The 144179-nt window shown below is 32.4% G+C and overlaps 2 protein-coding genes across 6 annotated transcripts; both read right to left on the bottom strand.

Moving 5' to 3' along the window:
* Positions 1-25658: 25658 nt before the first annotated feature.
* Positions 25659-69018, bottom strand: mesh (sushi domain containing 2 mesh). Its single transcript, XM_076503457.1, has 21 exons — positions 68817-69018; positions 66003-66184; positions 61470-61629; positions 60027-60217; positions 58938-59072; positions 55261-55426; positions 53835-54107; positions 51260-51407; positions 50594-50800; positions 45958-46239; positions 45411-45543; positions 44087-44237; positions 42814-42969; positions 39357-39533; positions 37667-37803; positions 36004-36139; positions 35344-35501; positions 33692-33809; positions 33163-33339; positions 30384-30522; positions 25659-26259 (listed from the first exon to the last, which is right to left on the bottom strand). Exons 1-21 carry the CDS (start codon positions 68902-68904, stop codon positions 26193-26195), a joined length of 3381 nt encoding a protein of 1126 aa, XP_076359572.1. The 5' UTR covers positions 68905-69018; the 3' UTR covers positions 25659-26192.
* A 23990-nt stretch (positions 69019-93008) lies between these two features.
* On the bottom strand, positions 93009-140220 carry Noa36 (zinc finger protein 330 homolog Noa36). Of its 5 annotated transcripts, XM_076503453.1 has the most exons (12): positions 140063-140173; positions 134607-134637; positions 125082-125229; positions 121902-121921; positions 114968-115038; positions 112948-113027; positions 107431-107557; positions 105181-105285; positions 101885-101931; positions 96700-96817; positions 96207-96296; positions 93009-93226 (listed from the first exon to the last, which is right to left on the bottom strand). In XM_076503453.1, the coding sequence occupies exons 3-12, from the start codon at positions 125199-125201 to the stop codon at positions 93096-93098; spliced, it is 909 nt and encodes a 302-aa protein (XP_076359568.1). In that variant the 5' UTR covers positions 125202-125229; positions 134607-134637; positions 140063-140173; the 3' UTR covers positions 93009-93095. The 5 variants fall into 5 exon arrangements, with proteins under 5 accessions (XP_076359568.1, XP_076359566.1, XP_076359567.1 ...); XM_076503451.1 differs by lacking the exon at positions 134607-134637 and having other exon boundaries at positions 140063-140220; XM_076503452.1 differs by lacking the exons at positions 134607-134637; positions 140063-140173 and adding an exon at positions 139884-140036.
* Between the last annotated feature and the right edge of the window lie 3959 nt (positions 140221-144179).

Raw genomic sequence — 144179 nt, 5'->3', positions numbered from 1 at the left:
CAGTAGAACGCTTGATCATTAATTAACTCACTAATCATGAATTGATGTTAGTTCATAAGTTACTGTGATCGAGGTAGTATTGTATAGGTTAGTTAGTCACATGATTAAAAGGAAAACAAATTGATAATTGTGAATAGCTGGCGTATGATCATGAATACATTAAACAATTCTATTTGTAGTTATTGACCACACAAGAGAATTATGACTTACAATATTTTATTGTAGTAGTTGGTAGACTCGAATATCACACTGAAGTTGATGCTCATGGCATGGAATGAAGGAATAACATTGTTCGATTTGCTATTACTGAGACAGAAGTTTAACTACAAAGGTCTATTAATATTTCAAAACGTAAGGAACGAGATGACCGTTGGTGAAACAAATAGGTTCTTTGTGACGTTTGCCCTTGTTGTTAAATTCATTTCTATGTGATTTTCAGTGAGACTGCTTTAGGTATTTATTTTTCGTATTTAGTTTCTACACCTATCCGTCTAGAATGTAAATGAAATTATTGGTATCAATAACGACCTGAAAATGATACAGCGAATGTGAAGTGTGCTATTAGCAACATAAGAACGATGCTTATGATGGAATAGAAAGTATTACACTGTAGTAGCTTAATTAGGATGTTCACTTGTAAACAAAAAAATTATGAAGAATGAATTAACTGTTCAAGAAATAAGTTTGGTTACTTCTAATTTGTTGCAAGTGTTTTGCATTTGTTTCAAAGTAGCAAGCTGTGTGTTTTTCATTGACACGAATTTAATCAATAATATTTTGACATACATGGTGTGTAACGTGAACGTTTCCATAGTTTGATATTGCAGATGTGCGTAGTTGTAATCGTATAACGTTTTGAAACCATGAGAGTAAATAATTGGAAATGTGAGACTGGGTAATTGATTAGCATAAAATAAACGCTTGTGAATTGATGTAACAGTTACTTGAATACATCGTGAGATTAATAAGTTTCAGCATTTGTACACATTGTAAGTTAAGGTTGTAATTGTTCATATCTTACACCCTGATCTAAAGTTATGCAGAATTACTAGCGACTTGGATGAAAAGATAAACTACTACATTTTTTGACATATTTTAAACGCTACTGTCATTTCGCGAGAATGGTTGAAAATATTTATGATTATTGTTTTATAGAAAACGATTTATAAAAGCTTGCAATGTAATCGTGGTAGGTTGATAACTATACAGAGTAAGGCGGTGGTTTGTTTTTTGTGTAACTACAGTGTCAATGAGAGTGTTGGCGTGTTTTGATGATGGTAAATTTGCTATTGACTTGAACAGATTGTTAATTTAGTAAGGTTGAAATAACTTTTATGATAGAAAATTAGACTAAAGCTGGTGTTTACTGCAAGGAATGGACGGCATGGTGACTCAAATAGAATAAGATTTGTTATTAGATTGACAGAGACTCAATGAGGAAACAATCGTACTATTACGATATATGATACAGTCGTTGGCAAACATTTCGTTATTTTGTAACGTTCGTCAGTGTTTACAAGAGAACGAACAAGTTGTTGAAACGGTTTTATTATATCAATAGATATTTGGTGTTTTAAATAAAACAAGTTAGATGACACAGTCAAGTGAAGCCAAAATTAAACTGTAGGTGGTATTAAGAAGAAACGTTTGTATTAATACGATGTTAAAACGTATAAGGAGTTAGATTAGATGTGTGCTAAAGAGCAAGAGAATGCAAGGTATTTGTATTTTGATAAAATATAAGCTTTTACTCTGTAGTTTATAAACTAGGTAATGATTTCTTCTAAATAAACGCTTAATCTATTTGAAATCTACTGTTGAAGTGCGAAAAAAATAATGATTATTGATAATGAATTCTTTTGGATGTTGCATTGAAGTAGTAAATTGCTTGTGAATCACAGAAAATTAGGCAGTGATATCCTCGGCTGCATGGTCTGTAACGTAAGGTTTTGTAACATTCAGTTTTCTAGATGTGTAGTAGCTATACTATGATAATTCGTAGCTATGAAGGTACACAAGAGATAAGTTCTTAATATGGTAATAAAAGTAGAAATTATTAAATTAAGATTTTGTGATTTCAAATATTACAGCACGAAATGAATGTACAACATAATGGGGTGGACCAAATGTAATTATTTATGAACGACTGTCATTAAATTTCCAGTGCATATGTGGTGTAAGAGTTAAAAACGGAAAGAAAAAATTAGCGATTGTAAATAAAAAAACATGAGTGATTTAAAAGAACTTTTTGTATGGGGAGAACAAGCACAATACTATGAACATGACCAATGGGTGCGAGTGAAAACTTTGAATTCAATGACAAAACATGATCAGTAGAAGGCATTAGGTATTTTGACTAGAGGTTTCTTTTATTGAAAAATATTAAAAGGAACGTACGCTCACTTGAGTGAAAATGTACTTTTTAGAACGCAGTTATTCAAGACCATTTACGGAAGTAAGTGACAGAGAAAGAACCGGTTAATTCATTAGAATTAAAAAAAAAAAACCCATACACGTTTGTGTGTGTGTATGTGTATATATAGGAATAACGGACAGTACAATTAGTGCTGTGAAAGATTAATAATTAAAACTTTTTTATGGCAAAACATGGTCAGTAGAACGCTTGAACATTAATTAACTCACTAATCATGAATTGATGTTAGTTCATAAGTTACTGTGATCGCGGTAGTATTGTATAGGTTAGTTAGTCACATGATTAAAAGGAAAACAAATTGATAATTGTGAATAGCTGGCGTATGATCATGAATACATTAAACAATTGTATTTGTAGTTATTGACCACACAAGAGAATTATGACTTACAATATTTTATTGTAGTAGTTGGTAGACTCGAATATCACACTGAAGTTGATGCTCATGGCATGGAATGAAGGAATAACATTGTTCGATTTGCTATTACTGAGACAGAAGTTTAACTACAAAGGTCTATTAATATTTCAAAACGTAAGGAACGAGATGACCGTTGGTGAAACAAATAGGTTCTTTGTGACGTTTGCCCTTGTTGTTAAATTCATTTCTATGTGATTTTCAGTGAGACTGCTTTAGGTATTTATTTTCGTATTTAGTTTCTACACCTATCCGTCTAGAATGTAAATGAAATTATTGGTATCAATAACGACCTGAAAATGATACAGCGAATGTGAAGTGTGCTATTAGCAACATAAGAACGATGCTTATGATGGAATAGAAAGTATTACACTGTAGTAGCTTAATTAGGATGTTCACTTGTAAACAAAAAAATTATGAAGAATGAATTAACTGTTCAAGAAATAAGTTTGGTTACTTCTAATTTGTTGCAAGTGTTTTGCATTTGTTTCAAAGTAGCAAGCTGTGTGTTTTTCATTGACACGAATTTAATCAATAATATTTTGACATACATGGTGTGTAACGTGAACGTTTCCCATAGTTTGATATTGCAGATGGGCGTAGTTGTAATCGTATAACGTTTTGAAACCATGAGAGTAAATAATTGGAAATGTGAGACTGGGTAATTGATTAGCATAAAATAAACGCTTGTGAATTGATGTAACAGTTACTTGAATACATCGTGAGATTAATAAGTTTCAGCATTTGTACACATTGTAAGTTAAGGTTGTAATTGTTCATATCTTACACCCTGATCTAAAGTTATGCAGAATTACTAGCGACTTGGATGAAAAGATAAACTACTACATTTTTGACATATTTTAAACGCTACTGTCATTTCGCGAGAATGGTTGAAAATATTTATGATTATTGTTTTATAGAAAACGATTTATAAAAGCTTGCAATGTAATCGTGGTAGGTTGATAAGTATACAGAGTAAGGCGGTGGTTTGTTTTTGTGTAACTACAGTGTCAATGAGAGTGTTGGCGTGTTTTGATGATGGTAAATTTGCTATTGACTTGAACAGATTGTTAATTTAGTAAGGTTGAAATAACTTTTATGATAGAAAATTAGACTAAAGCTGGTGTTTACTGCAAGGAATGGACGGCATGGTGACTCAAATAGAATAAGATTTGTTATTAGATTGACAGAGACTCAATGAGGAAACTATCGTACTATTACGATATATGATACAGTCGTTGGCAAACATTTCGTTATTTTGTAACGTTCCTCAGTGTTTACAAGAGAACGAACAAGTTGTTGAAACGGTTTTTATTATATCAATAGATATTTGGTGTTTTAAATAAAACAAGTTAGATGACACAGTCAAGTGAAGCCAAAATTAAACTGTAGGTGGTATTAAGAAGAAACGTTTGTATTAATACGATGTTAAAACGTATAAGGAGTTAGATTAGATGTGTGCTAAAGAGCAAGAGAATGCAAGGTATTTGTATTTTGATAAAATATAAGCTTTTACTCTGTAGTTTATAAACTAGGTAATGATTTCTTCTAAATAAACGCTTAATCTATTTGAAATCTACTGTTGAAGTGCGAAAAAATAATGATTATTGATAATGAATTCTTTTGATGTTGCATTGAAGTAGTAAATTGCTTGTGAATCACAGAAAATTAGGCAGTGATATCCTCGGCTGCATGGTCTGTAACGTAAGGTTTTGTAACATTCAGTTTTCTAGATGTGTAGTAGCTATACTATGATAATTCGTAGCTACGAAGGTACACAAGAGATAAGTTCTTAATATGGTAATAAAAGTAGAAATTATTAAATTAAGATTTTGTGATTTCAAATATTACAGCACGAAATGAATGTACAACATAATGGGGTGGACCAAATGTAATTATTTATGAACGACTGTCATTAAATTTCCAGTGCATATGTGGTGTAAGAGTTAAAAACGGAAAGAAAAAATTAGCGATTGTAAATAAAAAAACATGAGTGATTTAAAAGAACTTTTTGTATGGGGAGAACAAGCACAATACTATGAACATGACCAATGGGTGCGAGTGAAAACTTTGAATTCAATGACAAAACATGATCAGTAGAAGGCATTAGGTATTTTGGCTAGAGGTTTCTTTTATTGAAAAATATTAAAAGGAACGTACGCTCACTTGAGTGAAAATGTACTTTTTAGAACGCAGTTATTCAAGACCATTTACGGAAGTAAGTGACAGAGAAAGAACCGGTTAATTCATTAGAATTAAAAAAAAACAAAACCCATACACGTTTGTGTGTGTGTATGTGTATATATAGGAATAACGGACAGTACAATTAGTGCTGTGAAAGATTAATAATTAAAACTTTTTTATGGCAAAACATGGTCAGTAGAACGCTTGAACATTAATTAACTCACTAATCATGAATTGATGTTAGTTCATAAGTTACTGTGATCGCGGTAGTATTGTATAGGTTAGTTAGCCACATGATTAAAAAGGAAAACAAATTGATAATTGTGAATAGCTGGCGTATGATCATGAATACATTAAACAATTCTATTTGTAGTTATTGACCACACAAGAGAATTATGACTTACAATATTTTATTGTAGTAGTTGGTAGACTCGAATATCACACTGAAGTTGATGCTCATGGCATGGAATGAAGGAATAACATTGTTCGATTTGCTATTACTGAGACAGAAGTTTAACTACAAAGGTCTATTAATATTTCAAAACGTAAGGAACGAGATGACCGTTGGTGAAACAAATAGGTTCTTTGTGACGTTTGCCCTTGTTGTTAAATTCATTTCTATGTGATTTTCAGTGAGACTGCTTTAGGTATTTATTTTTCGTATTTAGTTTCTACACCTATCCGTCTAGAATGTAAATGAAATTATTGGTATCAATAACGACCTGAAAATGATACAGCGAATGTGAAGTGTGCTATTAGCAACATAAGAACGATGCTTATGATGGAATAGAAAGTATTACACTGTAGTAGCTTAATTAGGATGTTCACTTGTAAACAAAAAAATTATGAAGAATGAATTAACTGTTCAAGAAATAAGTTTGGTTACTTCTAATTTGTTGCAAGTGTTTTGCATTTGTTTCAAAGTAGCAAGCTGTGTGTTTTCATTGACACGAATTTAATCAATAATATTTTGACATACATGGTGTGTAACGTGAACGTTTCCCATAGTTTGATATTGCAGATGGGCGTAGTTGTAATCGTATAACGTTTTGAAACCATGAGAGTAAATAATTGGAAATGTGAGACTGGGTAATTGATTAGCATAAAATAAACGCTTGTGAATTGATGTAACAGTTACTTGAATACATCGTGAGATTAATAAGTTTCAGCATTTGTACACATTGTAAGTTAAGGTTGTAATTGTTCATATCTTACACCCTGATCTAAAGTTATGCAGAATTACTAGCGACTTGGATGAAAAGATAAACTACTACATTTTTTGACATATTTTAAACGCTACTGTCATTTCGCGAGAATGGTTGAAAATATTTATGATTATTGTTTTATAGAAAACGATTTATAAAAGCTTGCAATGTAATCGTGGTAGGTTGATAAGTATACAGAGTAAGGCGGTGGTTTGTTTTTGTGTAACTACAGTGTCAATGAGAGTGTTGGCGTGTTTTGATGATGGTAAATTTGCTATTGACTTGAACAGATTGTTAATTTAGTAAGGTTGAAATAACTTTATGATAGAAAATTAGACTAAAGCTGGTGTTTACTGCAAGGAATGGACGGCATGGTGACTCAAATAGAATAAGATTTGTTATTAGATTGACAGAGACTCAATGAGGAAACTATCGTACTATTACGATATATGATACAGTCGTTGGCAAACATTTCGTTATTTTGTAACGTTCCTCAGTGTTTACAAGAGAACGAACAAGTTGTTGAAACGGTTTTTATTATATCAATAGATATTTGGTGTTTTAAATAAAACAAGTTAGATGACACAGTCAAGTGAAGCCAAAATTAAACTGTAGGTGGTATTAAGAAGAAACGTTTGTATTAATACGATGTTAAAACGTATAAGGAGTTAGATTAGATGTGTGCTAAAGAGCAAGAGAATGCAAGGTATTTGTATTTTGATAAAATATAAGCTTTTACTCTGTAGTTTATAAACTAGGTAATGATTTCTTCTAAATAAACGCTTAATCTATTTGAAATCTACTGTTGAAGTGCGAAAAAAATAATGATTATTGATAATGAATTCTTTTGGATGTTGCATTGAAGTAGTAAATTGCTTGTGAATCACAGAAAATTAGGCAGTGATATCCTCGGCTGCATGGTCTGTAACGTAAGGTTTTGTAACATTCAGTTTTCTAGATGTGTAGTAGCTATACTATGATAATTCGTAGCTACGAAGGTACACAAGAGATAAGTTCTTAATATGGTAATAAAAGTAGAAATTATTAAATTAAGATTTTGTGATTTCAAATATTACAGCACGAAATGAATGTACAACATAATGGGGTGGACCAAATGTAATTATTTATGAACGACTGTCATTAAATTTCCAGTGCATATGTGGTGTAAGAGTTAAAAACGGAAAGAAAAAATTAGCGATTGTAAATAAAAAAACATGAGTGATTTAAAAGAACTTTTTGTATGGGGAGAACAAGCACAATACTATGAACATGACCAATGGGTGCGAGTGAAAACTTTGAATTCAATGACAAAACATGATCAGTAGAAGGCATTAGGTATTTTGACTAGAGGTTTCTTTTATTGAAAAATATTAAAAGGAACGTACGCTCACTTGAGTGAAAATGTACTTTTTAGAACGCAGTTATTCAAGACCATTTACGGAAGTAAGTGACAGAGAAAGAACCGGTTAATTCATTAGAATTAAAAAAAAACAAAACCCATACACGTTTGTGTGTGTGTATGTGTATATATAGGAATAACGGACAGTACAATTAGTGCTGTGAAAGATTAATAATTAAAACTTTTTTATGGCAAAACATGGTCAGTAGAACGCTTGAACATTAATTAACTCACTAATCATGAATTGATGTTAGTTCATAAGTTACTGTGATCGCGGTAGTATTGTATAGGTTAGTTAGCCACATGATTAAAAAGGAAAACAAATTGATAATTGTGAATAGCTGGCGTATGATCATGAATACATTAAACAATTCTATTTGTAGTTATTGACCACACAAGAGAATTATGACTTACAATATTTTATTGTAGTAGTTGGTAGACTCGAATATCACACTGAAGTTGATGCTCATGGCATGGAATGAAGGAATAACATTGTTCGATTTGCTATTACTGAGACAGAAGTTTAACTACAAAGGTCTATTAATATTTCAAAACGTAAGGAACGAGATGACCGTTGGTGAAACAAATAGGTTCTTTGTGACGTTTGCCCTTGTTGTTAAATTCATTTCTATGTGATTTTCAGTGAGACTGCTTTAGGTATTTATTTTTCGTATTTAGTTTCTACACCTATCCGTCTAGAATGTAAATGAAATTATTGGTATCAATAACGACCTGAAAATGATACAGCGAATGTGAAGTGTGCTATTAGCAACATAAGAACGATGCTTATGATGGAATAGAAAGTATTACACTGTAGTAGCTTAATTAGGATGTTCACTTGTAAACAAAAAAATTATGAAGAATGAATTAACTGTTCAAGAAATAAGTTTGGTTACTTCTAATTTGTTGCAAGTGTTTTGCATTTGTTTCAAAGTAGCAAGCTGTGTGTTTTTCATTGACACGAATTTAAGCAATAATATTTTTACATACATGGTGTGTAACGTGAACGTTTCCCATAGTTTGATATTGCAGATGTGCGTAGTTGTAATCGTATAACCTTTTGAAACCATGAGAGTAAATAATTGGAAATGTGAGACTGAGTAATTGATTAGCATGAATACATTAAACAATTGTGTGTCAATAGATATATTGTATTTTATATAAAATAAGTATTTAGAATACGAATAAAATTGGTATTTAGAAGAAACCTTTGTATTAATACGATATCAATACGTTAGAACATATAAGTAGTTAGGTTGGATGTGTGTTAAATTGTAAGGGGATGCAAGATATTTGTATTTTGATACAATCTACGCTTTTACTCTTTACAGTTTTTAAACTAGGTTATGTTTTCTAAATAAACGCCTAATGTATATAAAATGTGTTGAAGTGCTAGAAAAATAATGATTATTGATAATGAATTGTTTTTGATGTTGTTGCATTGAAGTAGTAAATTGTTTGTCATTCACAGTAAAATAGACAATCATATTCTCGACTGCCTGATATTTTACGTTAGGAAAACTATGCTCGTTTGGGTATCATGTAGATTGTTTGTAAAGTTTTTTATCAAGTTTAATATATGATTGTGTAACTTTTATGTGATTTTTTAATGATTATGCATCAGATATTTGAAATTTTGTATTTATTTTTCTAGTAATCTGTAAAATATTTTGACCTGGTTATATTAAGTTGAATGTAAAGCTCTTTTGATTTTTTTGTTAATAATATGACATTTTGTGATGCGTTTTTTTGTGGGAGGAGCGGCTGGCTACAAGGGGTGATGTGGAGGCCAGTGTTAATTCTCCTGGTACTTAAAATAGAATGTTTGAAATATTGGAATGTTTTAAATGTTTTAATCGCTTCTATTTTTGTGGGTTTTTTTTGTGGAATTCTATACTCCTTGTTTATAATGACGATTATAATAGTATATTTGAAGTAAAATTACATCATTGCTAAAATGTTTAAATATTTTGCTGTACATTGTAGTAAAATTTACAATTTTATTTTAATTGATTCCGTTTCTACGTGTTCGTACATTGGTATTACTTTTTATAGATTCTTATAGTTGTAGGAATTAAACGAAAATCAAACTTATTCTTTGTTTTTTTTTTTTCTAAATTGCCTTGGATAAATGTTTGCATTGAGTTGATGTAAATCGTACAGTTGGTCCATTTTCACTGCTTTGGCGAAAGATTGTTGAGGTTTGTATGGCTGTTTTTTTTTTAATAAGAACTTTTGCCATATTTCTGCATGACCTATATTTACACGTTTAAACTTGTACTGATTACAGATTAGTTATTTTGAAGTGGAATACTGTGTTTAGAATCATTATATGTCGTAACGACAGAGTTCTGTCGATAATAACTGTTGCTAGAATATTGTGTAGCTGTTGTTGTTTTTTTTTAATCGTCCACTAATATTGTTGTACGAAGTTGTAGTTATATTAATAAGAATTCATATTTTAAAATTATATTAAATTCAATTTTATCTTTTTAAACTTGATGTAACAGGTAATTTCAAAATTCAAAAAGCTTTAGTTTGAACAGAAAATATAATAAAAATAATAATTGAAGGTTTCTAACTATATTGATTTGATGTTGCTAAGAGAGAGATTAAGGAAGTTAGTAGTCGTTGTTAACAGTGAAGTAAGTTTCCATGCAGTTTGAGGACTAAATGGTAAAATTGAATACTTTATGGTAATAAGTGTAAATGTTATTTTTCGTGTGGAATTTTGATGATGCTTATTATTTTTGTTATTTCCAAATGCAGTTTCGAATGATGAAATGAAATTTATGCGACTGTTAACATTTGGATTAAAGGTTTACACGTTGTGGAAGTAATAAGGTATTTGAAGTTTTTAAAAATATTATCCAAACATGGGTAAAACGCTATTAGATATCTCAGTTTGGTATAATAGTTTTGTTTTTACGACTATAACGTCAATGAAACGCGAGGACGAACCTCTAAGTGTAAATAAATCGCAGTTTGTGCAAAACCGATTTTTGTCGACCTAGAAGCTAAGCTGAATGAATAATAAAGCTTGATGAATATTAGATTAATACAACAAACTAAGCTTTTTCCGTTACTTTTGTCTTTTTTGGCGTTAATGCATTGCTATAAAATGACAAACACTTGGCAATAACAATGCTCTAAAAATTATACAAGCATATCACAATATGATGTTGAAACGCATTCATGTGATGTAATGGAATTATCAGTTGCACGTATATGGAGAAAATGGAAAAGTTGTATAAATGCTAGCAGTTATTGTGATGTAGTATCGTGTCATTTGTTTACATTCTTTTGAAGACTACTGCAGTAAAAATGAACTCTGTATTTACACTTTTTGTAACAGCTTTTTAGAGGCTCTGATGTCTTTTATACTGAATACCAAATAAGAGGCGTGCTTTAAGATCTGGGGTAGGAAGCTGTTTATTAAGATGTGTAAACAATCCTGTGAACAATGACTACATAATCTATGAAAGGTAGTATAGGAAATTACTGAATATCAACAAGCCATTATCTTTAGGGTGGTTACTAGTTACGCATGTAAGATATTCCCTTAATGTTCTTACTGGCAAACAAAGCTTAATACATTTAAAATTATTAATGGAAACGGAAATATTGCTTGTGTTTAGGTTTTAGAAATGTGATGTTCGTTAATAAACTTGTCCCACTTTCTACTGCAGTAAGAAGCTGAGAAACAAAAACCACTGATTTTGATGGCTTAAGTCCAACAATCGATTTTATACGAGACATTTCTTGCATAGATTTTTTATCTATATATCAGGATTGAATAAAGTACTGCCGGTCTTATCGACCATTTTAAACACTATTACTGTCATGCATTATAAACCAATAAATTGTGAGGGCGGACTAGTAAGGGTAGACATGTAAGTGGTAAACAAGAAGCCCTTTTATGAACTATTGTTTATTTTTATATGTCATCAATAATACAAGCTTCAATATCATGTTACCTTCACATAAATCAACTTTCGTTTAAACCAAGTAATACAAAATGCACAGTACATGTATATTTTTCTTGTACAAATAGAGGCACGTTCTGATGCTGCTTATATTTCTACATGTCTACGTTTCAGAGCACTATGACTACATGATTGCAAGCATATCATTTAATGTGTTACGGTTAAGAAGTACATCTGTTTTGCGAGTGTTTCTGTGAACAACTGTCGGTAAAGTGCAGGTGTTTTGTGGTCAGTAATTATCTGATTTATCTCTACTTGACTCTCATGGCGTTGAACATTTGCGTTATGATTGTTTACAACGCTCGTTAAATTAGTTTGCTAGTAAAAAATGTTTAGGAAAACCGAAAAGTGTTATGCAAATATTTGATTTTTAGCCTAGCTTGTATTGGTTTTAACTAAGGCATTACGACAAACTGACTTTGCTCTTGATTATTTAGAATGAAATTATCTTTTGTCAACACAGTTTGTTATTGTGGTTATGGAACAACACTCAAGTCAGATTGGATTTACTCTCCAAGACTATTTACCTATTCGTTTAGAGTACTCTCTCTTGAACTGTTAAGTTATAGAGTATGATTTTTGCTCGAGATAAAACAAGGTCTGTGGACTTTTTGAATGATATTTCCAGTGAAATGTTTTAATGCTTACGTAATGATGCATCGATCATGTGTTTTGCAAGGTTTGAGTTATAAACAATAAATGGAGTAATCATATAAGACGTGCTTTTGTTTTTCGCGTGTGCTAATAACAACAATAATGAAAAACGCACAGTGTGCTGTGATATTACCATCAGTCACTCTTTCTTCAACATGTAATTGTTTGTTATATAATATATATGCACTGTATTTTTTTTAACATTTGTATCTGTGTTATTTACTTCAACACTGAATTTCTGTTTTTACCTTTACTACCAGCAGCAATATGTATTGTTTGTTTTAACCTGTTATATTAATACTAATACTATGCTCGTAAATGTAAACATCAGATGCAGCTAAGTTATTTACCCTTTGCTTCTATCATCTATGTATTCGTGTGATTTTGTACCAACATATACCTGTTATCTTTAAGTTGGTTGTTTATTATACAAAAATGTTTTTCAACTGTCAAAAAGTATCGTTAAATGAATGTTTGACCACATCGTGTGCTTCCTTATTCAATATCGACATACCATTACTCCTTGTTTTCACCTAAGCTCAAAGTGTTCCCTCTACTCTAACAACTAGGACGCGTCTTGTTTACCAACAGTACATGTGTACACACCTTTTTTACTCATGTTTGAGTGGAATTATGAACTAGTTATGCGGATCAGTGCTCCATGTATTTATGTTTTACGATGGCACCACTTGCCCTAGTGTATAGTTTTGTGCTGCTTTGACTGTTATGGATATTCTATATTCCAGAGCAACTACCGTATCTGTTGTCTGTGTGAATTTAGCTCTCGCACATTATGTACCACTTGCATCTGCGATATACACATCAAAATCAAATTTTACCCTTTACCTACAGTTTTACACAAAAGAAACAACCATTCATCTCAAAATATCTTCTAGTCTATTTGCAGTTTATATACTCTCTACCAATTATCACCCTTCCAATTTACTGTTCGTAATATAACCATGCACTCTTGTTTTTTTGTTTTTTTAGTGCCCACTTGGTTACTGTAATTTATATTAATCATCCTTTGTTTTCGTAGTATTTCTTCAAACGGGTTTTTCCTGTGGCTAATTATTATTATTATTATTTACTCTTATATATATTTTTTACTCATTGAATTTTTTTGATCAAGAACAACATACCCAGTTGTACGTCCAGTTTTATTACAATGTTGTTTATTTTTTTCTGTTCGTGTAGTTTCGAAATCAAACTACACGAGAGACCGTACTTTTTTTGTTACTTGTATTTTTCAACTGTTTTTCTGTCTGGAGAAAATAGTAGAAAATATTTAATTATTTAAAAGATAATTTACTATGACCTAGTATTTATTATGGTAGTGTGACAGACTACAGTCACGTTATTGTGTTTTCTATAATAACTTGTTTGGTGGTTTATATTGATGGGAAGTTGGCTACGGATTTCATTAGAGCACTAAATATGTCTTTATATTATAAACTAAAGTATGGTTAAAATAGCTTTTGTAATTCCTTACTTGATCATCTAGCATCAATATGTAAACAGAATAGGTTTAAAAATTATTCAAACAGAAGTGTATAGGGAGCTTGAATTGTACTAAATAGCAACAGAACAAACTATTTTTACCTCTGATGCAATGAAAATTTTATACCACTTAATATACCTGAATAAACTGAATTGCACTTTGAATATATTACAGTTGCACGAAGATTATTTTTTTGTTTTGTACCTGTGACGTTTTTTTTTTTTAATTTAACATTCAAGTTTCTTCATGAACATTTTTGCATCAATAAAGTTAAGTCTTGCAGTATACACTGGAGTTGAAAATAAATCTTAACAATGCTAAGTATACTGATTCCAATAGTGGTCTTAACAATACGAAGTATACTGGTTCCAATAGTGGTCTTAACAATACGAAGTATACTGGTTCCAATAGTGGTCTTAACAATACCAAGTATACTGGTTCCAATAGTGGTCTTAACAATACCAAGTATACTGGTTCCAATAGTGGATATGACAACAGATATCAGAACAATTCTTGATGACGAGAAACCCAATTGAAATCAAAATGTACAAATTAGTATAGGTATAAAGGTGTTCCTTTATACTGATTTAATTCTGGTTTTAGTTGTTGTATAAGTAGGGCTTCTTTGATTTTGTGTTTGTTTATATTTGTTTCCCTACTTGGTTTTTGGGTGCTTTCTACGGTTATGCTGTGTTTACTTGATTTGTAGTGTTCAAAAACGTGTGAAGGTTTGTTTTCTTTGAATCTAGTTTTAATTTTTCTGCTTGTTTCTCCAATATAAAAACTGTGGCAGTTGTTGCATTGTATTTGATAAATTATGTTGGTGTTTTGTTTGTCAGTGTAGTTTTTACGAAGTATGAACTTTAGTTTTATATCTGGTTTTTGAATAAATTTGGTGTTAACTGAAATGTTGTGTTTTGTTAAGTTTTTTCCAAATGTTGGTTATTTTTTCGCTGATGTCGGGAACATATGGTATACAGCAGTGTAAGGTTTTGTAGTTTGTTGTATCTTCATTTATTATTGTTTGTTTATTGTTGGTGTAGGTGTGAGCGTATAATTTTTTCCACGATTTTGGAGGAAATTTGTTGATGTTGATTAAGTGTTGTTTTATATTTTTAATTTCATCTTTAATTTTTTTGGGTGAGCTTAGTTTTATGGCTGTATTTATTTCGTGTCTTAATATGTTGAGGTTTGTTTTGTTTAATGTGCTGCGTCCCAGGAAATGTGTGTATAATCCAGTATGAATGACTTTTTTGTGGATTTCTGTTTCGTGTTGTGTATCGGTTCTTGTGATCTTGAAGTTAAGAAATGGTATTTGGTTAGTTTTTCTATTCACAGGTAGCTTAATGTTGGGGTTTATCGAGTTAACGTGGTTAAAAAATCTAAGTGTGTGTTCTGTACATGTGAATTCAATAACTGTATCATCAACATACAGTATGGTGGTGGGTGTAAGGCTGGAATGATCGCTTGTGATTCAAGGATACAGATGTCAAAAATACTTATGATTTTGAGGAATTTGAACGATGATATAAAACACGGGCCAGGGTTTTAAATTAACTTCTAAAAAGGATATTTTACGTAAGATGAATGGATGATTGAAATGTAGTAACAAATACAACTTAATTTTTAACATTTCTCGTGTAACTTGTTGGCTAGATTTATAATTTATATATTTATTATTGATAGCTATGTAAAATTTTGATTATTTCCACACAATGACTGTGCATATTGTGAAGCTATATTGAATAATATATATGCCAGTCCATCAGTAGTACTTCATAGTGGTTAACAATGCTTCCTGTTGTTATTGTTTGATCTGGAGTCTAGAGTTGTTGAGGTTGAAAGATGTACTGATTATATAGTTGTAAAATGTATTAAGAAATGATACTAATAGCTTATTGTGGAAATATATGACTAATGATGGAATTGGGAAGCTGTTTGATAACTGAATATTTAACGTTAAAACAACAGATGCTACGAAATGCCAACAGTTACACCTAAAACAATGGCAATGCTGATATTGATGTTCTCGTACTCTTCGTATAAATAAACTTTTATTTAAACTATAAATAATTTGTTTGGCGAAAGTACGAAATGAAATCGTACATTCTCTCTAAATTCGGAAATCATTAATGCTTGTCTTGACATTAGAGCGTGCTACTTATTGCTCACAACTTTCTATACATTTGTGGATTGATATCACAGAACTATGTTACGTATTACAATTTCAAATAGCCTAAAACTAAGTTTAGTTGTAATTTAGATGATTGATACACACAGTTTCTTTTATAATACAATTATATTTTAATAGACAAACCATAATACGATAACGGTTATGGTATAGATTTAAACTTAAAGGCTTCTCTGAAATACAAAAAGATTTAAACAGAAATCAAAATAGAGGAATATTTTTATTATATAAATCTGACCTTAGTCACGTCCCCAAACGCATGTATAACAGTAGGTGTTGTAATCGTAAATAATTCTACAGTAATGGTAGCAGGAATATAAAGTCGTGTTCAATGTCTTATTCTTCAGCGTCACCCTTCAATAGAATAAACTACAGATTTGTTGTTAATTTCTACTAAAATGTTTATTTAATGTAACTGAAGACTATAATGTGACAATTAGTTAAATATTGAAAGTAATTCTTTATGCCATAAATAAATAACTAGTGGTATCAAATAAATATATTCGGTTAAAGCGAAAAGGTTAAAGTTGTATTTATTTACACTGCAATTAAAAACAAAATTGAGTAGTTTTAGGATTAAGTGTGACGGTTTCTTCTGATGTAATCTTCTTAAAAACTAATGCACACTGTAAGATTAACAGTTTTCTATTTTCACTTCTATGACGCCTTCGGGTAACAAATAACTTACAAAACAAAAACATTACATTTTTTCCTTTGTTTTTAACCCAAGGAGTTAATTTTCCTTCTTACTATAAGTGAACATGTTTCATTAACTGTATGTATCCTAAGCACTTTGGGCTTTTGTTTTTAAGAATTCTATACTCTTCATGTCGATTATATCCGTGTGTTTTTTTTCCCTCCGCTAATCATCTAATTATAGCGTAACTTTGTGTTTCTAAAATAATTGTGGTTTTCGTCTCTTCTTTCATAGTTTTCACTGCAAAAACTACTTGCATTGCAATTATTTTGCAAGTTTTTGTTAATATCCTGTAGTTTATATAAATACTATAAATTCCGTACCCTTTATATCCAAACGTCACCCAGCACGTGTATTCAGTAATTACTGGTAGTAAGTTGACACTAGTTTCTCATGATACCATTGAATACAGTATGATCAGTATGACTTCTCAGGGACATTTATTAAATATAACATTAGTTGCAATATAATAGTATAAAGTATACAATATCCATGATGGGGAGTTGGAGAACAAATAGAAGGAATAACTTTCATATTATTTTTACATATCTTGTGTTGGAAAAGAACGGATCGGCTCCAAGGGAAAGAGGAGGCTGATTTTAAAATTATTTACCAATTTAGAAGTGGTATCTTGATTTGTTTAAGAATGATGTGTATCGTTCCCCCAGCATGTTTTACTGTATTGGAGTTGGAAGTAAATTACTTTTTCGAATGCTGTTAAGTAGTGGCAATATTTGAATAACAAACGTAAACTGAAAATAATGCAACATAAATATCACTACTTTAGGGCATGTTTCATATATTTGAATTTTTGTAATGTTTTAAATCGTTAAATAATAATTTGCTTATGAAAAAGTAGTTAATTTTTACCTTTCACTGTTTTATTCTTTTTTATCTGCTATACATAAAGTATTTTATATTTTGAAGGAACCTAAGTATATCAGGAATATTAAACCAAAAATAGAAAATACAAAAATAAAACAAACATTAAAAATAGGAGAGGAAAGGATCAGCTGTGAGGGGAGGAGGAGGCTGATATAACTTAACTTTTGTCTCTGAATTAAAGCTGATTTTTTACTTTCAACTGTAAAATATCTAGAAACCAGAAACATCAATTAAAATAAGTGTATCGAAATGGATAAGTAATGTTAAGATAATTTTTAAAGTAACATTAAATAATACATCACGATTTTTCTCAGTCATGTAGTTGTGTATTTAACAAGTTTGTAACAAGAAATATAATAAAGAATGGTTTTGTTTTCTATTCATTTGTGTTTGTCTTGTATTTTAACATTCCAAGAAATTCACTTTTTTGAAGAAGAAATCCAATAACACGATATTACTGCCCCCCAAAAAAGTTGACAATAAAATATTGTTAGTCATTCAAAGATCATTTAAATCAGTGATAGACTGAAAAAGTTCAATTAGTTTTTAATGTCTATGTTAAATCATAGGGTTCAGGTTATTAATTTAAATTTGAAAAGTACGAAATATAAACTAAATATCTTTAATTTCAAGAAATAATTCGCAGTCAAGTTTGTCATTATAAGTTTTGGAGATGTTAAAAGTTCTTTATTTCAAACCCTTATGACTGTCAACTACACTTTAAACTTCTAAGTAAAACGCAACTCCTGAAAACACTGTTAAATCAATAAATCCACTGGGGTAAATATGTTTCCCAAATATCATGATACTTCATAGGATATACAAGGTCCACTCAGCTACTGAATCACAATCACTAGAAGGTGCTTTCATTGATTTGTGATTATCATAATCGAGTAATCACAATAACAAAAAACTTTAGTATTTAACCTTTATTCGTGTAATTGTATATTACACTCTTAATGTTGGTGTTAAAGATGGTGAGCGACGCTAACATGGCATCTCATTTGAATTTATTTTGGTAAAGAGTTACAGTACATTTCAAATGTGTTCAGGAAACAGTTGTAAGCGTTATATAGTTGCACGATGTCAAATTTCCAAAATACTTGTAAATAAATGTGCCATGAATGCAAAATAATAGTACACTTTTAATTTTGAACTGTTGCCCAAAGGAAGACAAGCCGGTCAGTCACTAGCACCCCACTATTCAACATCCACGCTAAAAAAAGTTGTTTTTCAACCATAAGCTGAGAAATTAAATTATAAATGGATGTGATCTGGAACCACGCATAGACTCAAAGGTCAGCGGAAATATACGACATTAAAAGGCACGTGAAACAAACACGCAAAAAATGGGGACAACAGTTTTACAGTATATATTTTAAACAAAAAAAAATGTGAAAAATACTATTTCACGATATACATTTCAACTAAGCATTGCCTAGGAATTTTTTAAAACTAAAGTAGTAATATCAGTGGAAAACCACGACGGGTGCACAGATCGATGTGGGACAGCGGTGAGTCTTCGGAGTTACAACTAAAATCAGGGGTTGGATTCCCCTCGGTGAACACAGATCGTCGATGTGGCGTTGCTATAAACAAAACGCAAACAAATCGATGTATATGATAGACTTTTACTCTCAAGATTAATTAATTACACTACTAAATGCTCATTAAATGTTAACAGGTTTATTAAAATATCTACAAATTAACTTCAAATGTCTTAGGATCGCAAAACCGAATTCACAAAACTTTTCTCAACAAAGATATAGTATCTTGTTACACAAAATATCACCACATCTTAAACCAGTTTAATACTGACAATATTGCTGCTGTCGCTTATGAAATGGCATGCAGTACTAGTCTAAGCTTTATAGGAACACATCTTAAAAACAAATTTTATTCTTTGACGAAGGTAATTTTTTAAAAGAAAGATATTGTTAAACTTCACATTTTATACAAGATTTTTCATCTTTTTCTCTCAATTACAAGAGCGATATGTGTTTAGACCACAGATTAACTGATGTCTAACGGAAAAACGAAAGGTTCCAATAAAATGCAGCTTCAGAATGGTTTAGGAAAGATCAAAAGGATCATGAACAATAAAGTAAAACAAAAACAAGTGTAGTTTAAAACATAATTAGTTTATTTAACACAAAAACACGCCAGTGTCCCTTCGTGTCGTCTGAGTGGTGGGTTAGATAACTGTAGGAGAACAAAATGGAGTCCATTGATGTGCCACTGGTAAATTTACGTACAGATAACACTGAAATCCAGTATTCAATTTTCAATGGTGAACATAATACATATACATCGTATGTGTTGTAGATATGGTAAAACCTGAAATTGTAAAATCTAAATGCTTCTACGTGTTTCAGTAGGTTACCAAAATCAAATTAACTCTGTTATTGTATGTAAGTTCCTTTAAAGTTCACACAAACATTAGTGTAATTCAAGTCCAGGTGAAGTCTACATAAGTTCTACTGTGTCAGGTTTAAACTTTTTCCCAAATATGACAATAAATATTTGAATTCCTGACTCAAGAAACAGTGGCTGGTGCCTGTTAGATGAACTGGTCAATGGGCAGTGAAGATCATGGGCGAGTTCATCAACAGCTACTGTCCGATTCGCCAATAAGAATAAATTTGCAAGATAACTAAAAATCACGTGGTTATATTTAAAATGAAAATGCTTGAGTGTCAGAATAAATTGTTACAAATACATGCGGCTGTTTAATATAGTTCAAGAGTCACTTGTAATAATCTGTTTGTTAACTGTTTGCTATATCTGAATAATAAATCAGTTTCCTCTTCTTACAAACTTTCAAGCTAGAGATATATACCTATGTTAAAGCCACAGATAGGCCTGCTAAAGGTGAAAAGCTTTCCTGGATGAGTAGTGGGTATCTGAAGACTTCTATAGCAAAATATGGGTACAAATATACATTGTGGTGGCATTTTATGTAGTTCACACCATTATAAATTTTCATATAAAACCACAGACAAATATCTGACCTTCGAATTTTGTTGAACATAAATGTCATATCTATTCTACAGTAGGGATTTTCTAGCACCATTAAAGGTGTAGATTTTAGGTGTTGGAAAAATTTACCAATCAACGGGAGTAAGGGAGATTAACCTTGAATGTGGGATGTTTCCGCCAAATGTGGAAAACGTAGAAGCTCTTTATTAAACCCTTGTAAGATATTGGCATTTCCTTTTGCTGAAGACAATACATACCTTATGTATCCTGTTAAAAGTCTTAAAATAAAACGATAAAACCCTGTAACCCGAGATGGACGTTCTTTTGAGGCAAACTGTAAAAAAGTCAATAGTTCGTAATTGATATACTTGTGCGTCCTTCTGAGAACATAAATATGTTTATTTTTTAGAAAAAAGGTATTATTTGAACATGGAACATTTACTACAGTGGTCTAAGAATATATTTTCTGTTGAATTAAAAACAAATCTGAAGTGTAAGCAATTTATTATGCAGATTTTCCATTGAATGAGCCTCTCCCCTCCGTTAGGTAATCAGTGAATTTACAACTCTTTATTTCGACATTTAAGTTTCTAAGGTGGATAGAGTACAGATAATCCATTTTGTAGTTTTGACTAAGAATACAAGAACAAGAATCATCGAATGATTATATTATAATAAAGGCTTGTTTTCACTTTGATAAAGTTACTTGCATGTGCTTAACACTAACTGTAGTTCAGTACATTTTTGGTGCTGTGTGTCTAACAGCGTAAATTCTTATAATTTTTTGTCATTCAATAGCTATTAATTAGCATGAATTGTGCATCTAAGATGTCATTCTTCGAATTGCCTTCAGGACAGCATTAGGACTTAAGAAGCTTTTATTTGTTTAGAATTAAGCACAAAGCCACACAATGGGCTATCTGTGCTCTGCCCACCACGGGTAACAAAACCCGATATTTAGCAATGTGTTTAAGAAGCACAAAATTGTTTAATTTTGGATGAATCACAGGCACTCTGATTTAATTTTAGGCACTTTCAGTCGTAAATTCATTAAATTCAACGAGTCTATACTGCAGCAACTTTTGTAGTGTTGTAAAAATTTTGTTAAGTAAGAAGTTGCTTTAGTCCAATTCCTACTTCATTAGATGTGAATTAAATCCCCCGCCCCTAACAATGTACCTCATCGAACAGAAAAATAAAAAATTGTGGAAAGAATTTAAATAAGTATTGGACCAACTATTGGTTAAAATCATTAATGCCACGAATCCATTAGAGATAGATATAAATTTTCAAACAATAATTAAGTGCCTTATTAAAGCAACTAAACAGTACCAAAACAAACACCAAAAATGATTAAGCATGATGCTAATTACGGCAATACAAGGAAAACATAGATCAATCAATCAAGATACAAATAAATGCTCTAAGAAACAGAAAACAAACAGAAGTTAAACTTCTAAAACAAGAACAATGGAACCAATTATATTCCCATCTAAACGGAAAATAGAACCAAACAGTTCTGAACCTATCCAAAGAAATTCACAAATGTAGAAAATACAACACGGAAATAACTACTACTAAAAATCAATAACACTACAGCACACGAACAAAGCTGAGGCAGAAGCCTTCTAACAACACTTAGAGAACACATCACGAACCAGACATAAATACACGCTTTTACAATGAAGTAAATCAATGTGTAACAAATAACACATATGTACAAACCACTACTCTCAGCAAACATAAATAACTTTAAAACAACAAATGAAAATAAAAATTATTACTATACAGCACAAATGATGATAACGGAAATAACCTAAACAGAAGTTTTACAAACAACAGAGTTCTAGGAAACGACAACATAAAACATTACCAGCCAATTTCCTCAAAAAGGCACTCAGACTGTTTGAACACCTCACGGCGCTTTTTAATATCTCTAATACCTGGATACATATCTTTTTCTTGGAAACAAGTGAATGTCTTAATTTTCCATAAAGAAGAGAAACTATTCAATAAACCGAATGGTTACAATCCAATCAGTCTGACCAAAACAACAGACGTAATTCTAAAAACGAATATTAGTAACAGACTCTACGCATTTCTAGAGATAATATTTAAACTATCAGAAGTACAAAACAGATTCAGAAAATACAGACAAATGACCGATCATTTAGTTAGGTTAACTGAATCAATTATAGATCCTTTTAACATAAAAGAATGCACATGGTTTTTCTACATTAAGAAAGCATTCGACATTAATAGTCTTAGATTATGCATATATGTCAGAAATGGAACTTCCAGGCAGTATTATTTGCTGTCTGTCCAACTTTCTTAAAAACAGAAAATGCAGAATTAGTGTTGAAGGAGTCTGATGCATGTGTACCACAGACTGAAATTTTTAGCATTATTCTATTCATTATGTATCTTACCAATATCCCTCTAAAAGACCCAAATCACGCATTCTCGTCACAATTTGCAGACGATATGGCAGTCTGGAACAGTTCTCCCATACAATCTTTAGCTGCCACAATTCTGCAACCTCATTAAAAATAAAGGGCCCGGCACGGCCTAGCGCGTTAAGGCGTGCATTTCGTAATCTGAGGGTCGCGGGTTCGCGCCCGAGTCGCGCCAAACATGCTCGCCCTCCCAGCCGTGGGGTCGTTATAATGTATCGGTCAATCCCACTATTCGGTGGTAAAAGAGTAGCCCAAAGTTTGGCGGTGGGTGGTGAGGACTAGCTGCCTTCCCTCTAGTCTTACACTGCTAAATTAGGGACGACTACTACAGATAGCCCTCGAGTAACTTTGTGCGAAATTCCAAAAAAAAAAAAAAAAAAAAAATTAATATAAATGTCTCAAAGAATCAATTAGTAGGTTTTGCAAAACTAAAAAAAAACAACACAAAATTGTTTAAAAAGAACTCTAAATGAGAGAACACTTCTACAGACTTCGACATTAGCAACATTCCGAGGACTAACACATGACTCTAAATTAATGTGGATAAATCATTTAAATAACATCAAAACAAATGTTTGACAAATCATGAATTATGCCAGGAGTTTAACGAGTAAAGACAGTGGCGAAACATTTGAAAACATAATAAAAATTTACAAAACATATATACGTTCAGTGATTGAATATGTGTCACTTGCGTGGACTAACAAAGCTCTTGAACATATGAAAACTAAATTTCGAGCAACACAGGAAAGCTAAATGAAAAAAATTATAAATACTAGACTCGTAAAATACCTAGAAACTAAATCAAATTTTCCAGAAATACAAAACAATTTTCGGAAAGCAAAACAAAGAACGGACCATCTAGTTAGATTAACAGAAAAAAGTAATATACAGTTTTAATAATGAATAAATAAAAATTTATAGTGTCGCATGGTTCCTGGATGAAAAATAAACATTAGATAAAATGTGGCATAATGGATTCAGATACAAACTGTCCAGGGTGTGACTCCCTAAAGAAATCATTCACTGGGTTTCTAACTTACTGGATTGAATACCCATCACACCAAACATGTTCGCCTTTTCAGTCGTGGGGGCATTATAATGTTACGGTCAATCCCGCTATTCCTTGGTAAAAAGAGTAGCCCAAGAGTTGGCGGTGGGTGGTGATGACTAGCTGCCTTCCCTCTACTCTTACACTGCTAAATTATGGACAACTAGCGCAGATAGCCCTCGAGTAGCTTTGCGCGAAATTAAAAAAACTAACAAACACATCTAATTTTGCGTACATTTTCAAGTAAGATGAAGTACTAATTGCTTCCTTTATGCCACAGAAGAAGTTGATATAACATTCAAGACATGTTTTTTTTAAATACAAGTATGAATTTGAAATTTATTATCTAGAAAATTATTTGTATAAGAAGCATTTTATACTTTAAAGAATATATTATGTAACAAAAATGTTTTTAGTTAGAATAAACTAAAAAAAAACAAAACATGAACCTTTTTGCGAGTTGTAGTCCAGATTCCTCCCAGCAGCACTTTCGCCCATATAAGGTGATTACTGATTTCGTACGGTATAGTAGATTGTTTCCGTATGAATCAATTGCAAGTTAATACGTCATATTTAGCTGATACTTAAAAATTAATTTTTTTGTAAACACATATTTGGAAAGCACTGCTTGCCTTGCTTCCATGGACCGCATGTTTTTGCTCTTCTCCCTGTAAAAATGGAGTACCGCTGCAGTACCTTTCAGCATGTAACAGCGTAGTACTATTCCTATCGCTTAAATATCAATTACAGGGAGACAAACGGCTGGTGGTAACCACTTCCTATTTATTTGCTACGTGTATCTTACTTATTTTAGTTTTAAATTTTAATAATAAATATTCAGTGTAAGTAAGTTTATTTGATGCCATTACTTCTACTACTTTTAGTGGACTTTCTTCTGTTCAATAATATCCGTGAAAAAAGTTAAAATGAACGAAATCAAAATGTCTGCGTTCCTAAATCTCGGCCATGTTATATATTAAATACATGTATTATACATTACGCGTTAAACACGTCTTAAATATTGTATGTTATACCTTATATTTTATATGTTATAATAATATAATGATAACAAAAAAGCCTTTGCTATACATAACTGTTAAAATTTTACAAAGTTGATTAGGTCTGGTACAAAGAAATTAAAAATACAAAAACCAAAAACATATATTTGCATTTTTGAAAGTGATGTTGGCGCTTTAGGCCGAGCAATATTATGTCCAGAGATGTTCTTTAGTAAGTCTTTTAGGATAGAAACCCCTTGAATTAGATGTCAAGCTGGTTCATATTTTACCTGTCACACGAAACTGCATATGCCAGAATATAAATAACAAAAAGAAAGAAGCTGTTTACATATCAGTGGTTTGAAATATGTAATGAACTTAATTAAAACCATTCTGCACATAACTTCATTTTTTATCTATTTCATCTGTTTATTTGTTTTCTTTCTAAACTTCTTTTTTGTTAAATTGTAAACTTTTATAATATGATATTAAGTTTTTTCCACAGGTTTCATAAGTTTTTGTTTCTAAATGTGTAATTCATTTGTCCATTAAGTTTTATTCGAAGAAGTAAAATCTGTGGGAACCCTTATATTCAAACATGTTAACGATTAAACTGAGTAAAGAAATTAAAGTAAAAACATGAATACTTTATTTCACACACTCGCAAATACATTTAAAGTAAATGAATTAGAAAAATGATCATGAAAACCTGATATGGACGTAATATTATTTTTTTAGCATACATACAAGGTTTTTTAGCATTCTTTTTTACCAGATATTAAAAGTATGAAATATCTTTATGCAACATCACATACATTAAAAAAAAGACTATTAAAACTGCCCATACAAACAACGACAAGAAATTTGTTGATCAGTATTTTATTATAAAACTACCTTATTTGGTTTGATCCATCCATCATAAAATATTAACAACAAAGTATGCAACACAGACTGATACTTCATAGTTACCGGGGTTATATTTACTGATCAAATTTGACATAATAATCTTGTACACAGTTATCAGTTTTTCTAGCCAATCAAAATATTGGATGTACATGGTTACCATGAGAACTTCAAACAGCTCTTAAGAATCCAGTTAGAAACAATACATTTAAGATAACCCTATAAAACAAGATTTTAATAGACTGAACTAAAACAGTTCAAGTTTCTGTTTCAACTGAATTTTTGGTGTATGGAGTCTTCACTTCCACGTTCCTTGTTGGCCTTCTACAAAGAAACATATTTATCATCACTCAGTAAAAGGAATAATTGCTCATCTTCTTCCACACCTTAAAGTCAGCTGGCTACAAACACGATGTCTTGTATTAAAATAATGACTATTCCATTAATATGATTTTAATCAGTTCAGGTTCTGTAGTAGTTTTACTAAGTTTATATACAAAGTAGAAATATGAAACAAAATTTTAATATGGCAAATGGAACCAGTTATTTCAGAAGAATCGTATATTACATTAGGTTCAGTAAAACAGTTAAAACACAAAAAAATCTAGTAAACAATAACTATCTTACAATTATTATCTAATATTTATCGTTCCAAACCAATCATAACAAGTAGTGATAATGTGATATAAAATAATATCATTGGTAATAATAATAATGATGTAAACAACTACACAAAATAATCCACACCTCTTCAAAATTTCACAAAGTACAAATATAATAATGTAAGTTATTAACCATGTATTCTCACTATGTTTGAGCTTCGCCAATCGCAAGTCATTATGATGTTGTTAATTTCTTAAAGTTGCAGTTTTAAGGGTAGTAGAGAACACATAGAAATACTTCCATTAACATATTTAGGAATACTTAAAAACGTATGTTTTTAATACTGTATTGCAAAATCATCTACAAAACAAACTAAACTTGCTATAATAATTTTTGACTGAGAAAATGTTAAATTTTAGAGTGAGATTTTAAAGATAAATCATTGGGATCTAGTGTACAGTACGTGGAAAGATATGAAATAGTGAAACACCTATTTAAAATACTTTTATATAATAAGAAAATACTAAATTATGTGCTTCAATTACTTAGAAGACTAGAGAAGCAAGTGAGTTACCTATTTATCGTGAAAAATAAGTGGCTTTAAACCTTTATATAGCTAGTATAGTCTGCTAACCTACCCAGCATCCCCTATGTAATGCAGATCATATTGCCAGATCTTTAAACAAACTACTACAATAAACTGGTAACTGCCAACTCTCTTCTGCATAATACAACTCGCACTACCTTTGGTAACGAAACAAACCTCTGTAACAGAATACTCTTTACCCAGATCACTTCAATCGAGGTTTTTAGTATTCTTTTTTACCAGATATTAAAAGTATGAAATATCTTTATGTAACATAACATATATTAAAAAAAAGACTTAAAACTGCCCATACAAACAACGACAAGAAATTTGGGATCAGTATCTTATTAAAAAAACTACCTTATTTGGTTTGATCCATCTATCATAAAATATCAACAATAAAGTATGCAACACAGACTGATACTTCATAGTTATGAAGTTATCGTAGAGATTGAAACAAACTTCTGTAACTGAATATTATTTACCCAAATCACCCTAATCTAATGTGAATCGTACTAACTGAAGTAATCACTGAAATAAACTTCTGTAACTGAATATTATTTACCCAGATCACCCTAATCCAATATGAATAGTACTAACTGAAGTAATCACTGAAACAAACTTCTGTAACTGAATATTTACCCAGATCACCCTAATCCAATGTGAATCGTACTAACTGAAGTAATCACTGAAACAAACTTCTGTAACTGAATATTATTTACCCAGATCACCCTAATTCAATGTGAATAGTACTAACTGAAGTAATCACTGAAACAAACTTCTGTAACTGAATATTATTTACCCAGATCACCCTAATTCAATGTGAATAGTACTAACTGAAGTAATCACTGAAACAAACTTCTGTAACTGAATATTATTTACCCAGATCACCCTAATCCAATGTGAATCGTACTAACTGAAGTAATCATTGAAACAAACTTCTGTAACTGAATATTATTTACCCAGATCACCCTAATCCAATGTGAATAGTACTAACTGAAGTAATCACTGAAACAAACTTCTGTAACTGAATATTATTTACCCAGATCACCCTAATTCAATGTGAATAGTACTAACTGAAGTAATCACTGAAACAAACTTCTGTAACTGAATATTATTTACCCAGATCACCCTAATCCAATGTGAATAGTACTAACTGAAGTAATCACTGAAACAAACTTCTGTAACTGAATATTATTTACCCAGATCACCCTAATCCAATGTGAATCGTACTAACTGAAGTAATCACTGAAACAAACTTCTGTAACTGAATATTATTTACCCAGATCACCCTAATCCAATGTGAATAGTACTAACTGAAGTAATCACTGAAACAAACTTCTGTAACTGAATATTTACCCAGATCACCCTAATCCAATGTGAATAGTACTAACTGAAGTAATCACTGAAACAAACTTCTGTAACTGAATATTTACCCAAATCACCCTAATCCAATGTGAATAGTACTAACTGAAGTAATCACTGAAACAAACTTCTGTAACTGAATATTATTTACCCAGATCACCCTAATCCAATGTGAATAGTACTAACTGAAGTAATCACTGAAACAAACTTCTGTAACTGAATATTATTTACCCAGATCACCCTAATCCAATGTGAATAGTACTAACTGAAGTAATCACTGAAACAAACTTCTGTAACTGAATACTATTTACCCAGATCACCCTAATCCAATGTGAATAGTACTAACTGAATTAATGATTGAAACAAACTTCTGTAACTGAATATTATTTACCCAGATCACCCTAATCCAATGTGAATCGTACTAACTGAAGTAATCATTGAAACAAACTTCTGTAACTGAATATTATTTACCCAGATCACCCTAATCCAATGTGAATAGTACTAACTGAAGTAATCACTGAAACAAACTTCTGTAACTGAATATTATTTACCCAGATCACCCTAATTCAATGTGAATAGTACTAACTGAAGTAATCACTGAAACAAACTTCTGTAACTGAATATTATTTACCCAGATCACCCTAATCCAATGTGAATCGTACTAACTGAAGTAATCATTGAAACAAACTTCTGTAACTGAATATTATTTACCCAGATCACCCTAATCCAATGTGAATAGTACTAACTGAAGTAATCACTGAAACAAACTTCTGTAACTGAATATTATTTACCCAGATCACCCTAATTCAATGTGAATAGTACTAACTGAAGTAATCACTGAAACAAACTTCTGTAACTGAATATTATTTACCCAGATCACCCTAATCCAATGTGAATAGTACTAACTGAAGTAATCACTGAAACAAACTTCTGTAACTGAATATTATTTACCCAGATCACCCTAATCCAATGTGAATCGTACTAACTGAAGTAATCACTGAAACAAACTTCTGTAACTGAATATTATTTACCCAGATCACCCTAATCCAATGTGAATAGTACTAACTGAAGTAATCACTGAAACAAACTTCTGTAACTGAATATTTACCCAGATCACCCTAATCCAATGTGAATCGTACTAACTGAAGTAATCATTGAAACAAACTTCTGTAACTGAATATTATTTACCCAGATCACCCTAATCCAATGTGAATAGTACTAACTGAAGTAATCACTGAAACAAACTTCTGTAACTGAATATTATTTACCCAGATCACCCTAATTCAATGTGAATAGTACTAACTGAAGTAATCACTGAAACAAACTTCTGTAACTGAATATTATTTACCCAGATCACCCTAATCCAATGTGAATCGTACTAACTGAAGTAATCATTGAAACAAACTTCTGTAACTGAATATTATTTACCCAGATCACCCTAATCCAATGTGAATAGTACTAACTGAAGTAATCACTGAAACAAACTTCTGTAACTGAATATTATTTACCCAGATCACCCTAATCCAATGTGAATAGTACTAACTGAAGTAATCACTGAAACAAACTTCTGTAACTGAATATTTACCCAGATCACCCTAATCCAATGTGAATCGTACTAACTGAAGTAATCACTGAAACAAACTTCTGTAACTGAATATTATTTACCCAGATCACCCTAATCCAATGTGAATAGTACTAACTGAAGTAATCACTGAAACAAGCCTCTAAAATATTTCCCTGATTTACCGACTTTCTCCCATGTAACACGAATCAGGCTGCCTGAGATGACGATTGAAATAAATAACCACAAAACACTGATAATTTACCCAGTCTCTCTCGTATAATGCTTGTCGGACTTATCCCCTCTCTCCTGTATAATGCGAATCGGACTTACCCCCTCTCTCCTGTATAATGCGAATCGGACTGCTTGCGGTGGCGAATGAAACATACCACTACAATGATCAGAATGAGCATAATAGGAACGATAATTCCCACTGTTATACCAGCAATACGACGTTTGTACTCCTGATTACCTGAAAAGACATATTGTATGTTAATATGTGTATACGTTCATATTAATACCATGAAGTACACAGTGTAAAAAAACAAAACATATTTTGTAACTCTAGAAAGCTTTCTCTTAATTCTGACGTATCTGGACTGATTTTTGTTTCTAAGGTCAGGTTTGTTAACAACATTAAGCATATAGCAAATACTTATATACAAATACGTATCGTAACACTAGTTAGCGAGACCAAGAAACACAATTAAACAGCCATTCAGCAAACAGATAAGTAAATAGTCAGCCAGTTATTTAACAAGATATATGTTGCCAAACAGATAATATGCTGGACAACCAGTCAAACAAACAACTAGCTAAACAGCTAGATAGACAATTAGCCAGCAAACCAACCCAATATACAACTAGATAGAAAACTCAATAGTTATAAAACAAATCCAACTAGTTAGACAACCAAGCGGACAGAAAGCCAAACATACATCCAACCAACTAGACAACCATATACGGTTAGCGATACTTCCAACTAACTATACAACCTTACAGTCAGCTAGCCAGCTGATCAGTCACACATCCATCTGAATAGACAATCAATTGGGCAGTTAGTCAGTAAGCCAACCCAATAGCCAACTACTTAGGCAACCAGACGGACAGTTAGCTAGCCAACCATACAAACATCTAATTATTTAGAATGCCTGACGAACAGTTAGCCAACAAGCCAACCAAACATCCAACTACTTAGACAGCCAGAAGGAAAGTTGGCCAGCCAACAAAACATCTAATTAGTTACACAGCCAGACGGCTAATCAACCAAACATCCAATTAGTTAGATAGTCGATTAGCCAGATAATGTGGATATGTTCTCCTTAGGTTAAATAAAATAACGAATGGTTCTGCACAATTATAAAGGTAAAAAGCAAATAAATCTTCATTAATATGAATGTTTAACAGTTTCATTAATAATTAACATACTTACAAAGGAGTTTTAAATTCAAAGACGTAATATGTTTCCTCACCATGAGCTTAAATACTCTATTTTCATGAAACATTTGGCTTAACAGCAAATATTCAGTGATTTCAAGCATACCGCGGAGTTTGACTTCTATTATATTACACCAAATGGAAGAAGAAAAAGAAACTGTCTAATCAGCGTTTTTCTCCAGAGATGCGCGAGCGATTATGGTAGATTGAGTAGTGTAATGATGCAAAATTAAGGGTTTTGATATATTTTTAATGAAACTAATAAGTAACCAGTACAACTGATATGGTATTTTAATGTGTATCCGTGTGTTATATATCATCCATTAATTAACTCTTAAAAAAGGTTAGATTTTTTAATTTCGCGCAAAGCTACACGAGGGCTATCTGCGCTAGCCGTCTCTAATTTAGCAGTGTAAGACTAGAGAGAGTGTAGCTAGTTATCACCACCCACTGCCAACTCTTGGGCTACTCTTTTACCAACGAATAGTAGGATTAGCCATCACTTTATAATGCCCCCATGGCTGAAATGACGAACATGTTTAGTGTGACGAGGAATCGAACCTGCGACGCTGGGATTATGAGACGAGTGCCTTAACTATCTGGCCATGCTGGGCCTAAAAGGCCTGTGTCAAGGTGAGAAAAGCAATAGTTTGGAAGAGATTAGCATAAAAAAATGATCAAGGCTACTTAACTGTACAGGACAGAGAATGTTATAGTTTCAAACAATTCAACACATGTTAAAGATTGTACTCTGAACTGTGTAAATAATATTAATTATAAATCTTTGTGTGAAGTATTTGATAGCACTAGAAGCTTCATACATTACTAATAAAACATATTACTTTGAATTTTGTTTTTGTTTTTCGCGCAAAGCTACTCGAGGGCTATCTGCGCTAGCCGTCCCTAATTTAGTAGTGTAAGACTAGAGGGGAAGGCAGTTAATCCTCACCACCCATCGCCAACTCTTGGGCTACTCTTTTACCAACGAATAGTGTGATTGATCGTCACATTATAACGCCCCCACGGCTGGGAGGGCAAGAATATTTGGTACGACCGGTTTCGAACCCGAGACCCTCGGATTACGAGTCGAACGCCTTAACACGCTTGGACATGCTGGGCCAATGAGAACTACTTTGAATTTAATACCGTGGATATGATACGTCATTTATTCGTAAACTGTCCTAATGAACGATATGATAATATGCTAAATATACGCCAGTAGAGAAATTAGAAGTTTAAATCGACTCTAAATGATCTTGAGTATTTAAATATTTGGTTATGAAGTTCACAATCACGTCATCATAGTGACATAAGGTAATGAAATCGAACGAGAAGACGATCTTCCCCCATCTTTTAAATCAGGAATTCAGATGTTTATAAGGAAATTAGTGACACAATGTTACAAAGTCAAACAATAAAACGTTCTTCTTTGCCAGTATAAATAAATATTAAGATTGCATTATTGTGGATTAGCTTGTACCTCACAAGTGAAGTGTTTAATTAAAATATTAAAAACTAACTTGGCACCTTATAATAGCACACTGGCAGAAATATGCATATCCACTCTGATATTATAGAGAGCTTCTCAGGTGTCACGATTCATTTAACTTAGTCTTTAAATCAACGCTAGCTTTAAAACGATACTAGTTAGAAGGTTAGTAATATCTTATCTTACTGATACATTCTGGATCGTCTCCCCAGGACCATAAGCCGTTGGCCATACATTGTCGTACCTCGTAACCAACCAATCGGTATCCTTCATCACAAGTAAAACGAACTATACCTCCAGGCTTGTAGGTGTTATCTGTCTTCCTTCCGTTTATTGGTCTAGGAAGTGCAGGGCAACGAATGACTGCAAAAATTAAATTTAATGAATTCAACTACGAAACAAATGATAGACCTACAGCCCGACACAAGAACAACTCATAGTGAGTGACTAGTAGTCTTCTGTTTTTAGTTTATTAATTTTATTAGTTTTCAAAGTTCTCAGTTCGTCATCTAGTAAAAATATCTCCATCGTTAAATTAAATATAAAACTTGTACTCCTTATAGTTAACTTGCGTCACACGAATACTAGTAGTTTAAAACTTTCAGCTTTCATTTTTGTTCACTCTGTAATATTTTATTGTCAAAACATTTAACTATACTAGTAATAGTAAGCTGATAATATTTTTCAAAGGGAATCCCCATAGAATGAAGAATACCACTAGAATCAAGTTTCAGCTGGTACGCCATCGCTTCATGTTTCTTTGTCATCTTCGCGAAAAGCTCGTTTCCTGTTACTTTGTAGTCGTAGATACATGGTGCAGAACTGGAGCATACCTGATAAAAAACATCGACTCGTTAACTTATTTAATAATTAGAGGTCCTTTCTTAGAAGTTAAAACGTCTGAAAAATAGTATAATAGTTCTATTAACGAATTGATTAAAACACTAACTACTCCATCATAAAGTCATAATGCAAGTTGTAGCGTGGATAACAAATCTATCCATAATGTTATTTTTTTAATTTGTTGAATTTTTAAACATTACTATGGAAAAATAACAACTTCAACTCATACTCTTAAACGTAAATTGTATATTAGAATATTCTGTTATCTATGTGATATATTACACAAACATAGGTAACAGTGATAAAATAATATGTAATGCACTCATGAGCTACGTACGACTTGCCATAATATTTTAATAACATGTGAACTTCAATGGTTATACTAACAGCATTGATCGCAAAAACGTGTTTTTTTACTTTATTTTGGTGGGTTAAATAATTTGTCTGTATGTTTTCTTATAGCAAAGCCACATCAGGCTGAGTCTCCGAGGGAAATAAATACACTCTTGTTTACGGAACAACAGTTCTATAAATATCAAGCAACCTATGTGAATGAATTTTATTTAAGTTTTTGTAAGTAGTAATCTTTCTCGTTGAACAATAGTTTTATAAATACTAGGTAACCTATGTGAATGAACTATTGTTTGGCAGGTAGTGATTTTTTTTCAATGAACAATAGTTTTATAAATATCAGGTGGCTCGTGTGAATGAACTATAGTTTTATAAGCAACAGTTGTTGCTACTTAATATGACATTATATTATTATTTTATTCTGAGAAAAAATATGCTTTTCACTCTTAGCGTAACATGAAAACATCAGGGCTATACGAGAGTAACACCAAGTGACTGTAAATTTGAGATAAGAAGTATGCAAACTTTGTAAGCCAGTTTTCTGTTATGATTAAGGATGGCAGTATTCTCTGAGTGGATGTTAGATAACACATTAAAAACAACAAAAACAAGTCTTACGAACACATTTAAATAAGTGAATATAGTCTCCCAGTTACAGCGTGTGATAATATATCTACGAACAACATATATCTTTGTTTATAGTTCAATGTTAAATGAATCACATTGTTGAATATGTAGTAAACCTTGTTAACGTACTACAACACTGTACGTTAGAAGTATTGTCAACGAATATTAGTTTTATAAGTATCATTAAACCCATGTGATTGTTTTGTACTTAGCAAAAACCCACACATACGAACTGCAGTGATGAAATATCAAATATGAGCAAGACAATGAGCTACATATCTCCGAATAACGAGTAACTTTATCTTAGTAAACTATATTATTCAACTTAAGAAAAGTTTATGAATTGTAGTTTGTAGCCCTAAGTTAACCCACTTGTAGAGTTCTGTATATCTTTGTTTATAGACTAGCGTTCTCTAAATACAAACGTTAGCGTTTCAAAACAACAGCTTCGAATATATTTTAAGAAGATCCAGTGAATTATCTGATGTCTTTAAGAACCAGTTTCTCTATAATAAATTTACATTCATTATTAAATGTTATAATCACCATATTTATCTTATCCGAACTGATGTTCGTAACTATTTCCATAGCTTCTCTAAGTTCTGGAGTGTAGCCTTGCTGGTCATCGTAGTAAGAAAATGAGAAGGCGTCATGGTGGAATAATGACTTACCGATGTTTTTCTTTTCGGTTTCTGCCAGTCTCCCTACATCAGATTCAAAACGATATATAAAACGTCCTCTAAAACATTTCATTATCGATACACTTGTTGTTTTCCTTTTCAAATTAAATTTGAGCGTGAGTGGCACGTGACCCTATAACACCGAACTGGTTTTTGTTTAACCGTATTTTTGGCTACTATTTAATCATTGGTAAATGAATTAGGTGGCGTTGAGGAGTTATATCGACAGGCTTGGTGTAAACATAGAATATAGATATTTTTTATATCTTCAAATCATTTAATTTCGTGGTTTTCTCAAGTTTATGCAAACATTATTCATTCGTGAATTTTCTAACAAAGCTTTCTCCGCTTCAAACTAGTCAGAAGTTTATGAAGCACAACGTTACATTGTAACAGATTGAAAACTATGTCATTAGCCTTGTTACTCTGTGCTATAAAAACGTCTTACAGTGGAACGATAACAATGTATTTTCAGATGAATAAAATATACGTGTGTGTCGTACAGTTACATTACAGAACAACTTACATTTATTTCCAAACAGTCGATTAATTGCTTCTGTTGATACTTTATCGCCTCCTTGTATCAAAACTTCTCCATTTGGTCCGGTAAATTCATCTGTTACATCAAGAGACCACTTGCCAAGTAATCCTCCTGTAATATTCTGGTAACCATAGATAAATAAATAAAGAAACAGTAAGATTCCAGATTAATTCGTGTGTTACATGAATAGAAAAAAGTAATTTGAATGTTCAATATTAATACGACTTATTCCTATATACAGAACATACTAACTGTTTTAATAGCCACCTAGCCAACAACACTGCTTCCGAAATCTTATAAAGATAAGAGTACTACATAGTAATTATGGAGAAGAGCAAGTATAGAGTTACCATCGAATCTTTCACAAATATTCAGGTTATCATAAACTCGTCAAGAATGATGCACTTTAAAACAATGTAAACTGACTTACTAAGAGGAAGTGAAAAAGAGCATACGCCTTCTTGGATTTATGGTTGAAATAAATTACCTGTTTTAATACATTGTAAAAGTAAAACTGTGGCAAATTGTACCTAGAGCACTGGGGAACTCTGTTCAAGAGAGCTGTTAAAATTGAGTAATTTGTACCTTTCTAAGGAAGCATCAAGCTTTTACTGGGATAGACTCCAGGTGAAATAAATTTAGATTTATCTGTCAAATATAAATAAATAAAACAACTAACCTGCTCTATTCAACCCTAATTTGGAAGTTATAGATTAGAAGAAAGGCATATAGTAAACATTACTATCCGCCAACACTTGGACTACTTTTCAACCAACAAATAGTGATACTGACCATCACACTATAACGTCCCCACGACTGATAGGGTGAGAATATTCAGGGAAGGAATTCGAATTCGTAACCTTTAGATTACGTATGGAGTCAGGTGATGATATCAGCATCGTAAGTTTAAAACACAGTTAAGTGGTAACATTGCTCAGAACTTTTGTTGTTCCAAAATAAATCTTATTTTAGGGTTTTGAATTTATTAAAATAAAAACTGATGTACTTTGTGCCATGGAATATAAAAATACAACATTTCATTCTTCTCTTACAACTTCTATAAAAATATCAAGAAAACAAAGAATTTGGCAACACCCACGTTAAACCAGCTGAAAACTAGTCTCAAGTATATATATATAAATACACATCTTCATATATTTGTGGAGTGATACAAATAATGTGAAAATCGTTAAACTATACAACAGTATTTTAATTAAAACAATTACATAGGAAAGAGAGTTTTGTAATATCCTTCCTTTCACCACAAACTGAACCATTTTCAGAACGTAGTTAATCTTTTTAACAGATATTAAGACCTGAACAAAGTAGAATTAATTATATACAACCCACTCTTTATTGTGCTTCCAGTTCTATCCAAGTTTAACAGGAGATATCCTGTTTAGTTTGAAATCAAGACAGTAATTTGCCTCGTATCAGTGTATTGATACCCAAGCTTCCTTTGTAATTAAGCTACATAATGAGTTATCTGTGCCATGCTCACCACGGGTATCAAAACTCAGTTTTAAGCGTTATAAGCCTTCAGAATTACCGCTTGGAGCACTTTTCTGTATTGCAGGAAACAAAAGCAACAATTCTTCTATTCTGCTGTAATCAGAGTAAAAACCTCATTTGAGAAATATACACAAACCCTGAAGCTGACGGGTAGGTAAACGTGCACTGTCATGAAACCATTATCTGATAAAACTTCCACTCCAGCACCCGAGTCGAACATTGCTACGATGTGTGACATGTTGGTGATCCCTGCTGGCTGGTACAAGGTGACACCTGTTAACATAACGATTTAAATTTACTTGCAATCTCATTACTTAAATGGTATGTTAGCAACTTGTATTAAGTATAATATAATCGTCTTAATGTTAATATATTAAGTAACGGTCATTTAGCCAAAAGTCTGTATTGGCTTTACAAACTCTTTGGTTTACATATCATATATTATAAACTTTAGTATGGATGAACGTTGCTCTAATATAATAATAAATTGGCAAATAACGATACTTAGGTTAAGGAAAAACAACATGATTTCATTTGATAAGAACATTGTTACAAGTTTCGGGAGAACATTGGCCTGTCTTCTTGAAGAAAATCTGAAAAAAAACAGACCAATGTTCTGTCTAAACATGTAGTACATTCATAAAAGAATAAATCACTTCACCAAACTTATAAATCGTAGTTTACTAATTTATTATTATACATTATGTGCTGATAATATGCATTGTGAAAGGCCATTGAACAGCAATTGAATTATGTACTGATGAAAACCCAGGCACAAAAGTTAATATATATATATATATCATATTTAGTGCTAATGGGGCCCAATCAAAGTAATTTGGCATAAGTGATAACCACTTATTATTTATATCAGGATGAGGAATAAGAACTATCAAGGTAAAGGTTTGGATTCTGCTTGACATCATTTTATAATAATTAAATAAAATGGTGAAGGTTAACATGTTAACTTGTAACAGAAGGTACATTATAAGATCACTAAGAAACTCGTAATGCCATCACTACACATTTATAATGCTCTCTAATCGATTAGTACCTGATTGAAATTGTTTTTTTATGAAAGTATTCTATTGAAGAATACAGTATTTAGTTTATAGACCCAAGAAAAAAGTTTGCCTAAATAATTAAACAAGTTTCTTTGCAGCCTGTGAGTATTTATTTTAGCGATCTCGCTATTTTAAAGACTCGCTATACAAACTTGAAGGTTAACTGACAGTCATGGATGTGTGTGTGTGGGAGTTAGAAGACAGTGTAAGGCTAATACCAAAAACAGCAGTGGACTATTTTAACACTCTCAGTAAAGAAACCTGTGTGGTATCCTGTTCCTCTGATAAATTTAGATACGTGGTAACACCTATCAATCTTTGTCTGCAGTTTACATTCTGATTACACTTGGGTATAAGTAGGCCCACCAGCTTTAGTGTGCAAATGACAGAGCTCATCAAATCTAATTTGCAGTTCAAGTTATAATTAACAGATGAGTATGTAACAATGTCTGTTAATTAACGTCTGTCGTTTAAATTCTTATCAACTTGTGAGTATGTAGCAAGATCTATTAGTTCAAGTCTGTGGCTTAAATTCTAATAAGTCTGTGGGTTTAAAGCAGGGACTATTAATCCAAATTTATGGATTAAGTTTTAAAAAAAAGAGAGAGAGACAGAAAGTCTTCTCATTTTTCAAGTAGTATGTTTTTGATTATTTAGATGATATTTAACCGTTAATAATTGATGTTATTAAATACTAGCCATTTTCTAATACCAGCTTACGGCAAATAAAAGTAATATAATACAATGAGAAGATTTCAAACATACCTCTAAAGTTTTGAATTCTCATCGAGTCGTCCCAAAAAAATACGTACTCTTTGTCCACTAAGATATACATGTGGTATCGCCACCTAGCTGCATCTGGACGAATACGGAACTCCACAATAGAAGATACATTGTCCATGGCAGCAATGGCGGTAAGGTAAGTTCCATTGATCATTTTATCTAAATGTGGTTCAGTATAATGCTTTTACAGACTCATGAAACTATAATAATATCAAATAGTTTGATACACTTTACAACTATCTGGTGAATAAGGTACCAGGAATAAATGAAGTATGTTACTATGAATAACATTCTTCGAAAAATAACCAAAATAGAGCATAAAAGAACAGAATATGAAAGCTGATTACAAATCAGTGCAAGTATGTATTTAGTAATATTTTGCTTGTTTCCTGAATTCCATGCAAAAGCTATCTCCGTTGGCTGTTTCTAACTTTCAACTGATACACTAGAGGAAAGGCTGATAGTCAACACCACTCACGGCTAACTGCAGTGGTGTAATGGGTTGCTAAGTAGGCCAATCCTGCAGATTTTACAATGAGAAACCAAAAGTATAATGAAATACTAAAAGCAGCTCCCGTGTTGCCAAAGACAGCTCAATCTGTGGATAGCCGTGGGCATATCACCACAAAATGTAATATTATAATTTGCAACTGCTATATAAGTGAAATACGTAAAAATGGGAATGCTACAGCACCCTCGGTTCTGACTTCTCTGAAGTGTTTGCTACTCCAATCGAATAGTGGGATTTGGCCATATCTTTTATAACGTAAAGTGCGATTTGGCTTGTGACGGATTGAATATTATATATTTATTTTGCTTTCTATATTTGTTTCGGTTTAGTATATATTTAGAAATACATGTAACTTATATTGTTAAATTGTGTTGCGAAAGTTCTGCCTATTCTCTAAATTTATCGAATATTCTGGAATGTAAGAATTAACAATGTATTATTGTGTATGTAAAATATTAGTAATTGACAGCACTATTGCCAACTAAATGTTCGAGAATCTCTCCTTAAAGCTTATAAAAGGTAATCAACGCGACGCAGAAAGTTAGTTTTATATTGTTGGTTTTCTACAATTAGTATACTATATACCTTGGAAGCTATAGCTTTGATAAACGATTATCGATAAGAAAACTACAGATATTTGACCATGGACGTTTATAGATTTCGAACAGATCGTCCGTTACGGCTAATCACTTACACTCCGGCTAACTACACGTCTTCTTTCACTAACTAATTTTCTGACTGAATTACAATTTTTTTGGACGTTAGTATTTTCAAGATGACAGTAGATATCTTTATCCGAGAAAAGTCATCTTGTAAACGGTGTAAGGTCAGCCAGAAACAGAGAGGTAGCAAGTTTATCAACTCGAAATTAATTCGCTTACCGTGAACCATTGATAGAATATTTAGTTACAGGCCAACTGGAAGAATCAGCATTGTCTGTAAAACTTTCGAATACAAATCATTACTTGTAATAACCGTTATTAAGATCGTATTGTTGTTTGTATATAAACATATATTTGTGTTAAGAAAGGCAAATATCAAACATGCTCGCCCTTTCAGCAGTTAGAAAGTTATAATTTTATGGTCAATCCCATTCTTCGCTGGTAAAAGAGTAGCCCAAAAGTTGGCGTTGGGTACTGATGACTAGCTGTCTTCCCTTTAGTCTTACACTGCTAAATTACGTACGGCTAGCGTAGATAGCTCTCATGTAGCTTTGCGCAAAATTCAAAACAAACAAACAAACATTCATGGTGCCAGAGAATTAGAAAATATTCATATGAATTGAGTCACAGTTTTCTAAATTACCAGTTCTTAAGTTATTATGTTCATGAATCAGCTATTCATAAAACAACAGTTGATCCAAAAGTGTAAGAAATAATATTTAAAAACATTTAAAGCCGGTATATATGCAGCCACTTGGTGACATAATGGCATGTCTACAAACGCACAACGCTGAAAACCATGTTTCGATACCCGTAGGAGAAGAGCATAAGTAGCTTGTTGTGTAACTTTGTGTTTAACTTCAAACAAACAAATTATATATGTTAAGTGTAATTTCAGTGAGGTACACTACGATATCTCATACACTATTTTTTTTATAATTTCTGTCAGTCTTTAGCAAATGAACGTGTTGTATATTGTTCTTTTATACTGTAAGTTTTATAGGGATTGGATTTTTTTTGTTTACATTCTGTGACTTGTTGGCAATAAGTTTGAACAATAAACGGACAGCATACTATCCATGTGTTTTAAAATATACATAGATATTCAAAACAGGTCAAACATATGTGCAAAATATTTTTACACAATAGGATATCACAGTTGTATCTAAAACTCAAATAATTCCCTTTTCTTATCAAAAGTCCACTCAGGCTTTTTCAATTACTTTAGAATCCAATTGGAAGACAAATTATTTTTTCTCTACTCTTATCAGCGAATAATTCACATACGTTACCGTAGTTTTATCCTGAACTTTAAATAATTGTCTCATTTTCATTAAAATCCACATAGACGGGTTGAATTAATTTAAAACATCCTTTGACAACAAAGATTATTTTCCTTATGTCTATTAAACTGTGAAATTCACATTACATATCATCCGTTATGGCTAATCACTTACACTCCGGCTAACTTCATGTTTTCTTTTAATAACTAATTTTCTGACTGAACTACAATTCCACTTCGCTTAACTTTTTGAAATTTACTTAACTTGCGCTCACCCGGTCATTTATATAAATATATTACCCAAATGCCCAACTGAGGCCTGAAATTTTCTATAAAATACGTGAGCGACGCTATAATGTAACAATACTCGGTTAAGGTAATGAGAAAAATACTGAATATTCGAGTAACGTGACGTCATCAATAATTAGTAAATCCCAGACACCAGTGTAATTGCAAACACAACGTACAACTCGTACAGAGTTACGTAATAACAATTTGTCGTAACTAATACTTTTAAAACAAACAGTTAATCTTCCACTGTTGTCACTAAACGATCATTAGATATTAATTCATGAAATAAACTAAATAATAAATAAAAACACTTACGCCAAACAGTCTTCTATATCCAATACTAATCAATTAACAAGCAGTGGTTGTAATATTAGTTCCGCAAAGGCATAAAATGTTTTTCACGTTTTCTTCAGACTAAAAATACGACGAAATAGGAGGACTAATTTAAATGTTGTATTTTACGTTTCGTTCTCTCACAGTTATATAAAAAAGATTGTGTAGAACTACTGCTATTTTTAAACCAGTGCTTTAAGAAAGGATTATGTGCTAATATTAGAATTTTCGCTTTAATATTAGCTCTTAAGTTTTTTGTATATAAATTTTAAGATAAACGTAGAAGGGCGCGTGTTATAACAATTCACTTTATGATCCGAACAACATTAAGGTACTTAGTGTCTACTCCAAAATACCCACCATTTAAAGAAGGCCTGGGAACCTGCTCAAATCTTCCTTGTATATGTAGCTTATGTAAAGGGTTATCCACATGAACTAACACGAATTCACCTCTCCCATTGAAGGTGTAATTCACACGGTCAAACGTAAGGAAATGAGGATCACCATAGACACTGGCTGGAATAAAATATTATAACAAAAACAAAATTATATTAAAAATACTTACAATTTAAAGTATACTTCACATACTGCCACATAAAAAATCATATTGAACCTGATAATTTGTATACATTATATTACACATCTAGCAAGTCATCTCTCTGATCGATGGACCGACTGTCATCAAACCTTACATGTACTCTTATCATCCCCGGGAAATGACATGGGGAAACGCCTTTTGGATCTGACCTCCTAGGTTAACCTTTGTGGCTTTCGGTCCTTTATCTTTACCGTATTTGAAAAGAAGACTGATATTTCTTGCGAAATTTAAATTGCAATGTGTTATACATACGCAACATCTACATACATTTTAGAACAAGCCTTGAATGTGTACTAAAACTGAACTTCAGCATATCTTGTGTAATTCAGTCTTGAATATATGTACTAAAACACAACATTCGTATTTCTTATGCAGTCCACTACAAAGCGTTTCTGAAACTTCTTGAGAAATAATTCCTTTTTCTGTATCTTGAGTTGTCTTTCTACGTTTAGGTTAAAAATCATTTAAAAATTAAAAAGTTATAAATATAATAGTATATTTAATAAAAAATATTCAGGTAGTACAATTAGTATAATTATTTACTTATCACTAAAATTTGAAAATTTTGCGAAGCGAGTAAACAACATCTAAAAGACCATAACCATAAGATTTAATATTTATAGGATGTCCTAAATGAGTTTTAAAGTTCTTTCAGCTTCATGTTAGGATCCCTATTATAGTGCACTACAGTACGAAATTTCTTATCATTTATTTATTTTGCTTTATTTGGTTAATTAAATAATTTTATCTTTTGAACCATGTTCTTCACATTTAGAAAATTCACGCCGAAATAACTTTTCAATGACTGTTGTTTTTATTTTTGTACAAAAAGTCGCATCTATAGTTTTGTTTACTACAAAAATTTAGCTTCATATAGATTGGGCAGTCGTATCCTTAATAGCATGTACGACATTTTTTCTCTGTGATACTCACCAACACCTGGAGACTGTAATACTTAACAAGCCTGGAGACAGTGTACTTATCATCACCTGGAGGTTGCGATACTTACCAGCACCTGACGACTGTGATACTCACCAATACCTGGAGGCTGATATGCGGAACAGTCCTGAGAAGTTCTCCAGTAGTTGTACATGTCGCACGTTTCAGAATTTTCTTGCCTATCAGCCCACTTACAACAGTAAAAGAAAGGCATCACGTCGTGCAGCCAATTGGAAAGTACAGGGATCTATAGGAATGATTATATTGCATTAAGTCGTATTATCACTTTATTATTATTTAAAATAATCGGAATTATTTAAAATAAAAAATGTTAACAAACAGTTAAATGATCCTTTATATTTAATTTTGTTATTTCGAAGAGTATTGTGCGATTACATTCATGAATGTCTGCTGATCAGTTTGTAATTCAAAGATTCATTATGCATCTGTATAGTAATACTTTTATAATAGAAAGACACCCTGTTTTGTGTTTTCTGATTGTAATATTGACAATTTCGCAAAAGTACTCTCCATTTTCTACCTCAAGGACTTGTTGTACGTCACGTAAGCTAAACGGCAAGGTCAGAGACTCCAGGATTCGAGGATAGCTTTCTCTAACCTAAAATTGTTAACCATTCAATATGGCTGACAGTACGAAGTGAGTGTGTATCGTAAATTCAAACTTTGGACTACTTCTCGATCCTAAACTCGGTACAATAATCACTAATCCACGACCAGCCTTTCTTTGCAAGCTACCCACCGCGAGAAATCAAATCTTGAATTTTTTCACTGTGAGTCCATAGACCTAAAGTAATTAAAGTCGAAATGCGTTTTTCAGAAGATAAACTATACGTAACAAAAACATTTCAATCAATTAGTTAATAATACATACATGTGTGTACCCATTTGTTAGGCTTAGAGCCTATATTTCTGCTACTAAAAGCAAAATCATCTCGTTTGTGCCTTATGACTGTTTGTTTTCCTTTGTCTTTGTGGGTTTTTTTTTCAAATTTTCGTGCACAGCTACACGAGGTTTATCTGAGTTAGCCTTCTCTAATTTAGCAGTGTAAGACAAGAGGGAAAGCAGCTAGTAATCACTGCTCACCACCAACTTTTGGGCTACTCTTTTACCAACGAATAGTGGGATTGACCGTCACATTATAACGCCCCCACGGCTGAAAGGGCGAGCATGTTTGGCGCAATGGGGATGCAAACCTGCGACCCTCAGATTACGAGTCGCACGCCTTAACACGCTTGGCCATGCCAGGCCCCGTTTGGTAAATGTATAAGTCCTTAGATTTACCACTAAGCCAGTGGGAGAAGAAGACGTGTGTTTGAATATAAAGGTTCGTGTCTGATATCATCATACAGTTATTTTCTAAAATGAACTAAATATATATTCTGTTGACTCCATACTTACATACATACGCCATTTGTATGGGTGTTTTCCATAGACAAACGACCGAGAGGGTCTACCACCGTACATTGTGTCCGCTGTTTGTATCAATTCGTTCTGGTCGTCGTAACAGCACATTTGACCAGAACCTCCAATCCTAGAAAGTGGATATAAGTTTTAATGAAATATTTTACATGTGTATACAAAGTATTTAAAGTAAATGCCTAATCAGTGACTACTTTCTGACGGAAAAGTAATATATTTAAGCTTGAAATATGCGTGTGAACAGGTCTTTTTTTTTCGATGTTTACTTTAACAGAAATATTTTTTCGGTAACAAATTCTCGATTGCTTTTTCATCAATATTTCAATTACTCGTTCCTTAAGTACTATAAATCGTTTCAAACCATTAGAAGTGTATTATTATTATTCAGTAAAAAAATCAAATTCAATAAAATACTCTGGAATCTCTTTAGTTAAATAGTTTAACTAATTAGTAGTAGTTGTCTCTATGCTATGTCACATAAACATATTTTAATACAGAAGAACTAGAAAAACAAAATCAAACACACGAAGGCCGTCCTGATCGAACACAGTGGTGAGCCCCTTTAAAGAAAACTTCACAGTTCTTGTTGATGACGTTACACTGAGTATCTGGTGAAAACCGTCCACGGTCCAGTTCTGCTTGTGTAAGGGTACACGGACAACGGAAGTTCGTAGTTGCAAAACGATCACTATATTTCTCGTTCAAGTACCATTGTTCACACATATAATTTTTCCATTCATTGCCCCACTCGCGCCTCCACTGGTGATAAAAGTACCAGGCTAATGGAATTGGATTACTCCAGAGAACTCTAGAAAAAACAATAACATCCTATGTTTTTGAATAGCAATCCAGCTCAGAACCTTACCCGTCAATATGTAACGAATTATAACAGGTTCCATAATAAACAAAACTATAAATGAAGTAAATTATCTTTGATTGGAGTATTTTCGTCCTTCGCTGACATTTAAGATATTGTGACATATTCAGCAATAATAAAGAAAGTTAGAAATACTTTATCTGTTAACCTGTCAACTATGTATATATATTAGTGAAAGTTAATACATTTTAATGAAGTTAAATAAGCAAAATCACGAAGATTGGTCTGGTTAATTTGAACTTCGCACAAAGCTATTCGAGGGCTATCTGCGCTAGCCGTCCCTAATTTAGCAGTGTAAGACTAGACTAAAAGCAGCTAGTCATCATCACCCACCGCAAACTCTTGGACTACTCTTTTACCAACGAATAGTGGGATTGACCGTCACATTATAACGTCTCCACGGCTGAAAGGGCGAGCATGTTTGGTGTGACAGGAATTCGTACTCGCGACCTTCAGATTACGAGTCGAGTGCCTTAATCACCTGGCCATGCCAGGCCCAAATCACGAGGAAGGACTGCGTTAAAAAACAGCAAATCTAAACTTCTGACTAATTATATTAGTTTGTTATAACTTTAAAAAAAAAACAATATAAGCAATTTCTTAATCTTTCGAGTATCTAGATATTAGATGGTTGTGGTATTTTTTCTTAATTTCTAAAGAAATTACATGAGGGTTATCTGCACAAGTCATCCCTAATTTAGCAGTGATAGATTAGAGAGAAGGCAATTAGTCAAAACCACTCACAACAAACGCTTGGGATAGTCTTTAACCAACGAACAGTGAGATTAACCATACCATTATACCGTCCCCATGGCTAAATGGGTGAACATGTTCGGTGTGACGGAAATTCGATCCCGCGACTCTAAGATTACGAATCGAGATTATGGATATGATGCATTATTTCTGACTTTGGAATTAGAAAATGTAGTTGTTGATTCTGTACACTGATGTCTTCACATTTCAAACATGGCAGTCCCTCTTATAGGAATGATAAATTTCACTGTGCGATATGAAACAATTATTTCTCACAAGAATTCTTCTGCACTCTTCTTCTTCATCTGAATAATCTTGATTCATCTTGAAAAGCCTCAAATTCTTTTGCAAGGGGGAATCATTTGACTAACTATCATATTGGATGTGCAATAGCAGTTCAATCTAATGAAATATATTGTTTAGTTGATTTAGCTTTCGAGTTACACTGAAGAAAATGTCTTCATATTCTGCAAGAAAAATATGTAATACATGACATTTATCAGCTGCAAGGTCTCCTCAGCTATGCTCATACAGTTCTTGTTAGTGAAATGATAAACTGTCTTTATGGGAGGATTTGACATCAAACTTTCTAAATATTGTGTTAAAGATATCTGTTTCTGATTTGTTATGTACAGTACTATTTATACAGCTTTATATCTTGGAATGTCCAATCCAGACACAATTATAATTGTATGATTTGTCGTTCTAAAGGTGAAATCTTTATTCTGCAGAACTGCGAGAGTCCCTCTAACCATTAATTTCTCAGGACGTGTTGGAATTATTGGCTTTACTACATCTCGGTTATTGGATGGAAATGTTACCCTAATGAGACCTGATACGAGTATTTAACTTCTTAGTGATACAATAATTGCCCACTTGTTATAGTTTAAAGTTCAGATTCTGGTGTAGTAATAATTGTGCAGAGAACAATAATTTCTTGCCCATAACCTCTGAAGTAGGTTGAATCTAGCCTAATTTACATCCATATCTTGCTTGAACTCAGTTTCCACTGTACACTCTTCGATGTAGCTTATCCACATCTAATGAAGTGTAAAAAAGCTTACTGCAGTAAGGGTAAGTTACAGTTATCTTATTGATTGATCATTATGTCCATTTGTTGTTTGCATCAATCACTCTTCTTTCTTTAACCCTGGAGGTATTTCCCACTTTTCATTACGAATAAAATTGAACTTTGTAACTGAAGAACCACCGTCAATCAATATATTGTTAGGATTTTTATTGATATACTGATTATTTTGTTGACTGGTTTCTTAAAATAGTGAACTTATTTTCTAATTTGAGAAAGATGGAGTATCTTCAGCTGAACTGCAGTACATGCATTCAGTTTAATCTCAATTTTTCTTATGTTTGGTAAGCACTTTGGCGTTCACATGATGTGTTTGTGCTTAGAAAGTTATTTTTATGGTATTTCCTCTTTGGTTTGTTAACAGCTTTTCATTTCCCAAAGTTTCTGCTATAATGACCATGTTTTCTACTTTTATAAGTTTCCTATTTCTATGAAAGGAGTTTCTGTTTCTTATAGGTTTTTGTCTGTAGTTATTGACAATATGTCCTGCCACATTGTACTGGAAGCACCAATAGTCTTATGATTTACTTCTTCCATTCTTTGTAACTAGTTGTGAAATGAACCCTTTCAAGTTTTTTAGATAATCGTCAGTGGGAGTTTATATTTCAGTACTACTTGACATAGAGAACCTGTAAAATATAAATGGCGCAATTACTTATTTGTCTGCAAATTTAATTCATTCAACTTCCACTGTTAACTGGATAGCATCCTTTATAAATGTAAACCTACTTTGATTTTGCCTAACTTGCATATTTTTATCTGCTATATTGTCTATAAATGTTCACATGGTAATGGGTCAATCATTTCACGTAGAGCATTCATGTAAAATAATTGGATACATTTTTTAAAATCTTGCAGAAATTTAACCAAACTCTCTTCCTTTCTTTATATTTGCTCTGGATACTACCTTCTGGTTTGCCACACTGAATAATGCTTAATAAATGTTATGGCTGTCAGCTTAATGTAATTAAAGTTGATTTTTTAATAGACAGGAAGGTAAATATTTCGTTCACTATTCTATCAATTCATTTATGAAATGATTTCAAACAAAGCCTGATATTTCTTCCGTAATACCTTTCCATCATGGTCCATTGGTTTCTCGTTTGGAAGTTATTGTTGAACTGGACTGCTAATTTAAGGAACCGGATTTAATAATATCATGAGAGAAGTAGTTCTGGAAAGTCTTGCAGTTACAACTGGCACAACAATAGTAGTAACAGGTCTAGACTAAATAAGTTCTCTTATTCCATATTTTATAGTAAATGGTGCTTTAAGTTAGAATTCTTAAGGGGACGTAGAAAGAAATGTGGCCGGTTTTGTTTGTGCATTCACCACTTCATTTTACATATGATTTATTCTGTCATTGAATTTTTTTCTACCCTATTGACTTTGCTACTATTGTCTTTCTATACCTTATTTTTGCCATTAGAGTTCATTATAATCTATTTGCACATCTACAATTTCATTTTGTATTCCTCCTCTGTACATCTGAATTTATTTGTTCTTACTTCTTTTTCTAAATATTACACCTCTTTCTTTTAAATTCTTCTCTTAAATTACTATCTTTTCTTGGCCTTCTTCCGTTTTATTTGTGAATTACTTCTCGGCCTTGTTTTAAGTCTGTGTAACTTTATTATTACCTTTTTATTTACTTATTTTTGTAAATTTCTTTTTGTTCTCATTTTAATTGTCAGTCTCTTTCTTATTGATCTTTCTACTTATTCTTTTTTCCACTGTTTCGTCACATTAAACGCATTTTAGATCTCGCTTTATGTCCATGTTGTCAACTTAAAGTTTAGTCAAAGTTCTATTTTATATTCATCAAAATAATTCCAATTCTGAAAATTGTGTTGTAACGTGTTACATCGTTAAGCGGGTTCCTTTACTTTTATATGGTCAAAATCATGTACAGTACAGCTCATACAACGGTTTAATTAATACACTGACTGGTAAGCCTGACTTCAAACACAATTATTCTTATTCACACAGTTTGGCATTTTCATATTTTTATAGTTTATCATGAACTGAAGAAAATGTTTAGATTCTAGAGGCCTAAACTTTCATGAAGTTTCTAGACTTTACTAATCATTATCCACATAACAAAAAAAAAACAACAAAATAAAACACTCCCTGCAGTGAAGAATACATTTAAATATAGGCCACAATATAGGCATGTTTGAAATGCAACATAAGTTTATATTTACATCTTTTTAAAAATTAGTAACATTTATTAAAGTTGGAAAGGAATTCTCTTTCTACGTAAATCTAAACTACGAACTTTTCTTAGATTTTCAGTAGATTATTATTATTATTTGTCTCTTTTGTTAAACATCAAGGTTTGAGAGATATTATTATATTAAAATGAAGTATATTTTTACATAATTTTGTATTTTATTTCATCAATTATTAAACATTAAGGAACAAATGTTTTTGAAAATGACTTACGGCGAAGATCTGAATTTACGATCCATGAAAGTTGCGTCTGTGAGGTTTACACTAATGAGACCAAAAGAGTAGCTCAATTTGCCATAGTCTCTTCTGTCTTTGAACTTAGATACATCCATATTGTACCGTTTTCCTTGATCATTTAAAATGGTCTCACCGTCGTTTAGTTCCGATATATAAGTTAACGAAGGCTCTTGATCCTTCTCTCTACACAAAAATTTTATTTTACGAGAAAAAAGTCAATACATTTTATATTTTCAGACATAACAACCCAAAGTTCATTAATATGTGCTTCTCTAAACTTGATCTTTTAAAATTAAAAATTAAATTTAATTGGCCTAAATTTAGATCAGAATTTTAACGTTTCTTAATAATTGTATATTCGATCATCGTCTCACCTCTAGGGCATTGGCTCATAACCATATGGTTATTTTAAAAGCTTTTACAGACAACTATTTCAATATTGCATTCAAATACACTTGTATAATTTCTTAAAATATTATCATCTAAGATAGGTAATTTGCTTAAGATTATGCTTAACGTTTTAGTTACATAAACTCTTTTCATAACAGCAACGCCCAAGTTACATCTCCTAAATCGTAAAACACCAAGAATCTAAATAAATCAAATGATTTCTTTCCTAATAAGCAACCTAAATATACTTACTCAAAACCCCAAAGATGAAGAGCAACTGAAGCTTTTGTTTGCCAACTAAGTTTTGTTGATTCCCAATTCAAAGTTAAGGATTCAGGCTGCACTTCTACTATTTCCTTATTAAGGATTTGTACCTCTGGATCTACACTATCAGGAGGTTCTGTAAAAAGTCCAAAATTTAGAACATCTATAGATGAAAGCATTATTTCAATGTATTTGGTATTGTTTCCGGAAAATAAAATCATTTTTCCATAATTGTAAGAACAGAAGAGAAGAACAAAAGTATGTGTATGTTCATGGGTTTTCTTATAGCAAAGCTACATCGGGGTATTTGCTGAGTCCACCGAGGGAACAAAAGTAAAATCCTGTTTTCTCCTTATATTCCGAAAAATAAAAAATCACATAAAAAGCCATTTCAAACCTAATTATGATTCACTGTAGAAATAACAAAAAATAAAAAACATTTTTAGTTTAATTCAATATATTAAGTTCGAATTACAATGCTGACAAAAATACGTTTTAACCTGAATGGCAGAGTATCATATTTTATAGCAAAATTATTTGCATAATTGTATGTCATATTTAATTAACATTTACCAAAATTGCTTCAACAACATGAAAACGATATTTTTCAGTAAAAGTAAAAATATATAAGTAAATATGCAAAGTCGTATATAAATAAATAGATTGTTCAGGAATGTCAATATACTTTGGTGCTAAAAAAAGTTTCCTTTGCTTACCAGATGTGTGTTATTATCTTGCTTTTCTTTTTGAGAAGAGAAATGAATCAAGTGTATTTTATTTTGGGTTTAGGGCAACCTTCTGGGAATTATATATACTTACGGTTTCATACTATATAGTTGGTTCGTTTAACCTTCTTATAATAGTCATGGGACGATTCCAGTTTTATTTCAAGGCCAAAATTAGTATATAAATTATTAATTTGTAAGGTTCTAATAAACTGTTTAAATTCATCGGAAGATTTTGATTGTCATTCTTGCAGTTATCCAAAGTAACAAATAGAAAATGTTGAAATGTAATTACTCGCATAAAAACAAACATATACATAAAACTAGAAGATTTTTAGCAAGAATGAAGTATCGTTTTTCCCTTCTTAAATAACAATTAGTAAGATTTTATCTACTAATATTTGAAATATAACTAATTACACTGCCCAATGGCTGGAAATAAAATGTCTCATTTCATTCTAGATGAATCTCGTACGGAATTCCGTTTCCCAAGTGTAGTTAAAACTATATAGTTATCCATGTTTCAGGTCATTTTTAGCAGTGATGTTACAACAACGTTAAAAATGTGCAACTTTCTCATCACATCTGTGAGTTTGCAACTCTACTAGAAGACTCTCAATGAGATCTGCTGATTTCAAGTAATCTAACTTGGGACTTTGCAGCATATCTGATGCTTCTTTTGCTTTACGCAAGATATCATTCAAAAACCGCCTACAGTATATGAATGTCTGGTTAAATTGCGCCGAAATGGATTGGGCATTTAATGCACGGTCTTGACTGCTGTCACGTATATCAACATGTGTCCCCTTCGCGATGACCCTTCTGAGATGTGTTTTGGACAGCGGTAACTCTCAACGTATTTGCAATTTTTTTATATAGTTCCTTTTTCTCCAGAATTAGCCAGTCAACTTTATTAATGTAGTCCTATACTGTTCTTCAGATTCTATATTTGCATGAATTGTTCAAATATACAACGGACTGCTTGTGTTTGATAAGTTTATTGTTTTGTTTAAATTCATCCGAGGACTTTTTTCATGTACTAAACCCTTCAGACACAAAAGCTTGTTCGCCTTGATATTAAGCGCCTGTAGTAAGATGATGACAGACAAGACAGTCAGATTCGTCAGCAGATGCATTATACCATTCCGGTATCAATGTTTGTTCATACGTCTTTAAAAAATGGAAAGGCTCATTAAGAACAGGCTGAATTTGTTCATTGCAGGATGTTCGTAACATGCTTACTGTAACACCATTTCCAAGAGACGGCCTAGGCAGAAATGATTTTCCACTCTTGCTGTGTAGTTCGTGTACTTCCACAATGCTAGCAGGTTCGTCCAGTATGTCTTCATATCCTTGATCAGAAGTATCCACACTACCGATTTGGGTCAATAGTCTTTCCTCTGTCGGTTCATCAGGTCCGAAAATTTTGTATTTAGTCATTCATTGCTTCTCGCTTGGTCCATTTGTCTCTTTGATAGACTTATCTTTTTGGGAATCCTGCGATTCACTCAGATTTTTGCAAAGTTTTTTGATATCCATTTTCTCAATAGTAAGAATTATGTCTATATATTTATGCAGCACACCAATTTCATGTAACAATTAAACTAGTAAAATGTGTTATTTAAAGATACTTGCGACTTAGAAACTTGTAAAATAACCTCTCAGCAAATAGTGAAGTGCAATGTAAAATTCACACATATAGCTTTGAACACAACAAGCCCGTGCTGAACACAACTGTTGCTTTTAACCCTTTTGCAGGGAGCATTATGACATTGTCTCGCGCAGGTAAAGCATAATATTCATAGAGTTCTATCACAGTTTATTAGTAATTTACTTACGGACATAGTAGCGATTAGAATAGTAGTAACCCTTGCCGTCTGTTTGAACTGCCAAGTCCACATAACCGTGAAACATGACTACTGGACTGATACATGTGGCATGATTGGGGCTCTGATATACTCCCTCCACTTCAGTGATATCAAACTTGCAGGTAATTACAGAGTTGGGTTTCAAACAAGGGCCCGTTACATTCACCAATGTACCTCCTAGCATGTTCCCATAACGCGGGAAAAAGGTCAACCTAACTCGTTCCTTCCAATTAGGGTCAAGTTCTACGAGAAAATAAGCAAGAATCATTAAACATAGAACAAATTGTTGAACATTTTTGATATTTTGAGAAAGACACTATATTTCACCTTCAAAACTGAGTCATATATCAAGAACATATAATGTGTTTTATTCCGTATTTAAATGAATTACATGATAAAACTATTGTCTATATACGAATGTAACATTACATATTGAAAGATATCAAAATAACCTGTAACATATTTATAGCAATTGAGATTAGAATAATGATGACCAAACAGAATAACATCCTTCTACAGACATTATTTTAAAATATTTTTAAAAGCATAACTACTTTATATATTGTTAAATTAATGCCACTCTTTATTTGAGTTGTAGATGAAAAGAATGAGTTAACAAAAACATTATCATAAAATAGTACTAAATAGCTTATTTTCATTCAACAAATATTTATTGAAGGTTTACTTCATTTAAAAACCACCTGACACATAAGTTTATCTTTACCTGTACATATCAAATGCCCAATAAAATTGATTAATTAAGAATACTTGAATTTGTTTCGCTGTATATGTGTATATATATATATATATAGCGTAGGTGAAATAGGAATTTCATCTGGAGGATTTATTATGAAGCATATTAAAGATAGAACTCATTATAATAGTTTTAAAATGAATTCTATAATTTCTGAATGAGATAAAAAGTAAATTAATTATTGCCCAATTGTTTTTCACAAAATTTGCTCTAAGCAACAACTTGTTTACTTAAAATACCCTAACTCATAGTACATATGTGTACATACTCGATTTTTACAGTATATATATTTCACATATTCATTCTCGTAACAGTTCTTTCTCTTTTCTGATGTCTACAATAATATTGATAGTATTTGTATAAAATTAGGAAAATATTCATAGATGTAAAATAAAATCATTATATTGCTAAACGCTTCTTACTTTGTAAATAATAAATACTCGAATCGAAGATTATTGATCAGATTCCAAGTTAAATAAAAAGTTTCACTGATTGTTGAAAAGGAGATATGAATATTTTATCTGAACCGTTGGCTTTTTGACGTTTCAACATAATAAAAAGTATATCAACAACTAACAAAAAGTTTCAACTAAGTTACACATCAATTACATCATTTCAGTTTTATAATAAAAAATGACAAACCCCTGTTCACACAAGCACCAGGCCAAATTTCTTCATCCACCTGGAAAAAATAGCGCCCATTCAGACCGTTACCATATCCTTCATTCACCAGCGTAGCGATCCTTGGATCTTGTGAAAAAGGGCGGAATTCAAAAGTTCTAGTTGTATTTCCAGCATTAAATCCTACCTAATATTAAAAAACGAAGTTATTGAAGGCCAACAAAATTTCTGAAATTTAGCAACATGAGTTTTTTTGTTTTTTTTGAAATCACAAGTAAATGAATTCGTGGATTTCGGTTTATTTATATTTTACTACATACACAGTGAACCAATAAGCAGATCACGAAATTCTTATTTTATTTATTACTATCGCTTTGCTAAAGCAAATTAAAATCTAATTAACTAACTTCAACTATTTACCAGAAACAACGAAGTTAGGCTTATAAAAATGTATTTCACTGAAAAACTAAAAGAAATGGAATTAAATAAATGATATTAGTTTATATATATATATGCGTATTTTGTATTTGCGAAAATGATTTACATTTTATTACACACTTCAAATAATTGTTTGCTCTTCCGTCAATTAATTGGTAACTACGAGGGCTTATCGCGCTTAAAATCGAGTTCTATACCCACGGTTTGCAAAGCAAAAATAGTATGTTATGTAGCTGTGTGTTTGTTTTTTGGAATTTCGCACAAAGCTACTCGAGGGCTATCTGTGCTAGGCGTCCCTAATTTAGCAGTGTAAGACTAGAGGGAAGGCAGCTAGTCATCACCACCCACCGCCAACTCTTGGGCTACTTCTTTACCAACGAATAGTGGGATTGACCGTACCATTATAACGCCCCCACGGCTGGGAGGGCGAGCATGTTTGGCGCGAACCCGCAACCCTCAGATTACGAAGCGCACGCCTTATTGCGATAGGCCATGCCGGGCCGTAGCTGTGTGTTTAATAACACAAACATAGGACCAAAATAGCTTTTATAAATACGAATTTCAGGAAAGTTCTTGTGTTGCGCTGTCTTCAGTTCATGCCTGGCATGGCCTAGCGCGTTAAGGCGTGCACTTCGTAATCTGAGGGTCGCGGGTTCGCGCCCGAGTCGCGCCAAACATGCTCGCCCTCCCAGCCGTGGGGGCGTTATAATGTGACGGTCAATCCCACTATTCGTTGGTAAAAGAGTAGCCCAAGAGTTGGCGGTGGGTGGTGATGACTAGCTGCCTTCCCTCTAGTCTTACACTGCTAAATTAGGGACGGCTAGCACAGATAGCCCTAGAGTAGTTTTGTGCGAAATTCCAAAAAAACAAACAAAACTGTCTTCAGTTCATAATTCTTCATTCGAAAAAATAACTATTTTAGTAAAGATCAAAATCTAAGCCTCTAGATTTCAAAACTGCCGACTCGTGCGAGTATTTGATAAGATTTTATTTGGTTTTGCTTTCAAATTTCACGTGAAAGACTAGATATTTCAAATTATATTTTGAAAAAAATGGAAACTTGAATTATCGATGAAGTTAGGTTATTAAATATTTAGAATGTTTTGCCTCTAAGTCTTTTTAAAAATAAATTACCATAGTATGTCTCTTTTAGTGTACCTTTTATAACTTTCATTTTTTCATACAATTAGTATGTATATTTTTTTCAGTATTATGCAAGTGTTTACTGTTTTTATACGTTTCTTTTATTATCGTTATTTTATAGACTGAGGCTTTTACACAAAATAGGCATACATTGAGAAAAACTGAATGCTCATTTTGGTATATGTATATTCACTATTTTATTATGTATTGTAAAATATGTGTACAGATAAATCATGGTAAGCATTATAATGTTAACAATGCAGTGTGAACCCTTATTGTCTCCTAACTGAATTCTTATCGCGCCATCAAAATCCTGTAAGAAACAAAAATTACTTCTCAAAGATAACAAAAAGAAACTTCTGCAAGTGAGGAAACTGGTACCTTATATCGGAGACTGTGGTGAATAAACAAATGATGATAAAGGAAGGAAAGAATCCCACTGAGAAGGGTCCAACAAACAACAAAGAGTTAACCACACATTCGAAATCAGGAATTTAATTATTATCTAGACTTACGTTCAGTGGAGAATATTCTGCTTGCCCGAAATGAGATAGGAAATTCTCATTATTTAAAGACATCATTTCATCAATTAATGGATTAACTGCTGGGAAGTCTTGCATCATTTTAATCAATACTAATTCTACAGCTAACATGTTGGAAGCGATCTCGTAATGAAAGGTAAAAAGTACCTACAGAGATCAACCAAGAAGAGAGTTCAGGTAAACAATACGTGGCCATAAATTTCCAGCACCATGAACGTCTCTCACCATTGTGATAAGCTTCTCTACATAACTGATAAGAAAGCGTGTGTATTGGAAATAGAATCCATGAGAAAACATGTGTGTTATGTTAGATTCACTTTTAACAAACTCGCTATTCTTGAATAGAAACAAGATGTAGGAAATCTGATGTCAAAAGTTCATAATAGCGAAGTTTACCATCTTATTTAAAAAAGCTGTGAAATTTTTACAAACAATCAATGCCGAAAGTTACATTATATGCTCCTATATGGATCCAAGTTGAAAAACAAACTGAGGCTCTTTTAAAGGAGAAATAGAACCATCTATTAGTTATTGGACATCACATACCACATCTGTTAAAAAGATGGATCTACAAGATTTTTGTGTAAACTACAGAAATCTAATTGAAACCTCAAAAAATGATGCCAACTTATGGCCAAGGACTGACTATACTTTGAATGCTCAACTGTGGTCAAAATTATGTTAATAATTAATTGAATCAATTAGAAGAGTGATCTTAAACATTAGTTCTGAAAAGTGGATACTAGCCAACGTAAGTGGACGAAGTAAGTTAATGTGGAAAAACAACAAAAACTCTTCCTGTTAGAAGTTTAGAACTCACACAGTTAAGGAAATTATGAATTAATTAGCAATTGTGGGTATGTGTAGTATTAGTCTATAAGTTAAGAAAAGATAATATTTATTGAAATGAATTGTGGGAGTTTTTTGTGCTAGAATTTTGGTTAAGTAATACGCCTGCAACATTTGAACGACTAATTGGAGGTGTTCTCTCTGAGCTACACTGGAATGTCATAATCATCTACCTGAATGAAATAACTATACAAGGAAAGACCTTCTGTGATTCTTGTGATGAGCTGAAAAGTATTGGATTGGTTGAGAGAAGCAAACCTCAAAATGAATTCCAAAAAAGTGAAGTTATTTCATCAACAGATGAGGTTTTTGGGACACGTATACAAAAGTGAATGAGCACCTACAGACCCAGGCAAGATTAACTTCCTAACACGACAAAACTTGCGTAAGGTAACAGAATTTCTTGTAATATGTTTTTACAATTGCCATTTTGTAAAATGATTCTACGACATAGCTTATTTTCTAAACAAATTATTGAAAAACAAAGACGTTTTACTAAACTGCTGATTATTAAGAAGAGTGGATGTTTGGGGGCTGTGTTTCAAATAGTGTTTACATAGAAATCTATCTTCTTTATATCAGTTTTACCGAAAAACATCTGCTTTCTAAACCATTAGGAGTGTACTAACTAATATCTTTATAATGCAATCTGTATTTAGTTCCCTGATTAAAATATTTTTTTATGTTCAAATAAAGTACATACATAAGAGTATACTCAGTACATACATAAGAGTATACTCCACCATCACCCTTAGTTCCTTCATTTTTATCTGTATGAGTGATCCATTCAAGTTTTTCGTAGTTGAACATCACGTATGTTTTTACTTCATCCGTCGCAATGACCATCTGGTACGTATTAGTCTATAACATAAAAAATCTAAAGTTAATTAACAAGCAAAATCAAATTTTACGAAACAACCATGTTTTCAGCTCTTAATCATACCTATATATATATATATATATATATATAATAATAATAATCCATACAAAAACAGTATTATTACAATTCCAGCTTGGTAATTTAAATGGGTTACATCTTTCAATTCATGCTATAGAGTAGTAATGCTACTATAGTATTAAGCTTTGTTTCAATTTGTATCTAATCATAGCCTCAAAATATGTATGCATCTTGTATCTACACTAAGAGCATCATATACATAGGGTGAGAAAAATAAGTGCATACTGATGCTACCATTAAAACCATCATTTAATATCGTGAGGATAACCAATGGATGTTGTTGATATTAAAACTAGTATTAAGCAAACTTATTGATGTCACTGTTAAGGTTACAACATATAATTGTTATTGTAACTATGGATTAGGAGAACTCATACAGTTTGTTCTATGATTTGGATCTAAGGTTTATACTGTAGTCAGGATCAGGCAAACTCAGTGTAATTAATGAAGATGTTAGAACTAAAATATAAACGTAGTTATGGGTCAGAAGAAGTCAAGGAGTTTTTGCTTTCATCAGCATATTCATACGTTTTATATCGTAAATATAACCAGAAAAAACGAGTGATTACCATTTTTAATGTTAGAATCCATATTTACTTTTCTAGCCCGAAGTGTAAAAACTCGCAAATTTCTTTGTACCTGGTTAGAGCCTACATTTGATTACTTCATAACTTATAAAGATAAAGTTGTTATCTTATAAATTTAAAATGTTATTGTAATAAGAAACATTTGAAATGTAGGGTGAAAATTCACAACATATACCTTATTTCATAGATAAAGCTCTATTATAAAATCTTAGCTAGAGCTATAAGTTATTTGTGGTGTTCCAGAACCTGTTAACTGAATTAGATTCTTACCTTAAGTTTATTGGCCTGTGCTGCAGTATACCCTTGCCAAGTCATATTTTTCCACGTAACAATGACACAATGTTTAGGGTAAAAGTCACTAGCTCCAATCATTCCTTCCTTGAAGTCACGAATAATACGTTCCTTCAAAGTACCATTATTCTCCTGTTCGATGTTAATCTCTCGAAAGTATAGTCCAGCATCTTTATAATTATAAAGAAAAAAAAACTCATGGTTTGATATCCTTTAAATACAATCCATCATCTTTATATTTACAAAGAGAGAAAGTAAATAGTTTATCTACCTGAAATATACTCCAACGTCTTTTAAGCTATAGAAAAGGAATAGCTATTATTTAATGCTATAGTGTACGTACTTTTAAGTATGATGAACACTGTGAAGAAAATGTGGTTATATAGAAATATTATAAGTGGGAAAGTTTACAGAATACTAACTTTAGAAATATTATCTGTGACTTTATTTGTCTCACCCCCCCCCCCCCAGGTGGCACAGCTGTATGTCTGCGGACTTACAATGCTAGAAATCTGGTTTTGATACCTGTGGTAGGCATATCACAAACAGCCCCTTATATCGTCTTGTGCACAGTAACAAACATAGAAAAAATTCCTTTTATAATAAACGAAGAAAATAAATTAACAAAATATATTCAGAAGAATTGAAATCAATAATAAACCTCCTTCATGATATAAAACTTTAAAATTGACTTTCTCAAAAGTAGCTAATTAAAATTATTGTCGTTGTTTGTTTTCAAGTTAAGCACAAAATGTTATGCATGCTCTCCCCACCACAAGTATCGAAACCCGGTTTTTAACGCTGTAAGTTTGCAGATATACCACTGTGCCATTGGGTACCAATTGTTTCTTCTTAATACCGTACATATGACAGTGTTATTACTTAAACGTCTAGAAACTAAATAAATTGAAACGGCATTTGTGCATATATATATATAATTAAACGACTACAACATAGAATAATTGTACAATAAATAATCTATTAAAAACAGGCCTGAGCTTTGAAAAGACTCTACATGTTCCAGTATTCTACGCCAATTATTCTCAAAATTTATAGTGAAATTATTTTACCATTGTATTCCTAGAAACTATTTTGAATACTTAAGATCACAAAAAGTCGTGATTGTTACAACGCTAAAATACGGAGCTCGATTTCCCTTAGTGAACAGAGCACAGATAAGTTGTTGTGTAACTCTGTTCTAAAACAAACAAATCCAGAAATGTTTCGGAACCTTCTTTAATCAAAATAATTTAATTTTCTTTCATTTATGATTCCTACATTTCAGATGGCACTAAATCAAGTATATGGCAAAAAAATGTTAGAAAATTTACCGTACACCTTTTAGTTTTACTTCTTAATCCGCATGAAATATAAAATACTCCAGAGTGCCATAATATGAGATAATTAAAAAAATATATTTACCATCACCCGCTTCAGTAGCAATGTCTTGTAAACTTAACCACGGAGCAATCAGTGAAGGATCCTTCTCTCGATGAGTATCGGTTATCTGTAAAGGAAACTTGATGGGGAAGTTCAAAGTTCGTGGGCCAGTGTTGAAAGCCGCATAACCATCCTTATGAATCTACACAAAATATGAAATATCCTTGTGAACCTACACAAAATTTGAAACATCCTTGTAAATCTCCACAAAATTTGAAACATGCTTGCGAATCTACATAAAATTTGAAACATCCTTGTGAATATACACAAAATTTGAATCATCCTTGTGAATATACACAAAATTTGAAACATCCTTGCAAATCTCCACAAAATATGAAACATCCTTGTGAATATACACAAAATTTGAAACATCCTTATGGATCTACCTATACAAAAGTTAAAAACAAGCTGTTAGTCTTTGTGTACAGTGATGACAAGAAAATTTAAAAATGTTCTGTGTTAACTAATATCTACCGTAAATTATCAATCATACACATTTTCACCAATAAATGCAATTAGATGTTTTCTTGTTTGATTTGAATAATTGTATTCCATGAATATTTCATTAAAATTATTGCTAAATCCTGGAATGTTATGTGTAAAAAAATATAAAGAAATTCAGATTAGAAAGAAAAGAAACGCTAAAGATGAAGAAATGTAATGAAAAACCTTATGTTACTGTTAGTTATAGTGGATATAACATTAGCCATTATAAGTGGCTGTAGGTATCTGATGTTTGACAGATATTTTAAGTAGAAGTGAGACATTGCGCCTTAATCTTATGCTGAGCTATGACGTATGGAGCCTACATTGCATGCGCGTAATGCATGATATTATAGAACCTACAGATGAAAAGAGAAAAAAAATTCGTGAGAGAAATTTAGTTTCTAAAGGAAAGAAACTTTTCTAAACTGGGATGTCGAACAATATTGTTATCCCCCTTTGCTCCCCGTGAAAATTTCGTTTGTTACTTCATGTTACTTTTTAATTTTTGCTGAAAAGATTGGTTCTACGTTCTCTAGTCAACTAAAAGACTTATGAAGACATATTCCGTGGGTTCCAGGTCAGAGAGACACACCAGTACTGGAACTTGGGGCTGAGAGAACAAAGAACAATTGTGTTTATCCTTCATTCCCTATATACCAACAGAGGATAAATTGCTTTGCCTACAATGTCATGCACAAGAAAGCAATCCCAGAGATCTATTGGTATTGTATGCTGTATAGATAACGTGAAATGTGACTATTTTTAGCGTTGCTATTGTTTTATAACGCAAAACTGCATAGTGGGCTGTTTACGTTCTGTGCACCATGAGGAACCGAACCTCAGATTTACGTTTGTAAAGTCCACAAACTTGTCGTTGATCTACCGGGAAACTATTTACAGCATGTCTCCATGCTTTTACAAAAGCTTAGGAATAAATCTTGGACCAGTCGTACATTATTTTAATTCTGTAGCTGTATATCGCTGTTTAGTCGTGATAAATTTTGAGATAGGGTAATCCGAATGTATATAGTACACATCTAAAAGTGTCGCTCAAGATACTTTTGCATACTTCTAAAGAATGAATACATGTGACATTACAAAACAAAGGACTGTACTGTGAAATCGTGAAGAAGTTATTTAATTGGTTTTGAAAATATATAACAAAATTACCACACAAACAGAGAATCCGCACAAAGAATGTAGACTTCTGCTGTAGTAAAGCGGTCAACTATGAGAAAACCATTTTACAAAAACTTTGATTTAGTGTTGATTCCACTTTGTTTCATGCCATCTCACTCAAATGATTTGGGATAATTTTCAAAATTAGTGTACGTATCCGAAATAGCCTAATATTTTTTCACATATTTCAAATAGAAGCTTTATATATTACTCGACGAAGACCAACTAATTGTTTCTTCAATTGTTAAGTTGGAGAAAAAATTTAAAGTTTAAATAACCTAATTTATATTTTAATTATAGCAATACAAACATGGAGTAAAGATTTATTAAGTGAATTAAGTTAGTTAGTTATGTTGTATAAAACCCAATTTTTTTTAGGATTTAAGCCTTCAGGCTTCTCACTGAGAGACGGATTATATTATACATAATATAATATACTCGTACGATAAGGATTTAAAATATATTAACAAAACTATTCAGACAACACCCGTCAGCCGGTGGTACAGCGATAAGTCCGTAAACTTAAAAATATGAGGTTTTATTCCCGCGGTGATCACAATAGACAGATCAATGTTTCTTTGCTTTAAAACAAACAAACAAGCACACTCCGCGTTAATATTATGCATTCTCTATTGACATTCAATTCCTTGTGTATTATTCTGAAGGATTTATGAAGTTTGGAAGTTGTATCAGCCGGAATTGGAGTTTCAAAAAACAACAGTTATTAAATGAGCATTGGTCATATGAGAGCCTATAATATTTCAATTTTCTATATATATCAAATTTTAATTTTTAGCATATTACTCACACTGACTTGAGTATGAATGAGTTTTACTTTTACAATACATTTCAATGAGCTGCATAAATTAGTACAATGTAAGCCTAACGTCGAATCCATTAATCTCAACTCTGACGAGTGTTCAAGTGTACAAGCCAGCACGTTTATTATATTCAAAGAACCCTAAATCGCTGGTTTCCACTGATATACTGTTTATAACATTGTTTGGTTCACGAAAATAATAGTTCGGGAAATCATAGGTCTTGTTATATTGTGTTATTTTCTATGTTTTCAGAAGTGAAATGTTTCAGCTTTATATTAAATCTTTACTTTCAACTTATTGTTTTTCAGAACTTGTAGACAATTTTACTTCTTAAAAACGTTTTGTATTTCTTTATCACATTTAAACTGGACAATTGTGTGAGCCACTTGAAAAACTAAATTAGTGAATTTTCGCTGTTTTAGAATACTAAGGTTTAGTTAACGTGTAAAGTTATTTAATTAATCTATCTCCTTAGAACGCTACAGCTGTATTAAAGAAAGTCACAAAAAAATAAAAATAAATTTCAAAATTAAATCCCTTTTCGCTCAGTAGGTTCGTTTCCTCTTGGATTTCGCGCGAAAATTGTTCAGCAAGAACTCATCAACACTTGGTTTCGATGGTGAAGTGAAAGTTTATGACAAAACACAAGAAATTCAATAATATTTGGTTAGCCTTCTCGTTTTTTGTTCGTTTTGAATTTCGCACAAAGCAACACGAGAGCTATCTGCGCTAGCCGTCCCTAATTTAGCTAAAGGGAAGGCAACTAGTCATCACCATCCACCGCCAACTCTTGGGCTACTCTTTTACCAACAAATAGTTGGATTGACTGTCATATTATTACGCCCCCACGACTGAAAGGGCGAGCATGTTTAATGTGATGGGGATTCGAACCCGCGATCCTCGGATTACGAGTGTAATGCCATAATCACTTGGCCATACCGGCCCCTCAGCCTTCTCCAGAATTAATACAATACCAACAACAAAATGTTTAAGAAGATAGCTGTTGCTATGATGAAAAAATCATCATACTTACAAAACAATAAATAATATAACGTACTGAAATTTTTTTTAAAGTCTCAGTAAAATGTAGTTCGTTCAAAAATATGACATATTTAATAGAAAAGTTAATAAAGCCTTAGATAAATATAATGTATAATTCCAATGAGAAATTATTCTAACCTAAATAATGCTCGTTAAATTCCGTCCAGTTTTGCTAAAAATTGCTACTAAAGACTTGTAAAGCCTGTGTTATATTTTCATCTAATTATGAACTAATTCAACATTTTTATTATTTGAGCTTAAAGTGAAGTTTTAATTTAAACAGCTTCGAATTTTACCATTTTAAAAATAAAAAAATATAATAACGTCACGTTTTCAAAAAGATGTATTACTTGTTTGCAGTTGATTAAAATTTCCATTTGTGTATTGCAACACAAAACTGTATTCTATAGATAACATGTTGATAACGTAACAGTCTCAGATTTCAAAACATGCGTTCACGTAGAACGAGCGTTTTAGGTCCTCAAAATGATAAACTGTACAAAATACACGCAAGAAAGCAAGACATGTTTTAAGAGAAACGTATATCTAGAAGTAACTTAAGTCCAATAAGTCATCTTCCTAACTTATAACAGTTTAAAAAATGCAAATAGTGCGGCCATAAAAGATATTATAATTTATAAATGTAAATATACCAAAGTGTCCAAACATAACAGTCGGAATACACATTTTAAAAATCAGAGGTCCATTAGAAACATTTGTATAACACAAAATGTCAAATTTAAGGCACAAAATAAACTGAACAAGTAATTATTAGTTCTACAAATTGTAATTAAGATCTATAAACTACAGTTTACGTTTCATGTGTCTTTGTAACAAATCACTTGATATAAACAACAGAATTATAAACTTCAAAAGTAGAGCAAAATAAATACTTTTGATACTCTTGAATGTGCATTTAACATAAACGATTAAATTGGGTCTCAAGTGGATTTAGTTGAAAAAAATGGCATGAAAATGTTTTACCTACCATTATGTAATGATATGCAAACCCAAAATAAGGAAGTCGGAACTTTAAACCGATATCTATATAGGATTTTCCAGCCGTAATATCCTTAAAGTCAAGTGTATCATATGGGTACATGAGTTGTTTACGGAGTATCTCAAGCTCAGCTGGGTTCACTGGTGAATAAAACTGTGGTCTTCCTGCGGCTTGAAAAAACAAACAAAAAACAAGTTTATCATCAGCTCAGTTACAAGTGAGGAACATTTCGCTCTGTAGATTTTCTTCTTTATATTGGTAAAGCATTTATAGTTAACGAAGAAGTTAACTTCATTTTAGGCTCCCTCATATTTTTAGATCGCTTACAAGTAACTAGTAAAATGTTCAGCTTTTCTTCAGTAACTTTTCCCATGAATTTTAATGCAGACTGCCCTTTTCGTTGCCTACTTTATGTAATAATTTGACTTGAGATATTTAGGATTAGTTGACTGCAAAAGTTGATCACAACCGGCTATACTTTATTTGACGACCAAGCATCTTGACAAGTCTAGATCATAACCACCATATGAATTGGACTTCGTTTTTGGAAGTTGTTTATTCTATTTTCATTTTGTTTAAATTTTAGTGGATACTGGCATATAAAAAGTTCCACAGAGAATATTTTAACAGACCCCTCACGAACCAGTGAAGAACATTTTAGCAGTTTCCATTTCTTTTTTCTTAATATGAACTGAACTATTTGGACATTTTTAGTGGCTAAAACGGTGACATGATATAAAAGACTGTTTAATACAGGTATTATTAGTTTAGTTTGTGAATAAATACTTTTTTTTAGTTTGGATAGTTTTATTATAAGAAAGTTAAAAGCAGGTGATTATTGGAAGTTGTGTTTGTAACTCAGATGATTTAATAATAAACTAATAAACAGTATGAAATGAGCGAGAAACGGCAAAGAAAATAGCAGAAAAGATTAAAGACACGGAGTTCAAATTCGGAGTGGAGTTAACTTCAGTAGAGGTGATAGGCCTAACGTTTAGTATGTTAGAGTAAGATTAACAGAAAACTTCAGTAGAGGCGATAGGCCTAACGTTTAATATATTAGAGTAAGATTAACAGAAGAAAAACAAGAATTAATTTCGTCAAAGTATGGTTCTAAAGTAATTGACTAAGCCTAAATGCATTTTGACACAAGGAATTGAGGATATTTTGAAGAAAGATGACCAAAACGATTACTGGAAAAGAAGTATGTAACTGCAGTAACTTGCGTTACATTGTAAGTGAATTATGCACGGAATATCAGTGCAATAGAAATAGAGAAAGATAGTTCGGCTTGTCAACTGAAATTCTAAAGCAATTAAATAGGCCTAAGTGGGCTTTAGAAAAGAAGTAGAGGACTATATGTAGTGTTTATGATACGCCTCTGATCTCTATAGTGTAAAAAAATTGTTGTACATAAGTTTAATTTGTTAGAATATATATATTATTTTGAAAGCAAGTAAAGAGCGTGCTGTTCGTTTGTCTTTCAATTTATCACCAAGTCACAAACACCTACTGTAGAAGAATTTTAGGTTCGACAACAACACACTATATGTTTATAGTGTATCTAGCGCATAGATCCTAATGGTAGCTAGTATGGAAACTTGATAATTCTGTATTTCCCTTAAAACTGACCAATCAACAAACGAAAACTTGTCTCAAAAAGATATGTCCAAAACAACCCTCTCTGGGAGTTTTTGGATTGAACTTACTTTTACTATTTAACAAACTGTGGCACAAAGACACCCCTTGACTCCAAGGGGATGTGCTAAAGTAAAATATTTTCTAAGTTTTAACAGTTAGTTTCCTACTGAACTAATTGTTTCAAACGTGTCACATTATGAGAAACGTTAATCCCCCCAAAAAAAAACAACTTAATAACTGTATTTTCGTTCTGTTAGTTAGTCGTATAGAGCTAGCAAACCAAACTTGAATGCCGCTTATTTCGAAAGGAAAACTATAAATCATCATGAATATAAGATATGTAAAAAACTTCAGCCTCTTACGTAGACATAAACATGCCCCTTTCTATTAATGAATTATATCATTATTGATATCAAAATAGCTGGGATATTACTGAAATTTCTGTGCACTTTGATGGCAGTAGCGTACATCACTTATGGCCAAATCTGTGCACTAGAAAGAAAGAACTGTTTTGACTTAACACCTGTTTCTTTTGCGTCTGTTTTAAACAAATGTTCTTATTACGTTATTAAGCGTAAGAGAAAAATGTTCATTTAAATATTTTTCTGTATTTTTGACAAAGTGAATAGAATTTATTTAAGTAAGGTTAAGGACAGCAGTATATATTTGGTAAACTAACCGTAAGTATATATCACAAAACTGCAGTTTAAACATTAACACCTGTAGATCACAAAGCATCTGTTATAGCTTGATATTTTGTTCTATTCTTAACGAATTTCGTAGATACAATAACAAAACAAAAATAATTTGATGCAACTTCAAATTTTTAGTGCAGTATCAGAACTTTTTTTCGCTCAAAAACAAATTCCAAGACATTTCTTGTTACATTGACAATGTGTAATATTACATTTGTAAGCATTAGAACCAGTCTTTTATAATACCGAGTATTTTTACTGAAAATACTTTTTACGGTTGAAATTAATGACAGAATTTTACTGGAAATTGTAATTACGCTTCAAAATAATAATCTTATTTTAAACACACTTCAAAAATGTTTAAGAGATATTACAATTATAAAGCATTTGATATAAATATATTTAGCACAATATATAAGTATATCTTGTTTCCCCAAATTTGTAGAAATATGGACATCAAAGTTACCTTGAGGTCTTCTTGAGAGTTTTAGTTCATTTTTAGAATAAACTAATTGGAAAAGAACAATTATTAGAAACCACCTAACTGCCGCCATTTTTATGTGCTTTATAATGGTCTTCGACACACCCGATTGTCGAAATGGAAGTTAAAAAAAGGGACTTTGATATAATGCCCGGATGATGACGGTTGTTCTCCTTCAACTTATCAAATCTCGTGAAATTCTTCCCGCTTTTCATGTATATGTTCCGATAATAAAAAAATAACCGAATTATCTACAACTTCAAATCGAACAAAGTCCGCAGCGCTAAGTATTGTAACCATAGTGATCGTGATAAGCTTTCCGCTTGTTGTTGTTAACAAAACCATTCATTAGCACTTACATTCGCAATGTGCATTTACATCATTCTAATAGAATGAGAAAACAGAATAGGTGTGCTTTTGTAATAATTTTAATATTGTACCATTTGTTTAACAAACAATATATTTCAAAATATTAAAAGATTTGCAGGATTTCAAAATTATTACAAAATAAAATTGCTAAATTCGTTATTATTACATAAAGTCGCCATCTTTCGATTTCACACGAAGTCCAGTTTATTTTAATATTTTTTCGACAAAAAATGGATCTTGTGTTTATATGAAGATATTGAACCATAATTCCATACGTGAATAACTTATCTTAGAGGATGTTGCCAAATCGTTAAACACATTTCTTCTCACCCTAAAACTGTATGCAGTGAACTTGTAGGGGCATGATGTTTTGGCGAAGGATAAGCGAATTTCACGAGTCTTATCTTAACGAAACCAAGGAGGAAAAAAAAAGTACAATAACCTTTATTAAAATACTAATAATAACAATGATTAAACAACTGTGCATTTGTTTCTTTGGAAAATTCTGCATTAACAACCGTTTACATTATTCTTTAGTCATTGTTCATCATTGATAGTTTTGATTTGAGTTTACTTAGTGATTAATTATTATTTTGTTACAAGTTACAGCTTTTTACAGAAAGGAAGATTATTGTTTTAAAAATAATCTTCCTCAGTGTAACTTAGCTCGGCATGGCCAAGCGTGTTAAGGCAGATGGTTAAGATATCCGACTCGCAATCTGAGGGTCGCGGGTTTGAATCCCGGTCGCACCAAACATGCTCGCCCTTTCAGCCGAGGGGGCGTTATAATGGTACGGTCAATCCCACTATTCGTTGGTAAAAGAGTAGCCCAAGAGTTGGCGGTGAGCGGTGATAACTAGCTGCCTTCCCTCTAGTCTTACACTACTAAATTAGGTACGGCTAACGCAGATAGCCCTCGAGTAGCTTTGCGTGAAATTCAAAAAACAATCAAACAAACCTTAGTGTAACTTGTAATAAAATAATTGCTCATCTTTGAATAGTAACGAACACTTTACAGTCATTCGAAGCTTAAGTAAAGGAGAACGAATTATCCATTTTACGTTATAAATGCTTTAAAAACAACCACAAATCATGTACTCTTTACAAGTGGGTTTAGATGAACAGCTGTGAGTGAAAACATCGAATTAGCTAATGTATTGTAATACATTGATCATATACCAAACAATAATAACTTTTATACATATGAAGATATTGTCATGTAATACAAGTTAAACTTTATAGTTAGTTTTATGTTTTGAAAAATGATTAAATTTATATCATTTTCCATTATACCTTTTGTATGTTCGATTCTACATAGTTATAAAACTCGAATCTCTGATTATATTAGAAATAAAAGGCCAAAAGTTCGAGTAGTTGATTTTGTCTGTGCGTTGTAACATAAAGTAACACCATAGACTATCTGTGCTCTGTCCACAGTGGGTATAGAAACCCGATTTTTAGCATGAGAATCCCACACATTTATCGCTGAGCCACTGAATGACTTTGGATTGAGAACAATATATAAACAGTTTAGGAGATTTCCTGTAATTAATTATTTGTTATACTAAAGTTTCGTACTTTTTTCTTAGTTGGTTAATATGTTTTATATTAAACCAGTTCTTACAAAATGTTTGAAAATTTAAAGACAAAATGATACCTTTTGGTTCGAATTCGAAGTTACATATCTAAGAATCGTTGAATAATGGTGTATGTTAGTTATATTTGTGTTTCATTATATTTGCTGTATGTACAAATACCAAACATTATCAAATCCTTAATTATCATGAAAATAATGCTTCAGGCTGACGAAGTGTGATCTAATGATTGGTAGTTTGTGTGACGTTACATCATGATAAAGCTTATAATAATTTTTATAAATGTTTTTACAAGCATATACTACAAGTTTTACCAGTAAGAAGAACATAATAGCATTTCGATTGCACGCCAAGTGCGCTACACGTCACTATTAACTAGGTCATTCACTTAATAAGAGATCTCAAGTCGGATAAGAATGTAATACAAGCGTTGCACAAAGTGTGCAGACTAAAGAACATAGGCCCAGTAAAGAAAGAATAGTAAAAAAATTATTACCAGTTGATTGTGATGTAACTTCACACAAACTGTTATCAAACATATTAAATTCCTTCTCATTGATGTTAAGTTTTCCAATTTTCAAAAACAAATAAAAGCTAATGAGCAAAAATTTGTACTAAATGTACAATTATGACAAAACAAACGTTCTGTAATTTAAAAGGCATAACGAAAAATATATTCTGAACGTTGTGTAAAATGTGTCCATAGCTTCAACTGAAGTTAAGATCCTGTACTTTTAATTGAGTTGTCTTTGTCACTGCATTATCAACGTAATTTTAAAAACATATGTTGTGTACATTGCCTAACTTCATGTTTTTGCAGTGTAGCATGCCAATATTAGTTTCTGTACATGATAATGATTCTTAAGATCATACGATTCTTTCTAGGAATTCTGGAAGCAGTATTTCATGAGTTATTAAACTTATCGTGCTGAATAGGAGTTTTCAAAATCACATTTCGTTGTTTTGCTGTTTGTTTGTTTTCTTTTTAAGGTTTGAACAATCAAACGAGTCATGATTTATACTTTATTATATTTTTATAGCTATATACAGTATTCCCAGTGCTAGGACACTATTGTTATCATTTTATCAAGGTTTGATAATTCTGCTCATCTTCTTCTGACGCCCCCTAGCGTTAAAATGCTAAAAATCGAGTTCGGATACTCGTGGTGGGCAGAGCACAGATAGCTCCTTGTATAGTTTTATGATTAATTCAAAACGATAACAACAAACAACAATCTTCTTCTGACGTGAAGTAAACTAATGTAGTAGTTCTAATTCAATAACATTTGCTGCTCAGAATACCTGAATTGGTAAATCTATTCCATCTGAAGTCCTTTATAAACAAAGCTGACCCACATTAATCGTACCTTTATCAGGCAACTTTGTTTGGGGATTTTTTTTATTCATTTTTTTACAGGTAAGTGATGTTCTTCAGTATGACACACTGTGGTTCTTAATTAGAAGACTCGACCTGTGTCTTCCCTGTGTTCTACATCTTGCCTCAATTTGCAACATAATTAATATTTGACTGTAATTTAAATGACAACTTACCACAATATTGCCAACACAGTTTAAAATCATTTCAATTAATTAGCTCAGTCTCTCTAACTGATCAAAGTAGGTAGACATCAAATGCCTTTGATGGTTGAAAAATAAGTTATTTTGTTATAATTCATTGTTTTGTTCTTACTTTTGATTTTACGGAGCAAACACACAGGAACACGTTGACTAACAGAAAACACAACATTTCGGAACAACAGTGTCATTGAGTCATGGTAGATAGATTAGCTTACTTACGTAACTTTTTTTTGTTATTTGTTATGATGCCATGAATGATTATGAAAATTATCTTTGTTCACTAACTTTTAACCAATAATAAAAAATTGAAATATTCTAATATGCGATGAAATATGGCGACAAAAATTCAACACAAAACTTCTATTTAATTTCTTGTATCCAATGTAACTTTCATCTACGTATTGTGAACCTATAATATATCAATGGTACATCTGTAGAAGCTTAAGTTATAAGGTCAAGCACTTTGCACGTGTATTAGATATGCATTATACAACTTTTACTTCCCTTATGTTATAGGGTAGTAGTGGAAACCTAATGAACGAAGTAGTATTTTATAATACTAACTGAAAGACTGTAGTACTGACTTAGGTTACGTCATATGCATCACAATATATTGAAGCTTTTTGACTGAAACTACGAAACTAGTCCTAGTGTATGTAAACCTACTGGATGACGTTGTTATATGGAGCTAGATGAAATCGAGAAATAAAGTAATTGGACTTGAAAATGAAAGATACTTATCTTATAAAGTGCTTTTTGCTTTACAGCTCAACGTTGTAATGTAACATGATTATAAAATGATTAGCTCACACACACAATTTACTTTGAGATGAACTTAAACACTAATAAATAGTTATATATTGATTTTTAAACATGCAACAAATATGGGCACAAAAAACACGAAAAAACTATGAAAATTACAGATAAATAGATCATACTATACTCAGTGTCTGCTCTATGCATGAAACAATCAAATAAAACTATTACGTAGCAGCTACATTTCAGATACAAATGTCTAGTTTCGCATCCTCACGTGCACGTATATTTATATTTCTGAATCCCCACTTAGTTTCAACGGAGTTATAACGTTAAAATCAGGGGTTTGGCTTCCCTCGGCGGACTCAGCAGATAGCCCTCTGTGGTTTTGCTATAAAAACAACAACATACTCGTATTAAACTTACTCTTTATTGTTTAGGCTTCACCAAATTGTGACTACATAATAGCAATAAAGTAAGTAAAATTGTAATGTAATTCTAAAAACGTATGGTATACATATCCATATATATAGTCTCAACTTTCTTGATATCTATGTATAAATCAAGAAAGCTGAAATATTGTTTGAAGAACTCAGCATACATAAGAACAAGAAATTCAATGAAATAAAAAACCATTACTTAACTCAATGATCCGTAACTCTTACTATTAACTATTTGTCAAAAGTAGATGATCCGTAAGTCTTACTATTAACTACTTCTGCAAGCAGTATGTTTCCGAGAGCTGTCGAAATGAATTTTTGAAATATTTCAACGTAACTTTAATTAAATTAATCATAAAACATACTAAGCACGATCATTGTAAAATATTCAAAAGGACACTCACTTCTATAAATATTTATCTATGTTTCGAATTCATGACTGTCATTAGAAATACGAACCTTGGATAATCAGACCTATTACAAATAACTGTCAACCTCAAAATACAGTCCTGTATTTTATTAAGTTAATTCTATATGTATTCATTAAACACCACGATTGAGAATATGACACTACTTACATACATACATAATCCTTCTTAGTTTGGTTTGTTCGTTTTGAATTTCGCGAGAAACTATATATGGACCATCTGCTCTAGCCGTCTCTAATTTAGCAGTGAAAGACTAAAATGAAAGAAGCTAGTCATTACCACACACCGCCAACTCTTGTGCTACTGTTTTACCAACGAATAGTGGGATTGACCGTCATATTAGAAAGCTTCCACTGCTGAAAGTAAAAGCATATTTTATGGGATGGGAATACGAAACCACGACACTCAGATAGCTGTGCCACACCACCCTTCTTGGCAGTATTAATTCATTTTACAATGAATGTTTAGTGAAAAAAATAAATATTTTTATGAATTGCTTCGAATAGTCGTATTCACTTCGCGCCTGTGCAAACTGTACAAAGCCTATGTATGTTGCGTAAGATTTTATTAAAAAGCTTGCTTATTCAAACGTTTTCCGCTTCCTGTTATAGAAGAAGGTTTAAATTTATTTCCTGGATACTTATTATAACAAGTAACTGAAATATTTCAGGAATTTTAGAAGATGTTTATGTGGCATGTGTGTTTCGGGAATTAGCAAAAACAAGAAGTTATGAATGAATAATAAATTGCATTAGCATTGTTTGAGTAGCGTATGCTACTACGTTAGCATTGGCAGTCCAGGTTACCACTTGTTATGATCTCAAATAAGAAACGTTATATTTGAAAAGTATTGCACGGAATTTTAAATGAGTTAATTGGCGGGAAGACATTTTGAAGAAGAAATCCAATTGGTTAATTCAAGAGTCCAAGAAAGGCGGCTGTCCAATTTCCTCAGAGTTTTTGGCTCTACGTGTTTTTAGCACGATAATTTTTGCCTGTGTCACGAAATAAAGACTGTTTTCATATTATACATCATCCCCATCATGTTTACTTCTAACCTTAAACTCAACCATTTTAGTAAATTCAATTCAGTATCACTTCTTGATTTATTTTGTTAATTATCCTATTATAAAACAGACTTATTTAATACTCTTGCGTTTAACCCAAGAATATTACACACTAAGAGTTAAAGGCTGGCTGATAAGGTGAAAATATTTCGTATGAAAACAGGTAAACATTTGATCTTGAAAGAAGTTATAGGACTATTTCATAAGTTATCTAAGTATTGGACGTCATTAAACGTTAGAATTAATTTTAAGAAATAAGTGCTAACATTTAACGGGATGTAAACCTAGGTCTTTTTATACTCAGAAAATAACAAAATAATAATAATTTATATCCATTCAAAGTTTTAACTTTTCCTAGGTCTTTTCATACTCGGCAAATAATACAAAAACTAATTTTTCATCTTTTTTAATTTTTAAGATTGAAATGTTGTAAGTACTCTTTGGCCTATCAGCTTGTAAAGTCCACATTTTTATGGGAAGTGTAAATTTAAGTACAGAAATCAATGTTAAAGGTTGCCTTTAAAAATGTCGCTTCACTGAGTGAACTCTGAAAGTCACAGGGTTATGTATCACCCGTAAAAACGTTATAGTTCAATACTTCACTGAGAAACTCGTTAAAATATTAAATTATGATACATTACTAGAAACAACTGAATCACTCAAACATTTTTGTTTGTGCCCTTTAGGTACTAAACAGAAAATCCTTCTTTGGTTTTACTTGCTTTATTTACTTTCCTATTGAGTATTTCCCCTCCGGTGGAGCGGTAAGTCTACAGATTTATAACGCTAACATCTGAGGTTCGATTCCCTCGATAGCCTCGGCAGATAGCGCGATGTGGCTTTGCTCTAAGAAAAACACACACACACACATTCAGTTTCCAATATTATCTTCTTTATATTGTAAAGTAATAAATATTTTCTAAATTTGTTCGCTAAATATCTTGTTGTCCGAATTCATTACGTTTTATATTTCAAACTAAAACAATTTCAATGCGAAAATTATACAAGTAACGTCTATTACGTTATAAATGAGTATCTTAGCCATATAATAACAATATAAAAGTATACATGAGAGCAAAGAGTAAGTAATGATATTAACTCTAACCTCGCCCTCATTGTTATGCTCTGACACTTAACAAAAAGGAATTTGAAGCATCGTTATTGCATAAAATGGAGAAAGCTAACAGTTGTATGTTCAGTGCGTTATCAAATGCCAAGCATCATGCTTTTCCAAAGTACATTGCTTCATTTTTTAACCTTATACATCGTTCACGCGTGGTTCAATCCAAAGGTTAGATCGACTAAAAGTTAGTATGAATGACATCTATTCCGTCAACGCCCGTGAGTTTTTTTTTTTTTACAGTGAATTTATAGTTATGGAACATTTGAGAATACATAAATATTGACACAGGTTGCTATAAAACTAAGCCATTTTCCAAAATATGTATTGAATATATCAACACAGACAGAAATTTGATAAAGTATTATGTTCATCTCAAAGCACAAATCATTTCACTCATAAAAAATAATTTGATATTACGTAGTAGTCCATACAGCCCTTGATTTTGGGTGAAACTTGAATGTCATCTTCTTTTCTTCAAGATGTATTTCAAGTAATTGGAATACATAAGTGACAGATTTCTATAAACATTCATAACTCATCATATTAGACGAGCTTTTATAAAAAAAAAAAGTCATGTTTTACCTTGAGTATCTCTGTTTTACCTGACAAATTCTTACCTTCAGTTGCTATGTTTATTCAACAAACTTTTACTTTGGTTATCCCTATTTCCCATAATAGACTTTGTCTTTGAATATTTTTGTTTTACCTCACAAACCCTTACCTTCAGTATTTTTGTTTTACCTAACGAGCTTTTACTTTGAGTACCTGTATTTTCCTTAACAAACATTTATATATCATTGATATCCGAAACAAACTCTCACATTGAGTATCGTCGATATATCAAACAAATTCTTACCCTAAGTATATTTGATGTGCCAAACAAACTTATCCCGAATGTCTTTGATTTACCAAACTTTTATCATAAGTGTTTATAATTTACCAAACTCTTATCCTAAATTTATTTATTTTACCAAACAAACGTTTACCTTTAAATATTGTCATTATAGCAACAACACTCTTACCTTGAATATCTTTGATTTAACAAACACTATTACCCTGAGTATCTTTGATTTATTGAACAAATCGAAGATATTCGAAAACAACCTTCCACTTTGAGTGCAATGACATCAATTTATTTTATAAACGCCTTTTTTTTTTTTTTTACAGTCACAATGCTATCCTTGTTATTTTTTTAATGTAATAAAAATATGTACATTTGTAGGGGTTGAAAGACAAAGAAATACTTTGTTTTTCTGAAAATAACTTTTCAGAGTTATACTCTGAAACAGACCTTTCGTGTCGTTGCTTTTATTTTCCAAAATAAATTATATCCTTTTTTGTTATTAAGGCTTCAACCACATTTCTTTTGCGTTTATGATCAGTTGAAAACACCATATAAAATAGTCTAAAACACCATATAAAATAGTCTAAAACACAGTAATTCTGAATTCCGAAAGCTTCTAAATCTTCAAAATAACATAACAACAGATAAATACGACATAACCAAACCGTTATACTATCATTATGAAGAAAAATTAAATGTGTTTCGTTATCAACGTTTATGCTATACTCTATCAAATTTCTCAATTTTTTCAATCTATAAAAAAACAAGAAACACTGGTGTCGTGTTACGTCAGGAAACCTGAAAAGTAGGCCTACGAAAGAACGTACTTTTCAATATCAGGCTTGACGTAAACAAACGGTGAACACATCTGACCAGAGTTTCCACATTCTCGGTTATTAAACATTAAGCTACAAAAACACTTCTAATTTTGCAGCTATGGGGATGTTATAAGAGTTATAGTATTTGCTGCTCTTCGTTAAGACTAGTTACTTTAGGGGGCGGGTGGTGCCAACAAGTTGTCTTCCCTGTGGTCCGCTACCCAAACTTAATGATGCCTATGCCTCAACCGTAGTGTATCTCTGACCTGGCCGTTTAACACATTGCGCGCCTAAAGTGCCGTTCAGGTGAACAAACAAACTTTCCAATCTTTTATGTCTTTCGTAACGTTTTAATTAAGTTCTACGGTAAGATACGATTATATCTCTTGGCCATTATTGTTAGTGAGAAATAAAGAATTTATTCCAGTTCAAATTAGACATAATGTAAATTTTCGGCAAAGTAACTAAAACGTCCTTATAAATGAACAGATTTAAAAAAAAAAAAAAAAAAACAACTCTAGTTAAGAAATATCACGCTTAAAAGACCAAGCTCCCTTTGATACAATGTTACAATTTCTACGTTACATGACTTTTTATCTTCAGTAAGCTAAATTTTCGTTTACTGGAAATGTATGGGCTACTTGAAACTTTACTGTTTACTGAACCTCGCTATACGAAAGAGATTGTTGTTTTGAATTTCGTGTAAAGCTACACGAGAGCTGTCTGCACTAGCCATCCCTAATTTAGTAGTGTAAGACCACAGGGAAAGCAGATAGTCGTCACTACCCACTGCCATCTATTGGGCTACTCTTTTACCAACGAATAGTGAGATTGACCGAAACTTAATAACGCCCCCATGGCTGAAAGGGCGAACATGTGTAGTATGACGGGGATTCGAACCTGTGACCCTCAGATTAGGAAGCGCTGTCTGACTACCGTGTAAGACTGTGATGTGACTACTGAGTAAAAGCTGTAATGTGACTAAAGTAGTATCATAGCAACTGTATAATAGAACGTAAAAATTAACTGCTTTCTTCAACGTGCTGGAGAGAAGACACTACATTGTTTGACTTTGCTTGAGCTATGTTTTTCTTTCCGATCAATAACTGTACCATCACAAGTTTACTGTTAGTGTTAGTTTTAACTCTTGAAAGTGAGTTAACAAAATAGTGACAAAAATCCGCAGTTTAAATTTACTGTAGTACTATGGAAACGAAGCAAAAAGCAAGAGCAAAGTCCAGATTTTTTTATATACAGCTATCTTTTATTTAAAATTTCATAAAATAAATGTGAAATAAAATATCATCTTAATACAGAATATGTTTGTAATTTATTAAAGTTCATAGAATAAAACGTATTGTCTGGACAGAATTAATTTAAATTGTAATAGTATTTCTTATACAGGATAAGGGAAGACACACACATACGAGACGGGAGTCCCCCACTCTCAGCTTGCAACACGTACAGCAATTCGGCCAAATTTTTAGTTTTCATTTAGGCCAAATTTAAGCAAAAAATATGGTTATTTGGGCAATATATATTTTAGAGTGTTCAAATTTAACGGTTTCCTGGTTGTTACTCCTCGTATTGGATAACGTTCCATAAACTTTAGCTTTCTTACTCATAACTTCATTTCGGAAAAAATGTTCAATCTTTTCTTTTGAAAAACTCATCCGTACGCCTATGAGGAACGATCAATTAATACGTAAAAAAATACAACACTTCTACTACCCGATCTTCAAGCAGCTTACCATTTAGGTGTGAAGAAGTGTTTACAAAATGATATATTGAAACATTATACTGTGTTGATGCTATCGGTCTGGTAATAATGGTGTTCAGCCTGAAACTTGTATTTTCAAAGGAAGATTTTAAATAAAAGTATGAACACTTACAACAATGCAGTATTGAAGAACCATTTAAAAGAGTATACTGATGACGTTAGAGATCTTACGATACATCTTATTTTATAACTTTGAAAGAAGCTCAATTATTGATACCGAAGCAATTTTAATAAAACTGAGTTGTTTTAATTTAGTTAAATGTATTTCTCTAATTAAATCAATTCTTTATCTCTCAAAAGTCAATTTTTGAAATACTTTACATATTTCATATTTACATCATTTTACATAGTTGGGCTTTAATGAACACAACTATAATGTTGTATAATGCACGTAACAAATTGGCCTTTATAAAATTCTTGAAATTAGATGGGCTGCGTAAATTTAGAAAAAGAAGAAAAGAACAGAGCCAGACAACAGAAGGTTATTTTAATTGGAGGCTACTGAAGTGGTTGAACTAAATAACTGTGTCCATCTAATTAAAACATAAATCGATTGTATAGACTGATGACAAAATTAGGTTAATATAATGAATCAACAGTGTTAATGGATTATAAAAAGTAGGCATTATTAGACAAATTAATGGGCTTAGTTAATCATTGATGAATAAAAGGATCGAGAATTAGGATTAAAAAAACAATGAAATAATTTTTTGTTTGTTTGTTTTGGAATTTCGCACAAAGCTACTCAAGGGCAATCGGTGCTAGCCGTCCCTAATTTAGCAGTGTAAGACTAGAGGGAAGGCAGCTAGTCATCACCACCCACCGCCAACTCTTGGGCTACTCTTTTACCAACGAATAGTGGGATTTACCGTCACATTATACGCCCCCACGGCTGGAAGGGCGAGCATGTTTAGCGCGACGCGGGCGCGAACCCACGACCCTCGGATTACGAGTCGCACGCCTTACGCGCTTGGCCATGCCGGGCCGCAATGAAAGAAAGACAACATCATTGGAAACATGAGGTACGCGAGTGAATTAGAGTAAAGTCGAGAGTCGTGACAAAAAACTTGGAGACATTGTGAACGTGTCCAATATCGAAGAAAGCTAAATTGGATTCAAGTTGTGCAGTACTATGATATTACAATGTTGTGGTGCAAACCGAATCCTAGATACTATGATTGCAGAAAAATGAAAATCAAAGGTTCCATTGTGAAGATTGAATGATTCTAAGTAACCAGCAATTTTATTGTAAAGAAATTAGCAATAAAAGACACGTATACAGGTTAGGCAGATATGTGCAGTCTTTGAAACTTGCTCCCCAAAGATATGTTGTATGAAGACGATCTGCAACATATGAACTTGTGTGTTAATTATTTCCATGAAATTCAGTAGAAAGGAGGACAGTATGACTTTCACAATTTAACCGACATTTACTGTGATCTTAGAAATGTATATACAAAACTATGTTCTAAAGGTGTGTGAAAGTGCAGCTAATCAGACGATTGATCAGAATAATACGTGTCAACTTGTAGAATTTCGGCCATCTGGTCTAAAAACGAACAACACATATATTGCAATTACCACGAGAATTATGCCAAGTAGAAGACATGCATATTGTAAAAGTGGGTTCTCAACAGCAACACGAGGACATTCCATTACTTCCAAGATGATTTTTGAAGACCAGGAGTTCAGAAAAGAACAAGAAAGTGACAATAGAAAAAAAAAAAACATCATTTGATTGTCTGATTATGGCGTGTAATTATATAATAAGCTGCATTTTGTTTTATTTTAGTGTTAGATTATTAAGATCGTTTTATGTCTAATATCAATCTAACTTAATCAAGTTGTGTTTATAACATCAGAGACAATCGTTTATGACCTTGTGACGTATTTTACACAATGCTGAATAAATTAAATAGCATATGGTAATTTATTGTTAATTTGCCCCATAATTACCCTCAATAATATGAATATTATTTTGTTTAGCATTATGATTAAATAACTGATTAGGTTCTACTCGACGTTGTGAAATATCTTCTATATATTATGGGATAATCCTGGATAAATTGTGTAATTAGTGTTTCTGTTATTAGTAGAGATATATCGATGACGTTGTTAAAATATTAGAGTAACTACTTTAATGAGTTGTGGTAATACTTAACGAATAAAAGTTAATGTGTTTACGTAGATCGTAATGTTAGGCGAGTAACTGTTATTAAATTAGAAGATTATTTAGTGGAGTAAGATACTTAACCAAATTATTGTAAGCTTGTAAGTATTGTTCGATAATATGAGAGAGAAATGGAAATAAAGAGGTTTGGTGGTGAACATTTTCACTAAGATAAACATTTTCTTGAGGAGGAAGGAACTGAACATTTAGGGTATTTGGTAAGCATTTCAACCATTTTCCAAATTCTTCAAAAACCGAGATGTGAATATCACAAAAAGTTTAATGTGTAGCACACACAAGTGCATAATAGTGTTTATATAACAATGACTGACCAAAAAAAAAAAGTAGGTCAAGCATAAATCAAAGATACATTCTAGTTCGCGTTAAAACATATTTAAATTACCTATAAATTGATGCTATCACAAGTATTTATACAGACTTTATTAAAACTGGACTTGGGATCCATATCTATAGACTAATGTCATCATAGAAAAGAGAAAGCTACATGAAAACTTTATATTAACTCGAACAAAATCCCCCCGAATGGAAATTAGTTGGAACTTTGATGCAGGATCAATGTTAAGAAAATGAAGAAATATGCAAACGAATAGGCTGCCAATTTACTATATTTGACCTGAACCTGTTATTAAAGTATTTTTGTTTTTGGTTCTGAGAATAACGAGAAGTTTGCAAATAATCAAATTTGTTGTTAATGTTCTTGAAGGTTGGATAAGTACATAATTTGGAAAGTTGTAAGGATACCAAAAGATTTGGCATAAGATCCCCTGTTTGGAGCTAGAAGGTTGGTCTTTCTTTCCCCTAATGCTGAAGAAGTTTCATTGATGCTACTAAAAGATACCAAAATCGATGAAGACATCAGTTCTTCAAAATATTCAAAACACTGCTTCTACGTTGATGTAAGTAATACCTGCTATTTCTTCTAAACAGCATAGTAAGATTGAATGTGCTATGTTTAATAACAAGTTATGTCTGGAAAAATCTCTTGATAGTGTTGAGTAAATTAACAGATGTTACACAAAGCTTTATCAAGGAATAGTAACCAATGTAAGTTGATTAGTTTAATGGTGTTGATAGTAACGTATTTCAAGATACTTTCAGTAATTTTAATGTAGCAAAGTATTTTAACGCATTTCATTAAAGTGTTGTTGTATTTTGAATCTCATTCTTCGAGTCAATTATTTATTCTAACTGTAAACTTCCTTAACTTAGTAATTTGCGTACTCCACTCGCGAATGGATACTTGAATTTAATATAAATATATTGTAACATGATTTAAAGCAGAATTCTAAGACCAGTTCATACAGTCACCTATTACACAACATTTGCAAACATACTCTCAGCGTAGCTTTATACTATTATGTATGCTTTGACCTTTGTTATTAGTCTTGAAAGCTATTGGCAAAAAGAACAAAATCAAGCACAACTTACGCGCGTAAGGCGTGCGACTCGTAATACGCGTATAATTGACGGTCAATCCACTTTTCGTTGGTAAAGAGTGACTAGAAACACTGCTTCTGCACAGTGTAGCAGTTCAATACTCTTTAGTCTATTGTAATATTAAAAACTGTTTTGATTAACCATGACATTTGGATTTCCTGATAACCATATCGACATGAAATGGAGCTTGTAAAATATAGAATTTTGAAAATAAATAGCCTATTGCTATATATATAGGCATAGGGAGTTTTGGTCCTATTTTGCTTTAATCAACACATCTGTTGTATCACTTTTATTAATTATTCATTTACTCTTGTAGTAACTCTCTAAATTAATACGTTCCTTGAATCTTTTTTGCTACAAGGCAAAGTTCTTGAAAAGATAGATTATAAATGTTATCTACAGATAACAGATAAAACAGTTGTTTTTCTCCTGTGAAGTCACCATTTAAGATATACGGTTCTGTTGTCTGACTATTCGGTATTTGTAGATGTCTCGTGTTCATTGGTCTTGTAATAATGAACTGTAGCTGATAGGTTTGATTAACTGATTACACAACCCACAATTCTGAAAACATTTATGATTAATCTTATTACTCAAATTTTGGAAAAGTATTTAGATATCATAAGATAATAAGCTCATTGTCATAATGTATATACAAGTTACGTAGGCTTAACCAAATTCTGAGTGGATGGGTTTGGTATTTTATGGCGCAAAGCAACTAGGCTATCTGCGCCAAACATCCGGTTAAAAGTAAAGTAAAAGTATTAAAATTCATAAAAATGAATCAAGTTAAAACAAGACAAAGTTGAATTTTTGAATTACAACTTAAATAGCATTAAATGCAATTTTTATACCTAATGTAAGAGAGAAATTACAGTAATAATAGTTTTAAAGGACATTCTGAATGGTCATAACTCGCCAGGAAGACTAACAAGTAAATACAAATACCAGCGTTAGTCACCTGAAGTTGCCCTATCCATTTCTGGTTTAGAGTTATGTGACGTTACAGCCATGTTCAGAAGTTTTGTTTGGTATTTCGCGCAAAGCTACACGAGGGCTATCTGCACTAGCCGTCCCTAATTTAGCAGTGTAAGACTAGAGGGAAGGCAGCTAGTCATCACCACCCACCGCCAACTGTTGGGATACTCGTTTACCAAAGAACAGTGGGATTGAACGTCATATCATAACGACCCCACGGCTAAAGGGCGAGCATGTTTGGTGTGACGAGGATTTGAACCCTCATATTACGTGTCGAGCGTCTTAACCACCTGGCCATGCCAGGCCGCCATGCTCAGAAAGTAAAGTAATAGAAGTTGTAAAAGACATTCTGCAGTATAATTGTAATTATTATAACTCGCCAGGATGACTTACGGGTAAAGTTCAAACATCAGCGTTAGTCACCTAAAGTTGGCTTTTCCAGTCCTCGTTTCGAGTTATTTGACGTTACGGACATTTCCTAATTTCATATCAAAGTAGTTGTACTTCAAAAATAAATCATAAAAAAGGTATAATTTATAAATTAGAAGATTAAATAGTGTTAAAAAGGTAAATGGCCTTTAAAAAACTAAAAACGTTTGTAAGGTGGACACTGTCCAATGTTATGGTGAAACCTTGGGACGAAACAAGTCTAAAATGGTGCCATTGTTGATAGTCGTAAAGACGGCAAGACAGTAAAATGTGCCTTATTGTGACCTGAGTGCCACAAAAACAACACATTGGTGTATCAGTCCCAGATAAAATAAAACGATGAGTTAAAAACTGTGACCAATATCTAGTCTAGTGAGGGCAACTTCCTCTTTCCGATCCTTATGGACGCTTGAGGTCTAATAAAGGGTTTTATTTGGAAAATCTTGTTTTCACGTTGTTCACTCCAAGTCAACTGCCAACTGGCACGGAGCCAAGCCTTCAATACAGGACCATAGTCCATGTATGGAACAGGCAAGCAGTGATAGTGCCAGAGCAGACAAACTTAACTTCAGTGTCTGCGAGTTCGTTCCCACGAATACCAACTTGAACTGGTATCCAGAAGAACTGGATAGAAGTAGATGTTAAAAGCAAAATGGGCCAGTCGGTTTTGAATATTAGCGAGAATAGGGTAAGAGCTGACGTGAAGCGATTCCTAGGCTAACAGATATTTGTTTGTTTGTTTTTGAATTTCGCACAAAGCTACTCGAGGGCTATCTGTGCTAGCCGTCCCTAATTTAGTAGTGTAAGACTAGAGGGAAGGCAGCTAGTCATCACCACCCACCGCCAACTCTTGGGCTACTCTTTTACCAACAAATAGTGGGATTGACCGAAACATTTTAACGCCCTCACAGCTGAAAGGGCGAGCATGTTTGGCGCGACGAGGATGCGAACCCGCGACCCTCAGATTACGAGTCGCACGCCTTAACGCGCTTGGCCATGCCAGGCCTAGGCTAACAGAAAGCTAAGTGAATCGGTATAAATAGTACAGTTCGTGTACCGCATAGCTTCTATGTGATACAGGGCAAGAGAAATGGCGTACAATTCGGCAGTGAACACAGAAACTGTAGAGGGAATTCTGTGTGCAACAACCAAATCACGGCAAACAATGGCAGAGCCCATAGTCATATGATTGCAAACCATCTGTATAAACGGAAATGGAAGGACGGTTCGAAAGATGTGCGGCAAATAAAAGGCAATACTTTCAATCGGGCGTATCTGTCTTCTTCAGATGACTCAAAGAGAGGTCACATTTGGGGATAGTAATTAGCCATGGTGAGATAAGCTGATCTGTGGATACTGCTATGTCATTCAAAGATAGACACAATTCATCCAACTGTACCTGGAGACGAAGGCTAAAAGTAACAGTGGCAATCCATCTATTATGAAAAAGTGTAGCCCACTGAGGAAGGAAAATACAACCCCATGTGGGATGCTGTGGTAAAGATCAAAGTTTTAAAGTATATATAAAAGACAGTTGCAAACAACAAAGATGTAGAGGGGGTTCATGGGACTCCATGTACAAATTCTGGACTAGAAAAGTGCTGAAGGGCCCTGTACAAAGCCAAAGCTCCTTATGGAGAAGGTCTGACACATTCAAGGCTGAAGTCCTGGCAGAGCCTTAGACCAGAGATCCCTGATCTAGTTTTAATCAAATAAGGACACGACAGATTTTTAGAATGGAACATCGATCCACCCCCAAGAGGTGAAAAAAAGACACGGAGGATGCACAGTGCGCTTTTACACTTGATACGTTGCTGCCTGATGTGTGGAATAAAGGTCAGCTTACCGTCAAATATGATCCTCAACAACTTTGCCTTAGGAACCACGAGAAGCACAGCGTCACCAATACAAAGTTCAGGATCAAGGTGAACACCCAGTTGACGGAACAATTGCATGCAAACAGTTTTGGAGAGAGAAATGTTGAAACCATTTGCCGTGGTCGCGTAGGTAAATAATTAAGGACAGTCTGTAGCTGCCGCCCACTATACATCATATTTGACGACTGATACGAGATGTAGAAGTCGTTGACAAAGAGACTGTTTGCAACTGTAAGGGTAGTTGTCCACTGATTCCATTAATCTTTACAATGAAAAGTGTGACACTTAAGACACAGCTCTGAGAGAATCCAAGTTCCTGTGAGAAAGAATGGGAAAGTTTCGAACCCACATGAACCTGGAATCGTCGATTCATTAAAAATGTTTAATAAAAATCGGTAAATTGCCACGCAACCCATACGAGTGGAGATCTCCCAAAATACCATATTTCCACGTTTATCATAAGCTTTCTCAAGGACACAAATACAGAAACAAGATGTCATTTGAGAAAGGTTTCCCTGATTGATGTTTCAATCAAATCAGGTTGTCCATGATGGAGCACTGTCTTCGGAACCCACACTGAGTGGGTGAGAGGAGGTTGTTTGATTCACGGAACCAAACAAGACGAGCATTAACCATCCTCCCTAGATCTTACAGAGACAGCTCGTCAAAGCAATTTGACGGTAGTTCAAAGGAATCTTGGGATCCTTCCCAGGTTTAGGAAAAGGGAGTACAATAGCATGGCGCCAAGCATCGGGCAAAACATTTTCCTGCCAGATTTGGTTAAAAATAATCAGAAGGATAGCAACAGAGGCAGGAAAGAGATGGCGTGCCATCTCATAATGAATATCATCAGGTCCAACTGATGTACTGCCAGACTGATGAAGAACAAATTTAAGTTCCACCAGTATAAGGGGTGATTATAGTCATACAGATGATTAGCCTGAAAGGAAAAAGGCAATCGTTCTGCCCGTGTTTTGATGGCTATGAAGATGGGGAATGAAGCAGAAGCGCTAGATGTATGAAAAAAGCTTGCGCCAAGAGTATTGGCAATTCTCTGGGTATCAGCAATTTTCTGGCCATCAGAGAACAAAACGGAGAGTGGAAGAATATTGCCGACTAACCTTTCGAAATTTGTCCCATATGACTTTGGAACTGGTGGTAGGAGAAATGTTAGAGGTGTACTTAATCCAAAATTTCTTCTGGCTTTGACATCTGACCTTCTGAGCATGTACACAGGCCTGCCGAAATGCAATGCAGTTTAAAAGTGTGGAATATCTACAAAAGGTATCCCAAGCCCATTTTTAATCTTTTCTTGTCATGTGGCAGACAAAATTTCACCAAGGACGAGAAAACTGTGGGAAACGTGTCGAGGGTTTAGGAATACACTGAGTAGTTTGTCTGGACAGTTACTGCTGCCACACAGTCATCTATCGATGGCTTACACACAATAGCAGGATCAAGTTCTGAGAGAGTGGTGAAAGAAGGACAATTAGTTTGGCCCAACTTCCATCGTGGCACGTGGGTTGAATGGCATCTACATTGGTCACTCTTTCTCAAAAATGATCACTGCCCCATGGATTACTGTCGGCTCTCCAAGAAGTGAAAAGTGAAAGGGAGCAGAGAGAAAGATCGATAAAAGACTAAGTGCATGAAAATAAGTATAAGAACCAGTATTTAAGAGAGACAGGTTGTGGTGCAAGAGTGTGTGCTCTATAGCACGACCCTTCCCATCAATACAAGCACCACCTAAAAGGGGATTATGTCCATTCAAATCCCCCAGTAGTAAAAATGGGGATAGTAACTGCTCAATGAGGACATCAAGGTCTGACTGATTATAGATCTCTTCAGGAAGCAGGTAGAGAGTACAAAGAGTGATGGTACGACCCAAGGAAATACGATGGGTGTATCAAGTGACAAACACAGGATGAGCACATGCTGATTAACCAGCAATGCCACCCACCTTGCACTCGTCCATCACATGACCTGTCGTTTCTATACATGGAAAATTGCCGAAGGGTGACTGTATCAGCAGGTTTCAAAAACGTTTTCTGCAAGGATGGTAAGAATCAATCAAATCCTTAATGTCATCTGAATTTGATCGAAACCCCGACAGTTCCACTGGATCAGAGTGGCCATTGTTATTTATGTGGAGGAGAATGTGGTGGGGAGATCTTCCGTTTGCAATTACTTTTTCTTTATTGGACGAATATCTATCAACATCCATGGATCTTGCTCAGGGTCAGGTAGGCAGGTCTCTGTTTGTGGACACAGATTCCAATGACTAAGGTCGATTTACTTTTCAGAGCTGCAGAAGAGGATGGACCCAAGGAAACATTTGAACCTGAAGAAAGTAAAATTGGGCAGTCATTGGAAGGAGTAGTAGGAACAGAGATGAAAGTAAACATGGATGCATCAACTTTTTTTAATTATGAAGGGCACAAGAGTTTTAAGATGTTTTGCAAATGACTCTGTTGGAGGCAGAGAAAGATGTCTGCACTTCCACTGTGGTAGTGGAATGAAGTGCAGCAGCATATATGCGAGATAGAATTGGGGACTAATTTCCGAGCCTCTGAATAGGTGATATTATTAAGTCTTAGTGTTGCACCTCTTTCTCCTCTACCCATTTAGGTCAAGAAATAGAGTAAGGAGGGTGTGAGCCACTACAGTTAATACAGTGTAGTTCCAGGTTGTACTTGTAAGCATCGTGGCCTTTACCACCACAACGAGCACAAACTAAAGAACCACAACATGATGCTTGTGAGTGACCAAACTGCTGACACTGGAAACATCTGAGAGGGTTAGGAATGTGAGGCCATACCTTGCAGTTTAGATAACCTGCTTTGACTGTGGCAGGTGAACGAGGCGATGTAAACATTTGTATCAAAACATTGATAGGGTCCATAATTCTGTCATTACGGGTGAAGATTTGGCGTATAGTAGTAACACCTTGGCTGGAGAAACCAACGAGGATTTCCGGCTCGGGAATGTTCTTTAAAGCCCTCTCAACTATAACTCCTCTGGAAGAATTCAAAGTCACATGGGAAGTAACTTCAATGGGTATATCCCAATGGCTTTTGATTTCAAGAAGAGTTTGGTATTCTGTGGTGAAAATATTTCCCCCAAAATTTCTCTCAAGTGCAACTTCTTTACTGACTTTGGGGAGCCAGCAAATCCCTCTAATCCCTTCTGAATGAAAAATGGAGACATCTGTCCCAAGGATTTATCAGATAAGGAATGGAGAATCAGAAATCGAGGTGTAGAATGTGGCTGTAATGTTGATTGTACAACAAAGTCGTCCATGCGTGATCATTTTCCAACGATGTTTTTTCCAATTCTTTTATTTTTATTTATTTTGTTAGAAAGAGTGGTATCCATAACAAAGAAGCAACATTTCAGTGCTCACCGACCCCACTCACCATGGAGCCCTACAAGAGGATGCACTATAGTGCCAAACAAGGATACTAGAGCAAAGCCAGGGTTTCGAGAGCACTATACCCAAACACCATCATTAGATACAATGTCCACAACACTGGTAATCAGTTGACCCTAGGGTGGCTACCCTAAGGCAGCCCATCTACAGGAATTCAAAGCCAAAGTAGTGTGTTAGGGTTGGATCCCTCAACCACCAGGAACCTCTCCTCCCCTTCAAGGTTGCCACGCATGGCAAACACGTGAGTGGATGTTCAGATCCCAGAAGAGGTAAACTAAAAGAACAGAACCATCCCTGAGAGGTCCCCTCACCACATACAGGAATCCACACCAAAGGAATCAAATTCTGAGAAAACCACTAACCCACAATGATCATACTGTAGAAAATGCTGCACATTTTGAACAGAAGTTGCCTACTTGTTATTTAATTTGCTTTTCTTCAACAATATATTGTCAATAATGTTGATTACATGGCTAAATTTTAAACCATTGTAATGCAAATAACACAAATTACATTTCCAAAAAATATACACATAAAAGGTTTATTCTGAAACAAGATTACTCCATTTTTACTATCAAGTTTATTTCATAATCTGTTTAATTCAATTACTAAAATTATAAAACTGAACTCTTTTAAAATTTATTAACTTCTTTAAAGTGATAATTAATTATCCAATTTAATGAAATTTCAAATTTGAACTTTCAAAATGATGATAATGTAAATTTAGTTAAAACTTCAATAATAAAAAGTAGAGCACTTACATTTTCCTATTCTTGATAAGCATTATTTTGAAACTACTACAAGATTATCTATGTATAATGTAAGTTTTGTAAATATTATGTACATATATACCTTTGTATATATGTACATATATAGACAAGATTATCTATGTATAATGTAAGTTTTGTAAATATTATGTACATATATACCTTTTTAGTTTCGTAAAGTCCCTTTTCATTTTTCATCACAATGACATTTCTTTTTTCTATACCATTTAAAGCTCCCCAGTCTGTGTAAGAGTTTAAGTGAAGCAAGGGTTTTACACAAAATATATATTCTAACTGCTTAATTATACAAATTATTATATTTCATTTTGATAGATATAGGGCTCAAATGTATTTATTTTATTGTATTTGAGTCATTCCCACTTCAATACTGCTTCGTTAATTTCAGAGTACACCTGCAGTTACCTGACTTCCACAAAAAATGAGAAGTTTATGGATTTTGTATGGAGAAGGAAAACTATGGTGACTTTTTCAAGTGAGTTGAAAAAGACAAAAGACAGTGATAATGTTTGAATAACACAAAATGCTTGAGTTTCTGAAAAAAAAAAGTCGGCTGACCATTACTGTGTTGTAATTATGAACTGCATTCCAAGGTCAGGTTAAATAAATTAACTCACACAGTCAACAGATGAAAGATCAAAACATGGTCAAACTGCACGAGCTGGTCGTGGCTCCTCATGACAGAAACAAATCTGCTTTCCTCAAAAACAAAATTGAATCTACCCAAAAAAAACAACAAAATTTACAAATATAAAGTACATTATCTCTGTAGCAGATCAGTCATGAAATATGCACCTAAATGTGGAAGTATCCCTGTTGAATATGACAGGATACAATGAACCTCTTCCATAACACCTCAATGCTAAATTTTGTACATAATCTTAGCCAAATTTAGTAAACTAAAAGGAAATGAAAAACCTTGTAGATATATAATACATACTACAATAGAGTAAGATATGTAATACTCGCATACTACAATACTATTCATGGGGTTGAATATTCATTTTCAAGGAAAGCAATTTCTTTGAACTCCACTACCGAATCTTCAAACTATCTCTAATTTGTTTTTTCTTTTAAGATGCCAGGTAGACCAAGGTAAAATGACATACCAGACTTACATTACAAATACTCACTAACAACAAGATTAACTTAAATGGCAATTACAGATACTTTTAATTTTTAATAGTAGTGAATTAGAAACAAATTAAATTCATACTTACTATTTATGTGGATGTACCATTGATACCTAACATATGAAATTCCATTTTTACAGGATGGTTGTTTATAAATACTCTTGATGTTTAATGCATACCATAATATTTAACAACAGAAAAATAAGTAACGTTTATTGCAATTTTCAAACAATAAACCTGTTTTTTCTTAATACAAATCAGACTTTTATAAAAGTATTGATCTATTTACATAGATGTGTGCCATCATAAGTATTAGGTCAAAATTATTTGTTCAAAGTAAAATTCAGGCACTGGGTAAATACCCACCTTGAATTAACATCTTTAAAAATATAAGGGCAGTCAAAAAAAACATTCTGATAAATATAAAATTCATATCAGTGGTTATTTCTTTACTGAGTGATCATTTCTCATGTTTTAACCTTATAAGATTTAAATGAAAAATAAGGAAAATGTCTGTACAAAGTTTACTAGAAGTGACAGAGTTCATTAACTTTTTGGTGTTGAAAATGTAGAAATGTTAATACATAAAAAGGAAGATTGTATATGCAAAAACACACACATAGAAGCAGAGAGTTTAATCTTTTATGCTATCACTGATATAAACAAGTGAAAAAACATCAAGAGGAATGCAGTATCATGCATATCGATTTGTTTTACAGATAACACAAAATGACTCATTCTACTACTTTATTTCTTATCTGAAACTTGAAACTGGTAAACCTTTGGTAATTTAAATGGTATATAATTTCTTTATTTTAGTACTCTAGAGAGGTACACATGTATGGCAGCAAAAGGCTTAACACACCATTAGGAAACTTACAGTAATAGATCTTCAGTAATAACTTCACTGCAATTCAGTCTGAGTACTAGGCCCAACATCTAACTTGTATACATTTAATTTGGTCAAAAACAAACTATGTAATCTCATATCAAATGATTTCCTGCATGAAGATCTGAAAGGTTTGGAAGTCAAATCAGTTCCATGCATGAATAAAGATTCTTCACTGGGTATTCTTTTAAATGTGTTTAAGAACAGGACACATATAATGACAAAAAAAGGCTTTAAGCATTTAATTCCTGTTTTACAAAAAACGTTATTGTATACATTAGAACATGACTTTTCTAATAGACACAGTTTCAAGTTCATTGAATAAATGCTTCATTCTTTTCCTCCTCTTCTTCTTCATCCTCCTCCTCATCAGAATCACTATCAACTTCTTCCTCATCATCATCATTATCATCATAAGAATATGAACTGCTGTTTGCAAATGGATCTAGAACCCAACATAAATTTTGTTTTCAGGTTTGCTATTACAGTATTTAAAGTATAACACAAAAAGCCTTGTGCAGAACATGTACACCACAAATAAAATATATTTTACAGAAAATAAGTTAAAAAGATGTGTGTGGTTTGCATATGCTAATAAAAAAGAAATTCAAGACCATTCTGTGATTTTCAAAGACTTAATTTACCAATTTTAACAGAATATAAATTTCACCAAAATTAAATGACTTATGTTTTATTACAATTTATAAATGACAAGGTAACAGTTGTAAAATATATTAGATGTAACGGTAACACCTGAGTATTAACAAAAGTAATTATTAAAAAAAACAACTATGAATCAAACAATTCAAATACATTCTACATGACCATGTCTTACTGATCAAAGCACAATCAAATTCTTTATCATTTACATTCCACTAATAATACTTTATATTTTCTCAACTTCAGCTTAATAACAAGTGATAAAATCTTGCATCTTTCTCTCAAGTATCATGTTCAGCTGCAGCTAAAAACTCAAGTGTGTAAATAAACAAAATAATATTTTGCACATAATTTGCTTTGAAAGAAAACCAAAAAACTCAGTTCATGTGTTCATGAGGTTAGAAAAACATATAGGCTCAAGAAGTCTTGATAGAAATGAATAAAAACCCTATAACTGTAGTCACAGTAACAAACCTGAGATCATATCATCATGCAAAAATGCTTGGGTTATAAGGTTTTTATTAATTTCTCTCAATTCATGTGTGTAGAATCATTACTTGTAAGATGGTGTGGCTGCTCCTACACTCTGTATCTCCTTGGTCACAGCTCTCAACTGAAATATGTTACAATCATACAGATTGTATATCTGGACTAATGTATAGGCCCACAAAAATGACAGGGTAATTACTACCACTCCTACCCCATAATATACCCTAAACCCACATTTCAAAGCTAGCTAATATAAATTTCACAAAAATCAAGGTGACCAATTAAAGAGGCAGAAAAGAGCAGTTAATACAGTCAAACATTAGTAAATTCCTTTTTGACCCAATAAAAATCAAAATCATTCACAAAATGAATTTGTGGCATATTTGTATGATAATTATTGGCAAAAAACAGTTAAATTAATACATAAAAAATCTAGTGCACTTTGGTAATACAATGTTCCAACATGGCTTTTTAGGTTATCTTGCTTAGCAACGAAAGTATAACTAATATTATTGAGTTGTTTAATTACTGTGTTGTTTTGTGTGATCAAGTCTTATCAGATTGTTTAAGGTAATTAAGTACCAAAGTGAATTATGAGAAATTGGAAGTACTTGAAAAGAGAACTGTTTTTAAAAGGATTGAGTGTCCAGTAATAAAAATTAAGTGTTTGTGTAGGTGTTTGAACATTACCTAAAATGATTATGTTAAGTAATAAAAGAATATACCTACCTCAACTGGGTTCATGTTTCTTACTTGGTGGTACATTTACGATGTGAGAAAAACATGTAGTTTCAAGATGTTTTGACAGAAAGTGATAAAACCCTATAGCATGAGTGCTTTGAAAAGGTATCCTTTCCAAACCACTTGGGTTATAAGGTTTTTAGCACTCTGTATCAAGATTTCATGAACATAATACTGTTGTTAGTCTATGTAGAAAAGTATAAAATAAAATGTGTAGAGATTAAAACTAGAAAAATACTTGTTGCTTTCTTAATTCAGAGTCCCCATTGATTAAAGAGATTTGAGTTTTTATTAAAAATGTTAGAGATATAACAGAAAAAAATCTCTTATTTCAGAAATATTTAAGTTTAAAACTGAACCGATATTTTTATTTTCATGATAAATTTTATGCACTTAGCTCTAAGCTAGATGATCCCACAATATGTTTTTATTTTATCTTTATTATACCAGCACTCAATACACTTAAGGTTTTGCAGCAGCATTGCAGCCCATATAATGGGCAAGTAGTAATTGAACTCTTCTATTTGGATAGATGCACCTTGGCTGTTATGACTACTCCTACTTCTAGAAATCAAACATGACATGACAAACTGTCTTTTATATAGGTTAGATACAGCAGATTTTGGACTTTTCAACAGTGTATACAACACACCAGGAAACACTTTCCAGAAATAATTTGTTCTTTGTCCAATAATGCATAGACATTTCTTCACATCCTTTTGATGAAGAATCTTATTAATGAGATACATTAAAATACAGTCTGAATTGTCCTGAAAACATCAGTCAAATATTCCAGCCTAGAATGGCCACTATATAACAAATAACCTACTCAGTGTAAGCTGACAGGTATATATATGAATATGTCATACACAGCAATTCTGTCACTCATACTATTGCATTGTTGCCATTTAGATTTGCATTTCTCTCCCTTCCTTTGTCAATAAATTTTGGACAATGACTGATGAAGAACACAGACAAATAACTTTGTTCATTGTTTTAGAAATGTTTATGCTGAAGCTAGAATTCATTGATTTTCTGAAATTTCTAGCACTGAAAAATTTATTTAAATAATTCCACAACTTTCTAGAATTTCCGAGACCTGTATAAACCCTGAACATATAACATTATTTGTGATAAGGAATTCAAAACTGAGACACATGAAAATTTGAACATCCAGAATTAAAGTATACAATTTTTCATCTTGAACACTGTAACAAAGGATAAAGATAAACCAACATAAATTGTTTACTAAATAAAAATTCAATTTTCTTATGATATAAAAAGTATTTGAAAAATAGTGTTATTCATTTATCTATCACATTCCATTAGTTGTTTTACATTTAGCACAATTGGTTTATCTGTGCTTTGGTCACAGTAAAAAAATTAAACCCAAAGATTTTAATACTATAAGCCCACAAACTTATCACTGACTCACCAAGTGTTTCATTAGTAAAGCAAAGAGAAAGAGTGAAGGTTTACCTGTATGCTATATTTAATTGTATAAAATATAAAATAAAAACAACACTATAATTTACCAGAAAAGCTGTAAGCTCCTTCAAGTTCTTCCCCATCTTCAGACACAAATCTTTCTCCACCACCTTGTCTACCATATTCATGTTTTCGTGCTTAAAATAAAGGTATCAAACATAATTTCAGATAGAGACATATGTTGAAAAAACAGTGAAAAATAGAGTATCTTGAGATTTGCTGTAAGCAACAAGTTTCTTTACAGTTTGCAAACGCTTGCAACAGTTTTGAACTAAAAAATATTTATTTTTTAATTGTAAAGTTAAAAAAGTAAGTCAATTACATATTTTTTTATAAAAATTGGCACAAATTGGAAAATTATTGACTTCTGCTAAAACAAGGTGCTTTATATTGATTTATAGTAGTTTTAAAAAACTATACAGTTGTTTATCCTTTCTCCAATAAGAATATAGATACTAAGACATCCAAGCAACTTGATGTACTTCAAAAAGTAAATCACCATTTAAAAGAAATCATTATTTCAGTAGTTGTGTTTTTTACCTGACATGCTTAATTCTTTTGTTTCTTGTGTTTCAAAGCCACATTTGGGACAAGGTATTGGCTGATTCTTTTCATATTTAAAGCCTTTTCTTCTTACATGGTCCAAGCAATAACAGACCTGCAAGAAAAAAGAAAAAGCTATTTTACTATAAAATAGTATAAAGAAATAATACAGGCTAAAAAACAAAACTTAAAAGAATATATACCAGATTTATTGTATAAATCCTACAACTGCTGAAATTCTTCAAATGTGAAATTAAAAACAAATATTTTACATGTAACTTTTATAAGCAAAACTGTTTCAAAATAGATTAGTATTTCTCAATAAATGTACACAACATTCATTTTCTATCTGATAACAATGCATCTTAACAATAACCTTGCAATGCAGTTTCCATTGCAAAAGACTCTCTCACATGTGCAACATGTTCATATCACTCCATTTCTTCCTGCTTGATTTCTATATTTGCCCTATTTTATAAGGACAAAGAGTTTCCCAGCACCCATTTCAGAACTATGATAAGAAAAATATTTTTAGGCACTACATCCATTGAATTGATTGTTGTCTTTCAATGGAATTAGCATAAATATCCATTTTATCATTCATTTGCTTGAGATTCACAATGGTTCAACAGATGTTGTGACAGCACACTGCTTACATATGACTTGGGTCACTTTACCAGATGGAAATTCTTCTTGATTTTATGGCATACTGTGACACTGAACACATGGATAGCTTATGCCACTGGTCTTTGTATTCACAAATTCTCACCTATCAAAGATACCAGGCTTAGCTTACCATGACTGGAGTAAAACTTGGGTTTGTTATCAGTCTCTTTATGGATGATAATGTTTTTCTAAGTTGATTCACATTCATTTGTTTTTCAGTGTCATTAAGTGCAAGGTCTATCTTGAAAATTTCAAACCACAATCTGAACACAGTATCATAACCTTAGAGTATCAATATTGTACATCAGAAAGCAATCTTATTTTGATGGCACCACAATATCTAAAAACGACAAATAAAGTCAAAATGTGTCTCTGACAGACGACATTACACAGCAACTTTATATTGGCTGAAGTTATTTGGATTAGTATAATGAAAATTATTTTCATATAAAGTACTCAATCCTTTGTACATGTTAATTTTTTTAGTTTAGCTATAGATTAACTGAGATTTACAAGACACTTTGAAATATGTTCAACAGGTTCTACATCCAAGGGTCTCCTGATCTACATCAATTAGACAAAGACAAAGGTAGAGTTAGCCTAATTTATCTACTATTTAAATGACAATATGTAAATTACTAAAATAACATGAGAAACAAAGTTTACTAAGTACAAAAAAAGTAAACTGTACTGAACATTTCTTACATGTTAGTGGGTAGATAGGTAACTTTTGACAATTCATGTGTGGCATGTAATTATATCAAAAACCAGAAAGCAGATACAATTTCTTTGGGCCTAATTGCATAAACTTCAGTGCCCGAATAATGAGAAAAAATATATGTTGAAAGTGTGAATAATTAGATAACATAATTTGGAATTTTTATTTAAAATAATTCTTAAGGTAGATCACAAATGTACCCTTTTTGAAATCCAGAGATAAAAATCAAATATTGTATTTCATGAAATAGGCCTTGTGCTAGACCAGGGGTTCCCAACGGGTGGGTCGCAACCCCCTGTGGGGTCGCGAAGCCTTGGCAGGGGAGTCGCGTATCCTTGTTAGAAGTAGCTTGGGATAACATTAATTTTATTTCATCAATTACATTTTCATGCTCTTACATTTTTTTTGTTTGTGCAAAGCAAAACGTGTGCTACGTTAGTTCAATGTCATTAGGTGATATTATGGGTGTATGTATGCATGCCTGTGAGTGAATGTGCCTGTGTGAATGTGTATGTGTCTGCAACTGTATGTATGTGTGTACTAGTGAGTAGCGAGTATGTGAGTGCACGCGCATGTTCGTATGCTTGTGTGTCTGTTCAGCTGTGATTAAGTGTGTGTGTTCTCGCTGTCGACACGTGAGTCACATGTCCGTTGCTGATTGGTGGATGACGAATCACGCGACTGGCTTCGCTCCCTTCCCTCCCAACACTTACCCCATCATTACTCTACCTGCACCCCCCACAAATAGTCAGTGTAAGATCTACAGTTGCCAAAGCGTTCATTATTCAACATTTTTATTTTATTTTAACAAGGAGGTAAATAAGCAGTAGAGGTGAGTGTCCATGGCTAAATGGCGCAGATACTCAGAATGCTACCTCAACATTGGCTTCACCACTGTGCTCGCCAACGATGGCATCGAGAAACCCAGTGTGTTTTGTGCCATGCTGTCCTGAGTGCATAGTCAATGAAACCATCAAAACTTAAGCGTCATCTCGAGACGAAACATTCAGAACACGGAAAGAAGGGTTTGGATTTCTTCAAACAGCATGAACGGTGTCTTAAAAGCCAAAGAATCGATAGAAATGGGTCATTTCAGCAACAGAGTGCAGCCGTAGTGGAAGCTTCATATGAGATTGCATTCGAAATTGCTAAACAAAAAAAGCCTCACATGATTGGAGAAACACTTCTTAAACCCTGCATGATGAAAGCAGTAAATCTTATTCTTGGAGAAGCCAGTGCAAAAAAGATGTAGCAAGTATCCCTGTCAAATAATACTATACAGAGGCGCGTTTCTAAAATGTCTATGGATGTGAAGGAACAGGTTTTGACTGAAATCAAGGGTTCCCCTTTGTTCTCCTTTCAGCTCAATGAGTCAACAGATGTAAGTTCATGTTCTCAGTTGCTTGTCTTCATGAGATACATTAATTCAGGTGACATCAAAGACGAATTCTTATTCTGCAGTGCACTTGAAACCACAACAAAAGCTGATGATGTCATGGAAAAAGTTTCAACTTTTATTCAAGACGAAGATCTTCAATGGGAAAACGTGTGTGGGGGTTTGTACGGATGGGGCACCGGCTATGCTGGGATCGAATTCAGGATTCCAGTCGAGAGTGAAGAAGCTAGCACCTCAAGCAAAGGGCACCCACTGCATGATCCACCGATATGCTCTCGCCAGTAAGGTTCTCCCTATCTCTCTGCAGGAAGTGCTTGAATCTGTAATCAAAATTGTAAATTATGTGAAGACTCAAGCACTCAACACTCGCCTATTCAAAGAACTATGCAAAGACATGAATGCTGACCACAAGGTCCTTCTCTTCTACACAGCAGTACGTTGGTTGTTGAAAGAAACGTTATTAATCGTGTCTTTGAAATGAAAGATGAAATAAAGCTATTCATGGAGACTCAAGAAAGGAAAGATCTTGTAGCTCACTTCGAAGATAAAGCATGGAATAAAAGGGTTGCATCCAGCCGACATTTTTGACCAGCTGAACAAGCTCAATTTGAAGCTTCAAAGAAGGGAAACACATGTTCTCCTTTTTCAAGATAGTCTTTGGGCCTTTGTTTCCAAACTGCAGAACTGGCGTCGGAAAACCAATCTTGGAAACATTGCTATGTTTGAAAAATTTTGTGGAGTGACGGATGAGTCTCAGATCCAACTGGATCAGTTCCTCAAGGATGAGATTACCGAACATCTTCAGTCTCTAGAAAAGGAAGTCGAGCGTTACTTCCCTGAGCTATCCAGGAACAGGAGGCACTGGTAAGGAACCCATTTTGTACTGAACTTGATGTATGCAGCATCCCAGATGATATCCAAGATGAATTTCTGGATCTAAGGAACGACTCTTCAGTTCGTGATCTCTTCAAGGTGAAATCCGTGACTCAGTTCTGGTGCGCTATGTATCAGTCATACTCCAAAGTCAGCATGATAGCTTTACGTGTCCTTGTTCCATTTGCTTCTACCTACTGATGTGAGGCAGAATTTTCCACTCTTGTCAATATAAAAACAAAGAATAGGAACAGATTGGATGTTGGAGATGACATGAGACTGGCTCTAACAAACGCCGCCACAATTTCAAAGCTTGCTGCTGAAATGCAACATCACGGCATCTCACTAGCTGGGTTGGATAGCTGTTCAAACCTATGTTAATATTATTTTAAGAAATATATGTTCTTTCTGTGAATTCAGGTTGGACCAATGTGATTTAATTTGCTAATAAATAATTACAGAATTTTTAAATATATATTTTTTAGATGTTTCTTTCCCTTTTCTTCACAGAAAATAAAAGAAAAATTAAGCTGCTGATAGTAAGTCCTAAGTAGGGGGTCACATGGGTTTCAAACTTTTAAGTAAGGGGTCGCGAGTGACAAAAGGTTGGGAACCCCTGTGCTTGACCATTCACAAACAAAAGTTAAGCTTAACTGCAGTGAAAAACATCCTAGAAATTCATGTATGTTAAATCTTTTTTTTTCATCTGACAACATAAAATTATTATAGTTTCAATCAAAATAAAATTATATAAGTACTTTTGCAGTAACAGAAAATTTTCTGATAATTTTAATTCTTATGTGACATACATCAGATTTGATTAAAACGATTTTCCCATAATAATAATAAAAAAAATTTCCAACAAGTGAGTTATACATAATACATGTTCAATAAAAACTCTAATATTCAACTACTACTACTAACACTAAATGATGCCCCAAATGTTAGATTATATGATGTTTGTAGAACAAATAACTGCATGGTTAATGTGATAAAAGGGTATTTTTATCAAAGTCACCTCACTGTTATCCAGTATTGTTTGTGCAGACAGTACACTCATGTTGAAAGAAAAATCATCAAATAAATGTTACCAAAGCCCAAATGTTCTGTATATTTTGTAAGAGAATATAACTGATAATTGTAACATTGATTATCAGTATTAAATGTAGGACTAAAGTATTAAACACGAAACATGTATCAGATTAAAAAATAACATTATAAGAACATGTACAGCAAATATAAACAAAATCAGCAAATCAGAAACCATTAAAAAGTACAAAGACAAAAGTGTGATGATCATGTCTTAACCTCAGTTACAGTTAATTCTGTGCTTCTATACAGATGAAGAAAACAAGTATTTTTAGTCTTTGTTTCATATGTTTTTTAGAATAAACATAAAAAATAGTTAAAATGTCTAAAAAATACTTTTCTCCTTTCAACAAGTATTTTAGTTAATACTTTATGAAACTAACCAAATTTAAAGAGTTTAGCACTTTACAATTTGAAGTTGAATACCAATCACAACTTACCTTGCACTTTAAACAGGAATATTGACCTAGTCTGTTGCAAGATTGACCTACATCACAAACAAATTAAATTTCTTAGAACAGCTCACAATTTGATTAAATGAAAATAAAAAAGTTATGTTTAAAACTGAGTGAATTAAAATTGACAATAAATTTTTCTCTCTGAAGGAACAAAACTTTTTCTGCTCATCTATGTTTTCACAGGTAAGGAAATATAAAAAAAAATTGCAAAAAAAACCTCTGACAAGAATTTTTTCAAAGTTTCACAATGTGTATTTTTATCAGTTACAAATAATCTGAAAAACTTACTTCACGTGACTGTAAATTATATACATTAAACTTTACAGTGGCAAATGAATAACAGAAATAAACCTGAGGTACATTTTAGCAGCACCATTTATGTACTAAACACAGTTAGTGCACTGATTTTATTCCAAGATACCAGCAACAGAAATTCAAAGTACCTAAATGAACCAACTTATTTGCCTCAAAGAATCATATCTGTGAAAATGAGATTACTCAGTCATGAGTTTGACCTCCCTGATAGTGAAGCGGTTTATGTATCTGCAGGCACACCTGTGATCAGTCTGCTGATAAGGGGAGGTTCTATTCTACTTCTCAGTCAGTCATTGCAATACTAGGTTTCTGCAATCAAATTGTGGGTTAGGTTGTTGGTGTTCAAGGAGATCCCAAAGGTTTCTTATGGGATTTAGATTATGATGTCTTGCTGGCTTGTCTATGAATTTTATGGCTTCTTGTTCAAGGTAATCTATTACAACCTTGGAAATATTACACTATAAACTATCTTGCATTAGCACAATACCTGATTTGACAACTGAATGGAATGTGGAGAGCAGATCTACTACTCAATAAGAATTGCAAGTCTGTTCTTGATGGTACCTCTTCATTTCTTACCTGCACATGAGCTGTCAGGAACATGATCACATCAAGCAATGCTGTATTAAACACCTTATTCACATTGGACTTCCCAAATGCAAACCCACTGATTGCTGCATAGAGACATGAAAACCTTGACAAATCTGTAATTTCTGGTAATTTTGATAGTTGTCCAAACAAATTATATAATCAACTATGTGGCTGAAGCAAATCTTCTCAATGTCAGAACACCTTGATGATGCCTGTTCTCCCATGAAGTATTCATTAACAACCATTCTACTGTCCAAAATCCCTCAGTGGCTAATTAGACTTTTGATTTTTACAAAGATATTGGTTATTTTTGTAAAAAGGATGATACAAGTTTTTCTTCTACAACAAAAGAGTAATTGTGTGATGCAAGAGTGGTAAGGTGTTTTTCTTAATAACAAGAAACCCACTTAAAATAAAAATGTACCCATATCAGCCACTCTGAGATACAAAGTGTGTTTTTGTTGAAAAGTGTATGTGTATGAAAGAGTATCTTTATCAAAGAGGTAGACTACAGAATCATACAAACAGTATGGTAACACATATTACTTAGAAACATACAATGACATACAACATAACAATCATTAGTTTGGTTAATATAGTGCTTTATTATAATTGTAACAGATTTATTGTTATGCATTTATTTCAGATTGATACATATGACTAGTATTGTTGGATGTGTATTGCATAAGTCCTGCCTGTTATTCAAATTTGTAGAAGGTTCTTGAGAGTAAGAATCAATAATATCATTTTATGAAAACACTAGCATATCTTCAAATATTGTTGAACATTCGAGAATCTCACTTAATTGATATAAAAGCTAGCTGAGACACGATAATATTGTTTGGCTACTACAGTCAGTATACTACAAGTCTCAGAAGCTATAATTGTGATTAATGGTTAGTAATCAGGAAACTACAGAATTTTGACCAGAAATGTTTAAAGATATGAAACATTATAAACCATTTAACTTTATACATTAGTATTTCTATGAGGACATTAAATATCTTCATCAGTAAAAAAGTCAGCTTGCAAGCAGCATGAGGCCAGCCATGAAAAGACAGTGTTAGCTTGAGTGAGGTCCAACAATATCAACTTAGAATTAATTTGCTCATCATGGACCATCAATAAAATATTCAGTTCTAGACCAGATAGAAGACTCAGTACAGTTTGTGAAACTCTTGTATATAAACCAATATTTGTAATAACTGTTATTATAAATTGTATTGTTGTTTGTATATTTGTGTTAAAAACGAAAATTGTGTGTATCAATCTTTTTGGCAAATATAAATGCTATATATTGACATTCATTTAATTAACTTTTAAGTTCAAATTTCCAGCTATTTGAAATCTTAATAAGTAACATGCTAAATTAAGTTTTTTTAGGCATTAAACTGTGATACTGGGATCATTTCAACTACAATCTTATAACATTTTATCTAATCAAGTTAAATGAAAATAAGAAATATAGAAACATTAGTTGAGTCAAAAGTACAATGAAAAAAAGAAAAAAAATCTCTTATTTTTTGCTATAATTTTTTCTATAACTGCTGATGAAAAAGAAAAAAATTTTAATTTGTAACCATAACCACTAAATTACCACAAATTTGTTATTTTTAAGTAAGACAAAAATAAATATAAATTATTCAAATTTACATGAAAAGTTTTAAAGTTTCACTAAATTACCACAAATTTGTTATTTTTAAGTAAAAGACAAAAATATATATAAATTATTCAAATTTACATGAAAAGTTTTAAGTTCGGATTTGAAATGTCTTCACAATAGCTTCCAAATTTTTTATATTCACTTTCCACATTATTAACTGGTAAAATGATAGTGAAATGTTTTATACCAAAATCATTGCACTTTCCAAATAGATGTGTATGTTACTAACAGCAGTCTTATTTAATTATATTAAATAAGAAATACTAATCCTTTTATATGACTTTGTCTAAATTACAATTCTCTATTTTTTTTTTTTCTGACAAAAAAGATAATGCTTCTGAAACAATTTTAACCATAAATTTGGTCTTCTCATATTGTAAGTGAACATTTCCATAATATAAATCTTTAATTGGCTAAAGCCAAATTATAAAGTTTACAATCTAGCAAAATGATGTAATAATGTACAAAGCAGAGAATAAAACAAGTCATTCTATGTGCTTTTACCATTGCAAATGAATGATATGCAATACTGTAAAAAAAAAGCTGTGAATTAGCTTAAATAGAACAAAATATTAGCCAATACTTCCTGAAATTAACAGTTCATTTTCATTTTTTTCTATGGTGTAACAAGAACAAATGAACAAAGAATTTTCAAGTCAAGCTTTATACATTTACCTCTATGTGAAAAGAGATTAAATTAAAAGCTTACATTTCAAGGTTTCACTTTCTAGAACTTGGCAACTTGCCTGATGTTCAAACTGGTCATCTTCACAGAGAAAACCATTACAAAAAGAACACTGGAAAACTCGTCCACCTGTCCAAGAAATACACCAGCTACATATTACACACTTCTTGTAATAATATTGAATTTTTTAATAACTAATTAGTTAGAACTGAAGTATTCAAATAGGTTACTTCACTAAAATATTTTCAAGAGAAACAATTAAAAAACATGCTTGTGCAGGAACAATAAATCTTCATTCAATACATAATTAGACACAAGAAAATATCCAAATGTTCAAGAAACATATAAATAACTTGTCACAAATACAAAACTGAAAAAAGATGTCTAGATACATACACAATAAAAAAGTGTATATATATATTGCTTCTCACACAGAGAACTATTAAAAAAAATATTTATTTATTGTCCAGTCCTAAAGGAAATCTGTACATGCAAGTGTGTAAAATAAATAAAACTTTCCTGTAACATATATAATATAGTGAACAGTTCTATATCCAGCATTTTACACAATAAAATGCATACAATATACACACCTTACTTATTTCACACAGTTATGAAAGGTGTGCGTATGTAAAGGAAATTTACACAGTATTTGTATAACAAAGAGAACAGTAAAACAAGGATATTTACACTGAAAATATACATGCAACTTAAAATTTAAAAATCAGACATTTTTTTATAAATGTGGACTTCCTACCGAGTTCAACTGTTGTAGCACGGTGTCTGATTATATATATATAAACAATCTGCTTACCAACAAACTGAGGCAACATAGGTCAAAGAAATGAACTAAACAAGTTTATTTTAATATTAATAAAATGTATACATATATAAATTTTCTTTACTTGACAACACTGGTAATCATACTCAGATCCATAACAAAACATTTATCTTTTCAATACATGTTGTAAAAAATACATTCAGACAAGAAATATATTTTATTTTTACAAAGAAAACCCTGAAAAACATTTATTTTTGTTTGAAATATCTAGTGTTAAACCTTAGCATACGCCTGTAAGTTTTGTAAGTAGTTTTGCATAACAATTTCTTATAAACATCATATTTTAGTATAATGCAATTATCTTGGTGATTAATCTTATAATTATTTGTTGTCAGTTTAGTCACTTCATAGTATTTTTGCAAAATTTTCATTTACAAACCAGATTTTCTAGAAAAGGAGAATACTAGAGCTAGGATAAATATTGGAATATTTATGGAATATGCAACTCCAAAATTCTAAAACTAAACAGAATATTTTAAGTATAAGTGAAAGAAGTCAAGAGAGTTTTGAAAACTCAAAACAGTCTTTATAAAGATTTGACAAAAAGCTACTAAATACTACCATTTTTCAAAAACTTTCTGAGATTATTGAATTGGGCAGTTGTTTTGGTTCACTGCAATGTGTAAATGTTTAGGTGATAACACAAGTTTTGTGTAAAAAACTTATGATTGACAAAACATGACTAGGGATACGTTTAAATTACTTGGAGAAAAATAGTTTGATTTTGTTTTTATTCATATATAGAGAAAACAGCAAGCTATACATGAAGTAATATAAACATGAAATATATAAATTTTACAAAACTCGTATGAACATGAATCATATTAATTTAATACAATACTCGTTAAATGTAGTTTCTATTAATTTCAATATTTTTCTCAGTGTCCTTACTGAAGGAAACAAAATAGTAACAATTTTTACTTTAAAACATGAATAAAAATACTGATTAGGTCAGAAATGTGACAAAATCAAACGAAAATCCTTGCTATCAAGTCAAAATTAATAACTTCAAAATATTTACTTCTGTTGACAAGCATTATACTAAGATAAAACAGACAGAAATTTCTCACCTATTTCTGTAATCTATTTTAAACACTCTGACTGATGTGTAAATTTCATACCTATTCAATGTATTTAAACAAATGTCCCTGAATGAATGCACAGAAACATGCATCCTACAATAATATTACATTTTCTTTAATAAATAAACAGTTAGAACTGACGTATTCAAGTAAGTTACTTTATTAAAATATTGTAATTCTTAAGCTAAACATATTAATCAATTATATAAATCTTTATTTCCTAAAGAGAATATGAAAAGTTAAAAAAATAATATTTTATGGGATTTTACTTTCTATGTACAATTCTATGTTCACAAAGAAGAGAGATTTGCTTTTTAACCAACATGGATGTTTATCTTCCAAGCTACTCACCATGATCCCAGACACTTCGATCACACTCAATGCAGGTTGCATCCTGAAGAGGGCAGGCACAGGCGTGAGTGGTAAGGCACTTTCGGCTATGACACACCCAAGCTTCACAAAAATCACAAATAGCACCCTAAGATTAGATATTTGGAATGTTAATGCTTTACATTAATAAAGTGTGTAAAAATTAATTGTACATAAACATACATAAAAAGCTAACATGTGCATGAGTTTCAGAAGAAGTATTTCAGTGAACAGTAGTTTTCACATAAAAAAAATATTGTAATAAAATTATACAATATCATGTGCACCAGATAAAAGTTCATGAAAAACTACTATCAGTGGAGAAAACTATAAGAACATTTGAAATTAAAACTAGTTTCAATACACTAATGTCCTCCTCAAAAGACATGAGACATATACAACTAATTCCTTAAACATCAGGATTTCTATGGTTTGTTTCATTCTAAACATAATATTGATCATTTCAAAAGCTAAGTAACTATGATTATGAAATCCTGAAAATTACCAAGTAGGCCAATAGTTTTCCATGCTATCATGAACACAAGTGGCTAGAAAACAGCCCATTTGAATTCAAACCTATTCTTTACAAATCCTATATTGAAGACATTTTCTTGATGTTTCGACATTCAAGCCATGTTTCCAGTTTCTTTCTTATCTTAATTCCCAATATCAAATTCACATCCAAACTCAAAGATGATGATTCTTTACCATTCCTAGACGTGATTACCAAAAAAGGTAATTATTTTTCTATCTCTTTATATCATAAAAGAACTTTTACTGGCCTCTACACCAATTTCAATAGTCTTATCCCCAACTTCTTAAAATATAATCTGGTTATATTGTTGTTAAACAGAATTTTTAATATTTGTTCTAACCATTTTATTTTATACATAGAAATTATCTTTTAAAATAAGCACATTTTAAATAAAGGTTACACTACCAATTTTCTAATAAAGGTTGCACACAATTTCTCATACAACGAATTTCAACCACCAGCCAATGTAGACACTGTCCCCAAATTTCCTCTAAATTTTCACAAGTAACTCATAGATTGTGTAGTATACATATAAACATTGTTTTATTCATCCACTTACCACTTTTTCTAATAATTAAATAAACTTGATTGATTGATTGATTGATTTAGTGTTTTATGGCACAAAGCAGCTAGACTATCAGCACCAAACATCTGGTAAAAAGGTAAAAATAAAGTAAATGTGGTAAAATACATAAAAGGAAATGAAGGTAAAACAAAACATCATTGAAAAACAGAAAAAGTATAAAACCAATGTTGACACTTAGTCTACAATGTCAAGAGAGAAAGCAGAGTAAAAGAAGTTGTAAAGTTTTTACTCTAGCAAAATGGTAATGATCATAACCCACCAGGAAGACTAACAGATAAGTTCAAGAACCACCGTCAGTCACCTGAAGTTGGTCTTTCCAGTCCTGGTTCCAGGTTATGTGTCATAGCAGCCATTATCAAAATGTAAAATAATAGAAGTTTTAAAAGACACACAGCAAAATCGTAATAATGAGTAGCCAAATGTCCAGTAAAAAGGTAAAAGTCAAGTAAATGGAGTAAAATTTGTAAAAGTAAATGAAGGTAAAAAAAACAGCAATTAAAACAGAAAATTGTGTAAAACCAATGTTGGCATCCAGTCTACAAAGTTGTAAAGGACTTCCTGTAGAAGAATGGTAATGATCATAATCCGCCAGGAAGACTAACAGGTAAGTATAAGAATCACCGTCAGTCACCTGAAGTTGGTCTTTCCAGTCCTGGTTCCAGGTTATGTGTCATTATGGCCAGTACTAAAAGATAAAGTAGTAAAAGTGTTAAATGACATGCAGCAAAAGTGTAATAACAACTCGCCAGGACAACTAACGAGTAGTTCAAACGGATAGTTCAAACAGCAGCGTTAGTCACCTGAATTTGGCCTTTCCAGTCCTGGTGTTGAGTTATTTAATGTTCTGGCCATTTTCCAATGTCAAATTGAACTTTAATGACCATTAAAAAAACTAAAAACTTTATCAAGGTGGACAGTGTCACCATCACCAATAACACTGTCCAATGCTACAGATAAACCCTGGGAAAAAACATGTTTAAAATATTGCCGTCGTTGAAAATCGTAATGATGGCAAGAAAGTAAAATGTGGCTGATAATGATTTGCGTGTTACACAAACTACACATTGGTGCATCAGTTCCAAATAAAATAAAACGATGAGTTAAAAAACTGTGACCAATGCGTAGTCTAGTTAGAACAACTTCCTCCTTCCAAACTTTACTGTTTTGAATATCAGTGAGAACAGAGTGTGAGCCAACGTGTAGCGATTCCAGGGCCTGTATAGAACTAAGCGAGTCAGTATAAATAGTGCAGTTGGAGTACTGCTCAGCTGCAATATGATCCAGGGCAAGAGATATGGCATACAGTTCAGCAGTGAACACAGAAGCTGTAGAGGGGATTCTGCGTGCAACTACTGAACCGCAGCAAACCATAGCAGAGCCCACTGAATTACCTGATTTGGGACCATCTGTATAAATGGGAATGGAATGATTGTTTGAAAGATGTTCATTAAATAAAAGACGGTACTTCCAATCTGGAGTATCTGCCTTTTTCAGATGACTGAAAGAAAGGACACATTTGGGGGCTGTAATAAGCCATGGTGGGATTGGCTGACCTGTGGAATCTGCAATGTTATCCAAGGACAGACCTAATTCATCTTGTGCCCAGATGCGAAGGCCAAACGGAGCAATGGCAGATTGTCTGTTCTGAAAAAAGTACTGCCCACCGAGGAAGGAAAACACATCCCCAGGTGGGATGCTTTGTTAAGGAACGAAGTTTCGAAGAATGTTGTAAATATAGTTGCAAACTGCGAAGGTGCAGAGAAGGTTCACGAGATTCAACGTATAAGCTTTGAACTGGAGAGGTACGGAAAGCCCCAGTGCAGAGTCGAAGTCCTTGGTGATGAATGGGGTCCAGCATCTTTAAGGTCGAGGGTCTGGCAGAGCCATAGACCATTGATCCATAGTCAAGTTTTGATCAAATGAGAGCACGATATACCTTTAACATTGAACATCGATCTGCTCCCCAACTGGTAGAAGAGAGGACACGGAGGATGTTCAGTGCTCTTGTGCATTTGACCCGAAGCTGCTTTAAGTGTGGTATAAAGGTCAGCTTACGGTCAAAGATAAGCCCCAAGAACTTGGTCTCAGGGACCACTGGCAGCGAAACTTTACCGATATGAAGTTCAGGATCAAAGTGAATACCCCGTTGGTGGCAAAAGTGCATGCATACGGTTTTAGAGAGAGAGAAATTAAAGCCGTTCGCCATAGTCCACTTCAGTACACGATTGAGGGCAGTTTGTAGTTGTGCTCAATATAGCGCAACATGAGATGTGAAAGTCGTCGACATACAGCCCATTCGCAATAGTGAGAGGGAGTTGTTCAGTGATTGCATTTATCTTTATACTGAAAAGTGTGACACTCAAAACACAGCCTTGAGGGACTTCAAGTTCCTGTACAAAAGAACGGGAAAGTGTCGAACCCACACGAACTTGGAATCTCCTGTCCATTCAAAATTTTTTAATAAACATGGGTAAATGGCCATGTAACCCATATGTAAGGAGGTCTCACAAAACGCCATACCTCCATGTTGTGTCGTAATCCTTCTCAATGTCAAAGAATATTGATACAAAATGTTGGCATTTGAGAAAGGTTTCTCTGATTGATGTTTCAAGACGAATTAGGTGGTCGGTGGTGGAGTGCTGTCGTCGGAACCCACACTGGGTGGGTGAGAGGATGTTGTTTGATTCGAGGAACCAAATAAGACGAGCATTAACCATCCTTTCTAAGGTCTTACAGAGACAGCTCGTCAAAGCAATTGGACAGTAGTTTGAAGGAATCTTGGGATAATTCCCTAGTTTAGAGAAAGGTAAAATAATAGCCTGGCGCCAGGCATCAGGAAAAACATTCTCCTGCCAGATCCAGTTAAAGACAATCAGAAGGACATCAAGAGAAGCAGGAGATAGTGCAGCATGTCATAGTGTACATCAGGTCCAACAGATGTACTGGCAGACCGATGAAGGGCCATTTTCAGTTCCACCAGTGTAAAGGGACAATTATAGTCAAAGAAACAGTCAGTTCGAAAGGAAAGAGGTGAATGCTCTGCCCGAGTCTTGATGGCCAAGAAGGTGGAGGAACAAGCAGCAGTGCTAGATACCCGGCAAAAGCTTTCACCTAGAGTATCGGCGATGCTCCGGACATCAGCCACCTTCTGACCATCAGAGAGTGAGATTGAGAGGGGGACAGAATTGTAGTGCCCATTAACCTTTCAAATCCTGTCCCATATGATTTTGGAACCGGTGGTAGAAGATATGCTAGTTGTGAACTTAATCCAAGATTCCTTCTGGCTTTGACGTCTTACCCACCTAGCATGTGCACGGGCCCATTGGAAAGCGACGCCGTTTGAAAGTGTGGGATATCTACAAAAAATATCCCAGACCCGTTTTTGAGCCTTCCGTGCTAAGTAACAAGCAGGATTCCACCACAGATGAGGTTATCGTGGAAAAGGTTTTAGGAATACACTGAGCAGCTGCTTGTATAATACAGCCAGTTACCGCTGCCACACAAAATAAACTAATGATTATGTTATGCTACAATTGTAGTAACAATCATATTTGTAACACATTTTTCAGATTTCACTGACAATGAAATAATGTAATCCAAAACATTCAAACTTAAGTAAAATGTTGTATGTTTTGCCAACCATCTTTATCTTCATTATTTCCCAAGTAAGAGCTTGTTTAAAGGTGAAATATATGATCAACAATTACATACTGAAGGCCATTTACATATATATATACACACAAACACATGCAAATTTATATATAGACACATCCATATTTAATTTCTAGAGAAAATATACATAAAAAGTGAGTTTAATACACATTTTGCATGAGTTAGGGATACAGCAGCTTGCATTAACTGGAAGCTGCTTTTAACTGTGTAAGTATCTACATGGTACTAAATATATTTCCACAGGGTCTCAAGAATAAATAAAACAAAAATTAAGAGTAACAAATACTTTTACTTCTTGGTTTTAAAGTCCACGTCATGCTTTGTCGTAGCTTACAGAGTACGTATTTCTTCTCAATACTGACATTATGACAGTTCACGCAATGTTAAACATCCCTCATGCAATATCATTTTAGTGTACACTGACTGACAGACAACATATTACTGTATAGTGGTGCAAGCGGCTAAAACCTCTGGCTCCCCTTTTGGAGAAATATACCACTCCTAATATAAGTTGCACAGCCTTTCATAAGAGAAACTAAAAATGTTGAATTTTATCTGGTCCAGTATAAGTGATAAATGTTAAAAAGTAAAACTTCATAAAGAATGAATAAACATACTTTGCAAAGCTCTTACATCATTAACTATATATACTAACTGTTAGTTCAAAGTAGTTTATTATTTCCTGTAGAAACAAAAGCAAACTTACTACCATTCCCAACCCAGTGCTGTACACACCAGGATGCTTTACTACACAATCTCCTGTCTTCAATAAACATTTTGTTTTACCTGTAAAGAAATACATGTTGTACTTTTAGTTCATAAACACATTTGTCATGGTCTGCACATACATACACTCCATTACATAATACTTAACATTTCCTAAAGAACTTGTTACTAATGTGAAGGAATGAAGAAGAATATAGATGTCAAATATGTCAATGTAAATGCTTGCCTTTCTGGTGAAATGTCAAGAAATATTTCTTGAATGCCACATGCACAAGTGATTTACCAATATTCTGAAATATGTTTCAATAATAGCCTATTGTAGTGGCTCTACCAAATTAATTTCAGTTTTCTCTTATTCAAAGTTAAAATGTTCCCTGTTAAACATTTTTAGGCTTCATATTATATATATATATGTATACAATAATTAGAAACTAAATTCAATATAACCAGAAAAGCCCTAAAGAGAATAATAATTTTGTGATTATGGTGGGAAACAGAATATTTATATTTTTAACGTCCAGAAGAAAGCAGAACATAAACAATTTGTTGTGCTAAACAAAGGAACTACAGTACAAATGGTTGTGTTTGAAAATATTTTATTTCTTCTACAGAATATTAAAGCTTAATTTTAAGTAATTCACAAAACCATCAGTCAATTCCAAAATAACAGAGTGAAAGCCCAGTAACAAATTTATCACATATTCAATGGCTTAACCGAGGTCTACTTATCATAAAAGATTTATGGTTCAGGTTTGTTAAATTAGATGATATACTTCCAAACAATATTATCGTGAATATGAAAAGGTGGAATTTAAATCCTAGATTAGTCCTTGAATTTAAATCCTAGATTAAATCCTTGATAACACTATATAATTTACAAGTCATAAGCATGTAGTAAGGCTTTTATCATCTTGTATGTAAAACAAATAGAAAATTTGTATTAATGAAATATATTTGTAGATGTATAATATGTAGATAATGATTTTCACAACAAAATGCATGAGTATATTTTTTCAAAGACTAAATAAGACTATGTTTTTTTTAATAAGTCAACTCTCATTTAAACTATTTTAAATCTAATTTGTAGACTTTATAATTGAATGACCTACCTTATTGGACATTATTTTAAAAAACCCAAGAATCCAATTATTCTAATGAATACAATTTTCAGTTAATCTTCCAAGTTAGATTTCCTATGTTTTGTCAATTACAATACTTTTATTCACTATAACTGATACAGGCATATTTTATTTTGGTAATTACCTTTGTGACACATTACTAAATCTAGTTCTTTGCAAAATAAACCTTTCTTATGTCTTAAAATCTACACAAACTTTTCTCAACCAACTTCTATCCTTTTGATAAATAGATTTCAAGGACATTTACCTATTTGATATTTACATTCTTTATTTCACTCCAAAAACAATTATGTACTATGATAAAAATAAATAAAAATATGAACTGCTTAATACATTTTCAATTTATAACATGTTATTAGACTATGTATCTCAGGTATGGGTATTAACACTTTTACTGATAAATAGAGAACAGCATTTCAACCTTCCTAGGTCATCTTCAGGTTAACAAAAAGAGAGTTTGCAACTGACTGTTGCTGAGCACATCTTGGAAATGCGAGTTTCTTGTCATCAAGAGTGTTATTAGACTAAATACATCAAACTAACAGATGTAAGTTGTGTGTGTACATATAATGTAGCCATCTCTTATCAATGCTTGACTATTTAATATAAAGTCACTTTAACTTGATTTTGAAGCTCTTCTTCAATGAGATCAACCACCATCTTATGACCTACCACTTCAACCCAATATGTTCTTTTTAGGAGCCATATCGTATATATTTCTCCTCCTTTCTTTTACAATATGAGTTGTACAAATGACAAGTACTACGTAGTATGCAGTGGCTGTAATTAAATTATTTGGAAGACATTACTCATTATATTTAGTATTTATATCTTCATGTGATTCTACAGATTTGAACTTACCACATTGAGCACATATTGGAAGTCGCTGAAGAGATGAACAGAAATAGCAAAATGCTCTCGTCTTCTGTCGTCTTTAAAATGTCAACCAAAATTACTTCAATAAAAGAAACTAAACATTGTAAAGAGTTATTTGGCACTTCAGTTTAATATATAATATAAACAATTTAAAGTATTAATTTAGCATCATTAAATCTAACAGAAGAAACCATAAATATTCTAAACTTTAGAAAATTGTATGTCCTGAAATAAATTATATAATGGACAAAGATTCTAAAATATCAAGTATCAAACCTTTTAAATTTTTATTACTTTACAATAAGGTTGTGATCAAATCCGAAAAAAAAAAAAGGTTGTGAGAAAGCTTAATATGGTTTTATAGCTTAAAATATAAAATGAAGTTTTGTACATGTATGTCATCAATGTATATTTATAACAAAATTTTTAACTTATCATTATAATGCAATTTTGTAGTTCAAAATATCAAAATGTTTCACAATAACGTTTGGTAGGCATTTCTGTACTTTAATAATATCTATATTATGTACATATAGAATAATTCTGACAATTTACCAAAACAATGTTTACTTTTATGAATATTCATTTTTCAATACCAACAATTTTCTAAAATATCCTGCACAATATTTAGGAATGAAAACTGTTTAATTATGCCTAAAAGGATTCACAAATATTTGGCTACGAATGAAACAAGAACTTTACTTAGTGTCGTAAAATTTCATTCTAATGATCTTACTAATATGATAGTGAAAACAAAAACAACAGTATTTGTTCATTGTTAACAAACATATGCTGTAATACCTATACATGTACTGTTAAGTTATTATGAATTTAAGTTACTAAAGAGTATTTGATTAACTACAATAAAACTTAACATGTGTACCAGCTTGTTTTTTCTCTGTTTGTGTCACTTCCAATCATACTCCAATATCAATACAAAAAAAAACTTTCACTTTTCAAATTTTATTAAAAGTAGTTCATTAAAATCAGAGGGGTTAGATAAAAGTATTAGAAAAACAAACCAAAAATCACTTAATAAGGTGAAGGTCCACTACAAGCAGTCAAAACTCCATCAACTTAATTCTTGAATGTTTATAAAAGTATATAACAATTGTCTTTAATTTTTGAAGAGATGGAGAAAATGGAAATTAACTGCAAAGTTTGTCTTCAATAATAGACCAGAAAGGCTTAATAATGTTAAAATTGGAGATTTAATGCTGACAACATTCTATATCTCAAGCCATTTTCTTGTTCCACAAGCCATTCTTTAATAATGCAAGTATCACATGTATGAGTGCAATATCATACTGAAACTACCTATTTGCATCAGGATAATAAAAGTAAATCATGGGCAATAACTGATATCCAAACATCTTCAGGTACAATAAAGAAACAAGAATATGCTAATTAAACATTAAGACTATAAACGAACTACGTATCCTTTGACAACGAGAACCACTGCTGTTGTTGCAATACACAAACATGCTCATTCATTGGTATAGGAGACCTACAGTTAGTTATGTTACTGTTGTCCTCATATTTCTATGCAGTCAAACATAATGCAGATTAATCTCAATAACCCATGATTGTCAACTGCTGTTTCCCTTTGTGGTAGGGGTCTAGTGAGTTGTTTGTTTTTCAGTCATGCCCCAAGACACTGTCCCTCCCAAAAATTTCAATATTTTTGTATTCTCAGATAAAGAGGAAGTCAGCCAGCAATACTTCAACTATCATGTTTCTTTGAAAGTCTAGCAGGTTGGCCATCCTGAATGTTAGTAGTTATATACATAACTTAGTTACAACATGATATACATTTACATAACTAACTAGAAAGTTATGCTAAGTACAGTTTCATAAGCTACAAGAAATAACAGAGGACTATTATGGTTAAGTGTTTCTACTTTCTTTTTCCAATCCTTATGTATGAACATTAAAAGTATAGTAAACAACATTCTTAATAGCACATTTAAAATTATATAATATCTAAAAGAAAGGAAAAACAAATTTGTGTGTCTAGATATAGACACACACACACACACATATATATATATATATATACATTATATAACTGAATTTTCATGAAGTCTTGAAAGTGTTTGAGAGAGTTATATGAAACATTATACATAATACAGAGCATACTGTATCATATAGTATAAATGTTTCTTGAGATGAGCTAATTATATTTTACCTTCAAGTTTTAACATAAATATAAAAGATGCTGGAAAGCAGGATAATCTTCATTACCTTATTGGAATAAAATAATTAAAAGTAAGTTTATAAAAATACCAAACTAGAACTTAACATCTCCAATTTTATGTTTACAATGGAAAATGTTTTATAGATTTAAAAATTTTAGCCTAACCTCTTATATACAATATATATATGACATACTAAATATGTTGATGGCAGAACTGAAATAAATATTAATTTTATCCTTCCAGAACTAATTTAGAATACATCTGTAATAAGGTATATTCAGGTAATTTTTCTAAGATCTCGTGTAAGTGTTCTGTATTTAATTACAATATCCATGTAAACCAAATATCTAAGTGTTCTGTATATAGTTACAATATCCATGTCAACCAAATATCCAAGTGTTCTGTATGTAGTTACAATATCACGTCAATCAAATATCCAAGTGTTCTGTGTATAGTTACAATATCCATGTTAACCAAATATTCAAGTGTTCTGTATATAGTTACAATATCCATGTCAACCAAACATCCAAATGTTATAAACATGTATAAATCTTTTTCCTCAGGTGAACTTTATATACAGCAATGTCTATCTCATAAAACTAGTGTAGTTTCTCCTTGTGCCTGTGTCTGTTCCCAATGGAGAGAGGAGATACAAATACCTTTAAGGGTTGGTATGGGTAGGGAAGCACCTCCCTTGGTTATATGACTAAATTTACATAATGTATCTTCAAAATCTTGGCAAACTTTGAGTAAGTACTGTAGTCTCTTGTACACACACAAGAGCAGGTTTTTAATAGTTTTTTTTATTAAAAATTTATCTGTAAATTTACATTGACTTTACTACAGCCAATCTGAGTAAAAGGTCATTTTCATGATAAGAATAAAATAACTTCCTTTGACCTTATGATTGTCATATATCACTTGTGTAGCTTCTAGGACCTCCTAAATGACTAACACATTTTATTTGCTAAAACTTTATATCTTATCTCCTATCTTTTCTACTCTGATACTAATTATGATGAAATCATTAATGTACAGTGGAAGGAAGATTTGAAAATATTAAATAAAATTGACAATACTTTTTTATTCTTCTTCTTTGAATACATAAACTTCTGAGATTTTAAATTATCTTATATTCATAATTTCCACTGTTAAGCTTTCCATATGCATTTTATAATATTCAGGTTTTATTGTTTGTAATTTGAATCACCATCCTATGTTAAAAACAAAACTCACAGCGAGAGCCCATTAACCATCTGTCATAAACATGACCCACACAATTTCTGTGAGTGCAAATAATAACTGTGCTAGACCTCACACTTTTCATTAAATTAGGCATTCAAATAAAAATTTAAATATGTATCTCAGAATGGCTGGTATGAATATTCATACCAGCCGTTCTGAGATACATTTTTACTTCAACTGGGTTTCTCATCATCAAGAAAAATTTAAATAGCTTTCAGACATGTATTTTTGAAAACTAAGATACATCAGACAATTGAATATAATACTTCAAGACTACTTTAACGTATTTTATTTTTTTTTTCACCCACCATCATGCCTCAGGTTGAACAAAAACTGTTGTTTAGCCAACTAATGAACAAACATTTGCTATAAAATTATTATAAATGCTATAAATATAGCTACCATTTTGGCTGCTAATTTTGATTTCATTCCTTTAAGTCACATGTTCAATCCTTTTCCAGCTGTACTATTTTTTTTTTTTTTGTTTATATCTAAGGTGTTTTTGATTAGATATATCATTACAAATAAAGATATGGAAAATTATATCTTTGCAGAGAGAGATATTGGTTTTTCTATTGTTTCATCTTCCAAACACTTTTCATTAATCCTTTGGCAACAAGCTTGGTATAATATACCCGAGTTCATCTACACATTAACATGTTAAGTATTTGCACTTTAACTTTTGATATAGCATGTGTATATTCACAAAATCTGATAGATGTTTAGTGGAGATTAAAATTTTTGTACACCAAAAAATCATATTTTTTAATGAAAGATTTTCCTAAAGTTTGTTTTTGGGAAAATATTAAGTCTGTTTCGCCACTAGTCCAAATGCAAATTTCATGTTATTATTATTAAAAAAAAACTTTTCCTTGTCCAAAAAATCTCAAATATTAATTGTGTAATCTCAAAAATCTCCTAAATATATTTCAAACATTTGTTGTCAGTAAGAGTTTATATTGTATGTTATTTCCTATACCAAAACTACGCAGGGTTTGTCAACTGACCAACCACATAACCATCATAAAAATTAGGAAATAAATATAAATTATGCTTTTTCTTGTGCTATAATGACTACATATTATACAAATGTTTAGTCTAAACAGCTTAAATCTGATAATGTTATATATATTTTTACATATATTTATCATTTGTTTTTATACTGTCCTTCCAGTCCTGCCTAGCTAACATGACATAACCTGCATTAACACAGTACATGTGCACTCATGTTACTGTATCCAATAGTATGAAACTGACTTTTAGCCTTCCCTGTCGTGGTTGTGTTTTAGTGGACTAGTATTTTGTAATATTCAGTCACGTTTCAATTATACATTGTATAGGTATATAGATTATTACTATTTTGATGCAATGAATAAAATTCATTTTTCTTAAAATACAGAACAATAAATATGGAAATAAAACAAACAATTATCTCTTCTAGCTACAACCCTTGTACATAGGTTGCTAAACATTTAAAATTTTGCACATGGAGGATATCAAACAAATTTTTCCAGGTTTTACATATACAGTTGAATAGCCAAAATATCATAAATAATTACATTGATACCATAATGTTCAAATATAATTTATTAAGCTTAATAACTTAAAAGTAATTAGATTTAAACAAATATGAAACTTTTAACATTTGCTTTTAAATTAAGAAATTAACTCATATGATATTAAAGTTTGAATTATAATATACAAATTTATTCAAAACTTATTGAAATAAATTCATAAAATAACAGTTCAATAACATTTTGAATGAAAGTCAATAAACATGAAAACATTGTCTTTGACCAGTAACCCAATGCAAAAGGGTTAATATAAGTTTAAATTGTCTTGTGAATCTTAGGATATTTTTATGGATGTAAATCCACCTGATGTGATTTAGTTTCTTCTAATGATATTTTGATCTCTATTCTGAAACCTCCTTCAGGTCAAACATACATTTTACAATGACATTACTAGCTACATGCAAGACACCCACACCTGCACAAATTTTGTTGTTGTTGTTTTTTTTAAGATTTAAATGTGCTTAACTAAAAATATATTTTAATAGATATAGAATGATGAAATTAAGAGGTTACTTTCAACAATTTGAAGAACAGAAATGTGTGGTTACAGTAAAGAAAAGTTTGTGTTGTAACAGAAAAATACACACAGTCCACCCTTACTGTGATTTATTTTGAATGGCCAATAGGAACTAATTAAATGACTATTATAACAGTGTTTCACATTTAACACTCACAATGTCAAAACATCAAAAAAGAAAGTATTATGAGGTACAAAATACTTGTCCCTAGTTAGTAACTAGAGACAAGTATTTAATTAAAATTAAAATAACATACAATACAGGAAAGTTAATTCTATAGCAATATTTATGAATATTTATAAAACACTGTGAGTGTGTGTATAGTTCATTACTGTCTGAATGATTAATCATTAGCTTAAATTAACAAGAAACATTTACAACGGGACTACTAACAGTTTTCCAATGTCACTAAAATTATTGAAAGTCCTGTATAAATATGGAACTATGTATATTTTTCTGTATTATGTGTGACATTTTACATGCTCAAATTATATTAGAGAGTGGAAAACTAATAAAGTTGACATTAAATTTTCCTAACAAAACTACTAATACTGTTGTAACACAGACAACTGTCAGTGTTAGATGATGCAATGTTTATACAAAGACTTCAGTGCAGTACTTGTGACAAGTGGACTAAAGACGTAGCTGTACTTCCATACTTTGCAATTCCTAGTCACAGAGACTTCCACTCTGGTGCACATGACTGACTAAACTGTAAACAAAAAACATAAAAGGGCAAATCTATTTCATGCATACTACTTCCTTAGTTATTTTAATAACTCAAAAGGTATTCAGTATAAAACGGATATACATGTACATTACCGTTCTTGGTATTACATTTCAAGATTGCAAAGCTACTGTTTATGGAGCAACTATAAAACTGCAAAACTTACAAATAAGTACTTGTGTAAGTAAAATGTGCCTAAAGTTGGTTTCAAATCAGAATTAATAGTATCAGAGAGTGTAACTATATAAATATAATAGTTGTCTATATGTAAAAAAAAAAAACGGTGGCTTAAATGTACAAAATATGTAAAGCATTATACATATTCAAAATAGCATAAAATCTATATGTTTATAACAATTCTTTTCTGGGTTACACACATTGCAAGTTTTTGTTCTGCTTAAACGATTTAAAAAAATACAAGAGAAATTTGCCCTTAAATGAAATGATGTACCACATACTTTTTTCTGTGAAATCTCTATTCCAAGCCTGAAAGAGAACATTTGACGAGTAACATTTTTAATTTATACACCACAAAAACATATTTTTCCTCATGCTTTTATTCATATCAACAAAATGAATAAATCTTCAATACCATCTTTATATTATAAACCGATGAACTTAGCACCAAGATAGATAAGTAAATGGAGCTAAACTTACCTCCCACATTTATCACAGTCCTGTAAAATAAAATATTTTTGAGACACATTTCACAGAATACAGCAGTATGTTAAATACAAAACTCATACTTGTTGCATAAAGATAACGGTACTATCAAAAGTGTATCTGTTTATTTTCTTTAATATACAAGTACACAAACACCAAAAACAGTGACTGCTATATCCTTCTGTTTATCATTTCATTTATTCTTTCATATATGCTATTTCATCATATGAACAGCCATGGAATTTCCAGCAGATGCCACAAACATTGGACAATTTCCCACTCTTACATGTATTGCATCAGTCTAGGACATAATCAACATAATAAAGTAACCCTACAGTAACAAGAGAGTAATGTGACCTTCATGTACAGAATCCCTGTGAACTCAAGTGTATGATCATGGCCTCATTCTTAAGGAGGCAAACAAAAACATAATGTTAGTATGGATGAAAGAAAGGAGGTGATGCAGAGATGTAGACATCTACTTAAAACCAAATTTCTGATAAGAAAAATGCTAACCTCAGAAATGTTACTTACTTATTTGCAACACTGAGATCCACAATCTCACACAGACAAGGTGAAAGAGAAAGAATTTATCAGTTACAAAGATAAGCTCCTTTCTGAAATAGCAAGAGAAAGAGAAAGCCAATAGTGTGCAACTTCCACAAAACCAAAGGTCACCTATGAATAGTACATCCACTGGGGACTGCATCAAATACTATTCCCCAACAATATTTTTTTTTGGTACTGAGATCATAGAGCAAAGGATGTAAAGAAAATCCTGTGCTGATGATAACATGTTACCAAGGTAAGCAGAACATGAGAAAGTATAGTGTGGTTTAAGCCTCAGGCCATTGTGTCTTGTCAAATATGTACATGAAATAAACATAATAGCAACAGGTGGAGAGAGGAGGAGTTCTCATCCACTTCCCAAGGCAAATCTAAGTTCAATCTGACTGGATGTACACACCAAGATACACTTGGGGTATATTGCAAAGGGGTGTTTTATACTACACTTCTAGGTAACACTCTATCCCTTCATCTAAAAGGAGAAATGACACCACCCACAGAGAAATTTCTATATAAACAAACCAAGTAGCACAAGAATGAGGAAGTAAAGGTTCTCTCATGCTTCACTAAAATAACAGGAAAATGGGCAGATAAAGAACATAGGGAATTGGGTCCCCACTTAAAGCCTACGACTACAGACAACATGCACAAGCCGTGTGTAAAGGCAAGACCAGACGAGATGTTGTCTGTTCTTAGTTTTTGTAAAAGGTGCAAAAACAGTCATGTCATTTCTATAATTCAACATCTGAAGTAGTCTTGTAGAAAACCTCATCTCAGTTGTGGAGTACTAAGTAGGAGTGGATGGGTTTAACACTTTCTGCTCTCCTATGCTTAATGTGAATTTCAGGAAAGCATTCACTATCAAATAACTGTTCCTTAGAGAGATACAATGGCACCATAAATAATGAATGTAGTGTTTAGTTGCACAGTTTTATTTTTTGTTTCTTTATGTCTTTATATGTGTTTTACCTCCTCTTGTTTTGCTTTTTGTCATGCAAGTAGGAAATCAACTGTATGCATGAGGTACTATTAATAAACATATGTGGGACATTGAGATAAAAATAGATCAGCACAGCAGTTGGAAAAAAAATCAAAAGACAAAACCCAAAATACCAGAGCCTGGTACACCAGTACACTGGAGCTAACCTGAGGGAAGAAAAAGCAAAGGAACATGTAAGTGCCCAGTAATGTCAGCAACAGGAGAGAATGTGGCAGGCCAGATATCAACATCAGCCTGCAAGATCTCCACTGAAATTCAACATCAAAAAGAAGCAATAGAGGATGTGATAAGCTTAATCTGACAAGAGATTACATTAAAATATGCAATATAATGGTAACAATGTCTAAAAAAATATCAGCAGTGAACATGTTTCATGCCACTGTTCACCACAGTCCTAAAAATCATGATAATTTAATTTGTCCACTATAATCATGGCAACCTGGCTACAGATTGAAATTCAAAATTGTTAAATGCCAGGCTTTTGCTTTTCTAAATGAGGAAAGGTATAATTACAGAATGTTAGCACCATGAACATATAAGGTGCTTCTGGTGAGAATTTGAGAAAAATAATGACTGAGACTTGGGAATTAATGTTTATTATTTGCAACTGTTGTCTGAATGGCACTAAGAAGAAATATGATGAACAGAAAAAATGAAGTTGCAATGGCATGAAAGAGCAATGCAGACAAAAATAATGTAGCACTAAATAAATAAAGGTAGCTGACCAAAGAGATTAGAAATCCAAAAGCACTGAAAAACACACCTGATTACAGGCAGGACTAGGGAAACTATGAACTTATGATTATATGCTAGTTCTCATGGAAATTACTGTATATGGAGGTTTCATGTTGTCCTCCTACTGATCTCCTTTATAGGATTAAAATGATTGTGTCATAGACTGGTGCAATACATAGACACATGTAATGGTGAAAGTTTATTCAAAGCTCATGCATGTCATGTGCTGAAAATTCCACAGCAGTTGTGTGCAAAGCAATAGCTCAGTGGTACAGAGAGGAAAGTAACATTTCTGAATAGTAAATTTACTTCAATCTTCATTTAATTATAATGACACTTTTCAACTTGAACAAAACTCTGATGTATCTGTATTACTTAACAATCTACACAAACTGTTAGACATAATAATTTGATCCCAGACAGATACAAAAACATCTTTAGAAAAATTATAACACTAAAGTGTAGATTTGATAAATTAAAGTGATTTAAATGTTGGATAATTTCAGATAAAATTAGGTGTGGTTTGCAACATGGTGAATGAGTTTTCCATTTAAATGTTTCAGTCATAGTCTGAAATTCTTAAACATGTTATTTATCTCACTTACCACTTCTAGTGTTGAATAAAAGGCTTGGGACAGAGAAGAAAAATCTGAAATGCTATTTTTATGTCTCAGATTTACCGTTTGTAATAGAAGAATTAATGGAATGTAAAAAAAACATCTTTACTTCAAGTTTTGCTTTACTACAGTTATTTTTGCATTTTCATCTAATAAACATAAGTACAGATGTTAAGCTTATAACAGTGTTTCAGTATACAATCTACTATACTTGTACACAAGTAACAGCACATTCCAATTTGGAGGCACACTTACCATATGAGCATTACATGAATGGGCTGCTAATGGTTTCAGACCTGATGCATTTTTTATGTCTTTTTGACGCTGCCTCTGTTTTTCGGCCTTTTTCCTCTGACCAGTTTTCTTTTTTGGCATCTTTGTACAAGGATTTGACTCACTTTAACTGTAAAAGTAGAGAAAACAAAAAGTTGCTATTGCTCATTCTTAAATACAACTGACAAAATCAGACTTACAAATATTACAACATAAAATTTATACTTACTCAATTTAAATGAAAATAGATGTCAAGGATGAAAAGTTATGGAGCAGGATGATTTATAACTAAACCACTTCTGTCTTTCTCTTTTTACCAATTTTGATACTTTGTTCTGAATTATTTACTTCTTAAACAACAGATACAGCACATGTCAAATCCTTTACCAGCAAACCAAAACATTTCCATGATATTGCTACTAGTGTTTAAAACACTAGCAATTAAAGGGTTAAACAGATAATGAACACTAAGTTTACAGTAATATAGTATATGTTTATCAAAATAATCAGATATGTGTAAGTTAGAAAAAAAGGTTTTACCCTCGACATACAGCACTTAAACAAAAAAACCATGTTCAATAAATGTTTCAAACAATGACATTTCATATAATACAACAGTCTTTGCTTTTTATTAAACATCAGAATCATTTTAGTTTCATGTCTAATTCCCAGAGTTCCATAAGCTCCGTTTCCCTCCCTGAAACACTGAATAAAGCTTCAAGTTAACAAATAAATCTGTCTTTAGATTATAATGTTGTTGTTATTGATATCCATCCAAACTGTAAACTACAACATTTATGTTTGGTTTAATTATGTTACTGCAAAATAAAAGATTAAAAGTAAACAATGATATAGTCTGTGTGAAGATTTAATGATAACATACATGTATTAGGGCTGAAATACACACCCAAAATATACAGTTGATATAATTAAGGAACATGAACCAACATCATATGTTGAACTTAATAGGTTATACCACTGATATCACTAAATTATATATTGTACAGTTACCAATCAATCAATCTTAGTGTTCTCTCTCATTCTGAAAAATCACCTACAATAGTTCTATTGTTCTTTGTACCTCATTATCCACACCAACTTTTGGCATACACACACACACACATATATATTTAATATATGTGCAGACATGGGTATTTATACATATCCAACAGCTTTATTTTTGCCTTTGGATATTCTATTATTTCCCTATTAGTTTCTTTTCATATTAATAATTATATCTTTCATCAATCATTCTAACAGCACTCATTGTTACCATATGCTTCTGTTAACCATAAACTAACTACTTAAGTTCTCTGCCAATTCAAACTGCTGCTTAACAAACTCCATTATAAATTATTTAGACTTCTCAGAATTGCTTTGTCAACTTCAATCTTCTGAAGAATCTCCATTAATTTCTTATGGTTGCCTTAAGAAAGTTTCAAAAGCCTAAACAGCATAAAGGTTTCCTTAAACATTTATAGCTCTTTTATCTAACTGATACCATAGTGAATTTTTTAGCATTGGCTTCTTCCAGACACACTGTTAGTGTGTTGGACTTTAAGGATTTGTTTTCATCAATGTTACTATTGTTTAGGAGAGCTGCAGCTCTTTTAACATACTTATTACACACTAAATTTTTAATTGTTTAAAAGTTAAAATTTTAATGAAAAAAACATGTTTTTCATACTGGTGATGTCTAAAATAAATGAAAATACAAGGAGTGCAATGTGTATGTAATAACAAAGAGATGTTTTAAAAACAGGCATTCTGATAACCAATGCTACAATTCATGATGACATGAAATCCACTTGAAGTAAAAATGTATTTTGAAGAAGGTTGGTATGGATATTAAAACTTTAATTATACCTCCATTATGCCTTAACTTATTTACATTACCCCACTGTAAACCATAGATGCTCATGTGATCCTAACAGAACTAAGAAACTTAAATTTAAAAAATTATCAACAGAATAAATGACAATTCTTTTATCCAAAAGTGCAGGAATGAAAAACTAATCTATAAATTTGTGAAAATAAAAGTATCCAAGAATTTTAAACAGTGTTCAAACATTATCCAAAACTTATAGAAAAACTGCTAAAAGCTATATAAAACTCGAAATACAAAGAACTGAATGACTTGCAAAAACAAAAATTGAATCTAGACTATCAACTGGACTGCAGCATTCAACCAAACATTTAAGTATTCATACAACACAAGTCCAATCAACAACAAGAAAAACAAGGAAAAGAAGATCTGCCACAACAAAAAAGTAGGTCAACTAAGGTGCCAACAACAAAAATGACACCACCAAGACAAACCAATGACCAACCTCATAATTAACAGATATGATTGACAATTAAGCACTGAAGAGTTACATCTGCTCAACAAAAGGCTCAACTTTGAATAACATCAAGAAGTATTCCATTCATAAAAATGAAAGCCTGACTGGAAGACTTAGCCAGGAGATTATTAAACTATTCTACAAAAACCAAACACACCAACAAAGCAATGGAAATCAGCCACCGGAAAGAAAACAACATTGACAGAAATTCCAATGAAAACCAACCACCTATCTTTCCAGGTGGAACTAAAAACAATCTATTTCCTCAAAACACTCTAAAACAGCACCTTCACTTTTTCATGGAATTTTCACACAAAACTATCAACATAATTTTACAGAAAAGAAAGCTAAAAGATAACCTTACACAGAAAGATATTAATTCTATAAACAACCTAATATGGGACAACAACATCAAAATTCTAAAAAACAGATAAAGACATTGCAATAGTAATAATGAACACAAATGAGTACATTCAAAAAAAGAATAACATATTATCAGATACAAACAAGCAGAAGGATGGAAATAAGGATCAAAGAACACAAAAAAACAGTTTCCTACATTTTCGAACACTGAAAATTAATAAACACAGTATAACCATATAAAACACCCAAATACTAAGCAAGGAAACAAATACAAACAAACACAAAATCAAGGAAGCTCTACTTATACAACAACTAAAACCAAAATTAAAACAATATAAGGGAACACCTTCATACCTATATTAATTAATAACCTAACATCTAACTGTAACACCCCCTATAACATTGTACCTGTTCACACCTTCATCCCTAAAAACGTGCCCAGCAACAGTCAGTTTCATACTCTCTTTGTTAACATGAAGATAACCTAAGAAGGCCTAAACACTGTTCCGTATTTCATTAATTAAAGTTTTAATACCCATACCAGCTGTCTCTAGAATACAATGCTACAGTTGTTTTATAGATAGGATCATAGGTAATTATAACTAGTTAATTCTAATTAATAACAATTTTCATTTTCGTATCAAACCCATAACTAGAAATAAAATATAGGCTGTGAAATTCCTGGATTATAGCATGACTGAGCCAATAATTTACAGAACATATTAATGCTATTTTAACTTTGGCTTATACAGGTTAATTTAGGAATATACTGTCAATACTAATTAATCCAAAATATGAATAACAATAGAAATATCTTCTTTCACCTAAAAAACTACTCACAATCTGATTACATTGTTAAACAGTTAACTTTTGGAAAGCTAACCCTACGTGCACATGTAGGGGTTGAAGCACGAACATGACGATTCTTAAAAGAGTGGCACTCAACACGATATGATGTATTTGATGTCAAAGTTATTAACTATACATTTTACCTACAATGGTGAGTTGGCAACAGTTTATAGTGCAGATACAAAGGGACACTAAAAAGTCTGTAAATATTCATTTTGGAGGTTCTAGACGTATATACAAATGCACTATTGGACTATATAATGGACAAAAGTGTTACTGTACTTCACATTAACATCACCCTGCCATTTATCTTATCAGAGTCAGTTAGAATGACTTTGGCATTTCACAAACACATATTTAATACAAATTATTTTTTAACACATCCAAATTTCTTTGTAGATACACAAGATAAATTAGGACATAGTCAACTTTCCTTCTTCACTATGCCAATGCATATTAATTTAACTGGTATCATCCTTGTAAAAATGAAATATTTATGCAGCGAGAGTGGAGAAGTTAAACATTGTTGTTACTTGATTATATACACACACACAAATATGCATATCCTGTACCAGCAAGTGTTAGGGTGACAGAATATTTTGCCACTCTTTCCATTTTATGGGTCTAACTCTTCCACACTATTACAGAATGTAAATTTCAACATTATGATAATGCTTCAGAAATCTCTGTTAACAACTGAATAAGCAAAGGTGAGAATACTTACTATTCTTTAGAATTCCCATATATTTATACCAAGAGCACATCACAATGATTTTGCGTGAATGAACACACTGATCAAATTTAAGGTCTGAAATAACTGTCATGGTACTGTAAGCAGTGTTTTAACTATACAGCAAGGAGCTAGCATATGATATCCGTATATACTAGAAGAAATCAATGTAATAACACAAAAAAAAAGCTTGATAAAAACAAAGTTTAACACTACATATTATGTTATGCTGTAATGCTATAGCATGAAAAAAACATAGAGAACTGTCATTAAAGCAAAGAGTTTGCATAAAAGCTTTACATGATATTGGTTGAACTCTCCAAAAAATTGCTGAAGACTTGCAATGCTTCCCAAATGCTGTCAAGTATACCCCAGGTCATGAGACTGAGACAGGTAAATTCGAAAATAAGAAAGGAAGAAGCAGAACACCTAAACTCAATAATACTGATGTAAGTATCTTTATTTATGTGGCCTTTGGGACAGAAGAAAGACTGCCACTTTTCTGAAACAAGAGATAAATGACCATGCAGCAAATTACAGAAAACTGTCCAGATCTGCAGCCCAAAAAACTGTCTGCAGTTATTAAAGCAAAAGAACAGACACTTAGTTATAATTTTTCCTATACTGAAGATGTACATATGATCAATACTTTCCTCCTCTCACAGATTAGCTATTCTTGTTCAGTATTGCCCTCTATATGCAATTTTTTCTTTACACATGCTGCACATATTGGAGTAGTATATTCCAACATATCTCTCATGAAAATCATCATGTCATCTATTAACCAATGGCAACATGGTATGCTCATGTGATGCATGTGACTCTCTCTATACTCCTCTACTGAACCTTTGCTTCTTGTTTGGCAGTGTTTGAGTTTGAACATGCTTTATTATTTAGAAATGTGTTTGGCTTTGTTTTCACAGGTACCTTGGGACTAAGAATTGCAGGAGAAGAAAAACGTTATATCAGGGCTTATGATGAATTGCATGACTCTGCATATTGTCAGTTTCTAGCATGTACATTAACAACAGAAAATATAAAGCGAGAAACACAAAATACAATTTTAACACAGATATATAATTTAACTCAGCAACAAGGTGAGATAGTCTGAGTGTTTGGGCATAAGTTGCCAAAACTGGAAAATAGATTACAAAGCCTACAGACACTCAAATGAACTTATGATTCAAGACACTTTAAAGTTCAATATGAGCAAAGTTTACTGAGTAATGTAGCTTACACCCACATTAATGAGGAGAATACACCACACATTACTAGACTTAATTAAAGTAGCTAATATTAACAAGGCTAACAATCACTCATCAAAAGCACTAATTTACCAAACCGTAGCAATACATGACAAGTTTGGAAAGATACGAATAGCAGGTGTCAAATTGAAATCCAGTGACAAGGAATGCATATAGAAGTTCTAAATCTAGCAGAAGGAGTGATAATAGTGAAAGTAATAAGAAAACAAAGTATGTGATAATAGAGTATGGGAAACAAAATAAAGAATATATCTTTAAACAAGCAAATAGTAAATTCATCCCCCCCCTCAGATGACACTACATTTATGCATAACAAATAACAGAGCATTCCAACAAGTGTTTGAAAGAGTACTTTAAAGTAACTGAAATGCGTGTGAAAAGTCAACTTACTGTTGTAGCTAAAGTAGATGACTAAGTGTAATGTAGAAGTTTTAGTTTAAAAACTCAAGATAGAAGAAGCAGGAGTTTATACCACTGTTTGTATTAGTAAAGTGTCCAAGAGAGACACAGCATCTATGAAAGTGTTGAATGTAAATGAATAAAAAGCAGTACTACCTAAGCATATACTAGTAGCAGAAACACATTAGCTGCAGTAAGACAACATAATGTTGGGAACACAAAGAGCCTGCCACAAGAAAGTAAAATAGATTGAGATTCTATCTTAGGAAACATGGGAAAGATGCATAACTGAAGTTTAATAACATTGTTAGAAGAGTATCGAGATATATTTATGGGTGATGTTGATCCTAATGGTCATAAAAATAAGATAAAATGCAAGATAGTGTTGAATGATAATAAGTCTATAGCACAGAGACCCTATAGTGCCAGAAAAGGACACAGTCAAATAAAAAGCATGTGTAAAAGTAATGCTTAAACAAGGAATAACAGAGGACAATTGCAGTCCATATACATCTCCAGTTATATTAATTCCTAAAAGGGATGGAAAGTTAATGTTCTGTGTGGATTTTAAGAAGAAAAATGAGTAACAGTCAAAGACATTTATCCATTACCTAATATCAAAGAAACCTCAGATAGGTTAGGTAGTAGTAAGTACTTTTCATCTATAGATTTACAAAGTGGATAATGGCATGTAGAAATAGACATATATTTAGAGAAATGATTAATTTAATAGAAGAACAGGCAAATATGATGAATTCATTTAATGAGACACTTGAGTTACATGATCAAGATATTAAAAAATTACCTAGAACTCCAGCAGATATTACTAATGCCTTGATACATACCAGCATAAGACAGACCAAGCTTCATGAGGTAGAAACTGAAATGTTAATTTCCAGAATAAATCACAGTAGCTATCATTATGGTTGGAAGTAGTAAAGAGTTAGTTAAGTTAGGACAAAGACTGTATTTATATGCAGATAGAATGCTAGTTCATACTTAATATTCTCAAGTCAATTAGAGAGAGTATTAGAAAAAATTGAAAGAAGGTTACCCCACACTTACAGTTTGTAATTCCTATACATTGTGAGCAGGTTTAGATGCATTATACATGGGCTGATGTAAAAACAGCCATAGTAAGGGATATTCTAAGGATCTGTATAGAAATACCTTTGAAAACAACAGATAGAATGTTTGAATTGTATAGAATGGTACCCTCACCATTAACGTTAAACTGCTCTTTAGCTTTAACTACAGAAAATGAAAACCCATAAACTATTGTTTCAAGTGATCAAAAACTTCTTTAGAAATGATGGAAAAAGATATTTTGAGATGTAAAGAAGATCTTATTTGAATATGCAACCCTAATTCAGAAATATATTCAGTAACCATTATGACTTATAATTATGTAGTTTGCAAGAATTAAGTAGAGAATAGCTAAGTTATGCAAAAACAGAGTGACTATCCTAAGCCATTTCATTTCTATAAAACAAATACTCCAGGAACTTGGTTGTTCAATGTAAAAGATGAATTTAACTTATCAGTGATATGTCCTAAATCAAACATACATCAATTTGACTACCATACTAAAGTAGTTAAACTAAGGAATAGTTGATACCTTGGATGGCTAGACAATATTCTACTCATGATCAAGTTTTAGAAGTAAAACTAAGTATACAGGAACCCCATTAAATATAAGAATACCCAATTGGCAAGAACTATTAATTATTAAAGAGTCACAGTAAATTCAAATTCAAAATGCAGAATCATGCATTAAAGAGCTGACAAGCATATCAGAGGAAATTTGTAACTTGTCCCATAGGAGAGCAGTGTTAAGTATTAAGGAATTTTGACAGCTTGCAGACCACTTGAGAACTATAGCAGAGAGAAATATGTTAGATAAATGAAAGTTGTCTAATTCAGTGACAATAATATTATGCTTGATAGTAGTACTAATAAGTATAGTATTATACACAGTACATAACAAATTATCTTTATTGAAATTGTAGAAATTAGATGGGCTAAATTAAGAAAGAAAACCAGAACAGAGGCCAATGAATTGGTTGAATTAGATGAATGTGACCCATCTAATTAGGACACAGACTGATTATACAGACTGATGACAAAATTAAGACTAGTATAATGAACTGATGAGGTTAGCTGACTATAAGGTGAATCTTGTATGTCAAAATTATTAACAGGAATAGAAACAATTGTTTGATTAGCAAATTATAGTAATCACCCAGCTTCTACACAAAATCACAATTCAATTTTTACATCTCCTAGCAAACACTGCTTGACCAGATATGGATTGGAAAACAACGAACTAGTTTCAGTTAATGTAATTTTGTGGTCATATAAGTTTACACTTTATTAAGACTCATAAATGTTTGATTGTAAATGAAAAATTCTGAACAATTAATTCATCTAAATTTTGAACTGTAGGAATAGTACCAGTATGTATTATAGGCTATGCAACATCAAGCACAACATCTGTAACATCTAGTTTAGTTTTTACAGGAAACTATCTACCCCAGTCTCACTGGAAAACCAATAAAAAAATAATTTTCATAAACCATTTTTATTTTCCAATCCACCCTGCACCCTCCTAGTTCAAACTTCCAATCTCTACAGAGTCTTCTTATTCAATGTTCTTATAATCATCTTTAATTAAAACTCCTACGAAAAGTGGGGCCTAATAGGCCCCAGAGCAACTTGAAAGGTTATTAATATTAGGCTAATAAATCTGTATTTAAATGAAATTGCCATTTCATTTGATGAATCAAATCAAACACTTTCGTAGGAGTGTTAATGGAATCCATAAAAATGGCAAAAGGGAACAATATAAACACAAATTAGTCTTACAATAAGTTGTTAAGCCTAAAGATCATCACCACAGAACTTATTAATTACAGGAACACCAAAACCATTCCCAGTAGCACATTTCATGACAGACTGCACAAGGATCCCATAACCTGCCATGAATATATTTAATATTTTATTTTGCCATGTATGGTTAAAGACCACTTCTGCATCCAATGGGTATCAGTGTCACTGTCCAGAAGAATACTGAGTGGCAGCTACCAGAGTAAATAGGTAACAAGTGAAATGCCTGAAAATCCTCTCCTAATATCAAAAACTCCCACGAACATTTATATCTAATAAATATAAACAATTTATGAGCTCTTGATCATGTGTCAGGTGTAAACCCACTGTGATCATTTGTGAGAGCTAACACTTTCTGACTTAAAGGTAAATCATTCTCATTTTACACAACACCAATACCTCTCTAATTCAAAAAAAAAAAATCCCTTTGAAATTTTGATTCCCAGGATACCTCCTTTCTAATATCTTATTATTAATATTAAACTGCCAAATATTACACTCCCAAAATTTATATCACTAACAAATAAAAAAAATAAAAGTCCTCAAATGGATTAAGACATTCTTTTACACAGTAAAATGTCCATTTAGAACCAATCTTTATTTTCATACATAAACCAATTTTTCACCCACTGCTTAGTTTTCTACAAAATACTTAAGAATTCACAACTATTACCTTTTGTGTAGCACCTTACTGAAGACTTTATCTAAAATCGAAATATCAAACATAATTATAGACTTCATGCAAAAAGAAAAAATACATTAATTAAAAAAAACTAAACATATTTAGTGGATTAGAGAACTTGTTTTTAAGTCCATATTTAGCATTATTTATTAAATTTAAACTTTCTAAATGGTTTTATGAAATATTCTTAGCAAAAAAAAATCCAAAAATGAAGTAAATCAAACTGATTTTGTAAGTCTAACTAACAATCTCCATTTAAAAACCAGAAACAATTTCCAAATATTAGGAATTTTAAATTCACCAAATGAAAACTCTTTACAAATGACAATTAAATCACAACTCAAAATTATATTTTACTGTTTATTCAGGATTTCATCATAAATCTCACCACAGACAGAGTTTCACTTCTAAGATCAACCATTCTCTCTAAAATGTCTTTATATTGAACAGATTAGAACCCCTAGCATATATTTTTTTTTGCCTTTTGGGCAAGCTTACACTTTACAGGCCTTCTTATTACTAAGCTAACTTCTGTGCTTCTTAAATCATAACGGATATCAATATTATATATATATATTTCTGTCTTTCTTGTTTAGCATTCTAAAGCTGCAAAATGACCAGATGGCAGTAAAAATGTTGTAACACTACGAGGTCTGTTAAAAAATACGCGGACCGACGTCATAAAACAAAATGTACTTCATTTAGAAGTTACAGGTCTGGGACCCCTTCAAAGTACTCTCCTCCCCAACGCACACACTTAACCCAACGGTGTTTCCACTTGTTGAAACAGTCCTGGTACGCTTCTTTTGTAATGTCCTCCAGCTCCTTCGTCGCATTTGCCTTAATCTCGGGAATCGTCTCAAATCTTCTTCCTTTCAAGGGTCTTTTGAGTTTGGGGAACAAGAAAAAATCGCAAGGAGCAAGGTCAGGTGAGTGGGGGGTGGGGAAGAACAGTGATCGAGTGTTTGCCCAAAAACTCACGAGTTCTGAGGGATGAATTTTGCAGCAACGAGGTGCATCTTCAATTTTTCGGTCAAAATCTCGTAACAAGATCCAACTGATATCCCACACTTTTCAGCAAGCTCCCTGACAGCCAGATGTTGATTTGCCCGCACCAGGGTGTTGATTTTGTCGACGTGGAAGGATGTCCAGGACGCTCATCATCTTCAATGGACTGTCGACCATCCTTAAAACATTCATGCCACTTGAAACATGCCGTACGCTTCATAGCAACATCACCGTAAGCCGTGTTAAGCATAGCAAAAGTTTCAGTCGCAGATTTTCCAAGTTTAACACAAAATTTCACAGCAAGTCGTTGCTCCTTCAGGTCATTCATTCTGAAATCCGCCAAACGAAAAAATCGCACTTCACTTAAAACCACGTAGCTAATACACAAATGAAGATATCTGCAATCGGGAAATGGCGTCGTAATCAGCTGATCTGTGTGAACCTAGCGACACCAAGCGGATTCCCCTGGAACCAACTGGAGCCGCGCAATTCAAAGAGTCCGCGTATTTTTTTTAACAGCCCTCGTACATAAAAAAATACCTACATATTTTACAGTTAGTGTTAAAAACACTGTTTTACCATTGGAGTATGAACTATAGTATTTACCCAACTCAAGATCATGTTAACATGTTACTAAAGCAGAGTATTTGTTTCTGCATTCATGGAAATATTTGATTGAATGCAACGTGGATATAGGTACTCAGATGGGAAGAATTCACACTAAACTGTTGGAACTGATGTAGAAAATGTGTTTGTGTTTTTCTTATAGCAAAGACACATTGGGCTATCTGCTCAGCCCACCGAGGGGAGACGTGATGTAGAAAAACAAGAGAGAAAGAAAGTTGAGAGTGGTGTGGTTGTAACATCTAGGACACAAAGAAGTTTACTACATAGCCAGACATGCATACACTTTAGAAGAAACTTTGTTTAAGATGTTTCCTATACGTTTCAATACCAAAATTTACAAAATATTTCTGTCCATCTAAAAAAAAATTGCTTTTTGTTCTTAACAAATAAAAATACAAACATTTTCAGAGTTTTCAACCAATCCAAAAAAAGGGACTTTTAAGTCATCCTAAAATTAAACATGCTTATAGGCAGTATTGGAAACATAAGCCTTTATCCTCTAAAACATACTTGTGTTATTTGCCAATTTTCAAGAGACTCTGTAAACCTTTAATTTTAGATAAAACTCAAAACATAGGAAATTAGAAAATAAAAATTACTATTTTATATAATTAAATGAAAAAAAGTGTTCTTATAATAGTACGAGACAGAGCCAAATGATTAACTTGAATTAACTTTATGTGCACAGTTGGTCAAAGTGCACATGATAATTTGTACTTGATATCAGAGATCAACATTCAGTTCACCCTACCTTGCCAATTTTGCAATAGGTTGTGGTAGGTATCAAATACAATATTCAAGGATTGTGAAAAAGATTAGATACACGTTCTATGCATTACAGCAGTCATATTAATGCAACATGTAAGCTGTACAATGGACAAAAGTACCTTTATTATTCATATGAACATCACTTGTGTTCCAATTTATCTGTCTGAGGCAGACTGATGCTATTTCACAGATACACCTTGAGTAAAAATATTTTAACACATGATTCTTTGTATACAACAGACCAATACAATTTACCAAAAGTTTACCATGCTTCATGTAAGTACAACTGATACATTTGAAACTATAGTAAACATTATTTCTCCAATATGAAATGAGCCAGTCCCCTTGCTCATTTGGTTATCAGCTACTTATAAGCATTAGTTATATTAATTGTTATATAAAACAACCATTTCATCAGTTACTTTTGATTATTCCCACTATCCAAGTAACCAAAATGTTGCCACTATGATTTCTCATTATTATTTTTTATTCATTCGAGTTTCCATTAGCTTAATCAGTTAGTATAACAATCATAAAAATAGTCAACTGATTGCAGTTAAAAGATATGCCAGTGCTTACCACAGTTTCCAAAAGAATACAAATTAAGAATAATTAGAGGTGAGTTATAAGTGATATATAGATAGTGTAAAGGAAAAACTGTTAAATTTGTTTAATACCAAAAAATATACTCACACAAATTAGAAATTACAATGTAACAATGTACAATTAGTAACTTTTCCCCATTATCAACATTACAGAACAGAGTTATGAAGCTATAAATTAATAACAACTATTCCTAAAAAACAGAAAATTAACACTTTACACTAACGTATCCCACAAGTCGGTGGTGAGTGTTGATGGCAAGTTTACTTCCCTCTAATGAGCATTTCATAATTAAGAATGGTGGCAGATTGTCCCAGTACTTTTGCCATAATGTAAAAAAAAAGAAACAATTATTATGTTCCTATGGGTAAATGGATGAGCATATTCTGAGGTAATGAAAACTGAATCAGAGATCCTTGAATTATGAGACAATGTCAATAACCATCAGGGTATCTTGTCCCAAAAGCCTATAAACTTGAAATAAATGAAAAACATAAGAAAAAATCATAATGGCAATATTTTGATTACTTCAATACTTGGATATTTGGAATAATTAAAAATTGAAAACAGTTGCTATTGGAAACACCTGCAAACTTCTGATTACTTGCAAATGCTGGTCAGGCAGTATTTTTAATCCAGTTAATTTTTTGCTAGCCATTTAACAAGGTGATGAATGACAAATGTAAACATAATATTCAGTATCAATAAACAATAACATAATGAATAAACTAATATCAGTCATTTTATTATATCACATATAACAGTATTATAAGAGCATAATCTGTAATCAATTACACATAATTAGGCTATGACTGCAATAAAGCCTTTTTAAGGTCTAGGAAAAACAAGTTTCCAGTAATTTGAGAAAAGACTTAGCCCAATTTTTGATTTCCTACTCTTACAACAGTAGACTAGTTTCACAGTTATAACTTATAGATCAAAACCAAAAAAACAACACTAATTTGCAAATCTTTTGAAACTAGTTTTAAACATTTTTTTTGTTTTTATACAGTGTCTTTCTTAAGGTAAGGAACTCAAAAATGGACATAATATTCCAAATGTGGCCTAAAAAGTTACCTAAACAATGAAATTATAACCTCTTTAGACTTGCATTCAATATTTCTGTAGATTCAACCTAAAATCCTATTTGCCCTACCACTAGCAACAGCACACTGTTTAGATGGCTTTAGAGACTGATCAACTATCACACTAAAATCCCTTTCTTTCACAATGTTAAGGCTATTCCCATCCTAATTATATTTATAATTCAAAGTATAATAACCAACATGTATTATATTGCATTTATTATAAATTAAAACCCACCTGCCATTCATTTGCCCCACTCACTAAATGATCTAAATCCTTTTGTAAATCATCAGCTAGCAACACCCAAAGCCTTAATATCATCTGCAAATGTAATTAATTTATTGACTATTCCTTTATGTACATCATTGATGTAGATCAAAAAGAACAAAGGAAAGGTCCTAAGACAAAGCCCTAAGGTATACCACTTGTGGCATTAATCCAGTTTGACTAAACTCAATTTGTATTTTGTAATAACCCTTTGTCTTCTTCCATCCAGCCACTCTTGTCTAATCAGCTAAATTATCCTCAAAACCTGTAGTTATATTTTTTTACAAATATCTTAATTTGAAATTTCGTATTATATAACATTTGGAAGAAAGAAAATATTAATTTTTCACACGACTAGTATTATAATGTTCGCTTATATTGTAGTTGTAACTTGAAAATGTTTAGCGTTTCGTATTTTGGCCTTCTTGTCCACTGTAAATGGTGGTGATTGATGAAGTTCATTAATCAGTAATCCACTGTTAATAACAAGTAACTGCTATGTGTTGTTAAGACACAGGAATGTTTTTTATGCTCCTGGCAATATAAATGACCCACGTAAACGCGACACTAACAAAAATAGAGAACGATTATTAGGCTAATGTCTACAGAAAACTTGGGTTACAAATTATTGATAATGTTAGAATTCATACGTATTGATGTATAAATTTTGTAACACACTCAAACTTAAAAGTATACTTTTAACACGGTTAGATTCACTGGACTAATAGAATTTATATTATACTTGTTATAGAACTGATTAGAATTAAACTGATGTAATATCAGCACTAGACATGGCATGTAAAAACTAGTGTGAGCTAGTTTTATGTCAAGGCCCATTACAATTTGCAAATTCCTTGAATATTTCAGTAACTTACGAAAAGCTAAAATTCAACGAAACAAAATCCTTACACAAATATAAATTTTCGTGTTTAAGTTGGCTACGTTTTCACGATGAAAAAAAGACACCTGAAACACTTTTAACCTCAAAACAATACATTATTTGAAATACAGCTTTCTGACATCCAGTTGTAAATATACATATACATATAAAGACAAAAGACAAAAGACTCAACCTCTCAAAAACTTACATTTAGTAATAACGTTTGAAAACCACCACATTTAGTTCAGACCAGTAAAAGTATAAATGCACAAATACACATGCGCAAAGATATAAAAATTCTATACAAATTAAATGTATTGGAATCTTGGTCGTAAATTGGAAAAAAAAAAAACCAATCGAATGATAGGTAAATACATAATCCCCTGTAAAGTATTCTAAAATAAAGTTTAAATTTACAGTAATGGAACAATATCAAATTAATATTGGCTCAAGTGTTCGTATAAACTACATATTGTTCCGTTTTTGCGGATTTTAACTATATATTATGCAACAGAACATCATTTCTTCTTTATGACAAAAAAGCAACATTTGTAAAAGATATTTTACAAGGAAAAAAGGAACAAACAAAAAAGACGCTTTCTTGCATAGTGAAAGATAAACATTTTTATTAGTTGTGGTGAATTTTACAAGCCGGCGAAGAATAATTACTGTTATACTTGTCGTACACCCCATAATAATTGTTCAATTCCAACTCTTGACGCAGGAATAGTTTAGTCTACACAACTACCTTTCAGTAAAAACGTTTTCATTTCTGAATGGCGTATATGAGTAAAGATAGAGTAGATGTGGTACGAAACGTTAAAACTGGTACTTAAAACTCAAAATATCGTATGTGACCTCCTAAGATATACATATTGTATAAACAGCAATTATTATTTACTATTAAATTTTCTGGTCGAATTGAAGTGAAACAATAACATTCTTGAAATTAAACTAACGGTTCAAAATAAAATGTGAGCGTATAACATGTCTATCACTCCTATAACTTACTAGTCCCGTAAGCGGAATGTTTGAAAAGAGGATTTCTAATTTGTGGGATCAAAAAACCAAATATTTTGTATGAAACACAATTAGCATGCTTTGCATATTAATACTATAGGGTTCTCTGGGACATATCCTCTGGAAAATTTGTAAAAAAAAAAAAAAAAGGCAATACGAGATTAAACTTGGAAGCACTTTTGTATGAAATATACTTTAAACAATTACGTGGTCCAACATGGTCAAGTGGTTAGAGGCGCTTGACTCTCAAACTAAAAGTCGTGGGTTCAAGTTCCCAAACTATTAAACATGCTTGCTCTTTCGGCCGAGGTGACGTTATAATATAATGGTCAATCCCATTATTTAATGGTAAAAGAGTAGGCCAAAAGTTAGCTATGGGTGGTGGTGACTAGCTGCCTTTTCTCTATTTTTGCATTGCCAAATTAGTGACGGATAGAGCAAATAGCCCTCTTGTAGCTCTGTGTGAAGTTCAAAACAAGGTTTGGTTTTTGGAATTTCGCACAAAGCTACTCGAGGGTTATCTGTGCTAGTCGTCCCTAATTTAGCAGTATAAGACTAGAGGGAAGGCAGCTAGTCATCACCACCCACCGCCAACTCTTGGGCTACTCTTTTACCAAAAAGTAGTGGGATTGACCCCACGGCTGGGAGGGCGAGCATGTTTGGCGCGACGCGGGCGCGAACCTCAGATTACGAGTCGCACGCCTTACGCGCTTGGCCATGCCAGGTCTAGTTCAAAACACCCCCAAACAATTGTTTCTTTTAAATACTAAAGCAAGGTTTGCAAAATTGTCAAACAAAAATAAATTTTAAGGATTCCAGTTTCTTTCTTATCTTCAGCAGCCCAATTGTCTTTAAACAATTCAAATACAATAATCTCACTCATGTGAAATAAGAATGGATAACATTAACAGAACCAGACTAGGTGGAATTTGACGAAAAATATGCACATTATTTAAAGTTTTGTGTACACACGTTTGATTTGTTTTAATATATTATTTCAAAATAAGTGTTTTATGTTTCTGTTTGTTTATCGTTGACACTTGACACTAATAAATCACAAACACCTACTATAAAGAATATAATCGACAAAACCTGATTGTATCAATAGAGCTTTGGATTTCCGTTTACAAAGTGTTAACAGAAGTCATTGCACGTGACTATTTCAAGCTAAAACATCCTAATGCTTCATCAGAAGAATACAAATTATGTAAAAAATGCTAAATGTCATAAGCAGCTGCACTATAACTATATAAGCATAAGACAAATAGTGGGATTTTTTTTAAATTTCGCGCAAAGCTACTCGAGGGCTATCTGCGCTAGCCGTCCCTAATTTAGCAGTGTAAGATTAGAGGGAAGGCAGCTAGTCATCACCACCCACCGCCAACTCTTGGGCTACTCTTTAACCAACGAATAATGGGATTGACCGTCACATTATACACCCCCACGGCTGGGAGGGCGAGCATGTTTAGCGCGACGCGGGCGCGAACCCGCGACCCTCGGATTACGAGTCGCACGCCTTACGCGCTTGGCCATGCCAGGCCAGTTAGTAATCAACTTTTCCATTTCAAGTTCCTTTTGTTATATCAAGCTCTTTTTTTTTTTTTTACTATAATTTGTTACCTTTATACTTAATATTTTTCATTTAATACATCAGTTCTCATATTTACTGTCTCCTCCACTCACTAGTTCAGCAATAAGTATGTAAACACATAACGCTTAAAAGAGGTTTCGATACCTGTGGTTAGCACAGCACAAATATTCATCGTATTATTTTTAAAATGATAGTTTTGAAACTATTACAATTTTTGTTTGTGATCCTGTGTGCTAATTATTTAACCTGAACAAAATATTCATTGTTTAGAGTTGTGCTTAACTACAAACAAACAAAACTTGTGGCCCTTCATGGCCAGGTTATTAATGTTCTCCACTCGTGAGTTGATGGTCGCGGGTATGAATCCTCGTCGCACCAAACATGTTCGTCCTTTCAACCATGGGGACGTTATAATAAGACGGTCAATGCCACCATTCGTTAGTAAAAGAGTTGGTGATGGGTGGTAATGAATAGCTGCCTAGTCTTACTCTGCTAAATCAGGGACGGCTCGTGCCGATAGCTCTCGTGTAACTTTGCGCGAAATTCAAAACAAACAAAACTTGTTTTTCCATGATCTTATATTAAAGTCCCATATCTTTTATTGGTTTATCTTGCTGGATAATATTATTCAATCTAAGCATTCATTGTTCGTTTATCTAACCAACTTGTCTTTGTTCACGTTCTAATTGCTTTTTTACTTATGTTTACTTAATTACTTAGTGTAGTATGTCGTTACTCTAATTCACAGTATTTTATCATGATCTTGTATTTCATACAAAATTAGGCAATTAATTTTTTGGTTACTTTTCACATCTCTCGTTGTTCATTTGTAACTTTATAATATGTTCTTGAGCCTTCTATCTGCTTGTTCTTTCGTCTGTTTTCTTTTCAATACACCATACCTCTTTTACAAAGCTTTTTTCACTTATTGGAAATCCCATGAAAATGTGTTGCTCTAAATGTTGGTTTAGTATTCGTCAGTAAGTTATTTTAATTTGACAAGTATTTCACCTTGTTTGCTTTATACTTAATTTAGTGAGTATCATTATTGTGAGGCTTTGTTGTTAAAAACTGCTACAAACTTGAATTTATTCTTTATAATTAATCTATTTGTTATTAATTTCATTTTTCTATATGGTATTACTCAGCTGATAATCACTGTTAATGTTTTTCACTCACAAATAACTAATTCTATAGGCTTTTATATATATAGTTGTTATTTCACGGCCTTAACCCACCTGGCCATGCTGGGCCTCCATACTTGGTAGAAGTAGAAGTCAGTACTACTTTTAATGAATGTCAGGTTTTTATAGGTATCTACAGGCAAGATACTTTACAGTAGGTGTCTGTGACTTATTGGTGATAAATTTCTGCAATAAACGAACAGCTTGATTTAAAATAAGATTTTTAAATGATCTACTTTGAATTTCGCGCAAAGCTACACGAGGGCAATCTGCGTCAGCCATCCCTAATTTAGCAGTGTAAGACTAAAAGGGAAGGCAGCTAGTCATGAGATTACTATTTCAGCAAACAAATAATGGGATTTACTGTAACATTATAAATACCTCACGGCTGAAAGGGCAAGCATGTTTGGTATAACGGGAATTTGAACCCGTGACCCTCAAATTGCGAGTCGAGCGCCCCTAACCATTTGGCCATGCCGGATCGTTTTTAAAAGAAGTTAAATGTATGTGCAAAAATTTCGTTACACTGT

Source organism: Tachypleus tridentatus, chromosome 6 (assembly GCF_004210375.1).
Source record: "Tachypleus tridentatus isolate NWPU-2018 chromosome 6, ASM421037v1, whole genome shotgun sequence".
NCBI lineage: Eukaryota > Metazoa > Arthropoda > Merostomata > Xiphosura > Limulidae > Tachypleus > Tachypleus tridentatus.
The sequence above is the reverse complement of the archived record's forward strand: the minus strand, read 5'-3'. Positions and strand labels throughout refer to the sequence as shown.

What these genes read in the sequence shown, in the direction of transcription:
- mesh (XM_076503457.1), bottom strand. Translation starts at nt 68,904, where the DNA reads ATGGCGGCAGTTAGGTGGTTTCTAATAATTGTTCTTTTCCAATTAGTT. An exon ending in GTTCGATCAGGACGGCCTTC is followed by an intron (nt 45,544 to 45,957) that starts GTGTGTTTGATT and finishes TCCACTTTCTAG; the next exon opens with GATTGGAGGTTCTGGTCAAA. An exon ending in AGACGATCCAGAATGTATCA is followed by an intron (nt 30,523 to 33,162) that starts GTAAGATAAGAT and finishes ATGTCTTTTCAG; the next exon opens with GTAATCAGGAGTACAAACGT.
- Noa36 (XM_076503451.1), bottom strand. Translation starts at nt 125,201, where the DNA reads ATGCCAAAAAAGAAAACTGGTCAGAGGAAAAAGGCCGAAAAACAGAGG. An exon ending in AGAAAGTGAAACCTTGAAAT is followed by an intron (nt 101,932 to 105,180) that starts GTAAGCTTTTAA and finishes TTTGTGATGTAG; the next exon opens with GTCAATCTTGCAACAGACTA. An exon ending in AAAAGAATTAAGCATGTCAG is followed by an intron (nt 96,297 to 96,699) that starts GTAAAAAACACA and finishes CTTTATTTTAAG; the next exon opens with CACGAAAACATGAATATGGT.